A 111,500-nucleotide genomic window follows, 5' to 3' on the forward strand; every position below is an offset into this window, starting at 1 on the left:
TTCACCTGTTTCAAGTAGATTTTCAAGTAGTGGAAAAATCTGCCAGTGGAACAAGATTTTGTAATAGATAAATCTTGTCACACTGGCAGATTTTTCTACTTATTTCAAGTGAAAATTTACTTGAAACCGGTGAAAATGGTCAAATAACAAGTTATTTTTCTGGTAATGACTCTTGTTTTAAGTGTAACAAGATTTTTTGACTAAAAATGAGACATTTTAACTAGAAATAAGACAAATATAATAAGATTTTGAGTTTTTGCAGTGAGCGAGACTGCATTTGAAAAAGTTCCAATTTTCTTGACCACACAGATAAGCTCCATAAACTTCTGTGATGAATATTTCTGGACGTGTTGATTGATACTCTAGTTAAGTTCTGTGACTCGTAACCTTGCCATACCTTAGCTTCCACTGAATTGACGCCACTGGAAGAGAGTATAAAACAGGATTGATGTGTTCATACCTCTTGGTTTTTGTCAGAATTCTGGCCGCAGCATTTTGAATAAGTTCAGCCCCCTCTTGTGGAGAGAACGCAGTTTTGTCACCGAGACTCACATTTAAGGTTCTTTGCATGAAGAATAAAGCTGATATGTTTTACAGCTAACTTGTTAGAGCTTAAATATGGATACACCATAGAAAGCCTGTTGTAAAGAGTTCACACGGCTGGAGCGTGCAACTGTGATTGCGCGCGCCCGCGCAGGACCCCCTACTGGATATAATTGCAACCTCCCTCGGCCACGCGGACGTGCACGCTCACCCATTGCGCTTTCTCAGTGTTGAATCTGTCCCGCGGACTCGGAGCTGCGAGCAGGAGAAGCGCGTCCTTCTGCAAACACCGCAAAAGTGCGCTGAGGACGAGCTGCGGTGCGCGCAGCGGCGAGTGCGGACGCTGGAGCAGATTTGTGAGGAGAAAACAAAGCCGAAGTGACAATCTGACAGCCAGAATAAGCAAAGCAGGCACCAGAGCTGTGGTCTCGAGTACGAGTAGGAGGTCTGGCCAGAACTGTTGAGCGTCTCCGGTCCCGGCTTCCCACGGAACCGTGCGCTCCGACGATGGATGATCACTGCCGGCAGTGAAGGATCCGCGCTGCCCGCTCCCCCCTCCCCTCCACCTGGACGTCAGCAGAGCCACCGTCCTTCAAGAAAAATGGGTTGTTTTCACATTGACGGGGGGAGGGCTTGGCGTTAACACCGGCGGATCATGGAAGGGCTTCACACAGATGTCGCGTCGGGACATTTCTTGGATGCGGCCACCGGCTCTCCGGCAGCGCAGGGCCCGGCGCTCCTTCCTCCCGGCGGCCCCCGGACATACCTGGAGGTGGCGGCCGCTGGCCGGGGCTGCGGGGCCGGGGGGGCCGGGGGGGCGCACACCAACGGCACACGGCACCCGGAGCACGGCAGCCCGCGGATCATCGGGAGCGGCAGCCGCGACAGTTCCGCGGAGAGAAGTCAGGGAGCTGGAAGCGCACCTTGCGGAATCATGAAGGTTGGTGGTTGAAGCCCCGAGTCTGACTGTCAAGGTGATACAAGGGGAATGTGCAAAAGGAAAAAGCAGCCTGCAGCATCCTGAGAAAGAGTTATACCTCGCTGGTTCTGCACACTTCTGGCTGATTTCCCATAATAAAACAGGCAATTTAACTGCTTTTAGTTAAGCAACTCTGTTGAAGTTAACGACACCGGGGAAATTAAGTTTAAGTTTAGTTTAGTTTAAGTTTATTTCAGTCATATATACCTTTCAAGGCAACAAGGAAGAGACAGTTTTTTTTTTTTTTACAATTTGACTGAAAAAGGCTCAGGCAGAAGCAGAGCTTATTAATGCTACCCAAAAAACTAACATATAATATATACATATACTTTACATACACTTGCATACATACATGTAAACACATAGTTGCATATATACACATACATATCTCTTTTCCCCTTTTTTCAACTACAGCCATAACTCCCAAATATAAATACATATAATGATTTTTTGAACATAACAAAGGAAGTACATTGGTTAAGTTTGAGATCAACACAACAACTTGACAGGGGGGAGCCCAGATATTTATGTTCCCAAAACATCAGAAATACTACTGGGAAAAAAAAGTATAAATTAGTGGTTCATTGTGTGTAGAGGTTCCTGCAGGAGTCAAAGTCACAAGAGACAACAGTTTTGAAAGCCTAAAATGACATTTTTGCTCATGCATGGGGAAAAGGACCGTGACAGTATAACCCTGAAATGTATTTATGCTCTAAAAGGGATTGATTGGGTTTAACTGGAGGGAGTTTAAAAATATAGTACAAGATTAATCAAAGTTTTTCCAATTTTCGGCGTGCTTTCAGTTTTTTATGCAGAAACCAGGTATTTGAGGAGAATATGGTAGATTGATGGGTATGTTCCAAACTTTTTCCAAATATAAACTTCATTTCCCGGCCTGGGGCAGCCAGTCTTTCTGCTTTTAACTGTCGTCAGTAATGGATGGTGGGATTATTATATTTCTAATAGCAGCACAGCCCTAATTAGCCGAGTGCTTTCATTAGGCTACTGGAGGTTAATTAACTTGTCTTCCTCATGAAATCATATATAGAAAATGTTAGCCCATCTTATTGCAATGCAATGCAGGCAGATTTACTTTTGCACCATAGTGCAGTCTGTTGTTGGGAGAGACTTTCTCATGGTCCATGGTGGAACACTCTTACACACTGTCAATCAGATCTGTTTTGCATATAGGGATCAAATAGTTCATCTTTCATTATTTTAATAGGCAAAAAAAAAACCAACACATTTTCCCAATAAAACCCAACATGTCAGCTAGAGTGAAGTTTTATAGGCCTCGATTGGACTTGAACTCCATGCGTCCTCACGTTTGGGTGCTTTCAGGATGCAGTGGGAGCGCTGCCTCCGTGTGCGGGGGCTCCAACTTCCATCGTGACCGACGTGATTTAAGAAAACTGTAAATAAAACAAGGTGACACATCCCACTGCTCTGCACACCAATCATGTTTGTGGAACATGTGCAAACCTGATAGCAAGACTTTTACAAGTGCACTACTATCATTACATCAGCTTTACCAGTTAACTGGATGTCGGTTGCCTCACTATATTACAAAACACACAGTTCTGGGGTTATCGGTTTTGTTTGGATTGTTATGTTATTTTATAGCGTTGTGAGGTGACTATTAACCCTGGTTTCTTTTGTTTGGTTTCTTTTCCTTTATTTCATATTTCCTGTTTATTTGTCTTTTCTTGATTTCCTGTGCTTTCTCTGTTCACCTCTTTCACCTTTCTTGCAGTCTGTGTGTGTGTGTGTGTGTGTGTGTGTGTGTGTGTGTGGTTATCAGTATGGAGAAACATGTATATCCTCTATCACCTCCCTCACTGTATGTTTTTGTTTAAAACGTATCTGACTGCCTTCTAGCTCATGCATTTAGGTGCTTCTGCAGCACTCGTTTACTGAAGAAATCTGGCTCCAATGACAGGCAAAACAAAAAAGGACGAACTGTAAATAATCCGCATCAGTAGCTAAGAATTGGTGAGCAAACCTCACCAGGCAGGAGTGTAATTCACTTTGATATTTGATCAAACTGGTAATTTCCAGAGCATTCTATGAAATGTCAAGGGAGCTTGTTTAATTTATTTTGAAGTTGAGCTCCCCAGCGATCATATTTTAAAGCTGCTCTATGTATCAGTAGCGTTTATGACCACATGGGGGCAGATTGAGAGGCAGTACGGTTTTAATGAGCGAAGACGGCCTGATAACACTGCTTTGTCTGATTAGAGGAGCACATCCTTGTGTCTAAGGCATTCGTCAACATTTGAACTTCCAGGTTGAGTGCAACAAGAAAGTAGGAAAAATTCCAATTCCCTGACTGACCACTGGGGGTGAGTTGATCTCCATTGACTCCCACGTTAAAATGTCCAACTTAGCCCAACTGCAGCAGAAAATATGCAGATTTACAGCCTGGTTTCTTGTGATCTGTGTAGTCTGACGTGGTATTGCTACACAGAATGGCTTCGACAGTCAGTTGAGGACACCTGCCTCTTTCATTCTTATGTCTCAGTTTTTAGTTACAGTATCATTTTCAAAGTTTATTATGTGACTATGTCAGAAATTTGCTGTGGCTGAATTTTATGCGCTTTATTAGATTCATTAGTAGGCAATACATTTGTTGTTGATAAATCATTGTTAGTTTCTGGCTCCTTTAGGTCATTAGCTGTCATTGGGCTATTAATATTAGCTGAATTACTAAAATGTTGGATATTTTAAGCAAAGTTTTAAGCAAAATGTGTGTCTGATCTTATCCATGCTGTATGTTTAATTCCTAAAGAATTGGGTCCAGATGTCTGCTTTAAAAGCATTTTTATCCCCTGTTTATGAGATCCTCCAACATGTCACCCAACATATAACAGCAATGTTAGCTCACTAGTGTTGCTACTTTCAACCTCTTCCCCTCCTTCTATTTTTTGTGTGTTTTTGCCTGTTGAATGTAACAAAGCATGCAACTTTATCGTTCCACATCGGCTAAAGTTATTTAGTGTAAGTAGAAATTCCCTGATTGTTTCTCTCACTTGATCATAGAGTCCCTCACCTCAGAGGGCATCTTACAATTGATCAATTTCCCACAGCTCTGGAACTGACCTTCAGATGCACAATTAACCGACGTTAAGCCGGCACCAGAGCTGAGAGTTGAATCCAAATAATGTTATGGTTCCAAAATGTCTAGTGTGTCCAAAGCTTTAATCAAGCAATTATCATAATGATAACTGGAAGTTCCATCCATCCATCCATCCATCCATCCATCCATCCATCCATCCATCCATCCATCCATCCATCCATCCATCCATCCATCCATCCATCCATCCATCCATCCATCCATCCATCCATCCAGGGTCACAGGGGTCTGCTAGAGCCTATGCCAGATCCCGTTGGGTGAAAGGCTGGGGTATACCAGTCCACCTTGAGGCCATAAGGAGATGTGTCTACTAAACTAATAATAATATGATATATAATTCAGAAGAAATTGTAAAAGTGTGGCTCCAGCCTCCCTGGGACCGTAAGGATAAACGTTGTAGAAGGATGGATGAATGGATGTAAAAGTGTCCCAGAAAACATGACATTCTTACACACAACTCATTTCCCTCGAGTACATTGATCAGCTGACTACAAGCCCGTTAGACATTTGATGGCAACTCACTTTATCTTCCCGGTTCATTTCAGGGATTCCACTGATAATGAGAATGAAGTGAAGACCATTTATCCTACATCCCTCTGGCCTGTTTTTTTAGATTAATTAATGTCAGTTCAAACTTTTGGCAACATACAGTAAAATGTAAAAGTCAAAATGAAGCAACCTTTTAAAAAATGAACATATGGCAGAGCTGTTTTAATTGGTTGTGGATTTGCCGCAGAGCAATAAATAATCAAATCTGTTAATCTGAAATACATGAAGTGTCTTTTTTGAAAAGTTAATATTATAATATAATATATTATATTATAATATTACAATTAAAAGTTAATGACATCAAATAAGGTTTTCTGGGAAATTCAACAGTCAAGATAGCTTCAAATATATATTTTGTTTTTACCATAAAATGTAAAAGTCTTAATTTGTGGCTTTGAAATTTGTATTATGATAAACGCCTGTTTTAGATGGATGGAACTATGTGAATACTACAGATAATCCATATTAAGTGTGTGAGAGTTCAATACTCTTTGTTTGATAGTTTATTGTTATTAGTTTAGAGAAATGAATGACTGAATATATTTAGTAGAGAATAATGATTCTCAAAGATCCCATGAATGAAAATGACCCCCAGCCTTTTTTTCCCCCCAAAAAATCCATGACATTAGCTTGAAATGCCACGAAATGATGCTATAATGAAACAACACTGTTGTATTGCATTAAACTGTTATTATCTAGCCTTCTCTTCTTCTTGGCTCAATTATAACTCGTGCATTGCTGTGCTCTGAAAGCAAACGGTGCAGCTACTGCATCATATTGATCACTCGTTGGTCCCTGCAGAATAGGTTTGAGCTTTAAAATAAAAACAGGAATGTAAAGCGTTCCAGGCACAAAGCCTGATGTTTCATGAAACTAATACTTTCTTATCTTTGGCTGGTGCATCTTCCGTGGGTTTACTTGCGAGAGCACCTAGATGCATTAGTCCCATTGTGGTGCAGACTTGTCAGAGCTGCACATGGTGGAAAAATGGGTCAGCCACTTATAAGAAATGGTTCATGCACAGGTTCAGCAAAGCTACCGACACTTGAACAGAATAGTACATTGCATGTGTTTTTGAGCGGCGGTGCACGAGGTGAAGGGGATGTGGGTCCATGGGAATAGCAAAGCCAGTGAGCAATTACGCTGCTGCATTACTTCATTAACTTAGTCCTCAACAGTCAAATCGTTGAAGGAAACGGTTTCCGTCTGTCTTTTCAGCCGGCGCCCAGCTTTGTCCTCTTGTTTTTCCTCAGTGGGGTGACAAGTGCGATGGTGGAGAGACTTCAAAGTGGTTATAGAGAGAGAACGGTGGGGAGTTGGGGGTGGATTGTGATGCAGACCTGTTATGTAATGCATGAGTGTGGACAGCTGTAGGGCCAGCTCCTTCCTGGCTGCGGGGTGGAGGAAACTGGCAGCGAGCAAACTGGTGAGGCTGCAGTCAGGATTTTGAAAGAAAGCAAATATATATTTCAGGATTGTATAAGGCACTTGAGTATTTAGTGTCTTACCTGCAGTACAGAGGAGTCATCTCACTCTGGGATTGATCCCTGATTCTCCACTAAATCTGTAGCTAGCCTAGCAGTTACTCAGACTGAGGACCACAGAAGAACAGAGACTTTTCATTATCTTAAACCACTCAAGCCTCATAAAGAAATACATAAATACTCTTAAACTGGCACGAGTCAAGTGCATGTCGTGCAATGTCACAAAGTGTGACCGTTTACGTGATAACTGCAGCGACGTTAGCTTCAAGGGCTAGGCAATAGCCGTGTCTTCACAGTCACAACTACTTTCTAATTGCAAACACTATGACACTTGCAGTAGAAACAGTTATGGTTATGTTTAGCATCCACACTGCTGGTGCAAATGGAAAAACTAAAGAGAAGTTGATCCACTGCAGGTCCTGCTTTGTGAATACAACCTTTGGAGTCCCGCGTGGCTAATGTGAATGATTCCTCAAACCTACGTCATGTGACCATACTGGAAGATGTGTGCTTACTTTCTTCCTCCTGACTTGGCGTGGTAACGCATCCAACCAACCAACAGCTTGAGAAAGTATTAGGTAGAGCCGCCGAGATCATTGGCCGCAGTCTGCCTTCTATGTGCTTCATGTGATGCCATCAGGGCTGCTAGGAACATCATCAGGGACCCGCCCCCCCCACACCTTGAACATCTCCCATTTAAGCCCCTTTACTTCCATCAGGGTGATTGTAATTATAGGAGCGATATACAAAAAAACGGCACTGTTGAGAGCCGTTTTTGTCATTTTTTTATGGTGGTGTAATGTGAACGTAATGAGATCTTTACTGACAGTGGATGCAGATTGGTTTTGGTTCGAAACCCCATTTAGGTATGAAAATATATCAGTGTGAATGCAATTGATAATTTTCTTCACGCCTGTTGTGGAAGCATGACAGCAATTGGTCGAGTAATCATTACATTTAAATGATTGCCACAAGGAAGAGTATTTGGCGTCACTGCAGGTGATGTTCATGGCTGCCTGTTGATTGGCAGCACTCGCTCTGCTTCTGGAGAGATTCTCTCACATTGTTATTCCCTCATTGTAATGATACAATAAAAAAAATCATATGCTGACAAATATATTTAGCAAAAAAGATGAATGCAGATGCACCAAAACTGAAAACCAGACTTCCGTCTAAAGGATGAAACCCTGCGGAAGAATCTACAGAATATTTGACCTCTTATTCATTCATTCTCTCCTCTCATCTTCACTTCACCCTGTGGCATTAAATAAGTTTGTGTTTTTGCTTAAACCTAATCAGAAAACTATGATCCTGTTGTGCAAGAAAGTGAATCCAGTTCTTCTAACTCTGACCACCTTTCCTTCCACAGAGGTGCAGGATATCAAATCATCCTCTCGCTCTTGACCTCATAAACTAGATTTGAGTCAAAAAGACTCTAGTTCTCCAGTCAGTTGATGAATTCAATGGGATGACTCCTAATCCCAGGCTGTATGTACCGGAATACCTCATACACTCACACTTGGGGACCAAATGATGAAGCTTCTTCCCCTTTCATTTCTATAAATCCACTTCAAAGGTGGATTTTTACAAAGCACGGACGCAGGTTTGTTATTTCCAGTATTATTCAAATCTTCTCTGACACCTGGATTGTACATTTTTTGTACGTAATCCTGTAAGGGATTTGTTGTCTAATGAGGGTTCCCTGTTGGACCATCTCTGTCTCGAGCTGCTTTTTTATTTTTTTTTATCTACCTAATGTGAGATTTAGTCGGTCTTCTCAAGACTAAGGGAAGCTTAGGGAAAGCCTGAAGTAATAAGACTGATTAAATATGAGATTGAAGGATCTTCTGAGATGATAAAAATTGGAATTACAGCCTGTCTGTGCCTCACTGCTCATCTCACCGGTCTTATGTAGAAATTTGAGTTAAAGTAACGTAATATGTACAGAGATAACGCAAGAGAGGATGAAACGCACGTCTCGTCTATGGGATTTCAAAGAGCATCGGTAATTCCCATGTCTCTTTCAGCAGCAAGCCGCTCTGAACACTTAGATATTTTTGGAAAACAGGGAGCTGCACTGCGTAGAATAAGAGACAGCAGAAGATGTGAAGCGGTGATTACAGACGTCTGGGTGCTGCTGAATCATCGCTCCCTGTCTTGGCTGGTTTTCCCAAAGAGGCAATCTGCAAAATACAAACACTTAATGTAGAACTTTGTATTTGAGTCCACGACTTGGAATCAAACGGGGAGAGGACACATCAACGGTTACGAGAGTTACTCAGCCACTAGAAAGACTCCAGAAACCTGAGCGGCATATGATTATGGTACATTTCTTTGTTTTTTTTTTAGTCTCTCTTTGTAATGTTCTCTACCTTGGATGTGGCTTGCTTAATTATTCAGGAATCTGGGAAGACGGGAGTTTGAAGTCGTTTCTTTATTGTATTGCAGCTATAGAAAGTTTTTTTTTTTTAGGCTTGGTTTGAAACAGTCTCTAAAAAACAGTGGCTTTGACCAGACATTATTCTCTTTGGTTATTATAGTCATCCAGTGTTTTATTTACCTATAGCCACAATTTCAAAGCCCTGATGCCAACCAGTAAACCGGTGAAGACAAGACCGGACACTGCTATTGGAACTCAAACAGCACATTTCTTCCATTATAAACAAATAGAATAAAGAAGGCACAGACTGATGGTTTCTCTTCCTCTTATGGTCATCATAAGTCAGGGACTTTCCTGAAATGTCTTCTCATATTTGTCATCCTTGATTCCCCCTGAAACAGAAGATGCTGAACTTAAGTTTACATGTCTCAAATTGCCCCTTCCCTTAACCCCCAGCCTGCCGAGGAGATGCCTTTCACACGAGAACAACTGATCTGATTAAAACACACCCGGTGCCTGTGTGTGTTCGGGAGGATGTCTTTTCTTGATTATCCTTGAGGGACGTGCAGAGCATTGAGCAGAGGCGGGGTGTCTGTTTTTACTTTAATTTCCTTTATGGCTGAGAGAAACGCAGTGGTGAGATGATTCGGCTGGGGCGTTGGTTTGATTGGGGGACGTCCTACGATAAAACGGTCCTGTCCTTGGGGAGAGCTGTTGTAAAGATGAGTAATATTTATATTTGGTGTGCTGGATGTGTCCCAGGTTCATGTGTGCCAGAATATCAGGGGTTTGATGCAAAACCAAGATAAATAGTCTGTGAGAACGCCACCAGCAAGGATGTTTTAACATCTACACAATGCTTCTGTTATATACATATTCTGTGTAGGGCTGTTCGATTAATCGATTTTAAATCGTAATCGCGATTAGGTAATTAGAACGATGTTAAAACGTGAAAATCGTAAAATCGATTTTTCACCTTTTTTTTTGTTTTTTTTTTAAATTTATTTATTTTTTTACCTTGTCTGCACACATATTAATGATTGATACCATATTAATGATTGTTGGATGATTGTCGGAGAGGCTCTTTAGTGTAGGAGGGGGCGTTGTAACATGCCACCGGGCATCCCTCAAGCCAGATGCGGTAGACCGGCTCGTGTTCCTTGCAAAAAACTTGCAAATGTGAATAGCAAATGTAATGACTGACATTACACACCTCTACCTCCTTCATGGGTTGCATTATTATTTAGCATGCAAAGACCCAGTTTAGTTTAATTAGAAAATGTCTTGTTTTATTTAATTGGAAATATAACTAACTGTATGTTTGCAAGTGCTGATTTGCTGATTTTTTTTTTTCCAGAGATAAAACTTTATATTTTATTATATTTTTTAAAACTTTTTTTCAACTTATTTTACAGTGTTTTGCACTTTATTCATTCATTTTTGGTTTAATAAGAGCAAAGTTTGCACTTAAAGCCCAATGGGGCAAATGTTCAATAAAAAAAACAGCATATTTGAAATCATTTTTGCCTTTTGTCAATTCACAAAATAATCGTAATCATAATCGAAAATCGGATTGAGAGAAAAAAAAAATCGAGATTTTATTTTTGGGCAAAATCGAACAGCCCTAATTCTGTGTTGTTAAGATGCAGTGAGAGAGTGAGTGTGGTTGAGCAATCATAAAAAGTATGAACTACAAAGCTGCATTTCTTTTTAACGCTATTGTTTGAAAGCAATTTTGAGTCTGTACAACTTCCAAACAATTGTTTCTCTGACTCAAAATTGGGAATACTTTCAAGATTTAAGGTGGTACAGTTAAAGATTTGACACAGGTGGATTTTAAGACCAAGTGCAGTACAACATCAGGAAGAGTTCGGAGAAGTCTTAATTATGAACAGGAAGGTTCTTCAGCTGGAAGCAGGTAACAGTCCCGGGAACACTCGAGGATCCAACAGGGAACAATGCTGACTGGCAGGTTAGTGAGTGCTCTGGAACAGGCGGTATTCCTGTGGGGGGGTTGATGATGGAGCAACTCCGTGGAGGGGCTAGCTGAGATTGTGACCGCGGCAGGAGCAGTATCAGAACCAGGCAGACCATCAGCGGGGGGAAACAAAGTCCAGAGAAGGTCGGGGCAGAGACAGGAGGACGTGACCGGGGGAGCAGAAACCACGGCGTCAATCTGAGACCGAGTTATGGAAGGTAGTGCACACTAGGGATGGGCGGTATGGACTAAAAAATGTATCACGATAATTTCCGGCATTTATCCCGATAACGATTTAAAAAATACCAATTCAACTCCACCTTTTCAACTATAGATCTATCTCGCTCTCAGATCCGCCATGTTTGTTACACAAATCGTCATCAACGGGAATCTTTCTTTCTTTCTGGCTCATTTCCTTCCTTCCTTCCTTCCTTCCTTCCTTCCTTCCTTCCTTCCTTCCTTCCTTCCTTCCTTCCTTCCTTCCTTCCTTCCTTCCTTCCTTCCTTCCTTCCTTCCTTCCTTCCTTCCTTCCTTCCTTCCTTCCTTCCTTCCTTCCTTCCTTCCTTCCTTCCTTCCTTCCTTCCTTCCTTCCTTCCTTCCTTCCTTCCTTCCTTCCTTCCTTCCTTCCTTCCTTCCTGTGGATTTAACGCAGAACCATAAATCATTTTTACACAAAAACTTTATCAAAGGGAATTTATCATTTTTACCGCGAGATGACAAATTCTTATCGTGAGGAATTTTTTGGACGGTTTATCGTGAACGGTAAAATATCGCCCATTCCTAGTGCACACCACAAAGACAATCAGGCACTGAGCGACTCAGTGCTGCTTAAATCCTGGCTGGCCGACGAGCAGCGATGAGCTGCAGCTGGGACCTAACAGGTGTCGGGCATGAAGCTGATGAAGCTGATGAGGTTGTGTGACCGCAGCAACAGGGCAGAGTGTGACTAGTTCCCGCTGGACTCATGCCACTCTTCATGATGTGATGATTTCCAGTCATCTAATTACACCACAACGTGTTTTCTGTTTTTCTCCACACTTAGAGTACAGGAAGGTCAGAGTATGGAGCATGGTTCCCTTGGGTTTCTATCGTTAAGCATATGATGGACTTGTCTCTATAGCGGAGATCATGAGGAGAGAAGCATTTGTACACGGGAAAGTGAGGATGGTTAAGCTCAGGAAAGGTTGTGCACGTAAAAAACGTCTTCTCGTCTGTGGCTGATCACTTCCAGGTGCAGCAATGAATGTTGATGAAGTGGCGCTGTCACTGGTAAATGGTTGATTCTGCTGGTATTCTTGCATTTGTATTTAATTTCTATTTAGACAGTTTGAACCCCAGAACTTCCTGTTTCACTTCAACTTAATTTCAACTGTTGCCGTGCATCCATTTCATTGGATCTCAGGCCAGCAGCTCATTCCAAATAAAAGTCTGAGGTGTTGTCATGCGTGCACAATGTGGTTTTGCATTGTCTTGCTGAAAAACACATGGGTGCTCCTTGAAAAGGTGTTGCCTTGACGACATCGTCTGCAGCTCTGAAATCTCAGTGCCCTTTTCTGCGTTAATGCTGCCGTCACAAAATTGTAAAGGAGCTTTGCTGAGCATGCTGACACAGCCGCCGCGTGCCAGCACGGACCCCGGCTGTTGCACGTTTTGTTAAAAACGGTCTGGATGGTCTTTTTTTTTTTTTTAGTCTCATATGCTCTGGAACCAGATCCCCCCCCCCAGAAATACAAAATTATCATTAAAATCACCTGCTGACATCTCCTGATTGAAATAACAGCTTTGTTTTTTTTTTCTCACTACATTATTAACGCAAAGTTCCCATATTATAACTTTTATTTTTAGATGTGTTGCAGGCCTTTGATGTTGATGGAGAAATGAAATTAAATATCTCTGCTTCTTATTGTCCATTTCTTTCCATTTCAGCTTTTTTTTAAACTTTAAACAGAGTAAAATTAGAGTAAAATATAACAATAAATCCAGCCCCCTGAGAGAAAGCAATAAGACGAAAGAAAACCAATAAAGGAAGAGAAGAGCAGAGATTTGCAGGAGGAAGGAAGTGATGCAGCATCTGACCATTTGACCCGCCGCGTGGATCTGCATGAAAACATGTCTGGGTAGCTGTTAGCATAAACTTTATTTATACGTGCATTTAATCCTCATGTCAGGCTCTCGGGTTTCTTCAGTCTGACAAATGTTTATTCATCAGCTGTCATGAGAGCATCTTCAAAGAGTTGAAAGTACTTCTTTTCTTTTATTGTTGAGACCAAAAACTCTCCTGGAAGCAAAGAATGAAAAATGTTCATTTAGTAGGGGATTTAAGCGATTACATTTCACTACAGGATAAATAAAGCGGTAATGAGGGATCGTAGTAACCCATTCAGACCCTCACAATAACAAAAACTACCATCACTGTTCGTTTTTGTTTGTTTTTGTGTGTTTTTATTTGTTTTTATATTTTAGCAGGCTCATTGAGAAATGCTAAACTTTAAAGCTTGACTTCAAGTCATGTGACTAAACAAAGAACAGAGAACCAAATAAATACATATCTGCCTGGTTGATCGTAGAGGGTGCACCAGTCACCTTTATTGACATCAGATGCAATGCCCAGCTGTCAGGAAATCTAATATCAGCAGTGTTATTGAGTTGAATGTCTGTGACCAGACATGTGCTTTACTCGTGCCTGCTTTCTTTAGATGCTACGAGTTTCTGCTTCGGGGCTCAAACTTCCATTTATTGATTTTTTTTTTTTTTTTTTTTTTTTTTTTTCTCCCAGCCTCATCTTTTCTACTGTTTGCAGTCTGTGTGTCTTTGCATTGTTCTGCTTTTGGTTTTGGTTTTATTAACTTCTTCCACGCTTCTTAAGCTTTGCAACAGTTTCATTGCAAGATTTGTACACAAACTGCACACTGGCACAAGGCAAGTAACACGCAAAAGGAAAGAAAAATTGGTTCCTGCAAGCGTAGAAGTCATTTGACTCTGTTACGAAACAAACTTCTTGATCTTTGCTGAAGCAGCTCGGTGCCAACGCTTGTGAGCAGCCAGGATGGCTGCCGTCCTCCGAGCGGTTCTGTACATGCTCCTGCCACCGTAGAGATGGTGGCTGCTGGTACTCAGGCTTTGCCAGGGATACACAGATGGTGCCAGTTTTCTTTTTTGCCCCGGCACAGATGGTACAAGATGAGGAAATGTTTGGCTTTGAGCGCATTGGAGCTGAATCTGCAGATGATCGCCACCGTAAATTTTATTTATAAAGCATGTTTAAAATGATGCCAGTTGAACCAAGGTGATACAACAACAGAGGAATAAGAGATGAATGATAATGGGAGATGATTAAAGTTAAATGACTGATCCATTTCAGCATTTTGGTTGGATATCTGTGTCGCATTTTGCAGGAAATAATTGGAATAAATGATGCATGCATTTGTCGTTTGTAGTTTCTGCTGCTTCACACACGATAAATCAAAGAAACAAATTAGTTGTGTTTATTGATGAACCGTTTTTCACATTCCAGTTTAAAATCCGGCAAAGTGCCAAATGTGCACGCCGTTGCTGCAAACCAGACTTTCCACTTCCACGAAACACTTTTGGTTTTCATATTTTCAGCTCATGCCGAATATTTCTCAGACATAAGTGAGGCCATCTGTGTGGTTTGTTTTAAAGATGATGATGTGCCCGGGTCCTCAGCCGCTGTGTCCTCTCTGATGCTGCCTGTGACCCGGTGTGCGTTGCCCCGGGGCATCTTTGTGCAGGTTACAGTGCAAGCACAGACATGCAGCTCAAGCATTTCAATGATAATATGAGAGAAGATTGCACGTGGTTAGTAACTGCTTCTATTTAATGCATTACTTATTTTTTTAATCTTTTTTCATGTGTCTTTATTTATTTGAGAGGAAAAAAAAATGATATGTGCATTCAATGTTCAGTGGATACATTATATGTCGTAGTACTCGGCTATGCTGCATGTCTGCAGGGGTAGTTTCTGAATCGGTGTTTAGGGACTGCAGGACTCGGGGTCTGTTGTAATCCCACATCTCCATCTGCACCTCTGCTCTGCCAGATGCTGGATGGGCCAAGTATCTGCTTGCATGTTTGTGTTTTTTCCTGCTTGTGTGCTCTTTGTGCTGCATGTGCAGGGTTCCTGAGAAAGAGAGAGGCAGATTTATACTTTAAACTGTGAAATGTGATACTATTGAGTGCTGATAAGAGAAGGAGAGGGACGAGGGAAGAGAGCAACTGGAGCCTGTTTCAGACGCAGACGCTTGAGCGTGTTGCACCTACGAGGGAAACTAGCTAGGTAACTTGAACCTGAGTGTTAAGGTTAACCTCAGACCCTTTAAAAAAACGGAGATAATTCATACTCGGTCTGTTACCATGGTAACTTTGTGAACAAAACCTAGTTTAGAGGAGCGGGTTTTGTTCCACAAATCCAGTTATTCTCTGTGTCTTTGCCTTCAGAAAGCTGAAACGGCTTCATCAGGCAACAGATCTCATAACGCTAATTCTGAAGACGTTTGAACAGCAACATCTCCGTTTATAAATAAAGAAGATGCACTGCTTCATTCACATTGAATTATGGATACAACGATATGATGTCAGGGTTCATATTCCCATCCTAGCACCTTGAATATGTTTTCCTTTTTCCACCATAGGGTTTTACCTGAATCACAGACGGGGGAATGTCATAAGCTGCTTCACAAAAGAAGAAACACAATACAACACAATTGTACATGTAATGCAGCTACAGTCAATACTCAGTCATATTATGATAGTCATTAAATATTTATTTATTTGACGCATTGACGCTCTTTCCTGCACCGCCGCAGCCGTGTTGCTTTTCCACCGAAGGATGTGCTCAAGTTCAACACAAGACTGCAATAAGCTTTAATCCTAACCAAGAAAAGTAGGAGAAATGCTTCTGTTTGGCATGGTTGACGTTGCTATGGTGAATCACGCCGGGGCATCGCCGATGATGTCTTCTCATCGTCGCTGCGCACACGCTTAACTACTCAGAGTTGAGAGAAGCAGCTCCCAGCGTGTGAACTGAAACCAGAACCTCGTCTTATCAGGGTTTGTCAGCTCTGAGTTGGTATTTTAACATAGTTTGTTGAACCTCTTTTCTGAAACAGGGTTTTGACAAGTTTGATGTAACATTACTGCCAACTGAACAAAAAAGTTGATGCACAGTAAAGAAACAATAAAAAAGGTGACAAACGCAAATTCTTTTGAACTCTATTTTTAAAAGTGCAAAACAGTCTGATACTTGATCGGGGCTAAATGTTGTAAATATAATCATCACTGCCTGGTATTAGTTTCTCCCGTTTTTGCTCCTGCAGCTGCAGCTGAACCTCTCGGCAAGGAACAAACACCTTTTTTTCCTTCACAGCAAGACGAAAAATTGAATCAGGAAAGGATCGATAAAAGTCAGAGTGACGAAATGTCATGATAGGTCTGGAATCCCTATGGTTTCTCACCCGAGCTTCATTTTTGTTCAAAGTGTACTCTTGTATTTTTAGGAAACTTTATTACCGTGCATGCTGTAGCATATAGATGCCTCAACCTTACAACCGGAAGACGAGGAAGTGAAGGATTAAAGACAACTTTGGGTAACTTAAAAGTGAAGATGATGCATCTAAGGGAACGTGTTGTCGCCACGTTACCAGTTTTTCTCTCTGGTTTGCGTTGTACTGATGCAGTTCTGTGAAGAGGGGGTGTTTGAAAACTTCCCGGGGAGGGTTTGTCCGAGGACAACAGCCTCTGACATTCCTGAAGGGAAAACTGTATTCATAAGCTGTAATGTCGGAAGATCATTGCCAGAATATTTGCAAGCGCTGTAAAAGAAAAAAGGTTGTCTGGCAATGATTACAATAAAATGTTTTTAAATGTTCAGTAACTGCAAAACAGAGCAAAAGCTTTGACATTTAAAGCAGCAAAGAATTACAAGCTATTTAGAAAAAACAGAATTCAGTTAAACGTACATGAAATAAATGGTTAATGCGGGAAAATGTCTTTAATTATCAGTGTAACCCTTTATTTCATTCATGTGCCAAAGCGGGTCAGGCAGAGTAAGGGGGCTCAAATTCTGAAGCGCAGAGCAACCCCGCGGCCAATGGCACTAATAAGCTGTGTGAGATAAATGCATGTCACGAACAAACACAGAGACTTTTCAGCAGCGGCCATCCAGAACCCACTTGATTTGTCTGCGTTTGTCTGCGTTTGTGTGTTTGACTGAAGCGGTGGCGCGAGAGCAGAGAAGCGTATCGCGCTAAGTAGGCATGCCAGTGAAGGTAACTTTCAGTGAATGATTGATTACATAAAAAGGTCAAACACTCATGCAGCAGCAAAGTGGGTTGGGTAATCAGGGGAAATTAAGGTCAGTGTGCGCAGCCGTGATTGCAGGTGGCTTGTGGGTTGCACACAACATGGGTCAAGAAATAAACTCTCAGTTAGGGCATTTCAGAACTAACCAGGGATTCCTGTCTATTGATCTAACCTTTGTAGGCTCATATTCTAAGCAATATGTCATCATTAAGTACAGTAGTTCTTAATGGTTTCAAGTTTGAGCTTTAAAACCTGAAGATAATTTTCACAAATGGTTTTATAAAACAGATTTTGCTTTAGCATTCATTCAAACATTTTCAGGGACAATCGTTAGCAGTTTGTACCCCTTTGTAGGGCTCACCAGAACAGATTTGGTTTTGAACACTGGATGCCCTTCCTGACACAACACTCTCCATTTATCTGTGCTTGGGACCGGTGTGATGAGCAGGGGCTTAGGGGCACTGAACGGTTCAGTGTTTCATCCAGGGACTGTTGGCGTGTGAAGGTTGCAGAACGATCCAGCAACCTTCCAGTCGAAGGGCACCCAACCCTGCTCGCCAAGCTTGCCCTTTTTCTACGGCCCGTTGAACATGTTCCAGCCTATGCTGAACCACTTTTACAGCCGTCCCAAATAAAGACGCCAATCTACATGTGTGGCTGGAAAAATGGGAGTAATATCTCACGGTTTGGTTCATCATAGTTTGGCGTGGAGCTCTGCGCTCCTGACGGCGAAATCCAAACAATCAGGAAACATGTAAGACAACATGACGACATGTTGCGATATTGTTCTTCCATCGCTCTGAAGCAATTATATCCTATTTGGAGGTGTGATTGGTGCAAAGCTAAGAAGAAGAACCCCAGATAAGAACAAAAATTGGCTGCAAATGGACATCTGAGTTCCACTTTCAGTGTCACTATCATGTGCGCCGTTATTACAGTTGTGGATAAAAGCACACAGGGATTTTTTCACATTAAGGTATCAGTTTTAATTTAATTTGAAGGATTATTGGTTCACTTTTAGTAAGCATTGTCAAGCTCTTACCATCTTATCTGTGAAAAGCAGCCTTGTCGCCTCTTCGGACAACTGGAGTGGCATGTTGTCACACATCAACAACGATGAAGGGAGCTCACAGAGCTACGGTGGACATCACGACATGACTAAGTAATTAAGTAAGATAATATGAAGCACTAAGTAATTAATTGTTGCAGTAGTCATTATTTCCGTCTCTTCAGAGTCATTGTAGAGGTTTATGGCTGCAGGCAGGAAGGATCTCCTGCAGCGATCTGTGCTGCAGCAGATCTGAAGAAGTCTGACTGAAGACTCTCTCTTGCTGAATCACTGTGTTGTGAAGAGGATGTTCAGGGTTGTTTTATGAAGTTTCCTCCGTTGCAGAATCAGCTCCAGAGGCTACAGAACAGTCCCCAGAAGGAAACCAGCCTTCTTTGTTAGTTTGTTCACTTTCTTTCATTCACCGGCTCTGTTGCCACTCCCCCAACAGATGACTGCACATGTGACTGAACTCTCCACAACAGACTTGTAGAAGATATTTAACAGCTAGCTGCAAACACTGACGGACCTAAGCCTTAAAAATAAGTAAAGTCTGCTTTGTTCTTCCTTAAAAACAGCCTCAGTGTTGTTTCTTGAGTGTAGTCTGAGGTATTTATACTCCTCCACCACCTCCACTTTCTCACGTAATGGTAAAACTATCCGACTTAATCCTGGATCTTCTGAAATCCACAATCATCTCCTTTGTCTTGTTCACATTCAAGAGAGATGATTGTCCCCACATCACGCCACAAATCGGTCCACCAGTCCTCTGTCCACTGATCCATCCCACAACTGCAGACTCATCAGAGTATTTCTGCAGGTGACAGGACTCCGACTTGTACTGGACGTCTGAGGTGTACAGCGTGAAGAGGAGTGGTGAGAGTACAGTGCCCTGTGGTGCTCCTCTGCTGCAAAACCCTTGGTCAGACACACAACCATTCAGTCTCAGAAACTTTGGTTTGAAAAAATGTTCCTCAAGCTTTGTAAAAGTTCTGAAAATTAAACTTTGAAATAAACAAAGCGAATTGGAAATCCCCTCGGTAGCTCAATGTAAAAGCCTCTTCTAATTTGTATAAAAGGAGTCTGTTCTCATTGAATGTCTCATCCTGAAGGAACAACGCCACATTCCATCACTTGGACAGACCTCTTACTAATTAGTGTTTATTGTTCTAAACTTTGTTGTCAGAGGAACCGTGTTGGACCAGCACTGAGGGGATAACAGACTGATCAATGTCCCGACCGCTCTGTTAAATGCTAATGGAGAGGAGAGGACAAAAGAGGAGAGGGTGGGGGAGAGAAGGGCAGAAAGAAGAGTACAATGAAGGGGAAACTGAGGAATCGAAAGGGCACTTTGTGTTCTACAAGGGTAGGCCATTAGCGCGTTGTTTTAGCAGTAATCCTGACCCGCACGGACTGAAATGTTCCCTCGACTTTCAGGAAGCAGGAGAATGCAGAGAGAGACGGATGTAAAGACATAGATGACCGGAGAAACTCCAATTATTTCAAACTCAATCTCAAAATGAATTGAAAGTAAACCTGGATGAAATGTTTACATGCTCAATTCAATGCACTTTGTAGTAATGCGTATAAAGTCTGTTACGCTTCACCCACCTACACAAGGAAATAAACACGTTCTTTTTAGCACCTGTGTAATCTGGGGTTCAAGTTAAAGGAGTTGTTTGTCTACCCGAAGCTCACCTTCAGTAGAAATTATTCAACATCTGCATTCACTACATGGACCTAACATTACTGCAGTCAGCTGGAGTGAGGTCGCTGCACTGCTGCACTGCTGCAAATTGTACAGTAAATAAACCCCTGACCCCGTTACGTCTGCACGCTGTCGCTGCCTTAGTAGATTTATCCTGCTCTGAAATCCACTTCATACACTCTCCTGTCCCAACTCTTAAAAATAGTTACCGCCACTTTAGTTTGCCAGCGCAGAGGCCCTGACAACGACCTCCATCCAACGCTGCGGCAGCTGTCTCCGCGCTGCGGTTGTGTGAACGTGTCAAGCGGAACAGTTTAGGGCTTCGTCCACACGCCGCAGCCTGCCAATCGTACCAAACCTGCATTATAACTCAGTTCACAGGAACGGAGTTGTCCAGGAGTCACGCTCACCCAGGAAAAATGTTTTAAAAGTAAGACCTTAAATGGAGATTTCAGGTGAGTTTCGGGGGAAAGCAATTGAAAGTTCTGATAGACAGAGAGAAACCAATTATTTTCCCTTAATTAAATGGCGAAATTACAAGAACTTTCTTCCAATCTGCCGTATACACAAAGCTGGGATTGTAAACGGATCTTTCTGGGATTGGAGAAATGTTCTTTTTTTCCAAATCAATTACCTCAGAAAATGAATAACAGTAATCATAAGTTGCAGCCCAACATGATGAGCTCAACCTCCGAAGACCAAGAGGGTGAAATCATTTTTCACAAAATTTTTCAGCATTACGTGGATCATGTGATGATATAGATGTAATACTTTCTGGGTCACAGGGAACAACTTTAATAGAAGAATCTGTTAGATAGTGTTGGTTTAATACTTTTAACCTTTTTTATTTCACTAAAAATAATAAGTAATTAGTTAAGATTTAGATCATGAAAACTTTGACTGCTCGATGATGAACACTTTCAACACTTTCAACACTTTCAAAAAGAATAAATAAATACATAAAAATGTGCTCCTTGTAGTAGGGCTGTGCAGTATACCGTCTTTTTACTTTACATTTATTCTTTTATATATAATGTGATACGTCATACTACATGGCTAGAAAGCTCTTATCTGTTTCCCCAGTAAAACTGTACCGATATGTCCACATTTCAAGTTAAAAGTGTCACCAGAACAACCTGACCAGCTTGCTCACTGGTCCAGCTCGACCCCTGCGCCCACAAACTGACACTTCACGCATGAAACACAGCAGAAATCCAAACAGGGACGTTGTCATTTCTGACGTATGTCGTCACATTTGTAAAACCACTAACTGCCGACACACGTGTGTGTGATCCTAATACGGGTTATTTCAGTTGGACATTTATGACTCGTGCTTTCAGGTAACAGAAACGGAAAAATGTAAATGAGAATGGCTGTATTTGGAATTCCCCTTTTTTAATAATAGAGTATACTAAAACGGAGGTAAAGGACGTGAGGAAACGGATGTTAACTCTTGTTGGCAGAAGGTATCATGCAAATATTTTGTGTTCGGTGGGGCTTTCATCAAAAAGTATCTTCACATTAATGTTTATTTTGGTAGTCCACTAATTGGCCAGCTTCTCGATTAGTTAACTGTAATTTAACGGGGAGGAGATTGTAGATGGGCACCGCCAACCCTCATCACGCTTGCACCTGAAAAGCTGCAACGCTGCTTACCTTCCTCCTCCCTCCCTGTTTCTCTCATCACCTCTGCATGCAGTCATTGCGGCAGACGGTGCAAGCTTTAATTCCCTAATAAGGTAACGTAACTCAAAAGCATGACAACTGGGGAAAGTTTTGAGCAGAATGTTTTTTCTGATGAGGGCAGGGATGCACGCCGCGGAATCCTAACGGGGAAGAGGTGTTTTACATGTGACTTGATTGATCTCTTTGTTTCTCTTTCTCTCACACACAAAACGGAGTTGTGAAGTGGAAGACACACGGTGCTTTCAATCATGGCGCTCTTGGAGAGTACGTGCATATATTTGTACAGTTACTGTTAGGGGTGGGCAAAAATATTGATACGGCAATATATCGCAATACATAGTCTCCCGATACGATATCGATATTCAATGTATGTATCGCGATATATTGCCGTATCAATATTTTTGCCCACCCCTAGTTGCACTTTATTTTGTGATTTCAGTGTGGGTGAGACACTGCATTTTATTTTTGTCATTTTAAGTCAGGGACAAGTAGCTGTACTGTATTTTTGTGATTTCAATTTGAGTGTGGGTGAGACACTGCATTTTATTTTGAGTATTTTGTATCTAAGAATAATGCACACACTGCACTTTTCATTGTGTGTTTTTTCATGCAAATATGTTGCATAATTAAAATGGAAAGTTTGAATTACATTGTTTTGACTCAGTCTGTCCAATGCATTATCACTATCATCTGATGTACATATATACAACTTGGATTTTAAGATGTGTAATGCATTTTTAAATTTTTCGGTGAACTATGTAGAATATCGCGATATATCGGGATATATCGCATAATCGGGATATCGCAACTTGTATCGTATCGTGGCTCAAGTATCGTGATGCGTATCGTATCGTGAGGTCCTTCCCAATACCCACCCCTAGTTACTGTCTGGCTGTTTATCTTGTAAAATGCTGCAGCCATGAATTTTTGTTGGTTTTCACGTTTCTGATTCCTCTTTGCTTGAGTGGAGGAGCCGCTGCTGGTTTGAGACTTCACCATCCGATCACGACTCGTCGGTAGTCAGGCGACAACTCAAGTGGTCAGTTGAGGCGACTGTGGCTCAGGCTTAGTGTTGTCCTCTTTTAATCTGTTCTTCATTTTCCAACCCCTCCGATCTGCCAAAGTGTCGTCGTTGGGTAACATGTTGGCCGTCAACAATGCCTCTTAGTCTGTGTGCGCACACGTAAAACAAAGAAGGTCCCTAAAATTGGTCCTTTCAAGACATTGAGCATGAACGTGACCTGCCTCTCAAGGCATGCAGTCTTGGGATACATCCAAATCAATGACCTTCCGGCTCCTTTCCTCTGTCGTAACTTTAAGGTGGCGCAGAATCCACCTCCACTTCACTAAAATTTTGTCAGAATGTTAGTTAGTTCAATGTAATTTGTGCGGTGCCAGCTCACAAAAAAAGACACCTCTCCCTGAAGAGAAATCCAGTACAGCCTAATTAAAGTTAATCCCGTTCCCTTCGATCATATTCCAATGCAGTCCCCTTGATTGCAATTCAATGACTCAAATCCCAACTGAGTTTATAAAATGTCAAATCACAAAAACAGAAATGTTAAGGAACCCAACAGATTGTGTCAAATCTTCATTTTGATGAAATCCTCCATCTTGAGACCTCCTTTAGCTCTTTCAGGATTCACAACGGAGCTGGTAATTAGTCCCCTCAATGCCAGTCAAATAATTATTTGAGTCTCATCTGTGTGGATTAGAAATAAGACCTATTACCAGCTTTTAAATATTCAAGTATTTGACGTCAAACCTGGATGAGAAGGGCAAATTCCCTCGTTCCTCCTTGATATTTCTTGGTTGTGATTAAGGAGTTGCTGATGAATAAAGCAGCCTGGTGATTAACTTTATATTTCTGTGCCAAAATTCGTTTCAATTTTCCTGTTTTGTTTACTTAATTTCAACATTTTTATTCAAGTCATTGCTTTATTCTAACTGTTTAGGCCACATGTCCAATGAATACCGGCAGCCAATTAGAAACAAGTCCTCCTCTCCAAAACGACTTTCATGAATATAAAACCACATCCAACATGAATGGAAGAGACGAGGCTCTAATTGTTTCAAATATTTATCTTCTTTGGACATAGCTCATCATTTGTTTTAGTTGCATGTAAAATTGTGTATTTATTTAATGTTGCAAGTTTTACCACACACGACCTTTCGCCCAGAGTGGCTCATATGTAGGAAAAACGGGCTCTAGCGTTCAACAGAAAAGAAAATTGACTTTTCTACGAAATTGGGCGCTGCATGTCATGCGTGTCTGCGCTTGATCCTGCTTCCAAGACAGACTTCAGATCTGGGAAATGTAGGAGGTACTCCGAGAAATGGCTGCTTCTGGTAATCATAAAAGAAAAGAAAGAAAAAAAGGCAGGCACATCAAGCGCGTGTCAGTCATCCATATCGCCTTGGATAATTAGTATTCACACTGTATTCACAGATACCTCACGCTGAGATTGCTAAAGCTCCCTCAGGCCCTCCATATGTGTGTGTGTGAAACAGGTGCATACTTCCAATTTGCCTGTCTTTTGTTTACATTATGTGTGTGTGTGTGTGTGTGTGTGTGTGTGTGTGTGTGTGTGTGTGTGTGTGTGTGTGTGTGTGTGTGTGTGTGTGTGTGTGTGTGTGTGTGTGTGTGTGTGTGTGTGTGTGTGTGTGTGTGTGTGTGTGTGTGTGTGTGTGTGTGTGTGTGTGTTATTTGGACTCTGGAGGACAGATTATGATGCTGAGTGTAATGCTAGCGCCTGTAGCGCTTCCTCACTAGTACCTGCCACTTACACACCAGACACCAGAGCCCCACAGACCCGTGATGCGTGCTTATGTGTGTGTGTCAGCAGCGTCAAAACAATTGTTCCCACCCCGACAATAGTTCTGGGGAGCTCCCTACTATCCAAGGAGGGGAGGTACAGAGAAGAGATGAAAGGATGAGATAAAGAGATCCTACAGTAAATCCAGTGAAAGCAAGCGAGTTAAAAAGAAAAGCGCTGGGGAGGGGCATGTTCAGTATCTAATAATAAGACCGAAAGAAAACAAATTGTTGGGATGACACAGGTTGCATAATGCAGGTTGCAGTGTGGATAGAGGGAGAGAGGGAGCTCGCTCTAGTCGGAATAGGTCAAGGTGAAAGCTGCCAGGAGTGTGGGCTGTTTACGAGACAGAGGGCTATATGGAGGAGGAAGACGGATGGGGAAGCGGGAGGAGAGCTAGGAATGGGAGGGTAGACATGAAGAACAGGCTGGCCAGGTACCATTAGATTAACAGATAACAACGCAGCAATCCCATTACAGGAGAATTTATCAAACAGAGTTGCAAGGGGCACCGGGGTGGTGCAGGGGTGAAGGCCGTGCCAGACACGTCCCTGCAAGACTTCAGGCTGCAAGCACAGCCACACATGCAGGCACACACGCCGCCTGCTAATGTTGTTAAATGCTTTCCTTTCTGCACAGAAGTTTGTCCTTGTTGGAGGATGTACTACTCCTCCCTCTCTTGGTGCTCCACCCCTCCCTCCCATATCACAACAGACAGAAAGAGATAGAAGAGGAGAGGAAATAGGATTGCATTTCAGTCAACACTGCGTAGGTGATGTAGAACCCTGGCAACCACCAGCCGCGTTTATGACGCCGGATCCAGACAAAGTAGGGATGCCGGACAAAATGTAAAATGCAGCAGACTGCAATGGTTTGCAACTATTATAAACTCATATTTTATCCACTAGTGAATCAGGATCTCTGCCTGTGATCTTTGGGTCCTCAGCTGGCACTGTATTAACAAAAGGCATGTGATGGGAATCACTGCATCTACCACTGCTCTGTCTGAAGAACACAGTTTTTAGTGGCATCCACAAATGCAGGCTGAAGGACGTATGTGAACATGATTCAGAAAAGCTGCAGTTTTCTCAGAGTCCAAGCTTATTTAAAAAGGCAGAACAAAAAAGTGACCAGCAGTTAGACGAATTGAAACTTGAATTTCTGTTTGAAAGTCATGGATACTGCATCCTCCAGACTCCAGAAGAGAGTTTATTATCAGTGCTCAATTTAACAGTCGTGCCCATGGAATGAGCGGTTTGCACATCTGAAATGGAAATATCTTTCCCGATACGGTATATAGAGGGTTTCAGGGCAATGTATGGTCCCATTCACACAATGTCATTGTCACTACCAAGTCCAGACCTCCCAGCTGAAAACATTTAGTGCATCATGAAATGAAAAATACAGCAAAGAAGACCCGGGAAAGTGGAGCATCTCAAATCTTAAATCACTCCAGCAGCTGTCTCTTCTATTCCCAGACATGTTGTTAGAAGAAGAGATTGGTAAATAACCTCCCAACTTATTTCAGCCATGTTCCTGCTATCAAATTCCTACTTGTCTTGTATTTTTCTTGATGTGGTACATTTTGTTTGTTTGAAATATTTGTTATGTTTTTAATTATTCGGTTGTGAACAGATTATGGATTTATGAGATTTACAAATCATTGCATTCTGTTTTTATTTACATTTACAAGAGTCCCAATGTTTCCGGATTGTAGTTGTCTTTCCCCACGCAGCCTTCTCATAGAACCTCCACCGTGTCTTCCTCAGCTACAAGTATCGATAGCAGACAGTGAGGGTTGTAATGGCGGTTCATGTGCATCTAACAGCTCTGACTAGTGTAACACCTCTGTACGTTGGGGCTCACGGCTGTGCAACAGTATTTGCAAATTTGTGTCAGTTCAGTAGCTCCATCCTTTATTGATGGAGTTGTTGACTGAGAATAAATTGAATTTGATGCCTGTACTGTGGAAGTGTGTTATTGACTCAGGTGGCACCAGAAAGTAAAGTATACCCCTGCCGCCCGTGAGAGGTGGAGCATCACACACATCCTCCTTTCATTAATAGGAAGTCAGGATTTAAACAGGTGAGCATCATATCTATTATTTGTAATGAGCTTATTTGCATTCAGAACTGCAATCTGCGGAACTATAACTGGTAGATTATTCATTTTGGGGTCTAATGGAAGACGTTTCCTTTCCTTCTTGTTCAAATACTGCATTATTTTCTCTATTCCCATACCAGGACTGATCAGCAGCTCTTTCACTGTATGCGGTGTGTCACAGAAGCCACTAATCAGCCATTATGCAAATATGCATCATGCATCACTTATTTCATATAGTAGAAAATGAGCTTTAGCATTTTGGGGTTGGGAGTTCAGTAAACCCCCATGTGACAAAAACAAAACCTCATAAAACAAAACAACAAAGAGAAAATATGTAACACAGTGAAGGCAAAAAGAAGAACCCTAAATGTACTCGCGTAGACGAGTCATTAATGTTGTATGTTGGTGTCTTGAATCTATTTGTTGCATCAGATTGCCAATTATGTGATATGTGTTTTCAATAACTATTGCTGTGGAAACAACCAAAACACGAGGAAAATACAGACTTGTAGTCTGAAAATGGTGCAGAAAATAAGGAATGGTAAGTCCACGGAGCTGGGAAGAACTGGCTTATTTCAGACAGCAAGTAACTGGTACCTGAATGACCCGCTGATATTTGAATAGCATTTTTAGATTAGCGTATTTCTCTGCACATCATCTTCCTTTGAGCCAGAAGCCTCCAAACGGTTTCCTTCTTATCACCTGGATTCATATTGGAAAAAATCTGCACAAGCCTCTCTGGAGCTTTTTCCACATCATATACAGTACTAAATAACTTGTCTGTATATATATTAATGGTTAATACCAAGTTTGGTAAAACCCAAAAGCCATATATATATATATATATATATATATATATATATATATATATATATAATATATATATATATATATATATATATATATATATATATATATATATATATATATGGCTTTTGGGTTTTACCAAACTTGGTATTAACCATTAATTTTAATGTGTTGATATATATAAATGTGTTGATATATATAAATGTCATATACATAATATACATATGATACAACACACCAATACATATATCCATGTATGCATGTGCTTAAATATATATACATACAAATAATTCATATAATATGAATATGTATATTATATACACATGCATAGAGATCACTGCACTTATGTGTAAATATATACATATACATTATATACACATGCAGAGGGACACCTTCCCACCGCCCCACTCCCACTGACAGGGCTGCTTTTTTATGGTAAAAAGAAAATCAGGGTTGATTTCAGAATTTTTAAAATTATTATGTAGTGATTTTTTAAGTTTGGTGCATTTAAACATAACTAGTTTGCATAAAAATGTTGTTGACAAAAATGTGGACTGAATAAAACTTCAAATTAAATGAAATTATTCCGTTTGATTAAGCTTCTGGCCAGAAACACGAGTTTGTCCCCGCAGGGCTCATCATTCAGAGCACGAGACAGATTACAAGGCAAAATAGTCAGGTTTTTTTTCGTGTTTTTTTTGGTGATTGTTGGGAGCGTGAGTTGAAATCATTACGAAAGATTTGAGTTATTGCACAGCCCTAACATTTTTCTTATTATTGGGGAAACTTTTTAAGTCCCTCTGTTCTTCTCAGTAAGCAAACCTCAACCGTGTGAATCTGATAAGTTGCAGACTCTGTTGAGTCACGGCACAGGAAAAGACATTTTTAGTCACACACACTTGTGACTCTACTCTTGAAGGTAGTTTAGCAACGCCGCAGAGATGACTGAAAGGAAATGACTGTTTGATGGCCACATCTGGTCTATGTCTAAGACAAGAACATTCTTGTTCTGGACTTTCAAACCTACAAAAACATTCCTGTTCTTGTGTAATTGTGTGTATCCCTTACAACAGAGATAAACAGGCCTGTACGATTCATTCTCGAATCTAAAATCCGGACAGTTGGGATTTTGTTATTCTAAACAAAAACTGCAGTATTTTATCACGGTTATCGTCCGATAGCCAACAGCAGTGACACTTGTAGACCTAAAGGTCCTAAAGGTCCATTGATCGGCGATCATGTGCCGGTGACTTCCCAAGACCTTCCATCGGTCCATGGTGGCAAGTGCACTCTTCTTCGCTGTGCTGGTGGGGTTGCATCGTGGACTGGTGACGCCAGCGGACTTAATAAGCTGGTGAGGAAAGCCCGTTCTGTGGCGGGACTAGACCTGGTCAGCCTGGAAGTGGAGCCTGAGCAGAGGGTGAAGGACAAAAATCTGTTCCATCCTGGACAATCCTTCTCAGCCTCTGTACAAGGAGCTGTGGCTGATGAGCAGCTCGTTCGGCCAGCGGATTATTCCATCCATTTCCAGGACCCAACGACTCACTTGACTTTTAACCTCTCCATGCTCTGGATGGACTTTTTTTTCTCTCTCTACATCTAACCATGTCTTGAAAAGCTTGAGATGACTTGGTTGAGTTTTTGATGTGGGCATCAGATGGCCGTTTCCAGCCATTTTTGTCTTTAGCCATTTTGTCTTTAGCTTCACACTCATACCTCCAAACAGTTTGTAACTACTCTGCAAGTCCACAAATCTCCGACGAGATGGCAATAAAGTGGAATATCTTGTGATCGGTCGAACTTCTGCCACTTTTCTGTGACAGAAGTGCCAATCAGGACCAATCAGGGCAATCCTCACCTCATGACACAGTGAGTTGAAGTCCTGAAATAAATCATCACGGCACAGAGTTCCAAAGACTTGGAGTTAGTGTTTACTTAGAAATAAAGAGAAATATAGAGGAGTCCAAAAACCACAGAGAGGAATAGCATGTCCACTTTAAAATAAATGGCCTAAACTCTCAGACAACCTCAATGTGGAAGGAGCCGTCACGTGATCTCTTTGCTTTTATTTCAACTATTTTAGGGATAACAGCCTCGTCTGGTCTAGCAGCATGACAGAAAGTGAAAGAGGATGTATATCTGGGAAATGTTTTCTCCTCACTTTGAAAAGCAGAAGCTGAAAGCCGGGCGCCCGACTTGAAAAAAGTGGTGAGTCGGCTGTATTTGAGCGCGTTTACGTGCGAGAGACGCACAAAAACAAAGCGAGACATCTGCAGGGCAATGCCTCGTAAGGGTTTCTCTCTGCTTCCTGCTTTTTTTTTTATAGATGAATGAGGGGAAGGGAACGAGTTTGGGTTTCTGGGGAAGACCCTGAAAGACAGCTGGGTTGAAGCTGAAAGAACAAAAGGTGAAGCAAAGGCACAAGTATGAAAAATGTGCTCAGACATCAAATGGTGCACGGTGCCTGATATGACATTTTGCAGGTTTTTGCTCAGTGATCCTGTACTCTTTGCACGCTCAGATGCATAAACGGTTGCAGACTAGTTGCAGCTGTGGTGTCACCGTGCAAATTATACAATACTGTGATGAACGTAGACTTATGAGAAGATCGAAAGAGGAGAAAAGGTGTGATTGTATCCTTTCTTTGCCTCCATGAAGGAATGAAGGTCCCTTTTGGAGAGAATTCACCTCTCTGCCTGAGATACCGAACCAAACGCCCACAACTTCACCTGGCTTCTGTTGCACTTCCATCAACCTGTGTATTGATTCCTAGGATTTTCACACTGTTTGGACGGAGTTAGAAGAGGATGAGTCACTTCGCACTGTCCATTGTTTTCGGTCGTGCGCTGGGAGTATACGCTGAGACTGATGTCCTTCAGACCACCTCTGCATAGCTCAGGAACTGAATGTACTATGGGCTCAGCGATCGGCACACAGCAACTTTCAGTTCTCTTCCCGACTGTTAGTGAGCTGGGCTTCTGTGTTGGCCTCGAGCCTCGTCTTTTTCATGGACTGTGCTCATCATCTCAAACTTTTTCTCTGTTTTAAAATAATAAAGACAAAAGGGAGAGTCTAAGGTCGTCCTTGGAATATGATGGACACGTTTTGAAATTTTCTACAATATTTGTATGCCTTTCTGCTCTGTGGGTACCAGAGTGTGTTTTTGTTTTGTTTTTCTCAAGTTGCCCGAGGAGGTCTTACGCTCAATGAGGGATCAGTCTGGTTGAGTAAAGGTTAACTATCAAATATGTTACGACACACATTTCACATTAAAGTAGTCAAGATCCTGTCAGATGGATGGAGCCTCTGCTTTTACTCGCATCTCCAGACTCTCCTTGCCTTTTCATGTCAGATCAAAGTGGTTCCTTCCTCTGTTGTCTCTTGAATCTTTTGATCTTCTTTGAGTGTAAATTAACAAGTGGAAGGCTTTGAAGAGTTCCTAGGCAACCAGGTCGCTCTGTTAACCTCTTTATACATTTGTTTGCATTTCAGTTTTATGAATTTCAGGGGCATTTTGGATGAACGCATAAAGATACCACCAGACCAGATCATGGGACTACGGTACCTTCTGTTGGCATGTTGCGTAGCTCAGCGCCTCCGGTAGGGTTTCAGGATGTCAAGTTGGTCTTGGTTTTTGCTGTGAAAACAGAATAAGCGCACAAGAGCTTCTGGCATCTGGAAGAAACTATTTTAAATTTATTCGCTTTTTAAAAAAACATTTTTTACCAATGAGTAGAAAACTATTCATTTTCTATTTCATTTGCTTTTCATCATTATCTTCTTTTTCCAACATAGCCACTTAAAACTAAACATAAAGTATTTTAGTTTAGACATCTGTCTAAAATAACTGATCCAGGTTCCTGCACGGATGTGTTGGTGCTACTGAGAGGGATTATTATTATAATAATAGTAGCTCAGGTGGTAGAGCGGGTCATCCAATGATCGGAAGGTTGGCGGTTCGAATCCCGCTCCGTCCCAGTTTGCTGTCGTAGTGTCCTTGGGCAAGACACCTTACTCACCTTGCCCCGTATGAATGTTTGGTGGTGGTCGGAGGGGCTGTTTGGCGCGATATGGCAGCCACGCTTCCGTCAGTCTGCCCCAGGGCAGCTGTGGCTACAAACGTAGTTTACCACCACCGGAGAGAATGTGTATGAATGAATAATGATCTAAGTGTAGCACTTTGAGATTCATTGAATGTAAAGTGCATTACAAGTTAAATTCATTATTATTATATCTCCATTCACACACCAGATTACGCATCCCTAAAGTAGCTTTGTTTAATGCTTTTTCAAAACAGAAAAATTTTACTAGCAATTTGGGGGGATTTTTTTTCTCCCTAAATGAACCCTCACTTTAACTCATTATGACCTCATGTCACACATACTTTTAACCGTTTAAGCCTGGAGGGATGCACGTTACAACACACATGGAGTATTTTCATAACACTAAATGAATATATATATATATATATATATATATTTTATATGCAGACTAGATGAGGTCAACAACATGTCTGTGGCAAATCGCCAGGAGTTTGGCAGTTGGGACTATATCTTTATGTGTGAACAACTCAAAGACTTGTGAGAGACTCTCACTGATCAGATATGAAGCAATATGAACTGTCAGGGGATTCCTTATTCTTGTGAAGAACTGGCCTGTCACTGCACCGTGGAAGACTGGGAAAGTCCCTGAACAAGACTAAGTTTTAGAGAATTGCAGTCCTCATAACTGGTGGAGAACCACTGTTTTAGGTTCTAGTAGAGGGGAAGGGAACCATCTATGTCCATGATCATCAAAGCAAGATTAATTCAAATTCTTTAAAATGAACTACATTGATATGAACTTAAATGAGTTAAAGTTGCTAAACCCATAAGACCTTAAGACTCTGATTGGCACTGAAGTCACAATTATTTGACACAATTACAAACTGACTAAGCTTTAACTTTTTTACCGAACAAATTGTAGCACAAACAGCTTCCTCCCTTTGACTAACCGTGTTTTGCTGTCAGATCAAAACAGTGAGTCATGTAATCTGAACACACCAACAATCAACAGACTCTGAAAATGACGTAATCTAAAAACCAGCTCTGAAGTGTGAGTGAGCTGTAGCTGCGTCAGATAGCACCAGCATTGTTTATTGTCTGTGAGACACTAGTTTCTGTTTTTAGTGTTTGCAATGTTAAATACAAAAGGCACCATTGTGAGAAGTGAAAGGTAAACAAGAATATTCATGAATCTATTCATTTATTGAGGTCATATATGTTTATGGTAGTTGGACAAAGCACCCTCAGTGAACTTATTCATTTTTATAGCATAACTGTTACGTTTCTGCCTCATATATCTTAACGTAACGAGGATCTCCCGTGTGTGCATTCAGTGCCATTCTTTGAGGTTTTTTTTTATGATTTGGACAGTATTCTTCAAGTGCTAATAATGACTATGGTTGGAAAACAGCCACTGAGCTGAGCACACGCGCACATAAGATGAGGATGCGTGGAAAATACTAACAGGTGAATTATGCACATTTTTTTGAGGAACAGGAGAGCGGTTGTAACCGCACACATGGCAAATTGAAATGTAATAATACTAAGTATTAAACTATGAAACAGTCACAGGTCTCATTCCGCAGGCATCAAATGAATCACCTGTTTAAATGACAAGTGGAGCTATTGGGGAAAAAAGGATTATATTTAGACTCCTCACTGAGCAGTATTGACATGTATTTTTCAACAGCTTGCAGATATAAAACCTGTCTACATTTGGCTCTTCCTCCTTTGGTCAATAATTCAACGCCGAGCGCATGCTATGCCCTGCACAAGTATGTGTCTGAGCTACCACGTGCATGATGCGTTTACTTGACTGGAAAAATAATCTGATTTGTGAAGCCCGATGACCCGTCGGACTGGTCAGGCCGAAAATTGGTCAGTTCCGGTCACCTGCTGAGCTGTCGGTCCATCCTGAGTGTCAAGTTAAATTTGGATTTACCCAATTACAGCTCTGCCGTTTGAATGTTCCTGGGGTTTGTGTTGGGCCGACAAGTCATCCTAGATTTTCTTTCATAATCTGGCATCATATGAGAACTCTCTTGTTTGAAGGGTCATTTTCCACTTGGATTGCAGCAAAGATGTGACATCCCATGACGCTTCCTGCTCCCCACAAAGGACCTCTGTTACCCTGAAACAAAGCATTTGTATTGATGGATTCATTCATGGGCTTTTAATGTCACAATGTTCCTCATGTTTTGCGCTTATCTTTGTGATTAATGCATTGAGAAAAAGCAAAAATGCATTCATGCATTAAATCCCTGTTAACTGTCACATGCATGTGGATCAAATAATCTTTTAGATGCACTGTAGGTGCCCCCAGGGACAGGCCATTGCTGATAAATGTCACTTTTGTATAATGTACGGCACTGAAATACACTGATAAATTTGTGGAAAACACTACAAGCGTGTGTGTCTCGTGTGTGATGAAGATCATACAGATAGTGTGGGCTGTGGGTTTCACTGAATTGCTTAAATTGGGACAATCCAGAGCTATGAAAAGGCTTTAAAATGTGCAGTATTTTTCCTTCTGTTTACCTAGAAAGTGAGCCTCCTTTTCCTCATCCTGCTTTAACATGTTTACTCACTGATGACAATCATATCGGATTAAGCAGGTAGCTCCATTTTTCTATCTCCCCTATGTGTAATCAAATTAGTTGCTGAGGATTGGCTTTGTGGCATGCATATCTGAGTCCACAGTTGTGTTCACATTGCTGCAAGGTAGCAAACAAGGTAAGAAGAAATAAAAGGAGGTTAAGACAGGAAAAGTTTTTCGCATGGAGAAAAACTTCCAGGTGTATCACCATCACCTTGCTGCAGTGATGCAACATTCTTCAGTCTCTCCTGCACACCGACCCTTTATAGTGCAGAGCTGGCATTTATGTTTCCCCTAATGAGTGTAGTAAATCAGCCAGGATGCTCACAGATGCAGCATGTTAAATCACAATAAGCTCTTTGTACAGGAAGTGACAAAAGAGAGAGCTTCCTTGTGCATGGGCCAGCGAGTGAACGATTGGCAGGGGGAAGTAAAAACTCAAGAAAATAAAGGATGGTGAGCAGTTACTTGACCCGTGTGCAGATGGAGAGTTCTGTGGATGATTTGCTGATTTTAGACCATGGAAATAAATGTCAATGTGGAAAACACAAAGTTGGGGAGGGCTCGCGAAAAGAGTAAGTGGATCACTCCTGCGTGTGACGCTTTGTGAAAAGAGCTATAAGTAAGCTAAGCAGGAGAAGATTCATCATTTCTGGGAAAGTCTGTCGATCCCACAAACCCTCCACAGTCTAAGGGTATTAATTTTTCTAGCTCATATGGGAATTTCCTTCTCTGATATTCGTAAGCACCCTTACTTTTAAAGGGAGAAGCATTAGATTCCCAAATGTTGTGTTTCATCCCAAAGCCCTCAACACCTATTTTGACCCCGATCCCCTTTATCTACGCCCCCGCCTGGCTTGTCTGTGCAGTCCCTCGGCATCGGGATTATTTTATTGCTCCTTTTTTGAAGGTTATAGAGTGCCATACTACTGTATTTATGTTTTTCCCTGTTATAATCAAGCAAATGCCTCACAAGTGCCTTGTTGTCCTTGGAGAGACACAACTAATGCTGTGACTTTGGGCACAGTTTACATCTTCGATTTAAAAGCTCCATGTTTGATCCTCCGGTGTTTTGGACTTCTCATTTCATATCTAAGAGATCCAACACAAACACGTTTGGAGAATGAGTCGCTGGTGTAATGACGCTCTGGAGTGTTCACTGTGGGAATGCTGTGTTGAAAAATGTTGTCTTGAAGGAACGTTTCGGGAAATGGGCTTCATGGCGCGCCATAAGAAGTGGCTGTGACACAGGCCGGGGCTCAGACTGGGGAAGATCCTCCATCAAACACTGATGCGGGTCCATCATCACCTCTTTAGCTGATGGCCCGGGGTTTGACGGGTTTCTGAGTACCCCACAGGCAGCTGAGAAGCAGACCACATCAGAACTACAATAGCCAAACATTGTCATTTATCACCTTCATATTATAGATGCTTCTGTTGATTGTCATTCTTTGTGGTAGTTTTGTGCAGCTCGGATAGAGACAAGCGCTAGGTTTTTTGACTCGAGTACAAGCGCCGTGAAAGGGCGGTCACAATGGAGCTTAGTCCAGAGGGGATTGTCGGAGGGACAGATTACAATAAACACTCTTTTATATAAAAAATACTCCTGAGATTCAAGTTGCACAAGACTATGTGCAGTGTGTTGATTGTTTTGGGCCCGCCGAATCCCTCAAGTGCAGAGAATAACAATTTTTCAAAAGAGTGAAAGGAGTGTGAGAAATTAGTCACGTTGTTGATAAGTGACAACATGCATATCATGACAGAACAAGACGGCACAAAAGCAGACCTCGTCCTTGCTGCTCCTTTAGCAGCAGTTGTGTGTCCCTGATAAGATGGAGATGAGTTTGGTTTGATATCGTGGCCTTGGTTTTTTTTTTTGCGGTGAAACCTAGTCAGTTTGTTTCAAAAACTGGTGACTTTTTAAGCATCCTTGTCATCTTCGCCTTCCCTTCTGCTCATCACATCTCTCCCAGGGAATCCTCACGCCCATTTTTCACCGTAAAGAAGGGAAGCCAAACCTAAAAATAGGATCTGCTATTCTCTCTGTTCTTTCCCTGCATGCCATCTGCCTCCTTCCTTGTTGATGCAAGGGACCTCCAGTTTGTCACCCATGTCTTGCCTCAGATGTCCCATCACTTGCATCAGACCACTAGGAGAGACCCAAGCCGGCCCAGAGTGAATTTTCCTTGCTACATTTCTGCCAATCAGGCTTGTGCACAAACACAGAAGTGACCTTCGTGCTCAGCTTTTCTGCAAAGTTGGCACATTGGACCTCCCTCCCTGCTCCCATGTCCTCCAGCCTCCCTTCACTGTGGGTTTACGTAAGTCCGCCCTCTTCCTCCCATGGCCCACATTTGTCTCCACAACCACTGGAAAAGCTCTTCAGCTTAGCCCCTTTCACTGCTCTTATCAGGTACCCACATGAGGAGTGAGTATCCAAATCCCCTACTTAAGCATATCAATTACAAATGTTAAACAAATAAACATGAATAAAATACCTAATCTAAGTAGTAATTGTAGGGGGTTAGCTTTTCTGTATATTACACAATGTGAGAGGTCCTATTATGAGTATTAATGCGTTAATATGCAAGCAGGATTTCGTGCCAAAATTTGTAAAGTCCTTTTTAAAGGCCTTTAAAGACCTTTTTTTTCTGTCTGTCATTTTACAGGCTGCAGCTTTCAGGTTTACATTGTATTTTTAAAGCTTTTTCTTCTTTGAAATACAAGTGACTGCATGAGTGGCGAAATGTTGCTGAGTTTGAATGCAAAACATAATTCATAATGACAGTTTGTGTCGTGTGTTTTGGTCCAAGCCTGTGCAACAAAGTGCTGCGCTGCACAGCGCCACAGGACTGGTACAAGCCGAAGCTGCACCGAGTTGTACTCTGACTCCTCCGCGTGTTTTTGAGTGAGCACTTTTGACAGGATGGACTACTAACGTAGTAAAGTAAAACTGCTGCTCAAAGACACGAGGAACCGCTGTGGGGTCTGTGAAGGCAACGTTAGCAGCTAAAGTTGCTCCTCCTGCCGTGGTTGCAATGTTCAGGGACGTCATCACGCATTCATCCTCATACCTGTTAGAGGTTCAAACGTCTGTGCATGAATATGATTTCCAGCACTTCTTCAGGTTAATCTGCATACACTTTAGGGAGAGCAGTTTTAGAGAGGTTTTTCTGACCCATCCAGTGGTGTCACGGTTCCAGATGTTCAGTTTGACGTATGACATTATCAGTGATCAGATGGGGCCTATAATGCAGGACAATGAATTCTAGGGTTTTGGCTGCTATTGCTGCCGCTTTCAAAGCTTTCTTTGAGGTATTTCTCTCATTACTGAAACGCTTACTCCAGATTTGGCTGCTGCACTTCATTCATCCTCCCTTTTGATTTGGTAAACTCTTCTTGCTCTTTCAGCTCATGGATCCTGAAATAGCTACCTCATAAGATAGTTTGTCTTACTTTTAACAAAACATTCATGACTTCTCTGGAATCTGCAGCCTAGCAAGATGAGAAACCCAGCGTGAAATGACAACATGTTGCCAGTAAAATTTTGGAAAACTAGCATAATCTACGTCCATCTCACATATCGCTGACCCAATCCAGGCAGTTAACATAGACATAAGTACTCTGAGATACTGATACCGATACAGCCAAAAGGGAAGAACTGGTCCGGTTTGGTGACCAAAGGATTCCATCATTTATCTTTGCAGATGACGTGGTCCTGTTGGCATCGTCAAGCTGTGACCTTCCGCTTTCTCTGGAGGGCTCACAGCCGAGTAAGGGTGGGTATTGGGAAGGACCTCACGATACAATACGCATCACGATACTTGAGCCACGATACGATACACATTGCGATATCCCGATTATGCGATATCCCGATTATTATATTCTACATAGTTCACCGAAAAATTTAAAAATGCATTACACATCTTAAAATCCAAGTTGTATATATATATATATATATATATATATATATATATATATATATATATATATATATATATATATATATATATATATATATATATATATATATATATATATATATATATATATATATATATATATATATATATATATATATATATATGTACATCAGATGATAGTGATGGATCTTAAAATCCGAGTTGCACGTTCATCAGATTATAGTGACAATTCATGGGACAAACTGAGTCAAAACAATGTTTTATTATAACTATACAAGCTAAAGTTACAACTTATTTGTATATGTTTTTCATATTATTTACATCATATGAAATTAACATTAAATTTAGTATGAGGTTGCTTTAATTATGTGGCAAATGATAATAAACACAAGAAAGATGGGTAATAAAACCAAGGACAGGCACAGTGATCAGTCAGTATAGATATAAATCCATAAATAAATAAACCTCTGTCCATTATTTTTCATTTTTTAAGGACGGGCAATTGTGTTATATAAAAAATAAATTATAAAATGAAATAAAACGTGAAATAAAACCTGAGCTCAGTGCAGGGGATAAAAAATCGGGGATAAAAAAAAAAAAAAAAAAAAAAAAATCGATATTCAAATTTTGAATATCGATATTGAATCGGCTGGAAAAGTATCGCGATATATTGCCATATCGATATTTTTGCCCACCCCTACAGCCGAGTGTGAAGTGGCAGGGAAAGGGTGAAATACCGTCTCTGAGTCGGGATTAGGTTCTGCCTCAAGTGGCTGAAATGAGTGAGAAGTACTTTGTGGATGTTCAACCATGGAGGAGGCATCTCTGCTTAGGTTGCTGCCCCTTCCTCCTGAATTCAGAAATAAGAAAATCGATGTATGGACAAGTATCAGAATCGGAACAGCTCTTGTCGAAATAAATGCAGACTTCGTCTACATCTGAGTCTATGTTTGCTGAAGGGTTCAGGTCCGTTTAGAATCGGCTTGACTAGTTTTTGTGTAGGATGATTTTGTATTCATCCATCCCTCCATCCATTCCCTATATCAGCTTCTTCCTATCCATGGTTTTTGGAGTCTTCTGGAGCCTATCCAAATGTCGGGGGACCGGCAGGGGTAAACCCTGGACAGGTCCTGGGTCCATCTCAGGGCCACACAGAGACAAACAATACTGCACATGCTCACACGCAAAACAAGTCCTTTCTTTGAATATGTTTTAAACCTGCATTGCGTTTTTATTTGAAACTATAAGGTGAACCAAACATGCTAATAAATTAATAAAGACTGAAACATATTAGCCTTTTAAGTACCGTGGGGAAGTTTAAACTTTATAAAATATACTTAGTTACCTTCTGATATATGGAAATATTCAAGCCGTGGCCTTCGTATGCTTAAAAAGTTAATTGTGATATTTAAAGATGATCCCTAATAAAAAGGAAGAGGGTAAATGTTCTGTAATAAAGCTCATCTTCCTGCAGATCAAAGATAGCGGGTGTTGATACCAAGCCAGAGGGTTTTTTTTTTTCTTTCTTTCTCTTCTCTGGTCCTGGAAAATGAGTCGGTTTGCCAGCCTCTCGACGAGACAGAAGAAGCCAAGCTAAGGATCAGGCTCATGGGGATTATTTATAGAGTTGAGTGGGCTTCACAGACGCAGGCGTGGAATGTGTCAGAAAGAAAATGCATCATTGATCAAAGCCTACTCAGATACAGTATGTAGTCCTATTTTTTGCCACATGCAGAGATGGGGGGGGGGGACAATAGCCTTCACCAAAGGCTCCGTGTGTGCCGCGCTTTAGTGAGGTGCCCTGCTCTTCTACCCACACAGAGTCTTCCGCACCTCCACAGGTGACTGGGCTTCATTGAACGCTTGCCAATTGTATCTTCCATCTCTTCTTTCTCTGGTTCAGCATCTACGAACCTCTGCCTGTCCAGATTTTTAAAATACATGCACGGTGGGTGTTAGGACAGTCATTGTGCTGCACGATCTGAGCAGGTACGCTCTGCACCTGCAGGGGGATTTCCAAATGTTCCACACAATTTTACTGATGTCTCGTAACTGCATGTGAAAAATAATGTCATAAGTAATCAAATGTCCGAGCCAAAAGAGATTTTTTATTATTTTGATTAAACAGTAACAAAAGTTGCTGGTGATGTCTCGATTATTCGTGATTGTTTGTGTATTTCTGCGCAGTATGGCCATATCATCCATTAGCTTTCACCACTGTCCTTTCCTGAAGGTGTTTTTTTTGTTTTTTTATTTACATAGATGTTACAGTTTAGTGACTTGTGGTCTGTAATTTTTTTCCAATTTCAGCCCTTTTTTTCTCTCCCAAAAATGACGTTATTGTCATGTCTACTCCCAAAGCATATGGCAGCACGCCGGACAGAACATATTCTGGCTTGTCTCGTCATAGCAACCAGTGGCGGTATTTGCCATTGTCAATTTTCGCTTTTTTGTAACAAAGGGACAGTTTTTTCTCTTTCTTTTGGTTATGGTGCATGAAAAGTTGGGGCGCATGTTACTGTGTTGTTATGGTAACCTACTGTGTCTCACATGAAATCACAGATAAAATAAACAGTCTTTGATGCGATCTCTCTTAGAGAATAATAAAAATGTTTTTTTAAGCATTTCTTTGGTGACAACGCGAGGAGACGGGTAGTTTGAGCGAACTGACCCACCACTAACACAAAGTAACCCACATGTGGTGGGTGGCGAGAGCACACTCAGTACATGTGTAGGTGTATATGAGGAGGTGTAGTAGGGAGAAAGAAAAAAAACAAACATCGTAGGTGTAGACTAAATATCATACCTCACCAGGGATGAAGACAAACTCGCTCTCAAGGACACGACCAACAGTGGTTGGCATCTGTCAAATTCACAGGACACATCTTTCAGAGGACAGCGCTTTCCTGCCTTTATCGCCACCTCCCGCTTGTCCCACCGAGGGAGTAGATGAGATGAGGAAAAAGCAAGGTTAGGCGTAGGGGAGGAAGGGGAGGGGAGATGAATGTATCCGAGGTGTCCTCTGCTGCAGCAGCAGCAGTGGAGGCAGTGCAGCCTCTCTGATGGCACTTCTCTCCCCCCGCCAGCCGCTGCAATGCAGATGGCCTTCAAGGTTATGTCTGTGCGGCCGCACTGACAAGCTGAAGTATTGACGATAAAAAGGCAATAATTAAGCTTCTGGTAACTCGTGGCCTTGTCGTCTTGGGTTGGTCTTTTTTTAGAATACGCAGAGTTTGAGGCTCATTCTCGGAAATCCCATCTCTGGGGATAAAAAAAGACCACGTTTTTGTTTATTTTACACTGATATGTTACATGTGCATTTGCTGCAGAGTAGCGTGTAATCTTTTGGCTTCCCGTCATTTTAAGCAATAATTATATCTGAGGTGCGGGGTGAATGCCACGAGCTGCCGTGACACAGGACTGGCAGGGGTGACATTTGTTGTTAATCAGCCTCTCACTCATCCTCGCTTTCCGCTATCTGAGTCTGATAAACATGTCAGTCTGAGCCAAAACGTGACGGTGAAAAACCACAGACCGCGAGCGTCTCGTGCTTCAGGGAGTGCAAACTCCACAAAAAAAGTTTCACTGGATCCTGTTTGGTCCCGTCGCACTGGCAACATCCTCGCTTCCTGTTCCAGTCTTTTACACGGATTCTGAGAAGAAACAGAAAAGGATGACCGAATGTTCACATCCTGTGTCTGTTTGTGTGCATATACCCAGAAGAATTCCTCCGGCTTCCCCTTTTTTGTCACGCCTGAAGCTCGGGCAGACAATTGGCTGTGAGCAGGTTCAAAACAGCTGCCTCTGTCCCATGTTATTAAGGAAATGATGGATCATTTCCCACATGGTGGAAACATTCTGTGCACTACTGGTATCACCCTAATTGTTCGCCATATCAGTCCAGTCTGGTCACTGGTGCTCTACTGTAAAAGGATGTGACCAAATACAAACAAACAAATGGGATAAGATGAAAAGACATTGATTTGGGACGTAAATGACAGACACAAACTGAGACGCGAGAGGACAAGCCGTGACAAGTGTCCAGAGGGTGCTTTCTATTCTGTCCCACTTGTCTTCCACATTATCCACATCCTCGGCACAGTTGAGATCCGGCGCCTGTGGCAGAAAACCATTTTAGGAAATGAGAAAACATAGTGCTCATGAAAGTAATGTGAGTAATTCTTAGAAATGAATTAATCGTGTTTTATTAAAGAGATGCTCACCTCGGGGGGAAGTGGGCCTGTTAGGAGCCAACACTTCATGAATGTCGGGAGTCTCAGTGAATCTGTGTCTATGCCTCTACTTTCAGGTCTGTTGGACCCTGTCCAGTTTGTTTTTTTTCTTTTTTCTTTCCAGAATGAGTTCCGTATGTTAGTGTGGCTTTAACTGTATCATTATCCCTGTGCCATGGGGCCAAGGGGGCATTTGGTTTTAGGTGTTGGTCCTCCTCTCCTGTGATCTTGGGACTTTGGATGCATTAGTTTAATCACGGCACAGCACCGACGCAATCAGGGCCGGAGGTGCATTGTGGAAATCAGGAGTTATGAAATAATAATACAAGCAGACGAAATCACAACCACGTGCAAGGATTACGCTGTCAGTATGTTACACACCCTCCGTGGACTTACCAACATAATCTCATGCAATCACTCAGACTGAAGGTGAGCTGTGATTGACATTTGGCTGCCTCGCGCAGAAAAGAGGAGACCTGCAGCCTGATATGTCCGTCAGGATGCTCACCGTGAAGAAAGTGTGAATTGAATGAGACTTCTCTCACCGCATCCCTCCTGCGTAGCAACACGTATGCCCCAACGTGCCCACAAAGACGCTTAAATGTACCGCGGCGGCGCTGTGAAATGAATTCCGCAGGAAATAATTGTCCCCAACGGTGACACAAAGAGATGGAAAGCACGAGGACGGCACTCGGGGAGACCGAGCTCAGAATGACGGAGTGGCCACAAGACATCCTGACGCTGGCGGGCATCAGGCTGGACATGTCCTGCTGAATGTATCGAGCGCTGTCATGACTGATGGTGAACAGAGGCATCGCAGCGTCGGAGCACAATAACAGAGTCCTGCTTTTCACTGTGGCTCCACAGCTCGATGGCATTGACCTCTCCTCTCGCTGCGGGTCAGTAATTAGTCCAAACTGTTTTGGTGCTCTGCGGCTTGTTCGGAGTACTTTGGGGAGGTTTGCACGTATGATCTGATCACAGAACCTTTACAATCAAGACGGAACAAGAGCCGCCCACGGAGGAATAAAAAAGTTGCCCAATTTGGACAAACGCATCCATGTCTGTACACACTTCATTTCCCCTCTGGAAATCTTTTCACACTTCATGTTCGTGTCTTACAAAAAAAATCCCACTAAGACAATGCAATGAGTTGCACGATGCGCCGCTGAGAATTTAAGCAGTCGCCCACATGAGAGATTACCGTGACGAATGCTGACAGGCCTGACTTTCTTCCTGCCTCTGTCTCTCATTCCTTCATCTGTCTCTCTTTGTTCTGTCTATCTGTTTCTATTTTCTGTGTTTGACTTTAAGATCCTTTGTTGACATGACATAAAACAATATCGTGTTGCTGAGGCAAAGTACCGCTCGCGTTGCGTTTATCTGTCGATCGCCGTCTTTCACTCACATCTTTTCCCCTCGTTTAGGGATTTAGTGTTTCAATTTGATTTAATTTGATTTTCTTTGGCTTCGATGTTGTCCAGCATTGCCAAAGCATCTAAGCACATTTAGTTAAGATTAATCTCATTTAAACAGCTATCTTTATCCATTTTTTATTTGTCAGTTTATCCTTCAGGCTCTCTACGCCTCTGTACTTCTTGTACAAATAATCATTTCTGCTAAAGACGCAGTGATGTCTGCCCTAAGATCTTAGTAGAGGGATTGATTTGCAATAACTACCTTAGATCTATAGGGATGAGGCACTGTAGTGCTGTGGAGTGACAAACTATTGTATTAACACTGACTTTTATTTCATGACTGATAATATTGAGCTTGTATGTTATTACTTTGCTAAAGTACATTGTTCATTGATTTATGTCTATCAGACATTTCTACCATTAACAATGGGGAGTAGGCGTGACCTTTAACCTGGAGTAGCAGCTGATGTCGGTGTCGCCAACTTAGCGAATTTGTCCACAGATGTCGACGCCACTTCTGGACACGGCTTTTACGTGGCATTTTTGACTGTAGCTCCGTAACATAGTGCTTGACAAGAGGTTTTCCAAAGTCATGTCTTGTCTACAGGGTTATATCAGCTGTTGGTGATGGACGATTCTTGATGCTGCTCCACCCGAGGGATATTAACCACTATGACTTAAAGGAGCCGTCCGTAAGAAATGGCCAAAACTGGTACTGCAGTCACTTTCAAAATATTGTTGAGCGGCGTGTACCCTCCCCCTCCTCCCCCCGACCAGAGGTTGCCAGGTAGGCTGCAGAATGCAGCAGGAACGTAGGCTGCCATGGCTGCGATAATTAGAGCCGAGCTGGCAACCCGGATGCCGAAACAATACTGACTTGGTGATTGGGAGATAGGTGGAGGGTGGAGCTTCAGAAACAATACTAACTTGGTGATTGGGAGATAGGTGGAGGGTGGAGCTTCAGGCCAAAACAAAAAATGACAACATAAACATCAGTTGAGGGCTGCAACTCCTCTTTTTAAACTGGAATATCCTGGCTTGAGTGCTGTTGTCAGTGACATAAGTATTTGAAATGAACATGATTTTTAAATGTCTGTTGACATATCGGGGTCATTTTATGATTCGTTTTATTATTGCTCTTACATACAGCTCCTTTAAGTCAATCACACGCATAGGGCCAAGTAGAGTCTCGGGGACAGAATAGATGTCAATAACCTTGATGCACTGAAATTCCTCCAGATTTTATGGATAGTTTAGAAGAAATATGCAAATCCATTTGAATTTTTCTTAGAAAATCAGGCTTTTTAAAGATTTAAATGATTTTCTCACACGTACTTGCTGTGAAAGAGGAAATCCTTCACTCACCTTTGGTCCTGAAGGTTAACCTGTCCTGGTTACTACCTTTATATCAAAACATCATCATAATCACCTGTTTGAAATCACATCATGTTGTTTTCTTTTTAATTTGTTGCAGGCCAGAAATTCAAAGAACTGTTGTATATAAACACATTAAAGTAAGAATATAAAAGCTGTTCAGAAAAAAAATCCTAAAAATAACAAAGTAACTGGATCTTATATATATCTTTTATCCTTTATCTTGTATCTTGCATCTTTCACGTTTTACAGTCGAGAACCAGTCCAGATTTTTCACATTTACTGCTTCTTGGCGGCACAAAGAATTTGGGCTTGATGAGAAAGCAAGATAAAGAGAGGGAGAGTTCACATAATTGCACTTTAACTTTCCCTTGTTATTTTAGTTTTGCTGTGAGTCATTCCTTTAGATTTTACTGTTTGTTTCACACAAAATGAGGGGGGGAGGGGGGGCTAACCCACCCTTTTCATCCGTTAAAAAAGATTCAGAAGTAAAAAAAAAATAAAACAACAAAGACAATGCAACAAATGTTCCTGATTTCAGTCAGGCGTGAAGAAAATCATTGATCTGACGATCAAAGGAGCGATATATTCTCTCCTATTTTGATTTTGATGTTGTCTCAGAGACTGTAAACCAGATAGGGGTCTGATGGGGCCGTTTTAACACCCCAAACGCAGGGAGCATGTCTGTATCGTGCCTGTGTGCTTCGATATGTCACTGGTTGGCATGTTTGTGTGCATTTACTGTGACTGCTCATCTGTCAGGGTGCATGCATCTGTGTAGACATATATGAGCAAACCGTCCAGGCGTACTCTGACTTCTATCTTTGGAGAGCATGTCATCAAGAGGGCACTGCGCTGCTCTCTCTTCACTCATCATTACTCACGCCCCCCTGTTGCCTTATTCACTGATTCTCATTGCATACGCACAAACGACTGTTCAGCTCTGTGGGCGGGAGGAACTGACTGCGGCTGCTTTCTGCGGACCTGTTATAGACTCGCAATGATAGGACGAGTGGTACGCAGCCAAGCACAGCCATGATGAGGAGGTGCGATGGCTGGAGATTTGCTGGGACCGGGAGGAAGTGGGCCATGCTCGTGAGGAGAGCTGTATGTCACATAGGATGGCGTTCATCGCCCTCGTGTTCAAAAACAAGCTGAGCGGCTGAGCGGTTTGATTAGTCCAAACTCTGACAGTCCACTGGTGGATTTCTGCGAACCTTTTTGACCTCAGTTGTTTCAGCATGTGTTGTAAAAGTACATTTACTGGCGTGCCCCACAAGCAGTCAGAGCCAGAGGCATTTATCTGTCTGATGGCACAGCATTCAAGGACTTGTGATAGACTGGGGTGTGCAGGAGAGACTAGCAGATAAATGAAGGTTTAATAGATGATATAAGATCGTAATCTTAAAAATGATATATGAAAACCTCCTTAAAGGTTATGCATCCTTGTGAGCTGTGGATCATGTAAGGCTTATTGTTTTGGGATACTTTATTCAGTGGGGATGCAGGTAACATGCACGCGTTGTTGTTGCTGTTTGCTGGCGTAGAGCTTGTTGCGTTAATTGCCTCCCTGGAGTTAAGTTCCACATGCATGCTCAGTGTCAGGGTGGAACAAAAGAGAATGAGACAGGAAACTGACAGTCACCACTAAGAGGATTTTAGGCGTCTTGCAGCCTGCCCGTCCCCAGTCCTCCATAAGGAAGCGTTTAACCCTGGCCAGTGCTACCAGTGTCACCACAGGAAAAGGAAAGGGGGAAGTGTGGCCAATTACTAAAATACACGTCAAATCACCGCGGGAGAAGGAGCAACGGGCTGTCGAGTCAGAGATGTTTAAGCACACTAACATAAACAGAAACACTGACAGGTCCACCAGGAATGGCTCCGGGGGCTGTGAAAAAATGGTGACAGAAAAACAAACTGGGAAGAAAAACACAAATAGGAGAACAAAGGGGCAGATATAGTAGCAGATATGTTCATGATATTAAGAATATTTTTTTTTCAGTATCACTAAACATAGGAGCAACAAATCGTTTCCCTTAATGTCTCCTGCAAAAATGTTGCTGTCATAATGTAAAATCCACAGTTAGCTTGCTTGTCTTTGGTTGAAGACAGAGAGAAACAGTCTGCTCATCCTGTCTGGCTTTCCAGCTAATTGTAACAGCATGTTAATGAGAAACTAGATTACCCTCACACCCTTTGACCCTCTGCAGCTACAATGCTTCCCTGAAAATGGGAACAATCAGACCTGATTTGATGTTCTTTCGCAGTGCCTCTCATTGCATCTGCTTTCAGACCTACTTTCCCCCAGCAGTCCTGCCAGTGTAGTTGTGCATCCGGTTGAGTTTGCAAACAAGAAGATAAACTTTCTTTTTTGTTCTGTTTCCAAACAAAATCCAAAGATTTGGATTGTATTAGGCACTAGCAAGTCCTTACCGAGCGCTTGGTTGAATCCATTGAAGTGGTTTAGGAAACCTGCAGTTCACCGACTGACCAGTGGGGGCGCATCTATCTTAGCAGTACAGAGGTGAATGTTTTTGTACCACATAAGGATAGAGCAAGGTTGCTTTTTTGCTATCAATTTTTGTCACAGATGACTTTAACTGGCTGTGGGCTGGTCTGCTATGTTGGTCTGCTATGCTAAAAAGGCTAACTATGATTGACATAGCCTAAGGTTGGTGTTTTTTGAGCCTGATTATTCACACAGTACGAAGAAAAAGAAGCTTCAAAACAAATACTGGTGACTCAAAACAGAGTATTTGGTGTAAGATTACCATGGTATATCTAGGGATGAACATATTTCATTTCAAAAAGTAAAAAAAAAAAAAAAAAAAAACATTTTTTGTTTTTAACAATTGTCATGATTTACAGATATGAAATAAAATTGACAGCTAAAATATTTGGAAGGGGGAGCATGGTCATAAAACAAGAGCAAAACCAGAGAGTGATGATCCTGTCATTTCCTCAGCCCTGCATCCAGTGGTGCTCATTAATCCTGATGAGTTGCAGGCGTCATCTGCCTCTGGCCATCAGGTGGAAGATGGATTTCCCCGGGATGTTGCACTGAGGTTAAACTGTGTTTGGAGTTGGACTTTGTTCAAGGAAAAGCCATCAGACCTATACGGACAGCCACTGGGCAGAGGGCAGGGACAATTTAAGTTTGATTTTATTGGACTGTTCTCTGGGATATACATTATTCAACAAGCCCAGTTTCCAAGGCCCAAATCGGGCCATCTGAATTCAGGCGATCTAGCTAAGCACAGCCCTGTATGAAAATAGGGCAGTGCTGTCTGCTCTCTTCCAGATAGGCCAACAGACCTAAAGGCTGCAAAAGTCAGCCATGTCAGTACAGGTAGTTTGGTGCATCTTTTACTACTTTCTCTGCATGCTGATTGTTTTGGAGGTCTTGTCAGGATTGCAGCAAATATTATTGTGTCTTTGAAACAGGCTGGCAAGAAATGCATTCATGAGAACTGGCCCACAGGATGAATATTTAATCAGCAAATCTCATTTGCAGTAAAAAGGTAACATGAAACCAATTTTAAACCCCTTAACTTTGTTTGTGAAATGAGACCACTGTGTCTTGAGCCAAGCTGGAAATCATATCCTCTGTCTCCTACCCTCTCATTATGGCAACTGGACTTCATGCAGGCTAGAGTATTTTTCAATTCATCATAAGGGAAGACCCCGGAGGTTACTATGGTTTAACACAAAGGTTTGGAATAAATAATCTGAGCAGAATAATTGGAAAAAGGAGCCTTTGTATAAGCATATAAGCAAGCAGTTCTCACTGAAACTATGGGGGTGGGGGGGTCATAGATTTGTTTCACAGTGCAAAAGGAAGTTTAATTTTTAATCAGTTTTCACAGTAGGATGTCAAATAAGCTCCTGCATGGTGTCCATCCACGATTGCATCCCACTCTTACGTAAATAAACCAGATCATGTTGGCTCAGTGGCAGATACAGCAGAGACCAGACCAGTTACCACTGAGAAGCTGATAATGGGAATAGAGTAGCAGACCATGAACGCAGTCCTTTCATATTTGTATGGTCAGGAGTTCAGATGTACTTACAGTTGAAATGTGTGTATAATTTTCTATCTTTTAAGAGTAATAAAAAAACGAAGAAAAAAAATCACATTTCTTTCTGCTTTTGCTCTCAAATGAATCGAAACGCTTTTCCTTTTCTTTAAATCATGACATTACTTTAGTATTCACTGCTCCTGCTGTCTTTAATTCAATGTGTAAACAACAAAACCTTCTCTGCCCTCCCCCCCCCTTCTGTCTCCAGGATGGATCAAAACAGAGGCAAGTGAGGAAGAAGACGGTGTCCTTCAGCTCCATGCCAAGTGATCGTAAGATCAACAGCACCGCTGCTTGCATGGCATTCATGATGGAGGGCTGTGAGATGAAGAAGGTGCGCTCCAACTCGCGCATGTACAGCCGCTACTTTCTTCTCGATCCAGACATGCACTGGCTCCGTTGGGAGCCAACCAAAAAGGATTCGGAGAAGGCCAAACTGGAAATCAAGAGCATAAAGGAGGTCCGACTGGGAAAGAAAACTCCTGTTCTGCGCAGCAATGGGCTCTCAGATCAGTTCCCCGATGAATGTGCCTTCTCAATCATCTATGGGGATAACTATGAGTCTTTGGATTTGGTAGCCAGCACGGCAGATGTTGTCAGCTCATGGGTCATGGGCCTAAGATATCTGGTGTCTTATGGCCGCCACACCGTGGACATGATGGAACCCAGCGAACCAAGCCTGCGGACGTCTTGGATTGGCTCAGTGTTTGAGCTCGCAGATACAGAAAAGGAAGGACATATAGACCTGTTCAGAGCCACTCAGATAATCAAGGGACTCAATCCAGGAATGAAAGAGTCGAGGATAGAACTGAAATTCAAAGAACTTCAGAAAGCTAAAGACCAGTATGGAGAGGCTATTAATACGGACATTTTCATGGAGGCCTATTGTGAGCTCTGCACACGACCAGAGATTTTCTTCCTGCTGGTTCAGTTCTCCAGTAACAAGGAGTATCTGGACAGTAAGGATCTCATGATGTTTGTGGAGGTGGAACAAGGTGTGGAGGGTGTAACAGAGGAAATGTGCAGAGATATTGTTCAGAAATTTGAGCCATCTGCCGAGGGCAGAGAAAGGGGCTACCTCTCCATTGATGGCTTCACACACTACCTCCTGTCCTCTGAATGCCACATTTTTGACCCCCAGCACAAACGTGTGTGTCAGGATATGACCCAGCCTCTCTCCCATTACTACATTAACTCCTCACATAATGCCTCTCTTCTTGATGACCATTTCTGGGGTTCGTCAGACATCAGCAGCTACATCCGAGGTCTCAGGATGGGCTGTCGCAGCATTGAGGTCATAGTTTGGGATGGCCCTGATAACGAACCAGTCGTGTATGTAGGCAGTTCTGTGGCATCACAGCTGATTTTCTCAAAAGTACTGGACATTATAAACCAGTATGCTTTTGAAAGCTCCGAGTATCCTCTGATCCTCTGCTTGGTGACACACTGCTGTATCCTCCAGCAGAGGGTCATGGCACAACACATGAAGAAGATTCTCGGGGACAAGCTGCATGTTGAATCCCCCAACAGAGAAGAAAACTACCTGCCCTCTCCTGAGACGCTAAAAGGTAAAATCCTCCTTAAGGGTAAAAAGCTGCCGCCTAGCTGCACTGATGCTGAGGGGGACGTGACGGATGAGGAAGAAGGTCTGGAAATGTCCCGCAGAGTTGGAGCAGATGAGAAGGATCATCTGAATGGCCTTGGCTGTAAGAAGCTCAGGCTTTGTAGGGAATTATCTGACCTCGTGTCTCTCTGTAAGTCAGTACACTTCAGAGACTTTGAGACATCAAAGAGGGACCAAAAATATTGGGAGATATGCTCCTTCAATGAGGTAGATGCAAACAGATTTGCCAATGAGTTTCCAGAGGAATTTGTCTATTATAACAAACGCTTCATCTCCAGGGTGTATCCCACACCTATGAGGATTGATGCCAGCAACATGAACCCCCAGGATTTCTGGAAGTGCGGCTGCCAGATTGTTGCCATGAACTACCAGACACCAGGCTTGATGATGGACCTCAACCTCGGGTGGTTCAGGCAGAATGGTAACTGCGGTTATGTTCTACGGCCGGCCATCATGAGGGAAGAGGTTTCCTACTTTAGTGCCAATGCTCGGGACTCCCTGCCAGGAGTGTCTGCACAGCTTCTCCACATCAAGATCATCAGTGGGCAAAATCTGCCCAAGCCTCGTGGCTCTGCTGCTAAGGGTGATGTGGTAGAGCCCTACATATATGTGGAAATCCATGGCATACCAGCTGACTGTGCTGAGCAAAGAACCAAGACTGTGTCACAAAATGGGGACAACCCTATTTTTGATGAGAGCTTTGAATTCCAGATAAACTTACCAGAACTTGCGGTTTTACGCTTTGTGGTTCTGGATGACGACTACATTGGAGATGAGTTCATTGGCCAGTACACAATCCCATTTGAGTGCCTACAGCCAGGCTATAGACATGTTCCTCTGCAATCTCTTACGGGAGAGTTCCTACCCAACACCACACTGTTTGTTCATGTAGCCATTACCAACAGGCGGGGTGGTGGGAAGGCACATAAGAGGGGTTTATCTGTGAGGAAGGGTAGGAAGGCTCGAGAGTATACCACGACAAAGACCACGGGGATCAAAGTGGTGGATGAGCTCTTCAGGGCTTCTACGCAGCCCCTCAGAGAGGCCACTGACCTCAGAGAAAATGTGCAGGTAAGGAACTACATACATAAAATACCTATGTGACACAATATATAACACATATATTACAATATACAAGTCAAAAATAACTCTTTGAGGACTGTGTTCATATATGTATTTAACTGTAATATCTTAAATTTTAGGTTTAATTCCTCAGAAAGTACTTAATTCTGACTTGATCAGGACAGGTTGGCTACGTGGGTGTTTTGATGGCTTGGCTTGGATATGCATTATGCATTAAGTTCATTCTGTTTTGAAGGACTAAAAGGTACATCTGCCAGTGCAACATTGCAGAAAATAGATTTTGTAACAGATGCTTCGCTGAAGATGGTGGCGCTATCCCAGACGAACTTGTGTCAGTCTCTCAATGTGCAGTAAATGTTTCCTGAAAGAACAGACATCTATCAAACATGAAATATGATGAATTTAGTGCAAATGGTTGAAATCTTGTATAATTCAATATTAAGTGCGCACCTAGAAGCCATCAATCCATCCATTATTGACTTCAACACTCCGTGTTTGGGTCACGGGGGCAGGAACCTGAGCAGACAGGCCAGCTCTTCTCGGTGAACTGAGGTCCTCCCAAAGCAGTCAAGAGATATAATCTCCCCAATGTTCTCTGGGCGTTTCTCAGGGCCTACTTCCAGTTGAACATACCTGGACCCTTCCCAGATATGGAAAGATGGAGTGACTTTTTCTGGATCAATTCCCACTGGAAGGGTCTCACAAAGAAAATTAGTCCTATATTATTCTCATATTTGAGTTTAATCTGATCTCTGAAATCTATGTGGATGATCATTGTAAAGGAAATTAAAGTGGAAAAAAACAGGTTTATGTACTTTTCTCCAGAAGTTACAGATGCATGATTCAAGATGCCTTATTGTTATTCCTGCAGTTATGTACCAGAGATACAGAGAATCGAATAAACACTTCACTCTGAACTTAACCTCGGTGCAGACAGTGCAAAAGATAAAATCCAGGACATGCAATCAAATAGTGAAAAAGTATATATTTTTTCAAAGTAATACTGAAAACAGCAGCATGTGACGCATCCCTGTCTTTGTATCTAGGTTATAAAGACATGTTAGAAAAAAAAGTGAGCAGGACATCTCTCTAATGGTTCAGCAAACAAAAGACTAAAGATTAAACTAAATACGCAGGCAAGTCAATAAACATGACGTGGGATTCAGTCTTGCATGCTGATGTTGTTGAAGTGGTTGTATTCTGATGACGGCCTCTTTAAAAACCTTTATTTTAAAAATCTAAATATTATAATGACACCTTTCTGGATCGTCCAAAAGGGTCACACCAACATATGGTGGACCTCAAAGTGCATTTGGTGTCAGGCAGCTCGTGAAAAAATTAATATGACAGGAAATGTCTGCCAGTCCTGCAAAGCTGACTCAAACTAATTAAACATCATTACTTTTTATAAAACTCCAATTGGCTAACTAATACTAAATTTGGAATTAATCACAGTCCTGCTACGTGTCACAGATAAGACTCTTCTCTGTGCTATAACTCATCTCTCATAACAAATGGCTTCAGGATCTAATCTATGGGCCTGCCTGAAAAATGTGGCGAGGTGATTGAGTATGAGGCCACGGTAACCTGATCAAATAACGCCGGCAGCGCTCGCCGAGCTGCATTCTCCTCAGGTGTGAAATGCAAATTTCTCTTTTTGAAATGAAGATTTAAATGAACGTAGTGAAGTTGAGAGGGACGCTACAAAAGGGAATATATGACGGTAGAATAAAGGGCGTCCTTTTCATATGTAAAACTATATGAATCATTGGTGAGGGCCAGCTGTGTGGATCCTGGTGCCCCCAATCTGGAGGCACCTGGACAGCAAAACGCCCCCAAAATCCCCAACTGCTTCGATAATAATATGAGAGCATGTCTTTTGTGTGATATCGCGACATGCAGTAAAGAAAGGAGTGCACAGGCACACACTTTTAGATGTTTCAATTATTTCACCTCATTAAGCTCTTTCAAGACTCCTTTTTTCCCCTCCATAAACAAAGCTTCAAGGCTGCCTTTGAAAAATAAAAAAGACTGCGTGGTTTCATGAACACTAACGAAAGGACAGATATGATAAGTAGCCAGGTTTCCTGTGTAGATCAAGGTAGCGGATCAATTTTTTCCTCCCGGTGTTCGAGCGCCCAGTGAGCCCTTAAAATGTGGATTGAGGTGGAGGAGCTATGCCAGCCGTGTAGTTTTCTGGCTTTTTATATTCTGTAAAACATTTCTCTGCCATCACTATTAGAGCGGTGGGCCAGAGAGGAGAGAGCGATGCAGAAACAGAAGCAGAAGGAGAAACGGAGAACTGGGCAAACGGAAACAAAAGCAGGGTTGTAACCAGACACGGAGCTCTCGTTTGGGGAATGTTGGAGGGAGAATAAAGCGGGGGGGAGGGAGTAATTAAAAACACAAGCCTCTCATTGGGTTTTATAACACTGTGACTTGGAAACAGTGTTGCTTTTATTGCACAATAATTATCAAAAGACATTTATGGATGTGGTCCCATACACACATGCAAGGAATTATACAAAGCCTGCTAATAACTCCAGTTCAGACCACGCTGGGACATAAACACACACAGCCGTGCGTGCTCAAAGCCTACGCACATGCATGCAGTCCGACTCCAGCTTTCAGTCCGCCAACGTATCATTCTCTAGAACTGTGTCCTGTGATCCAAGAGGAGCGAACTGCTGGTGAGGTTCTGCATACAGATGCTGGTTTCCCATGGCCAGCCTCTTTGTTTACAGGAAGTTTGGGCCTCACAGCAGTAGCACATCCTCTAATGTAGGAGGATTTTTGTGCACGCCTGGAGGTCTCACCCAGGGAGACAGCTGGTGCTGAGTGCGTGGATTGATTCCCAATACTGCTCTCTCTAAATAGTTTTTCTTTCTCTTTCTTGTGTTGCCTGTGCTTTCCACCAAACTGGTTTCCTCAGTGTGCGTTTAGTGGTACAATTAAAGAGGCCTTTTTTTCCTTCACTTTAATATTGCTTCCTTTTTAAAACTGTAAAAACACTTCATGCTGTGCAAATAACGTTTGATTGACTGAAATTGGAATTGCAAAGACAAAATACATGAATGGAAGCACATTCAGTTCACAAAAATATGTTTTGCACTGGGATCAGTTGGGGGTGTTTTTTTTTTTTGCAATAGAACCACGGTTTATTTCCTGATATGCAGAAAGAGCAAATATGACTATCGACCTCAACAAGAGGAGTTATTGCCTCACAGATCAAATCAAAAGTTGCATCGGTTATCCTAAAATGTTGAATCTGCTGAAATCAAAGGCAGTAATCACCCAGAAATCCCTCAGATGTAGCTTTCTTCCTGGGCAGTTTCTTGCAGACGTTTACATCTTTTTTGAGTAAAATGTGAAAAATCTGTTGCAAATGTTGATTCAATTCTCTTACTTCAAACCAAACATTTTAATCACCCCTGACAGCAACGAGTTTCTACCGCGAAAACCATCCAATTATTTGTCCAATTATCTTCCTTCAGTGAACAGCCAGGTGCGTGTTCGTGTATTTGGAGGTGTGTCTTCGGAGGCAAGTCTGAAGGAAAATTGTTGCCATTTTTATGTGTTTTCAGAAACTTGCAAACTCATACTGGTCTTTCCAGCATCCCCTACCCAGCCTTTAAAGCTAGGATAAGGGATTCTATGCGATTTTTAACGCAGAACCCTTTTTGTTACTTGAGTGAATTACCGTATTTTCTGGACTATAAGCCGCTAATTTTTTCATAGGTTTGGAACCATGCGGCTTATACAAAGGTGCGGCTATTCTGTGGATTTTTCTTCAACCGCTAGGGGGAGTGCTAACTGGAATTAGAATAAAAACTAAGACAAAATAAATGCAAAGAAGAACACGCTACTTCTTCTTTAGCAGATAGAAGTAGGTAGAAGCAGATTTCAAACAGATAAATAGATATTTATTTTTCTCGGTTATTTTCTCTTGGTTCTGTCCCGTTTTAATCAGCAAAGTTGCTGCCGTGTTAAAAGACACTGTTAGGAAAGGATCTAGTTAGGTACAAACATGTACATCATTTACAGTTCAAAATCCTTCTGTACATGTAGTAAATATCTAATCTAACAACATAAATATCTGCAGCTTGCATATCTTTTCTTTTAAATAGAGCGGGTGCGGCTTATATACAGGTGCGGCTTGTATATCTTTTTTTTATTGTTTTTTTTTTTAAATAGAGCGGGTGCGGCTTATATACAGGTGCGGCTTATAGTCCAGAAAATACGGTAAAAAGAAAGAAAAAGTCTTCATAAACTGGAAGCAAAGTTGGTTTTATTGATATTTCGTTCGAATGTCCACGGATAACACAACGTCCAGAAATCACTTACCCCGCCTTTCAAGTTTTCCATCAAAACTGCAAAGGAAATCTATAAATAGCTTATAATCTGGGTCTCACTTTCACATCCTGACGTCCCATTCCACACAAAACTCATTTTTTAAGAGTTTCTCCATCAGTCCCTTTTTTCATCCCTTACCTTATCCTGTCCCAGCAGTGGGGTTTGGGTGCTGAAAGCTCCTGCTGACAGAAGCAGCCTAACACCGTGAGAGGCAGTGTTATAGTCTCTAGAGCTACAGAGACTTTGAACCAAGACATGTGGCAACTGTGGGCTGGAACGCACACTGGCAGAGGAACTGTGAAGAGTGAAGCAGAAGGAGAATCGGGCTCGGAGCCCACTCTAGATGAAGCTGAATTTAGGTGAACAAACTGCTGTTGAGCAGTGCTGCCAGCATATGACACAATACTTATGACTGGAGGCGTAAATGTTTATGTCAGATGGATGGTTTATGAGAACTTGCCAGAAACGAGATGAATAATGTAGCTTTTTTTGTTTTCTGAAGGTTCAAGAGAACCGCAAAATATATTCAAATGATCTGGCTGCTGCTTTCTGCGACTTGAGCAGATGCTTTTATGTGAGACACTTACAGTACAATGGGAGACATGACTCTTGAATCTTAGATGTTCTACCTGAGCATCAGCTGCTTCTGATGAAGAATACAATCCAGTCTTGGGTTTAGATTTGATAACAGAAGATGTTCTGGAAGATATTTCTATATTTATCCAGCCGTAGAGATTTAAAATGTTCACTGATCCCCGTGTTTTTTTTCTTGATTCTCGATTATTATTAAGCTTGACATTTGCAGATGGTGCAGGAAGATATCCAACTGGTGTGGAAAAAACTAAGAAAAGAAAAAGATCAGCTGCAGGGAGTTTGGCTGATTCACGAGCAAACTGGCAGCATTGGAAATGCATAATTTTACAAGCATTTCAGTACAATTAGTCTCGATTAATATTATTTTTTAATATCTTCTTCAAAACAATATTTTGTTAGGAGTTAAAGTATGATTTCTCAACCTCGATGGGTACATGAGGATTAATCGGGCAGATTATTGACTCCTTTTTAAATGATCAGGTTTGTTTTGAGATTAACAGGCAGCTGTGTCTGTGGGCGGTCCTGCGTTGTTGATTATGTCACACTGTAATGTTTTTGTTTTTTTGTTTTCTTTTTAAATGATCAAATGAAGATAAAAACGAGAGAATAACCTAGCAGGAGACCCAACAAAAGAAAAGATGTGCGATGTACCAGATTTATTTCTAGCCTTTGTCAGAGTCATATCATTGAGGATGTTTAGGAGGGTGGTGCTGTTTTAAGTGTTGGATTAGGTTGTTGTCACAAGTATTTTGGTTGTTGTTCCTCTGCAAGATAGTTTTTTCCCTTCCAGTTTGTGCAAATTACTTTCTCTTCTATGTTATACTGAATAAAAAACGTCCACGACACCCCTCCCAGTGATGCTTCAATGCTCATATGTTGACTGACGGAAATTGAAATAAAAAAATATATATATATTTTTTCCCCTTTAAAAACTGTTTCAAATAAAGGAAAAATAATCAGTTTTCTCAGCTTTAATTGCCAGTACTAAAATAGGCCAATACCAGTCAGTCAAAAATCTGAAATCATGTGATTTTTATCAGTTTTGCAGTGTAGAACTTCACTCAACATAATCCTCCTTTTCTTTTTCTGTGTGTATTTCCTTCCCAGAATGCCATGGTGTCCTTTAAGGAGCTCTGCGGCCTGACTCCTGCAGCCAACATGAAGCAGTGCATCCTGACTGTGTCCACCTGGCTGATGAACAGTGAGCGATCGCTGAGGGTAACGGTGGACCTGAGCGAGACCTACCCAACCATGGAAGCTCAGGGTCCTGTTCCTGAGCTTCTGCGCAAAGTACTCAACGCCTACGACATGGTAAATTACCAGCGTACACACAGTTTAGCTTGATACAGTCATGCAAACAGGCGGCATCACGCTGCAGCTGAAACATATTATTTCAGTTGATTTTTCATTTCATTTAGTCAAATTGAAATGAACCAGTTAAGTAGAAAAACATTTAGCAAACTTTTCGTGTGTATGCCAAACCGGATAAGTTTTACAAGTCTTCTAGACATGATCCAAACTAAAGCTGGGCATACACTGTGCAATATTTTAAATCGTTTGAGACTGCCCCATCTCACACTGCACGACTAGATCGTGGAGTTCAAAAGTTCACGGCCCACGATTTATGGTCTCACGCTGTACGACCCGATGCTCGGATGCAACCCGTCTGCTCACACTATACGATCATAATCCTCCCGTCGGACCTCTGTGTACTGGAACTCAAGGCCGGTTTTGGGGCAGGGGTGGGCTGTGCCCACCCAAACGTGCGTCCTGCCCACCCAATCAAAGGATATGGGGAATTTTATTTTTTTATATACTATATAAAAAAAATCCCAAAATATCTGTACCGTTTCTGATTGGGTGGGCACTGCGCATCATTTTTAGACACAACAATGAACGCATACCGCAAAAGTTGTGTCTCGGCAGAGGGATCCGAAGTCCCAGCAAAATGAACACTTCTTTGTGTTCAGAACAGCGCAGAGCGCGCACTAAAGGCTGATTTATGGTTCCGCGTTACACCGACGCAGAGCCTACCGCGGCGACCCGCACCGTACGTGGGAAATGCGTTCTTTTTTTCTGCTATTAAAACATGATTTGTAATGTGAATTTGCAACACCTAAACTACAAATAATAGTTTTTGACGTGACATCAGAGATTGCGCATGCTCTCTGCGAAAGGATGAGTCCTATCGGGTCGTAGCTGCTTCAACTGTGATTCCTTCACGAGGAGCGACCAGGATTTCCAACACGCTTGATTTTCTTGCGACCTCACGATTCGTGATCGGGAGCTCGTCGTGAGGTGTTAATCTCTCGTCGTTACCCCACATATACTGCACGAGGCATGAGCAACGATTGGGTCAAAATCCGTCCCGATCCAAAAAATAGTCTCACGACTGGAAAATCGTCTCAAAACGGGCCGATAATCGCACAGTGTATGCCCGGCTTAACTGACCTTCATGCTGCAGCGACTAAAATGTAATTCCACTTCTCCATCTTCTCACCTTCCTCGAAAGGAGATTGAAGGACGGTATTTAATTCTCATCTCCTCTGTCTACTCCCATCGTCCTCCCTCTTGTGAGGTTTGGTGAGAGCTGATGAAGCTGATGCAGCATTCATGGTGCTCAGGTCAAAAGTGCTGACATCTCCCCGCGGACGACACTATTGGCTTTCAAGATCTTGTACTTTAGGCTTCATAGAACATATCGTACACTTTAAAAGCATTTTATCTGCAGCTTGCACCTGCGCGTTATCTTTATTCCATTTATTCTTCTTTTATGACATCAAGCTTATCGCAAATGTGCTGGTAAATAACTTCCATTAGCTTTTTAATCCAAGTTTCATATCATGCAATAAATCCTTCATTCCTCCCGCTGCAGACCTCCTGCATCTTGTGGTATTATTGTGTATCTTTATGTGAAAGTTTTACAGTTTTAGGGCTAAAACAACAGCCTAAACACTGACCTATAGTCTCAACTCGAAGCTTCACGTTTGATGCCTGGTTTGCAAAGGAGCGTTTGTTCTCCTAAGACTGGCCTGCTGCCACACTCTCTGCTCAAGAACAGAGAGTGCTGTGTGTGTGTGTGTGTGTGTGTATGTGTGTGTGTGCATATATACATGGGTGATAGCTAATGACTTCATAGGAGCATGGCTGCCAACACCAGACCATTTATTGCAGACTGTCAGGGTGAAGTGTACGTCCCCAGTGACCCACATGTGGGTTGTAGCCAGCGAATGTTATAACCCTGAACTGAGCAAAATGTCAATGGAACTCTGTTTCCGGAGGTCAAGTCAGACGAGCGCACAGTTGTACAAATGTGGGTATACAGAACATGCACACTGAAGCTGTACAGTCACCCTGACATTTGGACCGCATTTTGCATTCAGAACGTTGTATTTTCTATTGTCTTACGGAGCATGAATCAAATATACGGAGCCGTGTACGCTGGATCTGAGTTTACATCGGAAGAAAACAGATCTGTTGATTCGACCGCGGTTCCAGCAAGAGGGCTCACCAAAATATGTTCAATTTGCAACGCTAAAATCAGTTCTCATCATCTGAGCAGGAGAAGAACGACATGCACACTCTCGTGCACCCCAGTATGACAGTTCACTTCCTGTCTCCCACAGGAGCGTGAAACTTCATTAGCCTCCTCCTTAGTGATGCCGCTCTGGTCCAGCTGCTCCTCATCAGGCCTCACTGATGATGTTGAAGGATCATACCAGGCATGGTTTTTGTTCTATGCAAAAATCTCTGCCACTTCTCACCTCTGTACGGTCCCAGTATACGTGGGATTTGATGATACACAACTTTCCTGATGACAAAGAACCAATTAGTTCTTTTAGACTGTATTTAGGAGATTAAGTCATGGATGGCATGGCAGATAACTTCTTACAGCTTAACCAGGACAAAACTGAAGTCTTTTCAGTTTTTTTCCTGCGGGGGGGGGGGGGGGGGGGGGGGGGGGGGGGGGGGGGGGGGGGGGGGGGGGGGGGGTACTGCACCGCGGCGAAATAGAGTGACAGAGAAGTCCGAAGGGCTCACGACGGCATCACGGCCGCGCCGTGTGCTCTGCGTTGGTGTAGCACAGAGCTGTCGAAGCAAAGATTAGATGTTGATACAAACAGGAATACTACATTATTAAAATGAGATGGAATCAGTTGGAAGGGGGTTTAAATGGACATGAATAAATAAAACCATTCAAAGAGGTAAAATAAGACCTATGAGTACTAGTAAAAGAGTTAAAAAAATAACTAAAAAATGGAAAAGATTGAACCAAAGTGTCAGTTTGTCCACACCAATTTTGCTGCCTCTTTTTTGAGATTCATGTTGAGAATTTATTTGAGAGCATATTTGTTAAAATGGGTTTTGTTGGAGAATAAATAAGTTAAAGTTATAAGATAATAATTCATTAAAAGAGATGTGTACATTTTAAGTTAAAACCAGAATTATCTCATTTTCAGTTTATTTGGTTGAGAGGACATTAATGCTCTGCCATGATGCTTTGCGAAGCAAATACAGGAAGCGAACGTGATGACGTCAGAGTCTGGTGTTGCGGGAAGAAGATGCTGTACCTTTTTTGAATAGCTGCACACGCTGTAATAATTTACTGACCCTTTATTTTCACTAAAGAGTTCAATTTGAGCAAACGTCTCGCTTCGTCCTTTCTCCCGTTGCAAGAGTAAAAGCTGCAACAATTCATGTGTTGTTTTTTTTCTTTTTATCTGAATGCATGGCTTCCTTTACTTGCATTTAGATCTACTTGGACTACTGGTAGCGTCAGTCAAACAGGTGCCAAAAAGCTCCACACCTGGTATCAACTGCAGACCTGGATGTTGCTCTGCTCAAACACACCTGGCTCTAATTAGTGGGCCATTGATTGACCTGCGTAGCCTCAAATGACAAGCTGATGGTGATCCAGTCAGGTGCGTTTGAGCCGGGAAACATGTAAAACATGCGGGACGGTGGGTCCTGAGGGCCAGGGTTGAAGAGCACTGGCTGAACATGCTTCTTTTATCTTAAAGTAAGGAGCGAATGGACCATATCCACACAACTACACTACATTCTTCCCTTTGATCGCATCCTTTTTTCCTATCCGAGGCAGATGGCTGCTCCCCTCCTGAGTCTGGTTCTGCCAGAGGGTTCTGCTCGGGACGGGGGATTGTAGTGAAAGAACATTTTGATGCAATCTGCCAGTTTCCTTAGCGAAGCAGTGATTATTATTCTTATTTTATTGGCTTATATTAATCTGACTAACTTGGATTGAGTTAAACTGTATCATTGGTTTGCCAGGAGATGACATTTGTTGTGATTTGGCACGATATAAATATAGGTGAATTGAAAAATAATGACAACTCTGTGAAAATACTCCTGGGCCTAACTGTATATGCACATAATGAACATTGCATATGAAAGAGAAGACACTGTTCACTTGGAGTTTGTGTCTGATGTGACTTGTAAATGACTCACTTTCACTTCCGTGCGACACAAAGGAACTCAATGAGCTGTGTTGTGTACGCTCTAAATATTTGGAATAATCTGCTTGCTCTGATTATGTTCTTACAACAATTAATATAATCAGATCAAGAAATTTACGTGGTAACCCAGCTGCTTTAATTAGACAAGGACCGAACAGGGAACTTATTGTGCCTGTAAATAAAGGAAAGAAGAGCCTGATCCAAGTATTTCCAAATGAGGCCCGGCCGATGATGAGTTCAGAATCAGTTATTGTCTGACGATCTGGCACCAGAAACATCTCTTACCATGTTTGTGAAGCGTTGTCCTTGTGATATTTTTTCTTTGGTCCTTATCTTTCTGTATATACAACACAAGGATGCTCTTTTTTGGTTTGGCTGCACTTCGGCTGAAGGCTTTCAAGAACGCACTGTAACGCTGAAATACAAATTAACCTTGTGTCCTTTTTGTATTCTAGATGATCCAAACCAGCAAAACACTGATCGAGTCAGCTGATGTCGTCTACTCCAAGCTCACACAAGCACAACGTGCAGGTATGCTGTATAAAGGGACGAAGGAAAATCCTCCAAGTTCGAGCTCTATGCATGAGTTAAGCTAACAATCTTGCCTATTTATTTTTACATCATCTACAGTAGGGCTGTTCGATTAATCGATTTTAAATCGTAATCGCGATTATGTAATTAGAACGATGTTAAAACGTGAAAATTGTAAAATCGATTTTTCACTTTTTTTTTTTTTTTTACCTTGTCTGCACACATATTAATGATTGATACCATATTAATGATTGATGGAAATACCTCTCAATACCTGCGACAAGTGCCCCATCGGAGAGGCTCTTTAGTGTAGGAGGGGGCGTTGTAACATGCCACCGGGCATCCCTCAAGCCAGATGCGGTAGACCAGCTCGTGTTCCTTGCAAAAAACTTGCAAATGTGAATAGCAAATGTAATGACTGACATTACACACCTCTACCTCCTTCATGGGTTGCATTATTATTTAGCATGCAAAGACCCAGTTTAGTTTAATTAGAAAATGTCTTGTTTTATTTAATTGGAAATATAACTTACTGTATGTTTGCAAGTGCTGATTTGCTGATTTTTTTTTTCAGAGATAAAACTTTATATTTTTATTATATTTTTTAACACTTTTTTTCAACTTATTTTACAGAGTTTTGCACTTTATTCATTCATTTTTGGTTTAATAAGAGCAAAGTTTGCACTTAAAGTCCAATGGGGCAAATGTTCAATAAAAAACAGCATATTTGAAATCATTTCTTTGCCTTTTGTCAATTCACAAAATAATCGTAATCGTAATCGAAAATCGGATTTTGAGAGAAAAAAATCGAGATTTTATTTTTGGGCAAAATCGAACAGCCCTAATCTACAGAAACGTAAGCTCAGCAACAACTAAAGCAGAGTCCTCTATGGTGAGGTGACTAAATCAAAATCAAGGAACAAGATATTTATCAGACTGCAGTCTGTTATATTTGAAACCAACAAATATATTTTTTTAGCTTCCCATCTCCTATATTGAGATCCGAAATGAGTCCCATGTCCAAATGGGTTTTTGCAGCCTCTTCAATATTGCGTGTCCTTTAGCCTGACAGAATTCGTGTGGCGACCCTCCGCCCACTGCATCTCCATCAACGTGGAGAGCAGTGGCTGCTGTCATCATCAGTGAGTCAGCACGTGGCGGTTATGGGCAGTGGGCAGGTGAAAACAATCAGCCGGCGGCACGGACAAAGAGCTGCAGGGGAACGAGGACAGAGAGGGTAAACAGGGAGAAATGAAAAGACAGAGTGTTGAGCGAGAGGGGGTAGGGACAGCAAAAATAAGAGAAAAGCACCAAATTTCTGAAGCTTAATTTAAGCAGGCTAGTGTTTTGGGGGAGAAGACAAAACTGACCATGATCAGAGAAATGGCTTCAAATCAACAAATGCTGTAGCCTATTTTAAATTCAGCACTAATATTTACTCATTTGTCTTTATTCCCGAGTATGTGAGTATAAGCACCAGCAAACCGATGCCCAAATGCTGTATTTAAACGTAAGAACCTTTTCAGTCAACTGAGGTCTTTTTTTAAGGTGTCCACCAGAGGCTAGCAGGATTATTTAAGAGATGCACAGGTCTTGTAATAATACCAGATATGATCTAAATAGCTGAACTGGGTATCAGCTAAGGAGGCACATCTGCAAGGCTGATCTGTTCACCTCAATTTGTGAGCGACGCTTTCTACCGGAGCCACCTTTTGCCAGATTTCTAGTCTACCTTTTCTGAGCAGCCAAGCAGGGCCGGATGGGGTTAGAGGTTTGTCAAAACAGCAGGGATTTACAGTTATAACCTCTCTGGTTTTCTAATTTCTAAATATATTCAAGACAGTCTTTCCTCACGTAAAGCTGTCGTTTATATTTGTCACAGATATGGCAGATTTACTTTCAGAATCGATTCAGTTACCTTTTGCATCACCTCTCGGCATTTGCTCGCTCACCCCCTTCGGTTTTTTGGAGTCGGATTAGCCCTCTATCGTCAAGGTTGTCATAGCTTTGAACAATTTCCTCTTTCATTGCATCATCCAAACTTTCAGTCTCTTTTTGAACTGAAGCACAACTGAGCAGTTCCTGATTCAGCTCATGATTCTCAGCTTCCAGCAGTGCTGTCGTTTTGACAAGCACATCCGATTCCTTTAATGCACCTTTACATTTTAGACATGTCATCTCTGAATATGGGGGAAGAACACTGATTTTGAAGTATTTTTAACAGGTCTACAGTTCAGCGATGCTCTTGGACTTGTTGAGACTGATTCTGGCGGTTTAAGTTGCTGTTTATCACTCGAGAGTCACGTTCCGTGTGTGTTGGCTATTGGTACATTCAGATAAAAGGTATTTTAGTACATCTGCTGAATGGAGCACTGGTCCTGATGCAGCAGCAGCTGCACCCACCAGTCTCTTTGTGTCTTTCCAAAGTCTAACTATCTACTTTTGTATAGAGATTTGTTAAAATTCTGAACTAGGAGGTGTATGTGTGTGTTTTTGTCAGTGCATGAAGTACTATCCACCAGTTACATCAGCCATTAGGCTGAGGGACACGGAGATACTGATTCACAAAAGGATTTTGTTTGCTGAGAAACGTTCGTTCAGTTTTGCTCAGCCTCTGCCGCTTGCGTGGATTACAACTGAGCTGAACTGGGAAGTGAAAAGATTGTTTTTAAGAAGTTTTTGTGTTAGTTCCTTCACCCAAAAAAAATCCTTTTTCATTATTCGTGACCCACACATCCTACGGAGGTCCCACCCGATGGTGTATGTAGGGACGTTTCCACCACGACACACAATTCTGGGCAGGTCAGAGGAGCATCAGCCCAACAGTGTGAACAGGAATTACTTTTCTGCGGATTGATAAGTACGTTTTAGCCTCATCCCAGCCTGCAGCCTACAGGTCAACAGTGGGAAAACAGTTACTGCTCTCACATGGTCTAAGGTACCAGCTAATATGCAAATCCCAGGTATTGGCATCAGAATAAAGATTATAAAAGTAGGTTCAGTGCATCCCTACATTATTTACTTCCAGAAAGGGGCCTTGGATGGCAGGTGAAGTGCTTCATATGAGATGGCACAGAGATTCTTGGATGAGGCTTGCTACACGGTATATTGCTAAATGGGTTTCCAAACGTTCCCACCTTTCTGATTCACCTTTGAGAGTTGTTCTGAATCATCTCTTTCCAGACTTTTTTTTTCTTCTTATACATTTCTGAGTCAGTATTCTTGGGCTTAATTTCCACCTTGGTTATCAAGTAGTTGTAAAACAGAAGTAGATGTTCCTGTTTACAAGCAAAGCATTCATGATTAGACTTTTTGGTTTGCATCAGTCAACTAAGGTGACACAGCTTCCTCTTATCTGGGCAATAAAGATTACAAAATGTTAAATGGCAAATAACTTTTTTTTTTCATGTAAAATAATAATTAAAAAAGGTACAAAGTAAAAAAATTCTCCAATTACCCTCTCGATTTCCATCCATCCATTTTTTTACACTCATTCAAGCCTGTAAAGAGTCACGGGGTACTGCCGGAGCCTATCCCAGCTACCCTCTCCAGTTGAAAGTTTGAAAATATCAAGTATTTTACTGACTCTCCTATAAAGGGTTAAAGGTAGGATAAGAGATTTCTGGGTGGTATCAAGTCTCATGTTAGGGAGCTAGCTACTTCCTCCTCCTTCCTTCTGAGGAAACACAACCTCTCCATCCCTCCCTCTATTCATGCACATGTGCAGTAACCCTCCCCTTGTCAGTGATGGGCTGGAGCAATGTTTGTTTCCAGTTTCCGGGGGCAACGCTAGTATGAAGACCTTATTATTATTATTATTTTGACCATGTAATCACTCGATGGGTTAGAAGTCACGTAGAATCCCTTACCCTGCCTTTTAGTTTTAACACGTTTTACGTGCTCTTGCTGGCGTGACTGCTTTGTGGGCGTCTGTGTGTCCGGCCCACCAGCTCTGACAAGTGTCTGACAGAAGCTGCACACTTAAACTGATTCAATTTGCCAAATTTACGCTCTAACTCCATCCCTGGTGGAACTGTCACACCCAAAACTGCAATGAGATTTTATTTCCAAAGGAAAAGAAATGAAAGAACCCCCCGGGCCATTTATGTTCCCAGATAGCAAAATATGAGTGAATCAACGTTGAAACATGGGTAGACAACAGACAGAATACGTTGATTCAACATTGATTAGACGTTGGCATTAGAATCGGAGGATTGTTTGATGGTTGATCCACCATCAATCAACAACCTTATTCAAAAATCAGCATTGAATTAACATCCTACCTGAGTTTCCTACCTGAGTTTAGGTTCCGGTGGTTGAAATGTGCTTATATTCTGTGGTCTGAATGCAAACATCTAGTGCTATAGGCAACCAAAGGAACGAGTGAAGCAAATGTGAAACGAATGGATTTAAACCAATTATAGACCTCACTCCAGCTTCTGTAAACATGAGAAATTATATTTTTATGCATTGCAGCTTTTAGCAGTTTAGCGTATGATAACTAGGGCTCAGTCACTGACAGATTCCAACCCAATACTCTGAAGTGACAAGCCCCCTACACCCGTCTATACTCCCTGGCTTGCGCCACGTCCTCCAGCGCAACAAGCCACAGTGATACTTGCAGCACATTTACCCAGAGATGCAGGTTGAATGCTGGAGGTTCAGTCACAGAACTGTCCCCTGGCTCGACGATACCCCAGAGTAAATCTGGAGTCATCTATTAAAAAGGCGATGGGTGCAGAGTTAATGTAGAGCCTAAACCTCACACATCTGAGACCGATGCTGAGCTTGCTGCCGCCGCCGTCAGGTGACGGATCTTTATGTGCTCCCCGAAGATCAACTGTGTTTTATTTCTCACAGCTGCTTACGTTAAACAACTGAACATATGTTCAGATAGAGACCTTTTCCCTGAGAGCAAACACATAACTCTTACAGGCCAACTACACTGCTGTCATGGAGGTTCCTGAATTCGTTGCTACGAGGGCTTCCACCTAAGTGAGAAGAATGATACGCTGAGGCAGGCGGGGTTGCAGCGACAGCCCCGAGGGGCCTCAGCTGCATGCCAGACATAGCACTTACCCCATCGCCCCCTCTCACACCCTCCCCGCCTCCAGCACTGACGCTCACGCTTCAATCCAAGTCACGGCCGTTCTCAAATATAATCTTCTTTACGTCCTTCCATCTCTGTCTAGCAGTGCTTTTAGACTTTTGATGTAGTTTTGATAACAGTAAGTCAGGCAGAAAAACAGGAGGAGACGTGGGTTTCACAAGCGGCTGCCTTTTCTCTGAGATAATGTGACATGAGAGCAGTCTGACAGAGAAATAGATGCCCTAAAGCTGTTTACCGGAATCAGGTTACTTTGCGTTTTATGTATAACGGCTACAGTCACATGAAAAAGAAAGCATGCGCTCTCGCTCAATTTGATGTTTTAATTTATGAGAACATATTACAGACAACATATTACATAATTTCATTATCAATTTAACCAAATTAAACCAAATTCAGAATCTGTGTGTGAAAATTAATCCTGGGGTGATAATCCAGGGCACTTTATTAATTGATTACCAAGATGTATGAGCACATAGTTTGCTTATCCAGAGTATTCAACATCTGTTGTGTTAACCTGGTGTAAAAAAGGAAAGATATCAGCAGTTATCTTAGAAAAGCAAATGTTGCTGCCCATTAGTATGGAAAAGATTCTAAGGCCATTTCCAAGCAATATGAAGTCCATTAGTCTAAATAATAACATGTGGAAACCATTTAAGAAATGTGTAAATCCTCCCAGGACTGGATGTCCCAGGAAAGTGACCCCAAGGTGAGACCATGATGTGCTCAGAGACATTTTAAATAATTGGATAGATAAAAACAAAAACTACATCCATGGAGTAAGCACATAAAATGAGAACATTTATAACACCACAGTTAGAAAGATACTCCACAAGCACTGCTTGTTTGCCAGCAGAAAGCATCTGAACAAATCACACAACGTTTCATGTTCAACAGATGGGACTCAAAGTGGAGATGTTCAGCCATTATCCACAGAATCATGTTCAAAGAAAACCAAATGCACAAACACCTTGCAGCAACTAGGGAATTTCAAGTTAGAGTTAGAGAGAAATGATGACTGGGGCTTGTTTTCCAGCCATGGAACCTGAGCTAGCTGCAATCATGAAGTATTTTAAAGTCTCATGCGAGGCTGTCTGTCCTACAGCTAAAGCTTTTCTGAAGTATGTTAACAATTCAAGACTTTACTTTCAATTTACTCTCTCTTTCCTCCAGGAACAGAGTAAAACCTGGCTCACAGTGCAGAAAAGCTTTAGTTATACAACAGTGTTTTATCACATATTTGTCCCGTTTATGCACAAGTGTTTCTCCTTAAGACTGCTGTCCTTTTTTTGTGTAAGATCCATGTACAACAAAAGCAGAAATGACATAATGTGGTCCAGTTATGAAGATATAATCAAATATCATTCTTCTCTGTGCTTGCAATGCCACTTGTTATCTCTCAAGTTTGAAAAAAGTCCTTCAGGGGAAAATTATAGTTCCGACTTTATCTTCCACAAGTCAACATTCGTAGATCTGCTGTGATGTTTAGTCTGTGCTTATAAAGTAACTATTAACAGATATTAATGCAGACATTTCTGTCTCAATTATCTTCTTAGCATGCGTTTTGTCCTCTCCATCGGGCTCCTGTCTCATCATTTCTGTAAAAATCCAATGTAAGTACGTTACATTTAGCTTCATGTAGAAAAGAAGATTAACTTTGTCAGGAATTATATTTCTATTAGCACCTCTCTCAGGTAAGAATTTAACAAGTGTCAATCAAATCAATAAAAGACAGTAAGAGGAATAACAATAACAAAAATAGAAATAACTGTAGAAGTACAAACACAAGATATTTTAAAAGGAACTTATTATTATTATGATTGTGAGCATATATTTTCGTGTTTGAAGTGACTAAGTAGTAGTAAGGGGTTTAATTACTCAGTTTGCCTGACTCCGCCCCCTAAAACCAGCTGCTATGGACAGAACTGTAAGGACATGGATGAAAGTGGAGCTGTTGTAACACATCTCTGTGGGGTTTTGACTTAAACCTATTATGAAAAACACGTTTTTTCTTGCTTTAACATATATAAAGTGGTCTCCCTTCAGCCTGCCAACTCAGAGAAGGAGGAAAGCAACCAAATTCTGCAGTGTCTGTACAGCCGCCCGGATGAGCCATCCAGTGTGATGTGGATCTACGAGCCGTTCAGATTCTGCTCCCTTTCGTTACGTAACCAAAATGCAATTTACATAGGTTGGCCTCCGATACGTGAAACCACGGCCACAACTAACTCCGCCGGAACAACAACAACTAACTCCGCCGGCCGGAGCTTCCACCATTTTTTCATAGCGGTGTATCGCGTCATTCAGGCAGCCAATCAGCACATGCCTCATTATCATAGCCCCGCCCACTCAGAATCCCTCATAGATAATGAGGTTAGAGAATGGGAAGATAGAGACATGGGTCAGAGGCTGAATTTCTAATTTATTTAGCAAAAACAATCAAAAGCTTGTTTTTAAGACATTCAAGGCCTGTTTAAAATAGGTATTAGATGCCATAATAGGTCCCCTTTAAACATCTCACATTTTTCTTTAAAGGAATATTTTAAAAAAGACAAGGAACTAACAACTCTAGTTCTATTATAAGATGTTGAGGAGTGTAAACTGTCACTGCGTTTGAAAAGGCATGAATTTGAGTTAGAGCAGAATATGTTTGCTATAGTGGTTAGGGCAATCCACCTATGTCAAAATAATCTGCTTTTTTTAAGCTCCCGTTAAGACTCAAAAAAGCCATTCTACTTCAGTGACTGTGTGGACCATGAATCATCTTCCTTTGCATCGCTTGACAGTAGTAGTTATACACTTGTAAACATATAATGTTAAAATGACTTTGGTTTATAAATCCACCCTTTTTAAATGCGCTTTGCCCCTGTTTTTGTCATGTTTTGTTTAGCCTGTGTTTTAGGTAGCACTTTTTACAGACTACAAAAGCCAACATTTTGTCGAAACCACCTCCTCGGGATGAAGTAGTGTATTTGCATGGAATTGGCAGGTTTATCCTTGTGACAAAAGGTATCATTTCAGTCTAATGGTTGTGTGAGAAACATATAAAGGTAATTGTAGAGAACACGTTGTCAGTAACTGAGAGAAAATGTGAGATTGGGTACGATCTGTGAGTTTGTGTGCTTCACTTAAGCTTAATTTAAAGCTGGAGACTGGCACTTTCAGCCAATGTATTAAAAGTGCGCTTTTCTCATCAGCTAAATGCTGTTGTAGCAAAGCCATAATCAAAATAATGGCCCGGATCTGAAATGAGAGACCCATGTTAAACAAAGATACCCGCGACCTTGTGATTCGAGTGAAATCTGAGCAGTGATGTAGGATATTTAGGTTTCTCTGGTGCTTTCTACCCAGCAACACCTCTTTCCTTCCTGTTATCACTTTACGCGCAGTCATTGTTGAGGCTAATCAGTTTATTTTTTGCCAGTGAAGCTTGCGTGTTGATGAGGATGGAGAGGTGTTGGATGATTCCCCGTGGGCATTATTGGTGGCTCGCCATCACAAACATGGATAATGGGAGACCGGGAGAACAGCTGGGACGTACGATCTGCCACCTCCAGATGCTACCACTGTGTTTTTGTGTACACTGTGTTTGCTGGCTTCTCAGTCTGCACACTCATCCAATCTGAGCTCCAACTCACATTTCTCTTTGGCAGCTTCTTATTTACTAGGTTTAAGACATTTTTTTTCTTTGTTGTTGTCAGGATTAATTTAAGCACTTTCCCTACACACAAAAAGAAAAACGTTTAAATGTTAAATTTAATTGCTGTCCACCATTCAGTATTTATTCAGTCCATTTCAGGGATTATTTATTACTCCCTTTGTAAACTAGACGGCACTGTATTTTCCGTAACGGGCAGTTGGATAGTTGAAACTAACAATTACCTTTTGTTTCTAGTTTACAATGCCAATTGACTGATGTAATTACAAGCTGCTGTGACAAATGAAAACCGTTTTGCTCTTTTGAAACAAAATGCTCAAAAACAGGTGTCCCAAGTCGGGACCTTGAGGAACTCCATAAAGGTGTCAATCTTCAAAACTGGTCAAGAGGTTTTAGAAGTATGCCCACAGCTCTTCAAATGTTCCACCGGGGCTTACATAACACACATGCTGGTACAAACAAACCCACAACTACTATATTTGAATCAAAGTGATACATTTAGTTCCATATATTGTATATACAATACAAGAAATTTGTAGTTTGACACTTAAAGACTTCAGTGGCACAGGTGTGTCTAAATGTGGGTCAAAACCGTGAATTTGTAAAGTCTGTCTAAACTTTCCTCTTTAAAACTCTACCTATCTCCGTTAATAAAACAACAATCAGCAGTGGCAATAAATGGTAAGACAAACCAAGAGATAGGTACTCTAATAGTGTAATAGTTTGTGATACAGAGGTGTATTTATTATATACCGTATTTTCACGACCATATGGCGCACTGTGTGGAAAGGCGCACCCTCAGTTTTGTGTGTCATTTTTGGTTTTAAAACACACATACGGCGCACCGACCCAAAAGGCGCCGTCTACAGAGACGGAGCTGCACACACGCGCACCGCAAAACACACACACGCTAAAAATAGAGCGGAAGCAAAACTTAGTTTGATATTTTATTTCACTTTTCACATCAATCAAACCCTCCAAAGGTTCATATTTTGTTTCCGCATTAAATAATTAAAAAAAAAACACCGGGGCGCCGCACATAAACCTGTCTCAGCCACCAGCCCTTCACTCTTCTCTGGCTGGAAAAGTCTGTTTAGGCAACGCTTTTCTTTTAAAAATCACCATAGCCGGCAGTTTCTGTCCATCAGCGTGGCAGGCAAGCACAAGAGTAGGATAAATAAACTTTTCATACCCCGTTGTGCTGCGGATCCCGACCGCGGCGGTCCCGGGTCCCGCTCCGCCCCCCCACGCTGGTCCCGGGTCCCGGTCCGCCCCCCCCGCGCTGGTCCCGCGTCCCGGGTCTCGCGTCCCGGGTCCCGCGTCCCCCGCGCTGGTACCGGGTTGTATCCGACAGGAGCTCCGCTCCGCTAATTCAGCTGCGCCAGGCAAGCGCCACATAAATAAGTATGTGTGTGTTTCGCGCCGCGAATACACACCCGCGCATGTCTGGATCCGGTACCGGGTTTGTAACCGACAGATTTGGCTGTAAATCTCGGAGGGTGAAGCTGATCAGACCTGAGACAGACCCCAGAAATCTCTGCTCGCAAAGCGGCCAGGAACCAGGTCGATCGGACCGCTTTGGGAACCAGGAAGTCGGCTGCAGCAGCGCGCATCACCGCGCTGCTGCAGCCTGCAGAACACTCACACAAGTGTGCTTATTTAAAAATATAGCTGGAGCAAAACTTAGTTTGATTGTATTTTATTTAACTTTACACATCAAGCAAATCCTTAAAAGTCTTCATCTTCTGTTTCCGCATTAATCAGCTCAGTGGATGGTCTCATTCACGTCCCAACTCACGGGGGCTTCACCCGCCCCCTTCTCTTTTTACCGTTCTCATGGTGGGCGGCCTTACATTACCGTAATTCAGGTAATAGACACGGCGCACCGTTTCTTAAGGCGCCCGGCACATTAAAAAAAAAAAATAAAAATGTGCGCCTTATGGTCGCGAAAATACGGTAAATAAACAGCTCTGTCTGACCCAAACGATGGAACGCATTGTCCTGAAAATGTCCTCTATAGATGACTTTGCAGGAAAAACCCCTTTGAATTTGAAAGGCACGCCGTTTCCATAAGACTATTTCCTTTTCCAGTATCTGTGTGCATCTGCCTCTAAAATGAGGTTCCCAGGTGTGAGGTTTGAAAATAGCCTAGGTTAAAGCAGGCCCTTTAACAAGGTGCAAGCTCCATGGGAGTACATTACCTACCTGAAAGCCCCCTCTCTGAAGGTGATGATTTGGTTTCAGGCAACCGTGTTACCATGAAAATCCAAGTGATGAAGGCTGTTCCTTCCCTTTGTATCTCTCAGCTTTGTTCAGAAACACTTCACTCAGGCTCTGCAGAATGTTATGAAGTGAGATAAATTAATGAAACTACTGATGTCATTTGAATATCAGCTATTTTTTTCGCCACTCTGTGCATACATTTGGGGACTGTAAGCCTTTACTCTGAGGTTTGTGCTTTAGTCTGCACTAGTGTGGCTTCCCAGAAGAGATGTGTTGTTCCCTCAATACTCCAGTCTCAGCACCTCCTTCTCTCTGTCCCTCCATTAGAGAAGCAAAACAGGAGGCCTTGTTTTTCCAGAGTATGCCATAGGCCCACAATCTGTATTATTAGCTCAAATTTCACGGAGTCAAAGTGGCAGTAAGGAGCAGCAGCCGTGTTTCTGTTAGGAGAATGTAAAGCTTAATAATTACCACATTAAATGCTTGAAGTGGCTGTATTTCTGTGAACCGCCTGCAGCTAATGCGATCTCTTATTCACCTCCATCCTGCCTCGTTCCCCATGTCTTATAATCGCAAACTTTATTAGTTTTTTTGGTTTTTGTTTGGGTTTTTTTTGCTCAGCTCTGCACCAGCAGCTGTCCATTAACTACAACAGATTACAAGATCAAATCAGTCCTAATCCCTGTAAATGTAACTTTCAGGCTCTGGAACTGAGTTTTTCTGCGCTGGGCTTTGCATCTTATGTGTTTAGAAAAATTAAGAAAGAATTAAGGGATTCCGTCTTTTTTGCAATGCTAATTCTGATATGCACTGAAGAGCGAAGTGTTTACTTGCAGCGTGTGTTTGGGTGCACTGCCACACATGTTTGCACGCAACAACGGTGCACTCCAAGAACAGCGCACGGTACCTTCACGGTACAAATTGCAAGCGGGGCGTTAAATATTAAACTAACCAAAACATGGAGTATAATATTGCATCGCTCTGGTACATGCGTGACATCTCATCTCTAACCTTGGAGAATGTCATTTAGGACGAGACTTGAGTTGTTTTCTTTTAAACACAACAAAAAAACAAGGTAATCTCTTTGCTTTCCAAGAAAATCAATTTGTCCGTAGATTTCTCTTGACACTCAGGGTGCGGTATGTGTATACGGGTTGTTAGAAAGAGCTGAATGAATTGAGATGAAGGGCTTTTTGTGCATTATGGCGTACTGCGGTTTGTCGATGTTTGAGCAATAAATCAAAGCGGGGGGAGGTTGGGGTGGGATAAGGTCATCTGTCAGCGACGGGCTGACAGGCAGGCTGGGACTTGCAGGTTTAGGAGGAGTTTGTTCTTAAAGCTTCGGGGGATTAGTGATGGTCTGGCAGGGCTAAATGAAGCCTGACCTCCTGACAGGTTAATTATAGGTCAGCCTGAATTGCCCCACCTCAGTTTTAGCCTGGAAAGCAACGCTATAGATTATACAAAGAAATGCAACTGCAGCATTCTTACTGGGGATGTTGTTCTTAAGACATGAGCAGGATGGAAAGGAGAAATAATACATTTTTATTGCCAATTTATTCAGTAAGGGGTGTTATTGCCTGTGTATCTGTGTGTTTATGATGTCTGAGTGTTAATTCTGTATGAAGCAATACATTTAAAGGACTGCAGATTCTTGGCTCAATCCTCTTACTTAAAAATGGTAAGAGGATTGTGCTTAATGTGACTTAATGTCCTCAACCGGATGAGACTAATTTAAGCACTTTATTTTGAAACATAAAACTCCTATGCAGACTTTTCAACATGCAATGTTGCAGTTCTGTTCATGGACCTTATGCCTGTGTCTGCATCCAGGTCTGGACTTCCACGAGGATCTGCATCGCATCGGGGCAAAGGAGGGTCTGAAAGGCCGCAAGCTTCAGAAGGCCATGGAGAGCTACGCTTGGAACATCACTGTGCTTAAGGTGCGTGAACCTCGCATTTCTGAATGCTGCCCACCGCCCATTTGATTGATAAGAACTTAAGAAATGATTTCAAAGGCTATAACCAGCCGGACCAGCAATCCTGGACGCTGTTGCTTTGATTTAATCACATGACGTCTTAAGACAGCTCCCTGAGCTAATTGAATCCCTATCCTTTCTAATCCGTTAATCTCTTAAGTAATTAGTATTGATTCAAAGCGTTCTTTATTTATTTGCTTGCGTAACCATTTTGACAAGAGTTGATAGGATTGTTCACACTTGCTGGTAGACGCACAACTGCTCCCAGCTTTATCGTGTTGAAGGCGATGCTCAGCGAAATGCTGCCTTGCCTGCACCATGGTAGAAGAGATTATCTTGCCAGTTCTCTGGAGTCTCAACATCTCTGAATGCTGATGGTGCACAGCAGGGAGTGGCCAGAAGTCCCAGGAGTGTCGGCATGTTATGTTGCTGGGCTCTCCTCTGCTGTGACGTTTGTCTCACCAAAGAGAATCCAAAGAGTTTCATGGTTCGCCTCAGCCAAAGTTCAAATCTAATCACGTGAAGGACCGAAGCTGGCTGGACCTTGTTGAACCTGCTCGTGTTCCTGTGGGCGCCGTGAAGCTCCGGCGATCTTCTCCGCTCAGCCGGAGCAGCATGTACATTAGCCAGAACGTGAAAACCTTGATGCCACGTTTGAATTTGAATTGAATTTTATTGAATTTTTATTCACACTCACACATGTGAATTGGTCTCCTGGAGAAGCTATCAAAAGCTTATGGTAGGAGCCAATGAACATACATACAGTAGGCAGGAATACATACATACACTTGCACTTAATACACACATAACACAACAAAACAACATGCACATTATACTAGACTACCACTTACATGCAACATATCACATTACAAACACTTAACATGAAACATTTTGTGATCCCGGAGTGTACGTTTATATATATGAGCTTAACAATTGGTTCTTTAACTGCCGTTTAAATACGGAGATGGACTGTGACTTTTTAAGGTTGTCATTCAGCTCATTCCAAATCTGTGGTCCCCGACACACAACACTCATACTTGTTCCCACAAGTTTACGTTTTTTCCCTAAAATTAGGTGTTTGTGTCTAGTTTTGTGGGTGTGCTGGGGAACTGAGATTGGGATGAGTTGAGTTAGTCTGGGATTCAAACCTGAGACCACCTGATATATTGTACACGCATTATGGAAGTAGTTATATTCTTTGAGTCGAAGAATACCATAGTGGGCAAACAGATGTCGAGTAGGTGAGTTAAATTCAGTCCAAGAGATGGCACGGATAATTTTTTTATGTAAAACTTCAAATTTTTTTAGATGACTGGGGTAAGTATAACACCAAATAATATTGCAGTAATTTAAATGAGGTTCAAACAAGGTTTTATAAAGAGTGAGAAGGGCAGAGTGTGGAAGCAGGTGTCTCAGTTTGAAAAACAGACCGACATATTTAGATAATTTTTCCACAAGGTGATCTATATGACATTTAAAATTTAGACAGTCGTTGGCTCCAGATGAACATATAAGGTCGAACGGGACTGAAAAGCGACATGTCCTGCACATCCTCTGTGGAAATTACAACTCTAAAATGTGGAAGGATTGAAAAACTAAACAATGTGCTAAAGAGATAGACCCCCCCACAACCCCCTCCACTGTCACTGCTCCCAGTCCCATCTGGCTCCTCTCATCCCTGTCTTGCACTTTCCAAACAAACACAATCCCTCTTTCTGCGTTATTTTTTTCGGCGAGCCACGCTCTCAACAGAAAGGCATCTCTTCTTCCTCCTCCCTTCCTCCGTTTCTAATCTCCATCTCATGCTGAACATTTGGTCAGAGCCTGGTGTCTTTTTTTTCCTTCGCCTAGTGTCTTTTTTTTTTCCTTCGCTTGGCAGTCGTTCCCGGTTATTTCACCTGTCAGCCTCTCCAGACTTTAGCCGGGTGGGAAGCGCTCGCTCGTAGAAGAAGGACTGGTGAATCGGGGAGTTGAGGGGATAGACTAGGGGGAGTCACGTCCAGTTGTCCAAATTCCCAGTTCAGCGCTGGTCTCGCAGTGACAGTCAGATCCCAGCTGTCACGGTGAATTGTGTTTTCTGTACATTTCTGTCACTCATTGTAGCTTCTCTGTCAAAAAAATCTGAAACAAAAGAAACAACTTCAAAACACATAATAAGCATGCTAAACTTATTTTATTCATAAAAAGAAGAGAAAATATATTCCTTATTATCTCAGAAATTATCCACAAATCAATCTTTTTGCTTTTTTGTGACCCTTTTGACCTTTTTTTGTCAAATCCAGTCTCTTCATCACATTTTTGGCCTTAAAGGCAAAACATTGTACATGCAGTTAGGTCCGGGAGCGTTTGCACGTGGCAGAGTTTCTATCATTTAACCTTCATAAACCACCACAATAAATATGAAATAAAACAATCAAGATATGACTGAAGACTTTCAACTTGGATTTAAGAGGTTTCGTGTACATATGGATTTTTGCAATTTAGGAAGTACAGCCATTTTTAAGTAAAGTATTTGGACAAAATCACATCAGTTTAAATATAGCCATCATTTTTTTATATTTAGATGTAAATCCTTTGCAGTCTGGAGGCCCAGGCAGCCATAAGGGATGTCCCATTCACATGTTTTTGTGTCATCAGTCATTTGATTTTGAGTATCGGCCCTTACCAAGTCCCAATCCGATACTTTGGCAATCCACAAAAAAGAGAAAAATAGATAAACAGAGCAGCTCTCAGGCCTCAGCATCCAAGCAATTCCCAAACTGGAAATAGCTGAAGCTGCTGCAGCAATGCATTCGCTGTCCAATCAGAAATATTTCAGAATCGCTGAAATGCCGAGGAGCCCGTTTTAAAGCTTGTTCTTCGCTTCCGTCAGCAGGCATTGCCAACGGCTCAATGAGGAAAGTAGCCGCTGGCTTTACAATGCATCTAATTGTAATGGATGCTGTAGGAGGGAGGAATGAAGCCGTGGGAGACATTAAGTGAGACTGAAAGACACAAAATGTGTTTAGAACTACCAATAAACTTTCTTTTGTCTTAAGTCACAGTTCCAACCCCCCTCTTCTGTCCTGACTACAGTCCAGTGCCATTGAATATGATCTAATAATAACATTAATCAGAATTATATGTGAATGATTGTCATTATTTATCATTCAGTGACGCCGGTACGATACAAGATCAACCGGTTTTGGATTTGCAGAGGCTTGAGTCATTTGCTGTCTGGAGATAAACGTCTCCTGCCGTGACTGATGCTGGGGGGCTGAGAGCACTTTGGTATGGGGGAGGTCTTCAAGTTAGTCTCCAGATGTCTCCAGTGACACCTGAAAATAGGTCTTGTCTGGATTGTAGAGATGAGATTCTGCTTTTTTCACTTAAAAAGAAAAAAGAAATCACTGAAATCTCATGGGTTGAAGGTTACGCCTACTCCCTAATTGTTAACTGTGAAAATTATTAATAGCAACAAATAAATTAATCGTGTAATTTGGTGAAATAAAGATGAACAAAATCCCCTAATTTCCACCCAATCTCGATCATTCTGAAGTCACGTGATCGCCCCAGATTTCACATAGGGTCATCGTTAATGCCCGTACCATCACGCTGCCTCCACCATGTTTGACACATGTGGCATGCTTTGGATTGCGAGCATTTCCTTTCCTGCCTTCCTATTTCCCATCAGTCCAATAACAGTTTATCTTGCTTCCATCGGTCCAAATAACCTGATTAAAGAATGCTCAAGGCTTTCTGGCAAAGCCTAATCTGGCTTTCCTGTTATTGATTGTGAATTGCACCTCCACCTCTTTTCTCCTCCAGCTCTATATTTACGTTCATGAGCTCCACTCTTGATTTATAGATTTTAGCAGAAGTACACCTATCTTCTCCTGAGTATTTCTGACGTCTGTGGATGTTGTGTGGGGGGTTTTTCTGCCCCACGGAGAGGACAGGCTTTCATCCGTGGTCCTCCACGCCTTTCGATACCGTTGAACTCATCAGAGCCTTGTTTTTTAAAGTATGTGTCAGACTGTTGATTTAACCACGTTAGGGCTGGGCGATATGGACCAAAAGTCATATCTCGATATTTTCTAGCTAAATAGCAATACTCGATATATATCTCAATATTTTTTCTGTGCCTTAATTGGGGTTTCCCCCAAAGCATTATAGCATAGCATCTCTGTTAGCTTCATTTTTTTCTGAGGCAAACCCTTAAAAAAACAGTCAGTTTTAATACAAAGCCTCGTGCCAAATGTCACACAGGAACCTTTATTAACAGAGGTCTGCACAATATCAAAATGTATAAAACAAATGAAATAAAAATAAACTGCCTGCATATATAGAATAAAAATGCTTCTTGAATAAGATAAAACAAATATCCCTTTCCTGCATAACAATTAAATTAAAATACACTGTGCAATTAATACAATGTCGACAGTAACAGGCAGACTTTTCCACTGAGGTTGACAGTTGTGCAAATGACAAAACATTTGTGCAAATCTCAAATAAAACATTCAAGTCAATTTGTCACAAAATAAGCTATATCAAAATCATTAAAAAAAAAAATGTAAACATTTTTTTTTTTTTTTTTTTTTTAAATCGATATAAACAATATTGTCTCGTACCATATCGCGTTTGAAGATATATCGATATATATTAAAATCTCGATATATCGCCCAGCCCTAAACCACGTCTAAGGTTGTAGGTATGGCCTCCTACATTTGCACCCATCTCTGCTCCTTTTATCGCTCTCCTTTTATCTGCGTTACACATACAGTCTACACTTTAATCGCATCTTGATTATTTCACTCCAAATCCACTGCGGTTGTGTATAACAGCAAAAATGATTGAAAAATGTTGTCATTGTCCAAATGCTTGTGGATCTAACGGGATGTTTTGTGATGCTCCAAAGCTACTGAATCCATAAATGATAGTTTGGGGGAAGATTGATTGCTCCCGGCCTCCCAGTACAACCCCTGAATAATCCATCATGTATTCAGGTTGTTTTTAAAGATTCTGGCTGTTAAACAAGGATTGTAGTGAGATTTCAGTGAGGCCTCAGTGGTAGGATTTAGGAGGCTGCCCCCCCGAACTCCGTGAGTAGCTGTAGGCCAGCTGTGGGAGTAAATGCATCAGCCACAAGTGCCATCAGGATTTGGCTGTTGCAACTGCTGGAAAAGCTTCGCTGTCTTATTTTATCCCCGGTGAGTCATGACTTATGTAATTTTTTTGTTTCTCTTTTTTCAAAACGTACGTATGACTTCTTCACGCTCCTGGTTTGTTTGCCGGCCGGGCTGAGGTAAGAGGCCGCTCTAGCGGCCCGATAATGCCACCGGGGAGTAGACCGTTGACCGGTGTGTTACCTTTCCTTTGTCCGTGTCCCCCCCCGAGAACCTCCGTTCTACCATTTTACATTTCAGCCTGCAGACAGCGGGTCAGTCTGCAGACAGCGGGTCAGTCTGCAGACAGCGGGTCAGCCTGCAGACAGCGGGTCAGCCTGCAGACAGCGGGTCAGCCTGCAGACAGCGGGTCAGTCTGCAGACAGCGGGTCAGCCTGCAGACAGCGGGTCAGTCTGCAGACAGCGGGTTAGCCTGCAGACAGCGGGTCGGCCTGCAGACAGCGGGTCGGCCTGCAGACAGCGGGTCGGCCTGCAGACAGCGGGTCAGCCTGCAGACAGCGGGTCAGTCTGCAGACAGCGGGTTAGCCTGCAGACAGCGGGTCAGTCTGCAGACAGCGGGTCAGTCTGCAGACAGCGGGTCGGTCTGCAGACAGCAGGTCGGTCTGCAGACAGCGGGTCGGCCTGCAGACAGCGGGTCAGCCTGCGCCGCTTTACAGGGACATTAGTCCAACAAGCTTTCACAGGAGGTCTGATACACTGAGTTCAGAGAGACTGAGAGGGAGGTAAAATATGCACATCCACACACGAGTACATATTGGAGTGGACACACCAGACGAGACGGGCAGAGACCTGATGGAATGAGCAAAGGGGGGAAAAAAAAGGAATGAGCAAGGATTTAAAAGGACATAGATTTTACCCTTTTTTTTTTTTTCGACAAACATCCATCATCTAAACCTGCTTCGTTCCTATTCAGGGTCACGGGCGTTTATCGCAGCCGCCAACGAGGGGGAAGAGGTGGGGGTGCACCCTGGACAGGTTGCCAGTCTATCGCAGATGGCCTTTTTTTTTCCAAAGCTTACACAATTTCCTGGCGTCTTTGTGAAATATTGGAGGGAATGATTTGATCCAAATTCCAGAGAGATGCAGCAGAACAGCAGCCTTTTTTTTTTTTTTCAACCCCATCTTTATTTTTTAAGGGTTGGGGTCACTCATCCGCCTCTTCTTCTGGGTGTTATTCTTTTAAAAATGTGTTGCAGCTCGGCCTCATTTCTGGGGAACAGCAATGTCTGCTTCAAATGATCCTGGTTCATGATGTAACGCATTTTCAGGCTCAGGTGGTCCCACGCTAAGTGACAGGCTTGTGCTATCGTCAGTTTTTGATTCGGTCGCGCCCCCCCACGGACACAAGAGTATGCCCTCGGGCAAAGGCAAATGCATATGTTTTTCAGATGCACGCCCCCTTAAAGATGTACACGTGGAGGGAGCATGTCAAAGGATGCAGCCAACTTTTTCTCCTCCCTTCTCGTCCCTGTGGACAGTTCTAATAATACATGCACCTCTTACATACAGAAATAACCGCCTGTGGAGAAAACTCCACCACATTTCCACATGGCAGTGACAGCCAGCTTCAGGAGGCAGGCAGCCATGACCGTGGCCCAGATTTACTTGACAGCGCTGTAACGCGGGCCGCCTGCCCTGACCAACTTCCTCCACATATGCCAGGGATTCATCTCTGGGGTTTTCACGTAAAGAGCAAAAACAGAGTGTAACATTATCACCATATGACAGCACAATTCACCAGCTGAGAGGAGCCACAAAGGGCTGGCAGAGCACCAGGAGCGGTTCTGTAGGTTAATCCTGCCCCCTTGTGTGTTTTACCGGTTAATGCACCAAAGGCTTGATTTGGTTTGATCTGTTTCTGTTGTTTGATTACAATTGTTCTCATCAAAAGGGAGTGATGTACGACGGAGTATTAGGGCCAAACAAAAAAACAAAAAAAGGAAATTACGAGAATAAAGTCATAATATAATGAGAATAAAGTCATAATATTACGAGAATAAAGTCGTAAAATTACGAGAATAAAGTCATAATATTACGAGAATAAAGTCGTAATATATTATAAATATATAAATATAACTTCACAAGATGCTCAATATTCTTCATTTTAACACAGGGAGAAGAAGCTCTTCCTGTTAGAGTTCTCATAAATTATATTCTCATAATATTACGACTTTATTCTCGCAACATTACGACTTTATTCTCGTAATGTTACGACTTTATTCTCGTAATTTTACGACTTTATTCTCGTAATATTACGACTTTATTCTCGTAATATTACGACTTTATTCTCGTAATATTACGACTTTATTCTCGTAATATTACGACTTTATTCTATTACGACTTTATTCTCGCAACATTACGACTTTATTCTCGTAATTTTACGACTTTATTCTCATTATATTATGACTTTATTCTCGTAATTTCCAATTTTTTTTGTCTTAGTTTGGCCCTAATACTCCGTCGTAGTGATGTTATCTCAAGCAATGAGTTCTTCTGTTCTGCTGCATTAAGATCTGAATACGCGACATTAACACAGTTGATTGTGTTTCCTCAGGGCCAAGCAGACCTGCTGAAACATGCAAAGAGCGAGGCGCTGGACACTCTGCGTCAGATCCACTGTGCAGCTCAGTCGTGCGGCCTCAGTAAAAACGGAGCAGCTTCCCCCCAGCTGCAGCACCATCCTCTGCACCAGCCCCTACAGACCCAGCAGCAGGCCCAGGCCAAGCCCCAACCGCAGCCTCCACCGCTGTACCAGTCCAAGACCCAGCTCCAAACTCAGATCACACCTCAGGCTTATCTCCACCTACATCCACAGCAATACTCCCAGCCGACACCTCTCCCCGCTGCCCAAACTGATCCCAAGCCGCCGGCCTATAATCAACCTCCCCCGATGCCCCGGGCGCAGCTTCAGTTCCACAGCCAGCAGCAGCGGGCGCCGGGACCTCTCGACACCATCCCCGAGAGAGAAAAGGAGATGGTCAGTGACAGTGCTGCGGGGAACTGCTGACCCGTAGCCTGCGCCCACAGAGAGCCCCACCCAAAGAGAGACGGAGAGACGGAGATGCAGAAGGATGCAAGAGGAAAGCAGGAGGCCGGTGAGGAAAGGGAGATAGCAGACGCTCCTGGGAGGAAGACTCGCCGCGTTCGAAGCGAGACACGAGTCTGACAGGAGATTTTAAGTTTGTAAGCAGGATGGAAAACAGGTATAATGCTTGTTTTTTCTCTGGATTTAGGGGAAAATCAACAACTTTCATTTCAACTAGAAAGCTAACATCTCCTCATCTTCTTTCCTGCCAGAAGTAAAAGGGTGACAGCTGGTGACAAAGTTCTGGTATTTCCGTGTAGGAAACGCATGCCTGAGACAGATCAAGGACTTTGATTTCCCCTGTCTCTCTTTGGACGTCGCTATTCACACGCCCCTCCACATACTGTAACAGCTCTGTGGGTGCAGGTTTTACCTCCCATTGGCTTTTCGTGCCACAAATTTGCCCCTTGTGGCATGTCTTTCAGCTTTTGTTTCTTCAAATTCACATCCCCGTGCCATCTTAGACACAAAGTGTAGTGCAAACCCTCACTTCTTTCAGTGAAAAGGATGCCATTTTAATTTTACATGCACAAAACAGAGCAGTTCCGCTACGCTGCACACCGTAGGAATCCAAAATTACAACTTCAGCACAAACCAGGGAGATCCAGAGCTAATATAGGAAAAAAAAAGAAGAAGAAAACAACCTATCTGCAGCTGTCGATGTGATCAGTCATACTGGTGTGTTCTGTCCGGCTGTTAACCTCCATCTGGCCCTGCATATCTCTCGCGACATTCATTAGGGCTGAAGTTCTTCATCTTTCCTGGACGCTCCCCTCGCCTGTGATGCTGCGTGAGTTTGGTGCCCTGGGTGGAGCTCGTCCACGTTTTCGAGTGTTGGAGGTCAGCAACCAGGCACAACTTGAATGTTTGACCCTGGAAGGTCAAAAAAATGAACATGAAACTGTTTGTCAGTGAAAATGTAAAATAAAGTGACTATAGATGTAAACTGTATGTAAAATGTATGAAGGGAACGCATATTGCTATAACAATTCTCTGATATTAATGATTGATATTCTAATTGTTGTTAGTTTTACTCAGATTTCTTTTTTTAACATTGCTTCCACATCGATAGTGATTTGACACCAGTTGTTCTGTGGAGCAGGTTAGGACACCAGTTGCCAGTGGGACTGGAACGAAGGTGTTAGTTGCACAACACAGAGGTCTGACGATAACCTGACGTGTTTCACTTGTTGTGGATTCTGCAGGAGCTCCTACCCATTAAAACTGGCTTCATTGTTTATCCCGTCTCTTCTTGTTTATTGTTGATCAATACAACTTTTGATTTGATGTGAAGCTGAAAAGGTAGCAACCCGGCAGGGTTCACACAATGGTCCTCCTTTTAAAACCTGCATCGTTGATTCTATAAAATAAGCAGGCAGCCTGCACATTCAGTCCAAAGCGATCAACAATGCTTTCCAAAAGCTTTATAGATTTTTCCTCTAAGTGCTGTAATCAAAGGTTATTTCTGTTGATCTACAATGATTTTTTAAAATCCTTTATTATCATGAAGAATAAAATCCTCTTAATGCAGTACCTCCGTTTTTCCACAAGATGGCATCAAATTAACGTCTCCGAATACAAATGCAACAGTCGAGACCTCTGCTTACAAGTTATTATCCTCATTTTTGTTTTAGAACAAATGCCAATCCTATATAAATCAAAGTTCTTCTAGAAAAGTTTCGGTCTGATCCACAGGGGTTTTCTTTCTTTTTTCATTGACGGAATATCTTCTTGTAATAATTATCTGGGCCTTTTCATCCTAAATATATTCAGAATATCAGATGATGCTCTTTGTGGATGCAGGAAATGTGAAAACACTTCTTGGTGTGTCGAAATGACCCCTTTGGTATGAAAGAACAAAGCCTGAAGGGCCTCATTAGCATGACCTTTTGTACATGATCATCATTAGAAATAAGACAGGGCATTCAAGTATTTATATGTATTTCTATCACGGTTTTGAATTCACCAGAAAAATTAGCTAATTGACCTGAGCCATTCATCACTCATTGTATTGGAATGTCTTAATAAACCTGTGGTATGCCTCCACAAAGAAATACCGTTCAGCAGTCTATGGAGATGCCTTGGAGATGATCTGCAACAGGAGTCTCATTAATGGCTGTGCGTTTGACAGCAAATGAGCAAGAAGCAGAAAGAAGAGTATACTTTTTTCTTTTTTTTTTTATCATGCCGTGTTTGTGTCTGGTCTGGATGACGTGGAGAGGACTGACAATGTGGACAACATAAAACAGTATAAAAGACACTTGTTCTTCCGTTGTGGAGGTAAGAGGATCACGGTCTTTCACACAAGCCAGAAGATGATGCGGAACGTCACCAACTTCCACAAAGCTGCTCAGATGGACACCGCTAACAGGGTGAGACAGCTTGGGCTTCATTTTCAACTGAATGTATCGGTGTCTTTCATTTTCCTCATATATTCTCCAACTTTGGTAATATCTGTTCTCTAGTTCATCTCAAGGATCTAAAATTACAAGGTCATATAGCGATCCTGCATCAGTTAACAGCGGCTGGCCTGCATCTGTGCAGAATTCTTGGCATCTTTTGCCAGAAAGCTTCAGGACAAACGGCTTTCTTTCTTTAGGCGGATCAGTAGGGATCACAATTACGGGCATTTTCAAACATTAACAAAGTCTGAGGGACGATAGCAGTCACGGCTGTTATAGTACGTTATGGGCTACATCGTCATCTGAAATATCTATTTTGAAGCATTTGATGTGCATTTTTACCACAGTTGACATTTAATGTCTCTTTAAGTTAAACTTTTTTAAAGAATAGAGACCGTGTGTATCCTACATAAGTTGGCTGATTCTATCTGACTGAAAACAGAGCTAGAGAGTTAGATAGATAGATAGATAGATAGATAGATAGATAGATAGATAGATAGATAGATAGATAGATAGATAGATAGATACACATACGGATACTCAAAGGGTGGAAAAGGATTGCTCAGGTGTTGTACGTGATATTGGAGGGATGGGTTTTGAGTTTACTTTTGAAAGACGTCAGTGGTGGGGGGGCAGCAATGGCAAAGATTCTGTCCCCTGTGGTCCAGTGTTTGGTCCTGGTGGTGGGGGGGAGTGTGTTTGGTGGAGGTGAATGGGGCGATGGAGGAGGTCTGTCAGGTATGAAGGGGCATAGATAGATATGGATGCTTCATTGAACCCGAAGGAAAAATCGGGAAGACTTCCAACAATAGAGAAACAAAAATTTCAAATAGAAATGTAAAATGCAAATGCAGAATCAGGATTATAAAACAATAAAGTGACGTGATGTAAAGAAGCAGGTTGACACAAGGAAGTGGAGTAAAGTGAAACAGGCACTGAAAGCGACACGTGTTAAAGTGACAAAGTCATGCGGACAACATAAAACGGTCCTTTAGTGTCCATAGTACTGACTGTGGTGATGTAGTAGCCCCCCCCTCCCTCCAGCCCTCCCCGATGTGCAGTGAAACAGTCTGCAGGGCAGGAAGGATTTTCCCCGCCTGCCAGTGGAGCAGCTCAGGGACAGGTGCCTGCTGCTGAACGAGGCCTTCTGTGATGTGACGGTGGCATGCAGAGGGCCGCTGACCTCATCAGTGATGGCCAGCAGCTTTTCCAACGTCCTTCTCTCTGCCACCGCCACCACTGACTCCAGCTGCAGCTGCATCCCGAGCCTACACGTCTGGTCAGTTTGAGCTCCTCTCCCTGGTGCTCCCTCCCCAGCACAACACACCGTAGCAAGGAGCAAGTACTTTTCATGGAGCCAACCACAAACGTGGAGTTTTGAACAGCATATGCTCTTATGCAGTGGTTCTCAAATGGGGGTACGCGTGCCCCTGGGGGTACGTGAATGCACTCCAGGGGGTACGTGAGATTTTAAAATATACATATATTTAAAAAGTAGCATCCATGCAAAAATCCTTTAAAAATAAATATTTCATAAACAATTGAGGAAAATATTCAGGAGTAGGTTATTCAACTTATTATCCTAAAACCGCAGAGTATCCCCCACACCAGGATGGTTCCACCTAACCTGTCAATCACCTGGCTTTACCTGTCAATCACTTGGACCAACGATGGAGTCGTGGTTGAAGCGTAGCAGCAAATATCTTTAATAAATCAGTTACTGATGACAGTGCTCTGTTTTAGGTCTTATTTTTACAACCAAAAGTGCTTTGCGCTGGTTAGGGGGTACTTGGCTGAAAAAATATTTCACTGGGGGTACATCACTGAAAAAAGGTTGAGGACCACTGCACTAGTGTTTAAATACAGACTCAGTCGTATTTATGTATTTAATATCGAGAGATTGGGATTTCTTCTTTTTTGTTAGTTGTATATTATCCTCTACGGTTTATGTCTTTCCCTGACAGAAAGCCCTGGTGGTCGTCTTGATGCTGCTGCTGTCTCAACTGGACTGCGATGCTCAAAGCGTGTCTGAATGCTGCAGACAGCCATCTCGCTCCTGTCGCCTCTACGTGCTACTTTGTCGCTCTGGCAGCAAGAGCTTAGGGGAAACCCTCACAGGAGACGCATCGGCCGGGATCCTGACTCTGGGTAAACGGGACAAGGACGAGCATCGCCTGCAGAGCCGGCTCCACCAGCTCCTTCACGGCTCAAGGAACCAGGCGGCAGGGATCCTGACGATGGGGAAGAGGACCGAGGAGCGGCCCGGAGACCAGTACATGGACTGGCTGGCTCGGTCGAGAGCTACCATGGTGACACCGTTAGCTGGTTGATGTGCTTTTTGTCAAAATGTGTGGATATTTTATGATTTTCACCTTTACGCCTGCTGAAACTTGGACCAGCTTTCTAAAGCTGTTCATAAGGCTTTGTGATGAAATAAAAATATTCATCTCGCAGTATATTTGCTTGTGTATGAGTACATTTTATTAAAATAATAATAAGATAATAATAATAGGATTTCTTAGTTTTTCCTAAAGCCACTTGATGTAGAAATACCACTTCTGAGGAAGGTACGGTGGGCGTGTTTCAACCAGCTTCACTGATCCGTTCTGCAACATGGTGCCGAGCAATACGAGGAAAAAGACCCTCACCAGAAAACCTGCGGGTGACATCCCCTGTCGGTCTGGTCCGGTGTTTATACAGCCTACGGGGCAGATGCGTGACTGATGCTGTGATACGCTGCACCCATGTGGTCAGACGTGCTATGGCTACATAGAGCGGCTTTAACAAAAATCATGCGATGGATCCCAAACAGGGTGTAGCAGGGATACGGAGGTGGAATTGGGTCAGCAGTTAACAGTGTTGTGATACCCAGAGAACAGTCAACAGCTTCCTCCTAGTGGTTTTTAAGCAGGATGTTCAGCAGAGCCGCAACCCTCTGAGTTATAAACATCTACATTTAAGAGCATGTTGAATTACTTGTTAGTTCCCCAAATCTCAAGCTTTAAGCCGAACAACCCACCTGGGGATGACCAGGACGTCGTGTCCGTTTGATTCCTGGAAAATTCAAATCGCAGGCATTACACAAAAAAAAGGGTTGGTTTTCAAGTGTGCGCATGTTACAATGACTTTATCCTATGCAGATGTGTGGGTGAACTAAGGTCTATTGCAGTGGGGTGCAATTCACCCTAGACGGGTCCTCAATCGATCACACTGCCACAATAAGACAAGAAGAGAGCTTATACTCATTCATTCAGACAATTTAGAACACACTTGCCACAGGAATCCACACAGAAAACATTGCACCAATATTTAAACTTGGAGCCCTTTTAGTCTGTAGTAACATTACTAAACACCTCTGTGTAGTTCCTTTTTGCTTTTACAGTTTTTTCTGAAAGCTTAGGCGCTAATTATGTTCTTGTAGCACAATTTCTAAAACTATTAACACACATAGCAAAACCACTCACTGAGTTAGCCAAACTAAAAGCACAAATACTGCTTTGCACTCAGTTTGTAATTTTGTAACACACACTTTTCAAAACTGTAGGCACAATTCACTGCTTACACTCAATTGCCAAATTTCCAAAACACTCCTAGCAAAATTATACACATGTATGGCTATTACTTTACACTATTTTGCCAACTGTCTGGCACACTTTCACATGTGAAAACAATTTTAGAGAATTAGTTCACTTTGCAATCAGCCTAAGCACTATAAATAAGCCACAGGTAAGCTGTCTGTGTGGAGTACAATGGAAGGAGCAAGAAGAGTAAGAATCAGAGGAGGCTGAGGAAGAGGACATGGAGGTGAAGGAGTTGGAGGAAGAGGACGTGGAGGTGAAGAAGCAAGAGGTTTAGAGGAAGTTAGAGGAAGAGGACAAGGAGCAGCAAGAGGAGGACGAGGAGGGGGAAGAAGAAGGGCCAGAGCAGACCCGATATGTCATCATATGGGACAATGTTAGTTTCCATAGGGCTGCTTTGGTCCGCAACTGGTTTACTGATCGCCCACTCTTCATGGCACTCAACCTCCCCCCATACTCTCCATTCTTAGTGTAAATCCGATTGAAGAGTTCTTTTCTGCCCGGCGCTGGAAAGTCCACGACCGCCTTCCCCATCAACACGCAGCCCTTTTACAAGCAATGGAGGAGGCATGTGGAGATATTGAGCAGGCATCATGTCAGGCCTGGATACGGCATGCAAGGAGGTATTTTCCCCGGTGCCTTGGACTGGAGGACATCGCATGCCATGTGGATGAGATTTTGTAGCCGGACCCAGAGAGACGGCATGATGTAGGCTGATTGTCTTTTTTTTGTGAATGTATTATTTTGTGTTCTGTGCTGTGTCTTTGCTTTGACGAGTGTGAATAAACACCAATACTTGAAGTTTGGATCCCTGTGTGTTTACAGAACTATGACAAAAGTATGACCTCAAACTGACCTAGCCTACCTTGTGCACAGAAAAAGAAAAAAGCCAGATGTGTTTTGTATTCATACCATTAGTGTGTAGTTGGCACATTATGTGCTTAGTAAATGATGGCATGTGTTTACTGTCTGATATGAAAACACCATTTTTACTAAGGTGTGTAGAGTTAATCAAACTGTGTTTGATTTTGCAAGAGAACTATAAAGTTTTGATAATTTGGTGAAAGGTTTTCTCATTTGTGTGTAGAGTTTAGCAAAAATAGCCAATGTTGCAAAAAATGTACTTAAGGATTTAGAAAAAACTGTAAAGGTAGGGTAAGCGATTTCTGCAAGATGCCACATGTGTTGATTTTTTAACAAAACATCAACAAAACATGGGGAGCTAGCTCCTCCCTGAGAAAACCCACCGCATGAAGCATGAACCATGAAGCATGAACCCCTGGTTTCAGGCTGTCCCCACTCCCCCTGTCCGTGTTTACAGAGCCAGGGTTGTGCTTCGTGCTCATGAAATGTGCAGTTAATGGAGGGTGAAATAGATATTCACTGGATGTGACACAAAGAGTGCTGGCTCAGAAATAACTTAGCATAGAATCACTTACCCTACCTTTACAGTTTTTCGCAATTGTTTAAACACATTTCCTGATAGACTGCCTCACTTTATCAAAACTCTAAACACAAATTACAAAACTTACACACAAAATCCTACATTTCTCTTGCAAAAGCACACTCTACCCTCAAAACAGTGTTAACTCTTCACTAAATGGTATTTCCTTCTCAAATGCCAAACACATACATCATTGGAGTAGGCATTTCTAAGCACCCACTGAACACTGATGTGCAGAATGGAAGACACTATAGTATGAATGGAAAACACTATATGAATGCTCAGTAGAATCATGCATTTGTATGTTCAGTGTTACACCTTCAGCTGTTGGATGTAATATATCACCATATAGTATTCTTATGTATAGGCTACTCAAATAGAAAACAACACACAATTCTTTACTGTAACAACAAATAATATTTTACAGTATTTTGACTCAAAATGTGAAGTCCACTGGACATCACAGCAAGCTGCTCACCTCTCTCAATATTGCCACCATCCATTGTTCTCCAAACAAACCAGGAGCTCACCTGTGACCCTTTTATGGCAAATTGCTGATTGCATATCTCACAACAGCCTTTGGAGTTTAGAAATGTGATTGACTGTGTGTTCTGTGTGAACAGCAAGAGAGGGAATTCAGGAAGAGTGTGCAGGATATTGGGAATTGTGTGTAGTGTTGATTGTGTGAGAAATGTGTGGTATGGAATGGGAATTTGAGTCTAGAGCAGTAAATGTGCTTGGAGTTCAGCAGGATTGGTTCAGCCACCTGAAACATGAGTTTCAGGTTGTGCACATTGTGTCTGATGTTCCAATAAATGTGTTTAAACAATTGTGAAAAACTGTAAACAACAAAATGTCAAGGCAATGTCTCTGTTTTGTTTTTAATGATTCAGCTTCAAAATGTTTGAGACAGATTTGATATTTCACAGTTTAAAACAACACACACAAAATGATACATTTAAGAAATAGTCCTGCTCGACCCATCAGGGTACAGTCACTCAAACTCAGTGTGTGTGTGTGTGTGTGAGAGAGTTTCTGAGGTATGCACTTGCAGCCACTTGTGGTGTGCGAGGGTGCTTGCTTGTGTATTGGTTGCAAATAAATAATGAAAAAGATGGCAATTCAAACTGCATTTCACTCCTCGAGCACCAGAGCAACATCGGTCTTTGACACAGACGTACGCCAAAGTCACTGAACCAGAGAGAGAACTGTCAAAAGCAGCGCTTTATTCAGTTTGACGTTTGGCCTCCACGCGTCCATGGAAGGGCAGATGAAAGGATGAATCCTCTGCAGACCCAACGCGGTCGGCTTTGTGTGCGTTGCCGAGTATCCACAGCAACCAGCACAGGCGGAAGCCCCCGTCTCAGCGTCTCACAGTGTTACAGAAACCATCTCTGCACCAGAAAAGTTATTGATGATGAGGAATCAGGCACTCTGAACAACAGGAGAGGGTCTCATGGGGAGGGGTTCCATAAAAAAAGAGAGGAGAGTGGCAAAGCTGGAGGAGGAAGGGAAAGAAAGTGATTTTAAATAAGTTCCCTGGGGACTGAGAAGCAGGAGGACACAGCCTTTGTGTGTGTGAGAGAGAGAAGGCGAGAGATACCTAATGAGTTTGCAGTGTGTGGAAAAGGAGGGTGGTTCAGGCTATTGTATGAGATAGGCGAAGAGAGAGAGGGAGAGAGAGAGAGAGAGAGAGAGAGGCAGGGGATGCAGAGATGGCAGGAACCACAGTGAGTGGAGTGAGACTGGCTGAGGAGCATCTGAGAGTTTGCACTGATACTGTGGCGCTGCTCAACACAAAAGGATGCCCACCCGAACCAGCCAGCTCCTGATCCGACACTGAGGGAAACGCGTTAGAGATTACAAACATCCGCGTTATCTTCCGAAGAAGAAATGCAGTTCCTTAGATAATCCAGCCGCTTGCTTCTTTGTCACATCACAGTTTAGAAAGAACTGCCAACCCCTGGAGGAGCTCTTTGGTTCTCTTTCAGGTCCCTCTCGGAGAAGGGTTAAGTCAGGCAAGATGCCTGTAATGAAAGGCCTCCTCGCTCCACAAAACACCTTCATGGACAGCATTGCAGATCACTTCGATGGTACTCGTGAGTAACCTTGTGTCTGCGATTCCCAGCATTCATGGTCGAGGTGCACGAACGGCACAGTTTCCAACCTCGTGGTGCAGTTGAGGAGCTCCTCTGAGTCTGCTCGTGTGTTCTCAGACACTCCTGGTTCACTGTGCCATCTCATTGTTTCAGCCATTTTTCTAAATTGTGTTGCATGCAAATTGTTTTATCTCAGTTTTAAGGATGCAGCTTTCACAGCTGAGGCTGAATTTTAGGGTTTTAGAGAATCTTTGGAACCAAAACTAAGACAGTGATATGCTCTGTGAAAAAATGGCATCAACAAATCCATCGTATAATACTGAGCCGGCAAAATGGATCATCACTGAAAAGGCCTGTGTGTTGTTTATTAAAGTGCTTCATGCATTTTCTTTTCTCAGAAATCAAACATGCCAGATCAGATCCTCCAGATATGATTTAATGGCTGTGTGGTTTAACTCTTTCCAAGAGTTGGAATTAGGTCAAAACCTAACAGGCTGATTGTTTTTTGGTCATTTTGTAAAACTGGATAATTGTTAAAGGGAATTTACACACGAAGAGGGCATCAAGTTTTGTCTGGTTCAGCGCTGCGGCCTGTTGTGTGGCGTGTCTGATGTGCTTTAATGACCGTTACAATAAGTATTTTATTAAGAGAGAAGGGAAAAGTATAAAGTTTACTGCATCTTTACAAAAACCTTTAAAAACCAAGTATTGAGATGGAATTGTTCATAAACAGCAGAGATCAGGTCAGAGGAAGTCTGGATCAGAGCGTCACTGATGTTTCATACAGGATGTAAGGAATTACAGAGCATTTCTAGCCGTAAGTACATTTATCACCACATGCACTTGTTACTTCATGATGAATAGTTAACTGGGTTGGTGCAGCAGAACCAGCGAGGATGGTATCTGAGTCCAACACTGGTTTGATTTATGTTTTAATATGTTAGATTTTGTGTGAAGTAGGTTATTAAAGCAGAGTTGATTTGAGGATCAGCTTAAACATATTTGCAGTTTCGCAGTCCTTTCTGGATTCTTGCTGCAACACGTCCTTCGTCTTTAAAGTACAAATGCTCCCTATCATGTTTCCTTGACCTCAGGACATTTTTGGAAAATTATGTTGGAAATGATATCCACATAGTTCCACATATCCACATAATAGTTTGCAAGGCTGTTCCTTGAAAATCAAGGATGAACCCCCTCTCAAAACAACAAATGCAGGATTTTTCTTTGTTATGTTGACAGTTTTATCCGAGGAGAAAATGTGTTTGGGTGAGCTGCTAAATTCTTGCTGATCTGACGGCTCTGACCCTGAGTTTTTTTCCACTGTTTTCTTCTCTCTTCCTCCTGATGATTCTGACACAAGCAAGCGGCCGAGAAGTGCAAGGAAAAAAAAAGACATTAACCCTTCAATCGCAGTGGATTATTTTTTCATATGTCGTGATTATGATGAAAACAGACGCGTGAGTCTGGAGCAGCTCGGGAAAGTGTTGCACAGTGAACAGTGATGCGAAATGGCCACATGTAAAAATATCCTCAATCGAAGTAGAAATGATGACAACAGATATTTAAACAATAAAAAGAGTAAGACAAAGACTCCCATACAGCAGATCTGAAGCAAAAATCATACATTTTTACATTTTAAAATGTAATAATTACAGCTGAAAATATCACAACAAAAACATCTTAAAATGATCAATGATCGGTCAGATACAATCTCTTTAATCATTTAAATGCAACTTCAATAAGAAACAAAAACATATACACACAGTTTGTATATTTGTGATCCCATCTCATCTGTAGAGCCCAATAAAGTGGTTGAGGGCTGATTTAAACAGAATCCATCCATGAAGTGATATTTGACATGTGATCACTGTTCTTGAAAGATTATGGCAGGTCCCCCTCCAGACACACTCTTTAATCCTTTAAACACATACAATGTTATTATTGCACAAATAAATCCAGCCCATTTAATAAGAAACATAGAAAAAGCCGTTAGCTTCCACAGTATTCAGTTGGATCCCTTCTTTTTTGTCTGTGCGTTAACAGTCCAGCCTGTGGACCTGCAGGACACACATGGAGTGGGTAAACATCTCAAACAACAAATGTCAAGGAGAGTGTATTTATGCAGCTCTGTGTGATTGTACAGCCTAAATAAGACTCACATATTCCCATCTCTATCCCCCATCACACCCACAGCAGACCTGCAGCCCTTATTCAGCCTGTCTGGGCTCCACACGACCTCTTATCTACAACATTCAGTGGGAAAACTGGGCCGAGATAAGAGCGAGATGTCTTTTGACGACATGAAGAGTATCAACATGATCCTGGTGTGGAAGCGGGGAGAATGATTAAAATAAATTATGTAGAGTGGGAGAGCCTATCAGGTAACAGCGGAGGTCCTGCTCAGTCAGCCTTTTTGAAAGCATGATAGTCACCTAAATTATTCATTTAATCAGCCACCACTTCAAAATATAGGTAATTAATTTGATAAAACTAAGTGTTTTGTGTCATGTCAACAACTTGTGAATGTATTTGGGGTTTTTTTCATGTCTTTCTGGGAACAAAAAAGTCTATTTATTAGTAATTGCTCCTGCTAGTTTCTTTTTTTGGAGTAGCGTCTAAACTGATAGTTCTGTTAAAATCACTGGAGTTCATATAATATGAGACAAATGAATCAGCACAATTGGATATTAAAGGGAAGTTGCAGCCACAAGGAAAACTATGTTTTGTGTGTTTATGCAGCTAGTTCTGACCTGTGTGTGATTTTCAGAGACTCTGAGGTCAATTAAGCATCACTGGCTGTGGCTCATGCTCCTTAGAAAAATAGAAATGAGATGAAATAATTTAGTTGATTTAAAAAGAAAAAAAGATGAGGGAAAGGACACGGAGAGGTTTCGACATCGGGGGATTCTTCTCTATTATGCTTTTGTCCGTGAGGATTACAGTCGAGACAGAAATCTCACTGATTTTGCGTTAATATTGATAATATCTGTATTTCTGAGGGATCACTTAATAAAGATCATCAAACGGGGCTCATGAGGATCCAGTACCAATTATCATCCAGCTAAGAAAAAAAGAAAAGAGAATAGCAGCCCTGCTGAGGGAGCGTTAATTATAAAGTTGTTGCCCCAGAGGAAGAGACGATGCAGCAGGTAACGTGTGAATGATTCCTGTCTGATGTATGTGCAGTTAATCTTAAAACAAGCTAAATTAAGATCTTTCAACACTTCCGTTGCCATGACAATTTGTTCAAGGAGAAAAAAACATCAGGCAATGCGGTTATTCACATCTCTTTGGTTACCAAGTAACCCTCTGAATAGCAGATTTTGCCAAAAAAAAAAAGGGGAAAAGAAGCTCATTCACATGTAATACTTTTGACACATTTGACCCTCTGTGATCACCTCGTATTTAAATAAACCTCTGAATAATCTCTCGTCTGCATTTGTGTGCAGACTTTTGATTGCAAAGCTCCTCTCTGACTGCAAGCAGGTGCTTCGTGTCGTCCTTGCAGCTACACAATAAAAATGTTTGCTAAAGGAGCCCAACAAAGAACTTTTTCAAATTGGATTTGCCCACATTGGAAGAGTGACTGAATGAGCCGATGAAAGAGGACACCTCTGTGGACTGTTTGTACAGATATTGAAGGGTTTCACAGCTGAAAGCAGCCTTGAATGATGGAGACATGCGGCTGTTTTTTCCCTTTACAAAATACATCCAACAGTAACCTACATTGGCTCTAATCAGCTCATAAGGAGGGGAATTAATTAAATAGGCTATTTGATTTCTCCGCTCTTTAGGACATGTTGATCTGTCAACAGAGATAATGTTACTCACACAGCCTACGGTGGATAGTTTTCATAGTCCTGAACAAGCAGACGGAAAACAAATCTGCTTTGTACTGACTCGTGGACTTCTGGTGAATTTGGTCCATGTGAGAGTCCTCCAGGTTTATTTATTTTGTTATTATTTATGAAACTCTTCTGTATGTTGTCAATTGGATTCAACATTTTGAGTTAATACACTCCACATGCTAGTTCTGTCTCAAGAAGCTCTGATAAAGCGTTTCCTTTCACACCCCATTCTGATACCTTTGATTTAAAAAGGCTCTCATGACCTTTCACCTGATTGATCCTTAAATATTTTAATTCCATGACACCTTATTGTCAACCTAATGCTTCCTCTATGTAATTAGCTCAATCCACAACTCGCAATCTCAAATTAGGATGAGCCAGAGTAATTTTGCACAACTTCCCGCACTGGCTTTAAAAGCAACAAAAACAAAATGCTTGTGGCATCAGTTGGTACGTGGATGTAAATACTTGTAGATCCTGCAACAGATAATTTATGATGAATTTATAATATATGAACAACAGAGCACTTCGGTTTATAACATTCATGTTTATCTGATATAACATCTCCTTAAAACATAAAACGAAATCACACAGGTTTTTAAATCACGCTTACATACTAATCAAAGGCCAGATTCTCACCCCAGGTCCCCTCGGAGCCCTTTGTGGGCTCTGCAGAATATCCTTGAAGTTAAAACACATTAAAAGCCTCCTCGGATACCACAATGTTTCAGTAGATATAAGATGGAACAGACAGAATCAGTAAGAAAAGGCCTAAGTTGTAGTGCTGCTTGGTTGAGACGTTGGGAAAGAGAAAAGAGATTCAATACATCCCAATTACTTCATCTTGTTCAGTCAGCCCTTTCTGATCCTCACACCTCCGCTCTCGGTCTTGTCGATTTTTCCTTTTCCTTTGCAGATAGCAACTTTCTTCTGGGAAATGCCTTGGGTCACTATGGCTACCCGATTGTCTACTGCTCTGATGGCTTCTGCGAGCTGACCGGCTTTGTTCGCACTGAGGTGATGCAGAAGAACTGCGCCTGCAGGTTTCTGCACGGTGCTGAGACGAGCAGAACCGTGATGCACGAGGTACAAAAAGCTCTGGAGGGCCAGCAGGAGTACCAGGGGGACGTTTGCTTTTATCGGAAAGATGGTGAGCATCTGACCTTAGGTTGGATTGGCACACTGAAATACACTCTTTTCTATTTTCAGTCTAGACCATCTTACACTTAACCTAACCAACTAAGCTTCTAAGAATAAACTAAGTTAGCGTTTCCATTTCTGTCATTGTCAGGATACTGAAGGGTTTTTTTAAGCATCAAAAGAGATCTTATCATTGGTTTTGGTTAAAGAACTACCTAGCTGTCTTTGACTAACCTCTCTGTAATAACATCTTTGACACTCCCAGGAAATCATTTTTGGTGTCTCCTGGATATTGTCCCAATTAAAAATGAAAAAGGTGAAGTGGTGCTGTTCCTGTTATCGTTCAAAGATGTCAGCGAATCGCACGGGAAAAGCCATCACTACGCTCAAGGAGATGGTGAGCTGTGAAAACACGCACGTTCTCAGCATTTCAAAGCCCCAAACCGATTTCTGCTAATTCATCCAAGGAATTAATGCACTTTAAAAGAAATGTTTTGCGATTTAAGTTGTATTCATTGAGGCGACGTTATGATTGTGCTTACAGGTATTTTAGAAGCTCCCAGTGAAAGCAGAACAAGCAATCAATCAAACTTTTCCCAAGCTGGAAAGAGGGGGCGGGCTTTCCTGCAGAACCTGAACAACCTGTTCGCCATGAGGGGCAAGAGGAAACTGACAAACGTGAGCACAAACCTCCGAGCTGAAGCTCACTAATCCTAAATAAACCTGAACTGATGAGGTGATGATGTCATGATTTCATATGTAAAGTCTCTATTGTTCCTCAACGCAGTCAAGATTAAATTAAATGTGCTAAACAAAAATACTACATACAAAATACTATTAAAGACTTTTGAGTTTCCAAGTTTAAAGTGTTTTTTGTTGTGATTTTTATAAGAGCATGTTCCAGAAACCTTCCCCGCCTGAGTACAAGGTAGCAGCCGTACAGAAGTCCCGCTTCATCCTGCTGCACTACAGCATCTCCAAGGCCTTGTGGGACTGGCTGATTCTACTGGCGACTTTCTACGTAGCCGTCACCGTGCCTTTCAACGTCTGTTTTGTCAGCAGTTATGAGAGCAGCGATCGGCCCTCACTCGTCAGCCGCAGCACGACAGGCAGTGACATCGCCGTGGAGATGCTCTTCATGCTCGGTATGACAGATTCAGACCTGACCATGGACTTATTTTTTATTATCAGAAGCGTTAATGTGCTCATTTGTTAATGTGAACGTATAAAGGTTTTAAAAGAAAATCCAAATCCGTCTGCTATGTTGATTACATGGTGCCCACCAGTTGACCTTTATGCCGAGACATCTCAAGCAGCATTATGAACAAATAAGAACAATCCATTTGAAAAGGAACAACTGTATTGCTCGGTGCAGCCGTTTCCTTGACGATGGTTAACACCTGACTGCATCCTTCCATCCCTGGCCCACTCAGCGTGTCTGCGCTGCCCTCAGGTTATGAATCATAATTAGCTTTTTCTCGCTTGTCTCCATTTCCGGCCGACAAAAGTGTCATAACACATCTGCCTCGCAACTTCCTGTTTCACAACCAGTTTTGTCTGGGGGGGGACAGAGGTGTCAGAATATGAGCTCACCTGACGCGCCGTTCTTTCACACCAAAGCAAATCACCGTTGCAGCGAGCTAAACTCACAGCAATCAAAGCAGAGCACTTCTGATTTATGTGCACTTTTACAGATATCATCCTGAACTTCCGCACCACTTACGTGAGTCGCTCGGGTCAGGTGGTGTACGACGCCCGGTCCATCTGCCTACATTACTGCACCACCTGGTTCTTTGTGGATCTCATCGCGGCGTTGCCATTTGACCTCCTCTATGCTTTCAACATCACAGTGGTAAGATTTGTCTTTATTATTTTAACTAACTTTTCCTCCCTGATGCAGATGCTTCGGTGATTAAACTACCACCTTCACATTCTCTCCTCCACTGAATCTGAACTCAAAATTCACCTCAGCGCTATTGTCCATCCTGGTGAGGCAACAGTGGAGTCGAACAGCTCCAGCAGAACCAGACGCGTGAACAGAGCCGGATTAAATAAGTGGACTACACTAGGCAGACTGTGATTTTTGGGCCCCCCTCCATCGATGTTATTCATAAATTGAAATCTTAAACTTACTAAAGTTACTAATAAAAGTTAATTCACATTTTACATAGCATAGTCATAGTCAAGTTGGTTCTTTGTATTCCAAAATAAGTCATGTGTTGTATATTAAACTGTCTATCAGACTATTTTTTGATTTTTATTATTTATACGTTATTACACCGCTCTATTAAATGCTATTAAATTATCCGTATCTTATCGATTGCGACTGTCATTGTTAAGGTATTAGTACCAGTAAATCACCAATAGGTGTTAGCATGGCTATGTAAACAGAGTAAAATAAGATAAATGTTTTAAGCTATTGCATTTTGCAGAAAATCTTAATTAAATGTGTTGATTAAGTTGAATACTTAAATAAGAAGTCAAATCTACAAAGACCAATAAAACTTGCAGTAAGACAAAGTGTGCTGTAATATGTATGTCTGTATGGGTATATTTATGTATGTGTATGCGTATATATATGTATATATACTAAATATAGTAATAATGCACATATATATATATATATGCCTTAGGTTTTTACCGGCATGGTATCAACCATTAATATGTGTGCAGACCAAAAAAAAAAGAAAAACTATTTTTTTTTTTTTTTTTGTCCCTCTGTCTGGGCCCCTCCCCTGTCAATCGGGCCCTAGGCACATGCCTAGTTTGCCTTTGCGTTAATCTGGCTCTGCGCGTGAAAGATGGCTTTCTGTCTCAATCAGGAGGCCAGAATGAAAAAAGGGCCCAATGCATCATGGGGGCCAGCTCTGAGCTAGATCCTAAACACAAACTGTGGGAACTTCTTCCTGCCTCCCATTCTGCTGCTGCAGTGGGAACTGCCAGAAACCCTGCAGTCTGAGGGGGAAGGAGAGATATGAAATTATGAGTTCTTGAGGAATGTGAGAAGAAGAGTTTCTAATTCCTCTTCTGAATCCAACAGGAAGTCTCTAGAGAAAAGCTAAGACTGGAGAAATGTGATTCCCCCCCGCTGATCATCACACAGCTAACTCACAGACTAAGACTTTCATATAAAACTACACTGATAATTAATTATTTTCTGCATGTTCTACGTTCTGTTGTCCCGTTCTTTGTTCCAGACATCCCTGGTGCACCTGCTGAAGACGGTCCGCCTGCTGCGTCTGCTGCGGCTGCTGCAGAAACTGGACCGGTACTCCCAGTACAGCGCTGTGGTCCTCACCCTGCTCATGTCTGCGTTCGCCCTGCTGGCTCACTGGATGGCTTGCATCTGGTACGTCATCGGGCGCCAGGAGATAGAGAGCAGCGACCCCGTCACCTGGGACATAGGTGAGGACCGCATATCCGGGCCTCTTATTCATGAGGATAATGATTTTGATTTCCGATTTGTTGTACTTCCGAGGTCATGCTGAAATGCCTAGACCGTTTCCCATCATTTCAATTACCCCCTTAGTTCAGAAGAAGTTAAGGTCACAGAGTCATTTTTTATTGTACCAATCGGTCATACTAAAGTACCCATTAGCCATGTCACCGATTTCCAAAGCAGAAATATTCCTCCACCAAAACAAGCAAAATTAATTAGAAGAAGACTAATGTTTTATGCTTATCTGAGTCACCTGAGAGCGGTGAAGTCAATCTTAGATCATCATGTTACCTCATCCATTCCCAGGCTGGCTGCAGGAGTTAGGGAAGCGTCTGGAGATGCCGTACATCAACAGCACCTTCGGTGGTCCCTCCATGCCCAGTGCCTACATCGCCTCTCTGTACTTCACCCTCAGCAGCCTCACCAGCGTTGGTTTTGGCAACGTGTGTGCCAACACAGACGCCGAGAAAATCTTCTCCATCTGTATTATGCTCATCGGTGGTGAGTTGCAAAGCGGTGACAGACGTGGTCCAGATGGAGCAAAGGTTCTGAGATGGTGATGATGTTTCTCCGTCTGCTACCGGCAGCTCTCATGCATGCGGTGGTCTTTGGCAACGTGACAGCCATCATCCAGCGGATGTATTCGCGGCGTTCACTCTACCACACCCGCATGAAGGACCTGAAGGACTTCATCCGCGTGCATCGGCTTTCTCAGCAGCTGAAGCAGAGGATGCTGGAGTACTTTCAGGCCACCTGGTCAGTCAACAATGGCCTTAATGCCAATGAGGTGGGTGAAAAAACTCAAATAAAAAGAACTCTTTTGCGTTTCTGGCTTGCATGATCCAAACAGGCCTGAACTGAACCTCACACAAGAAACCTTATTAATGTTAATGTTGGTCACGTTTGAACGGGTTGGTGTTATGTGCTGCGGCAGAAAGATTACATTCTGCATGGGTGTTTCAGAAATACAATCCTTTAAATGTGGGACATCTCAAATTCTCTTGAGCCCTATTCCATTTCCTTAAGTAGATGCCACTTTGTTGCAAATAGAATTTCAATGACAATGCCAGAGCCTGTCTTGGAAAAGGTTCCTGATAATTACAAGGGAGAGCTGAAATAGAGAGAATATCCATTATCACCCCCGCAATCACCTCTATAGATAATTAATTCACTGCTGAAGAGACATGGCAGTGGTTTCTGTGAACATCCTATTTTAACACATTCTGCTTTTGCCAAGCAGTTTGGCGCGGGGTGTCAGTGCATCGACCTCCAAAACTGCAAAATGGGCTCAGAAATTGCAGAAAGTATTGCAGAAAGGTTCTGAATACATTTATTTGATACGTATTTTCCAGGGAGGCCCCTTCAGTTCCGGCTTCAATGGGAGGGAAAGTTTCAATAACACACGAAAATCTGTTGTTTTTTGCAGATTTAGTAGATCAAAGTCATCTGATGGCGCTTTCTTTGAGCTTTTTTTCTGCTCTTGTTGGACCTGCACCTCATCCCTACTGGAATATCTGGTGCTGAATGCATAAAGCTCCCCCTGTTGGCTGTAAAAAACAACTACAACGCTGACAGCGTGCTGGTTAAAACATATCATTACAAGATGCCTTGTGCCATGGGTTGTGCCAATTAAATGTTTTCTACGGTCTAATTGGGCCCCTCTCCTCTCCCAGCTGCTGCATGACTTCCCAGATGAACTGCGAGCGGACATCGCCATGCATCTAAACAAAGACATCCTGCAGCTGCCTGTGTTTGAGAGAGCCAGCAGAGGATGCCTGCGTTCCCTATCCCTGCACATCAAGACTTCTTTCTGTGCACCGGGGGAATACCTCATCCGCCAGGGAGATGCCCTTCAGGCTAATTATTTTGTCTGTTCTGGTTCGCTGGAAGTTTTGAAAGATGGTATGGTCCTTGCCATCCTGGGTGAGTGTGCTCCAAGATTGAAACCTTTACACCCATTTCCTCAGTCTTGTATCTTCTTTAAGCATGGTATTGAAATAGTTATGTTTGTCTGATAACCCCTGCAGGCAAAGGCGACCTTATAGGAGCTGACCTACCAGATCATGATCAAGTGATCAAGACAAATGCTGATGTGAAGGCGCTGACCTACTGTGACTTACAATACATCAGTGTCAAGGCTTTGAGGGAAGTCCTTGGGCTGTACCCAGAGTACGGCAGTCGATTCGGCTCTGACATCCACTACAACCTCACCTACAACTTGAGAGAGGGCAGTGAGGCTAATGTAAGACATCCATTTGAGACTTTGGCATACAAATGCAATAGTTTCTGCTCATTAACGAATACATAACTTTACTAAATCAGAGTCCATAACAGCAATTAAAGGATGTGAGTGTGAAGCCGTCTTCATTTGACTTCCATACAGGGAGTGAGACAGTTTCCATGGACACCAAGGCCGTCTCAGGTATGTGTGTGCGCCTCACTCGGATCATTACCTCAGACTTGATGTCTTCAGTCCCACTAGCAATCAGTTGAATTGAATGATCGGTATTGGACCGTAGATGAAAAATGTAACGAGTCGAGGTTAACGGGGAGAAAAAGGTCAGAGTTTAGAGTCATAGCTGAGATAAGATATTCCTTTGTAAGAAGTCGATGGGCATGAGGGAAAGGAATCAAAAGCTCAGTAAGATGAAGCTTTCCACAAAAGATTGTGGAAAAAAAAGTCTTTTTAGCACTGCTAACATCAATTTAATACAGCCAGACTTTTGTACTTGCAGAGATAAAGAAGTCTTTGTTGGATTTGCTAGCTCAAGGTTTTGGGCACTTTTTGTCGTGTATAAAGCTGGTCAAAAAGAAGAAAGGAAGGATATTTTAAGGCCCCATTTGAAATATTTTACATGTATTTTTTTTTTACAGTTTCAGTCATTTGTCAGTACATCAGAGCAGCCTTTCAACCCAAGACTACAGTCTGCCCTCAAAGAGGTCTGGCTTTATTTTACACCTGGAACTATCGGCAAAATGCCTTTTTACAAACATCATAACTAAAACTTGCTTCAAAATAATAATAAGAAAAAGATAATTATTTGTTTTGGGGGGCTTTTTAGAGCAGTACCACTGATCGCTGAGCCCCGATGTCAATAGACTCCTATTGGAGGAAAGAATTACTTGCATTAGAGGAGATAGATATTATGCCTCCAAGATATTCATTTTTTCCACTAAAGTTTCAGCTTCCCACCTGCATGTGTGCATTGGAAGTGTTGCTGTCCGTTGGCTTTGAATAGGGTGCTGCCAGACTGAATGGTGGGCTCCCTGCATCCCGTCATGTTTCCTTCTGTCAAAAGTTGAGGAAAGTTTCACTTTTGACACGTTGGGGAAAACATTAGCCAGTGGCAACACATCTAGGGCTAGCCAATGAACTCTTTCATGGATGCTGGACTCTGTCACTGCTTCCTTCTGACTCGCCGCCCTCCTGCTTGTGCGGCTGCTTCTGGCGATCTCTGTTTGACAGGATTCACACTGCTCATATGCATAAGTGCTCAAAAGGTGGACCTGGTGCTCGGATCGTCATGACAACCTGTCAAAGTATCAGAACTGTGGCCGAGGCAGTTTGATTGGCTCGCACCACAACTACTCCCAGCAATTTGTTGACAGCAAATGATGTCCCCCCATTCAGAGTGAATGAGGTGCTTGACCTTTGACTTCTGAAACCCAAACATGGGAATGCTGCTTTTATGACAGACCTGACACTGATTCAGCATGTTGAAAAAAAGTCAACAAGGTCCGACAATGTCAAAAAAAAAGAAAAGACAGAATGAGACAGAGGGCTGAGGGGGTCAGGTGGTGATTTGAAGCATGAGGGCCTTTATCATTTAAAACCAGAGTGCATAATCTCCACGTCTATGTCTAATTTTATATAGTCAAAGGCTCAATGTATTCAAATGTGGCGTTAAAATAAGTTTTATATGGCCACTCCCAGGCTCTGAGGTTCTGCACAAGGTATAAAAAGCTTGAATTCATTTTTTAAAGAAATTGCTTTCCCAAACTTAAACTTGCAGATTTGATTGCATGCTTATGAAAAGAAATGGTGAGAATCAGAAAATTCACTTTCTATTTTTTAAGACTGCACCTCTTAATTTGTATATTTTATTAAACTTAATTGCAAATCACAACACACAATAACTCCTGCTCTTCCATTAATTCAGCACTCTTTTCACCTGCATTTGTTTTTAATTTGAGCAAATGGGCTTTTTTACTAGACAGCGTGCTTTCTTGCAGAACAATCCCGCTTTATACTTCATCCAGAAACACCACTATGATATCATGTGTTTATTACTTCACAAATACAAACACATGTACCCTTGGAGCCACTAACATTACCTTTAACTGTCTTTCCCCAGAGTCACATTTCTATGGATCATAAACTACCGTACATCATTGAGGCGAATGATGCAGTGCAAGAGGACAACATGAAATACTCCCAGCAGGGGCGAGTTCCTCTGCTGCAAGGCTTTGGCAGCCCCGTCCATCAGCCCTGCCTCCACACCTCAGGGGAGGAGCTCCAGCGCATCAAAGCACTCAACCTCTGTCGATCACCTGCTCAGGGAAGCAGAGGTCGCAGCCCTTCTCCTCAGCCTTTTGTCGGTGAAGAGCCCTCTCCCGCTCATGTGCTCGGCCTCAACGATCACTCAGGCTTTAATCGCCGGCCTGCCAATTTACTCCTCCCCTCCTTGCCTTGTGTCAGTCCCCTAAACCTGAGCCCCAGGTAACCTTTTCACCTTGCTTTTTGCATAATGTGTGTTTGAACCTTTTTCAGAATGACGTAGCATCCATTTGTCTCACCGTCAGAGTCGTGGATGGAATAGAGGACAACGGTCGCACGTTTCAGTTCAATGTAGAGCAACATGAAACAAAGACTCTTATGCCAGGTAAACAAGCATGCCAGATGAAAATGATTTGATAAATTGAAAAAAAAGTTATAATATAAGAAAATGTCAAATTTAAACACTTGTTATTGTTTTGGGCTCTGGTTTTACCTTCAAATCTCCTGATTTCAGATTAGATGTCATATGATGCATTGTATTGTTAGGATTTAATGAAATTATTGAAGCTCAAAACTGTCTAAGCTCTCTCTTCAAAGTAATCTCATTCTGATTAAGAGCAAAAGGTTTAGATTAGATTAGAAGTGAAATACAATACACATATTGTTGGAGAGGAAACGGGGGAAAAAGGCGACACCTTAAGGTGACTTTCCTTGAAGCTGGCTCTTCCAATTAAATTAATTAGCAATACACATACAATTTGTTGAGATAAAAACAATGGGCAGACACAGATGTTTAGCATCGGGGGGTCTGATCTGCGGTCTGGTTTGACACCTCAGATGGGAGACAGACAGTAAAGGAAATGTAGAGCTGGAAGTGACAAAGTTCGGGGGTTCTTTCCCGTAACTGATTCCCTCCACCAATGAAATTCACTTGCAAAGAACATCCTCCTTTTCAGTATAAATTCAACTGGACTCATGAAAACGTGGTGCATTTCTCTCCGACTCACGCGGTCTGACAGAAGTGTACCCCGGCCGGAGACAAATGTACCTCCGGCCGGAAAAACCTTGTGCTTGACAAGATTAAAAGTTGTTAACCTGTGATTTTATTCCACTAGTCTTTCTTGATTCACCAGACAAACGAACACGTATATCTTTCAGTATGAAAAAGGTGCACCATGCTCCGCTCTATTTATCTTTTTTATCCTCCTTCAGACCCGCTGCAGGTAAGCGCAAACCTGCTTCTGGAGACAGAGGAAGTTAATGAGAACATCAGCAAACTAAACAAAGAGGTATGGTCCAACACAAACCATGAAACGATAATATCATTAAATAACATTTAATTCCACATTTCAGCATACCAGTAGTTGTTGCCAGGCCTACCACAATTTCATTTACAGTTACTTTTTCTTTTCCGGTATCTTTGTAATTATCAAAGAGTTATATCTTTTTTTATTTCGAATCAGGTTTTGGACTGTGTTATTTTATTTATTTACTTTTGTGTGAAGTAGTTTTTACTTTTTTTCTATAAATGACTTAATAAAAGGAGAAGGATATACTTTTGCCAAGTAAGTGTTGATAATGACAACATTTTCACAATGTGACTGATCAAATCAATGACCCGCTGTTATAATTTTTCAGGAAGAACACTTTACTCTCTTACATGAAAGAATAATGACAACGTAGTTAAGGGGAAGAAAAGAAAGAAGCTCCTTGTACTGTCAAGGAAGGCTCTCTTCATATTTTGTTCGTATCCGTGATGTGGCCTGGAGGACTCAAGCCGTTTCCAGTTAGAAATCACTTCACTGTGTTCAGACAGGCGCCACACAGCTTACGCTCCTACCTTCTGGTGATGCTGCGCAACAAAGCTTATCTGTTCCTAACGAGTTCAAGGGAAAGTGCCTGATGCACTATTTAAAACTGGCATTTCAAAAGTTCAAATTTAAATGGTTATGTTATAAAAATGTTGCTAATTACACTCCGAAGAGCCTATTTTCAAACAGCCAGGACCACTCATACCGTCTCTCTAAACCTGCTCTTTGTTTCCAGACCTCGTGATTTGCAAATAAAGCCTAGTCTGAAAGAGAAAAAAAAGCCCTTACCGGGCAAGAATAGACATTGTGTCTTCCTAGCAAGAATACTGCAGGCTTTACTGTCATGGCATACGCAGGAACAGCATGCTGTAGGCAAGATGACGAGCGCTGAGAAAGGATTAACCTGCATGTTTATATAAACAGATTTTCCAAACAAAGCTTTGCATGTAGAATTAGAGCCATGTTAAGGTACAAAGGGGTTATTTTTGGGAGGTAAACATCTCTTTTTTTCCATCTTAGGTGAACAACTTGAACGACGAAGTGTCTAACTTGGCTAATGAGCTCCATGACTTAATGCATTTCCTTCGGTCTCATTTGACCACGCTCCACCATGCTGCACCTCCTGTGGCAGCTTCCAACAACTGGCCCCCTCATGCCCCTTTAAATACGTCCAGTGAACTGCACCTCCACCACGAAACTGCAAGCTACCCTGCTAGAAATGCATGGGCCTGCAGTGGAATCCCATCCCACTCCAGGAGTCCAACCTTACAGCACGCATCAACTTCCATGTCAACCTGTTTACATCTGTGCTGCTCTGATAGAGAAATAACCACAAATTGCAGGCTCCAGAGCCAATATGGCCCCTTTCAACCACCAAGAGAATCTCCAGGCTCCCCTTACATGACCCACCCTCATGCCCTGGGAGGTCAACCTCTCCTGGGCATCGGTTCAGCCTTCAGTGGCTTCCCTGTGGTTTGCCAAGCCTCACAGGTTGCCTACAATGCACCGATTCCCACAAAAAACATCTCTCACCAATTATGTTCCACTTTAAATTGTGGTCACTGTCATCCTCCATTCAGTGTTCCAACCAACTCTGATGTCACACAAACTGTGCTAAACTCCCAAATACCAATTCACTCCGCTATTCCTTCAACTGGTAAACTACAATTTCACTCAGCTCTCAACTCCCAGACTCCTGCGGGAATCCTCAGCTCAGTGTCCACGGGACAGAAGCAGGGACAGCAGAGTTCCACCAATGTCCCCAGACAAAATGACCCGGTAGGATCCAGCTCAGTTTTCCATCCACAGGACCATTCCCCACTGGAACAAGTCTCAAACCAAAGCTGCAGAGGTTCACTCTACCAAGAGAGGATAGACAATACCGAATACCATGGTATGAGTGACAGCATTCTAGATACACAAGAATGACCGCATTGATCACATATAAGTACTTGGTTATGTTACTGTATGTGAAGAACAAGTTTGTTTTACCAATATGAAATTGTGGTGTAAAGCTTTCACATTATGCCTAAATGCAAACTCAGCTTTAAAAACGTACCTTTTCCAAGAAACAATTTTTTGAAAGAAACAGATTTTATGTAGAAGTGTAATTTGCAAGTACTGGATGAGATTTCTTTTGCAGAGCTGCGATATTTAGACGTAAGACAACCATAGCTATCTGTAGAATACAAAGTATTTTATTATTTGAATATCAATTAAAAAATGTTTGAATACACACAAAGAAACTGGCTTCAGGATGAATTATTTTGAATTTTGAATAACTCCTGCATGCATGAGTCATTCCGGTCCCCAAACATTAGTGGAAAATCCCCAAACTTTTGATGGAAGCCATGCTCCCTCTGTAAAGCACCTTAAAGCCAGCGGTGACATGTGAGACAAGATAAAGGCGATGAGGTTCTCCATCTGTTCAGGCAATCAAATTGTGGCTACACAGCTAGTGGTTTACTACTTTACTGTATTGTACATATCTTTCATAATGTATATATCCTTTCATAGTTTGTCACAGTTTACAAAACTGCTGCTCACTTTGCGCACACTGTACCTCATTATTTTATACGACTGTACATTCCTCACTTTCTGCTTCTTTGCACTTCTGGTTAGATAGTAACTGCATTTCGTTGTCTCAGTACCTGTACTCTGTACGTAAAGTACGTAAAGTACGTGTACTCTGTACTTTATTGTGCAATGACAATAAAGTTGAATCTAATCGAATCTATATATATATATATATATATATTCGTCCACTTTAATAACGGTTTTTTTTAACCTTGATGGAAAAGAGGATAATGTGCAATTTGGGTCATTTAGTTTTTTTTTTATATTTACCGGTAATTGTTTGTTTGTTTGTTTGTTTTTTTACCTTGTCTGCACACATATTAATGGTTAATACCATGCTGGTAAGAACCTAAAGCTTATATATGTGCATTTTTGATATAAAAAAATAAAATAAAATAAACATAAAACATAAAATAAAAATAAATATATATATATATATATATATATACAGTATATATATATAAGGGGTGGGACGAAAAGGGTAACTCACGATTCAATACTGTGGCGATATGTGGCCCACGATAACGATAACGATAATATCACGATACAACACCATATCTACAATATTCAATATATTGTAAGAATTTCATCAAACATATATCACGATATATGTGACTGAAAAAGAAAAAATACCCATAAAAAGGAAAACGTCTGTAGTTATGCAATTTATTCAATGCCAAAACTTCATAGAATGTACAAAGAAAGTACATTTGTATAGAGCCTCACTGCCTGCTAGGCTTGTAAATGTAAACACTGTACAGCTTGACACATTGAAGAGCATGAACAATAGTGCGGTGACCACCGCGTAAATCCATTATGTGTGTAGTAATAAAATATTGATATTTGCCGTTTATCGATTATTTATTGCAACAGAGAGTGCAACAATATATTGCAATATCAATTTTTTTCCCCACCACTAACATGGGTGTATGTATATATATATATATATATATATATATATATATATATATATATATATATATATATATACATATATATATAATATATATATATATTTATATATATATATATATATATATATATATATATATATATATATATATATATATATATATATATATATATATA

At 42.0% G+C, this 111,500-nt stretch overlaps 3 protein-coding genes across 4 annotated transcripts; all 3 read left to right on the forward strand.

Annotated features, from left to right (window-relative positions):
* The first annotated feature begins 759 nt into the window (after positions 1–759).
* Positions 760–85,338, forward strand: plcl5 (phospholipase C like 5). Of its 2 annotated transcripts, XR_009770759.1 has the most exons (7): positions 760–1,483; positions 49,409–51,895; positions 57,962–58,165; positions 62,784–62,859; positions 75,681–75,790; positions 83,546–84,194; positions 84,289–85,338. XR_009770759.1 is itself a non-coding variant. In XM_061712767.1 (6 exons), exons 1-6 carry the CDS (start codon positions 1,199–1,201, stop codon positions 83,996–83,998), a joined length of 3,615 nt encoding a protein of 1,204 aa, XP_061568751.1. In that variant the 5' UTR covers positions 760–1,198; the 3' UTR covers positions 83,999–85,337. The 2 variants fall into 2 exon arrangements, 1 of the variants encoding a protein (XP_061568751.1); XM_061712767.1 differs by having other exon boundaries at positions 83,546–85,337.
* Positions 85,339–86,368: 1,030 nt separating this feature from the next.
* On the forward strand, positions 86,369–88,808 carry hcrt (hypocretin (orexin) neuropeptide precursor). The gene is made up of 2 exons (XM_061711190.1): positions 86,369–86,448; positions 88,443–88,808. Exons 1-2 carry the CDS (start codon positions 86,392–86,394, stop codon positions 88,806–88,808), a joined length of 423 nt encoding a protein of 140 aa, XP_061567174.1. The 5' UTR covers positions 86,369–86,391.
* Positions 88,809–93,523: 4,715 nt separating this feature from the next.
* kcnh4a (potassium voltage-gated channel, subfamily H (eag-related), member 4a) lies at positions 93,524–109,763 on the forward strand. The gene is made up of 16 exons (XM_061711192.1): positions 93,524–93,599; positions 98,364–98,597; positions 98,853–98,984; positions 99,141–99,265; positions 99,480–99,732; positions 100,282–100,439; positions 101,785–101,992; positions 102,333–102,527; positions 102,614–102,813; positions 103,700–103,949; positions 104,054–104,268; positions 104,410–104,448; positions 106,382–106,746; positions 106,830–106,909; positions 107,737–107,813; positions 108,855–109,763. The coding sequence occupies exons 1-16, from the start codon at positions 93,524–93,526 to the stop codon at positions 109,761–109,763; spliced, it is 3,516 nt and encodes a 1,171-aa protein (XP_061567176.1).
* The last annotated feature ends 1,737 nt before the right edge of the window (positions 109,764–111,500 follow it).

This window comes from Cololabis saira, chromosome 21 (assembly GCF_033807715.1).
Source record: "Cololabis saira isolate AMF1-May2022 chromosome 21, fColSai1.1, whole genome shotgun sequence".
NCBI lineage: Eukaryota > Metazoa > Chordata > Actinopteri > Beloniformes > Belonidae > Cololabis > Cololabis saira.

Bases quoted from the DNA above. Each gene is read 5' to 3' on its own strand.
- plcl5 (XM_061712767.1), top strand. From the start codon at position 1,199: ATGGAAGGGCTTCACACAGATGTCGCGTCGGGACATTTCTTGGATGCG. The intron at 58,166-62,783 runs GTAAATTACCAG...TTTGTATTCTAG, and splicing joins TACTCAACGCCTACGACATG to ATGATCCAAACCAGCAAAAC. The intron at 75,791-83,545 runs GTGCGTGAACCT...GTGTTTCCTCAG, and splicing joins GGAACATCACTGTGCTTAAG to GGCCAAGCAGACCTGCTGAA.
- kcnh4a (XM_061711192.1), top strand. From the start codon at position 93,524: ATGCCTGTAATGAAAGGCCTCCTCGCTCCACAAAACACCTTCATGGAC. The intron at 102,528-102,613 runs GTGAGTTGCAAA...TGCTACCGGCAG, and splicing joins CTGTATTATGCTCATCGGTG to CTCTCATGCATGCGGTGGTC. The intron at 106,747-106,829 runs GTAACCTTTTCA...TCTCACCGTCAG, and splicing joins CCCCTAAACCTGAGCCCCAG to AGTCGTGGATGGAATAGAGG.
- hcrt (XM_061711190.1), top strand. From the start codon at position 86,392: ATGATGCGGAACGTCACCAACTTCCACAAAGCTGCTCAGATGGACACC. The intron at 86,449-88,442 runs GTGAGACAGCTT...TTTCCCTGACAG, and splicing joins AGATGGACACCGCTAACAGG to AAAGCCCTGGTGGTCGTCTT.